The sequence below is a fragment of the Pseudoliparis swirei genome, chromosome 12, assembly GCF_029220125.1.
Source record: "Pseudoliparis swirei isolate HS2019 ecotype Mariana Trench chromosome 12, NWPU_hadal_v1, whole genome shotgun sequence".
Classification (NCBI taxonomy): Eukaryota; Metazoa; Chordata; class Actinopteri; order Perciformes; family Liparidae; genus Pseudoliparis; species Pseudoliparis swirei.
The window spans coordinates 7231286-7347418 of record NC_079399.1 but is presented as its reverse complement, the minus strand read 5'-3'; the positions used below and the strand labels follow the sequence as shown (position 1 = coordinate 7347418).

Here is a 116133-nt window from a genome sequence, read left to right as displayed (position 1 = left end):
TAATTTGCTCTAGGAACTTTCATCTTGTGTCAATATTACAAATAACCAAATACCCAATCTTCTTGTCAATGGTCTAGTTTACTTATGAAGGTTGTCGGTATTCATTTGATACCGTTTCATAACCCGTTAAATGTTCCTCACAGTAACTTTAGTAGTGTTAGCCTGAGAGTCCTCAGGAAGTATATGTCGTCAGTGTTTTTCTCTGGAAATGCAGAAGTTCTAGTCATTTAGAGACAGAAAGGTATTTAACATATACACATTTTGAAAAAAACATTTAAAGAAATCAATTAAATGGGTTGAAATTGCATTTCATTACATCTTACAGAGAAGATATACATCTTAAAGTCATTCTGTTCATAAGAAAATGTATTAGTCCCAACACACATGAATTATGTGTGTGTTCTCCTGAGACCTTTTAACCTCCGTGTACGGTGTAATCCCTCATTAGTGCTGTCGGATTAATGTGTCATGCTGCTCATGACAAATTGAACCCATGTATCACTATCCCTCTTGTGTATGTGTCAAATCAAATTTAACACTTGCTGACTAACTGAAAATAAATATTTCTAGCTATTTGTTTCCAAATGTGTACCTTTGTGGAATTATGTTTCACAAAAAAAAAAATGTTTGCTTCAATATATCAGTTATATATAGTTTTCTTGTATATCAAGACAGCCAACAGCCCAGCATTACTTTCAATTAATACTTACTAAAGAATGACGTGCTCTTTTTTTGCAAAAAACACTTGTTTAAATTTGCACATATTCAAAAAGTATAGGAACAAAAAACTGATCATGTTCACATTTTGAAAACTGAAAGTCCAGGCACCCCAAAAAATGCAACTTTAATTGAAATAAATACTCGTAAAAAAAAAAAAAGAGAATGTAAAATAGATGGAAAAATGCGTTCAATAAAAACAATGTCAGAGTGGTATTAATAGGCACTACTGACACCTATTGGAATTGAAGTAAAAGAACGTAAAATTATACTTGATACAGTATAAACATACACTGCAAGAGTGAGCTAATGGCATTCAATGGACTAAGATACTTTTCGGTGGGGGAACAGGGACAAATTATACTATTAATGTATTATAAAAAAAGGATAATAAATACTGACCTTTGAAAATATTGAGTCTGTTAGAATATTTTACAAGTAAACCTGTCACTAGAGGGTTCAGTGAAGACACATGTTAAAATGATTTTCTCACCTTTTTATACTGTGAGAAAATAAGTCTAAACATGTGATTAATATTATGAGGGGATTGTATATTAATATAACATTAAACAACATGATTTGTACTTCATTTATATTTTTGCAAAGTCATGTGAAGAGCAGGATGTGGGGGACACTTGATAACTTGTTCTGCTGAGGATTTTGTATTGTTATATATATCCTGTAGAAATTCAGGAGATGTATTTTTAAAAAGGGCACGGTAAACATGCTACTGCAGTAACTGGAACAGTTGCATTTCTGATGCACAGAATTATGAATCGATTTGAAGCATATTTGTCATTTTGGATTATAAAAATAAAATCTTATTAGCCATAAATATATCATCACTTTGGATAACTCATTTCAATCAGTGTTCAGCTGAGGCTCAGGTGTTACAGTAACTTGACAAAGAGAAACAATGGTTTGTAAGATAGGATACTATTTTTAATACACAAGTTTACACAATAATATACATTAATTCCTCGGGTTTATGTTTAAACCTATTATTGCTTATACCATATCATCCACAGTGAACAGCATAGAATGAGATATAACTTTTAGTAAGATAAACTTGAATTATTAAATACATATTCATCTCTTTTTATATAATATAGGTTATTTCAGGTAATTTTCTCTCCCAGTCACTCACTTACCTTTCAGTCCACAGTGAATGTGAAGCAGGACGCAAAAAAACAGCCGCCAAAAAGTCAAGTTGTAGTTCACACCAACGTCTGTCCAAAATGTCATCGCTGCTTCATTTCATCCTCGTAGACATGTGTGAAACCGCCTCGGCAGTTATGACCAAAAACCTGTTTGGTGAGGTCACGGTGACTTTGACCACTAAAATCTAATAATAGCAATGTTCAAAATAGTCACAAATACAAACTGGAATTGGAAATATACTGAATTGGTGGAGAACATGAAAACAGGAGCAGCTACAAAATTGATCAGTTCACTTTAACACTTTAATATAAAACAACCTGAAACAGCAGTTGCATAGAATAGAGCTGCGTGAATCTCAATGCCCACTTTGTTGAGGTAATAATTATTAAGGCCTCACAAAGTGACTTGAAGCCGGACGGCTACAAGATCCATTGCACACCTGCTTTTAAAAACATTATTACATTTAAAAAGATGCCATCAATATATGAACACATAAAACGCCACTGTACAACAACAAAAAAGTACCAAAATCCTTGTTCACAGCAATAGCTGCGACACAAACATACATTCAAGCCTTCCAATCATGGGATGTGTAACAGAGACATTTTGTTCATTGTGAGACAAACACTCCAACAAGAACAAAAGCAAAAGACAAACAAAGATGTAAATGAGCTACAGTAGTCGCATGTCTGAGAGGCACCTCTGTGCGAGCTGCCATTGGCTGACGGGGTGTCGGACTTTTGACATTTTGGGGTCAGACCAGCTGAATCAGAGGTGGAGGCGCCCCTGACTGCGTCTGACATGCAGAGGAACCTGAAACGGAGGCATAAGATGAGCAGACCTGCAGACAGACACGTGTGTGTTTACGAGTTGTAGCGTGTGTGTGTGTGTGTGTTTAACGAGGCGTCTCCGGGAAAACAAACCTTGGGTGTTCCTGGACTGCCGAACGGTGAGAGCTCCAGTGAGTTCTCTTTGTCGGAGGAGGTGTTGTGGCGATGCTGGGCGAACTTTCTCTTCAGCGCTTCAGCGATGAGAGCCACCGGGTCGCTCAGCAACGCCGGGCCTCCTTTACTGCGTCTCCTCCGGATCGGCGTTCCCCCGGGTGATCTACAGAGAAAAGGAAAGGGGAAAGGTTGAAGCATACTCCTCTGCTTGGCATTAAAGAAAACTAGCTTTCTTGGTTTCAGGCGATTTATACACTATATTCACAATAATATTCCATTTATGCAAATGTAGCCCCGTTAATGCTACACACTTGGCCTTTAACATAGAGAATAAAATACGAAAGCATTCTGCAACAATAATGAAAAAAACATTTTATATTCAAGGATATCACTATTGGCAACATTTTAACCAATTTCTTTTAAATCCCAATTCCTACCTCGCCACTGAACGCAATTGCACTTGATTTAAGTCCCGGAGAACATCCAGCATGGATAGGGACCCTTTTGCTTGCGAGCCCTTGGGCTTGAGCTGAGCCCGGCCAAGGTCGTTCTCGTTCTTTCTGCGCTTGCGGATCAGCTCGAATACAGACGGAGTCTCAGTGGAGGAGCCGGGGCAGGGAGGAGGAGGAGGTGGTGGTGGTGGTGGTGGAGCAGCACAGCGAGGCGTGGAGGTGAGAGTTGGCAGAAGGGTAGAAGACATCAACGGCGTGCCCGGGGTACTCTGGGACTCCGTCAGACCTAATGAAACATTGAGCAGGCACAAAATGCTTGTTGAATTCGCTCGCCGTGACATATTTGTGTATTGACACAAAGATCACAAAGAGTGTGCACCTGAGGCCGGAGCGGCAGTAACGATCATGGCTATCTGAGCTCGTAGTTTGAGCAGCTCGCTCTCCAGCGCCGTGATCTTCTTCATAGCCACCGGATCAGATGACCGGCCGCCCCCCGGGGCTTTAGTCAGACCCGGCCTCGGGTATCTCACCACGTCCCGAGTGACAGCATTTCCCTTCTTTGGAGGTAAATGGTTCCTATAGAGACCGTATAGCAATTTAAATATTAAACATTTTCCAAATCCGAAACAAACCAAATGAGTGTGTTTTTTCAAAGCTGCTAAATACATAAATCCATGCAGCTATGCATCTTTAAAGGGGAATTGCATGGTAGTACTGTAAATACTTTAAAAAAGGGATTGTTTGCCCCATTTTAGTTAGGCGTCAAATTATACGGTGTACAGTCAGACCACTTGTGTCCTTACCTGGTTTTGGCAAAGCTCTCCCCTTCATCCTCAAACACCCACAGGATGTCAGCGAACGAGGCGATGGCCCGTGCCTTTGCAGGGACGTCAACATTACCCTGGGGCCTGTAGGTGAGCAGAGGGACCTAAGGACCACACATGAACAAGGAAGGTGAACACATTTTAAACCTGACTAAATGAAAACAATAACAGAAAATCACCGAAGTTAGTTGGTTTAAACTTGGTCAATATGTGAACATGGTCAGGAGTGTAAACAGAGGGAAAACAAGGATAGGTGCACAACTGTAAAATAAGTGAATGTCCTTGGTGTGTGTTATGTTAAAATGAACAAGCACTTTAGCTCAGCGTAGGATACAGTATTGATTCTGCCGAGGAAGTTCTATGTGACAAATGTAGCTTTTTAAATCAGGTCCCAAATGCTATTTGTTAGCATAGTTTTATAAGCAAGTCTGAACAAAAAACACATGGTTCCACTTTATGGCTGTGTTGAATGTGAAGCGGTAAAGACAAATGTGTGGCTTCAGATCAGTCCGCCTGTTACAACGTGGGACCGTACCTGAAAGTGGACACGTGGTGTAGGCGTCAGTGAGAGGTTGGTCCCAATCATCCGCACAATGCTGCGATACTGGCCGCACAGCTGAGTATCCCAGACTGGAACCAGCTACACACAGGCAACACACACGCACACAATTTTGGTTGAAAATTGCTATTTTCACAACTTCCCTTTTAGGGAGCAAGGCGACACTGCTGGTGATACTTGGCACAGATAAAAACAGATAGTAAGCCCAATGATAATACTAGATAGCATAGCTACAACGGTGTGTCTTTGAACTCACCATGTCTGGAGGCACTCCAAAGTACTCCAGGAAGGTGCGCAGCACATTCAGAATATCCTCTACTATAGACATTGGAAGGAATTGCACCAGCTGATGACGGCAAAGATCCTCTTTATGCTGACTAACTTGGTAGTAGACCAACGCAGGGTGGATGGCACCAAGTCACATACTTTACACCTAAAACAAAACATACCACACAGCAAAGTCAATACTTGAATCGCTGAAGATTTGAGAATGTGAGAGTTAATATATCTCTGCAAGACCTAAAAATAACTTGCTTTTATCTTTAATCGGCTCGTCTACTGTTTTGTGAGACAGCTGCAGCTGACTTGGAACACTTCAGTTAAAGTCTCCAGTAAGACCAAGACAGCAGACCATATGAGATCTCATAGCTGTACTCTGACATCCCGAATGTCAAATAATTAATTTTTTAAAAACAATACTGTCTTATAAATAACTTTTATGGGGGAGGGGAACACTACACTGTGAACCCTCCAGACCTGCCATGTGTTTTGGGACATTTTCTTTTATTATTATTATAAAATATGCTATGCCTTAATGGTATTACATTGTGTTTCTTTAATATATAAATGCATGCGTCTCTAATTTAAAGCTTAGAATTGCCTTGTTAAAAAGGTGCGATACTAATATACTTTCACTGTTACCTATGAATTGATGTTGCCTGCTCGACAGTGAAATAGGTTAAATAACACTTGAAATGCCAGTAACTTGCATTATTAAAAAATACCTACACGTAAAACAAATGTACACGCATATGACAGACAGTTTTTAAACAGTTGAATGCCAGAAATAATCCACATTATACATGTTTGGATGTCATATAAAAAAACTTTAATTCCCAAGCCTCTGTTGTCCATCACTAATGCAACTGCCAATGTGTGACCTAGTTACAAAATAACGCTGAGGGAGGCGGTTGTCTGCCGTCGAATGCTGACTTTGCTGTAAAATCCCATTGTACCAGCACAACGGACGGCCCGGAGTGGATTTTGCAGCTTAAACGTTAAAAGAGTAACCAGCTCAGGGCGATGCAGTCAGCCCCGCACAGCCCCGCACAGCCCCGCACAGCACCGCAGTGTTTCCTCCTGAAAAAGCTGCAGCGCTCATCACGAGTAAACCGCCAGAATCCAGGAAACATGCGTTGTGAGCTGAATGTGTCTACTTACTGTGGACTTCTCTCGTCAAACCGCGCTACACTGGTGCGATGTCTTCATCGTAACCGATTATATAAACTGTAACTGCAGATAAACACCAATAACGTGCAGTTGTTTCCTCTCAGCTCACGCGTTCAGGGGGAAGCGAGTCTGCGCGTGAAGTCAAATAAAGCTGCAGCAGCATCGACTCCTCTGATTGGCTGTAGACACAGCGCTGGTCTGAAGAGCCAATAGGAGCGGCCGATCCTTCAGCAGAAGCAACGGCTCCACGACCAATAGCGTGGCACCTAATTTGTATTGTTGTACACGAGCCGCTTCTTCTCCTGGGTAAGAACACATCACACACACACGTAATTTCACCAGATTCGTCGGACTTCTGGGGTGTTTATATGTACATATTATACGCGTGTGTTCAAACGGTGCAACGGACCGAAATAAACTATGTTTTTCTTGACTTGGACAGCTTCACGGGCCAAACGTAGCCAGCGGTAGCTTCTGTCGCTAGCCGTGACGTCAACGTTTGCTATGCGACTTGACGGGACAGTTTACGTTAGAGTTAATAAAGGGGCTCCTCATAGCTTCAACACACACCAGTGTTCGTCACGTTATCTAAAAGCATCCAGTTATGACGATGACTTAACGTTAAGCTAGTTCAACGTTAGCGCCGGACGTTAAGCTTAAATCGGGCTAACGACACGTTGAACTACTTTACGGTACCATTCTCAGGTTCAGATCCCGTGAAGCTAACGAAGGTGATGGATGCGCTGGCGGTAGTGAGTCAGCTGCGGGACCTGGCCTCGGAGCCGCAGAACCGAGAGGTGATAGTCCAGGATGAGGGCTGTCTCCCCGGGCTGGTTCTCTTCCTGGACCACCAGAATCCGGACGTGCTGCTCGTAACTCTTCAGGTAGGTGATGGAAGCTGGACGTGCATCATGAGCACATTCTGCCATGTAGGGTCGCTGGGTGGACTCAGTCATACACGTACTGCATATTTAAATCCATCTTTTGTCCTCAGACCATGCGCTACTTGGCTGAGTGGACCCCCAACATCTCGACCATGAAGAATGAACTGGGTATGATGGTGAGCCTGGAGAATCTAACTGGGAGGTGAGGGAATGTGTTTTTTTGGGCTGCTCGAATGGCGCTCATGTTTTTCTACTTGCAATTGTCAATGAGACTTGATTGAACTGTCTACGGTTTTAACTACACTACTTTCCCCCTCATTTTCATTAACTATTTCATGTTATAGCGCTGACGTATTGTTACTATTCAGGGTTCTGGAACCAGGCTACATTAAATCTGTCTCCATATAGGGAGGGCCTGTCTGTTGAAATCACGGCTTTGGCCCAGGAGGTATATAACATTCTGACTGCGCCTGTGCCACGTACACCTGAGAGAGAGAATCGAAAGAAATCCCAGTTCTTTATCAACTCCACCCAGAAGAAGGCCAAGTGTGTCACTCTTCACATCCAGGGGCTGGACAGCACTGTGAGTTGACTCACTGACTGACACACACACGTACAACTATTCCTTTTCTTATTTGTATAATTATTGCAGCAAGTTAACTAACAGTCTCCCTCTCGTATTAAGGACCAACGAGGTTTGTGTGAGGAGGCTCTTCTCAAGGTCAGAGGAGTGATCAGCTTCACCTTCCAGATGGCCTCCAAGAGATGCACGGTCCGCATCCGTTCCGACCTGCCCACTGAGGTAAACGTTTTCTATCAGCTTCTGCTGAGGAAGCAACTGGCCAGTTAAAATATCAGTTCATACCCCTGGAGTTAGTCAATATTTGATTGCATTATCAAATCTGCTGATATACATGTGGTGCAGGAATCTGAACTAAAACCGTTAATGTGATCTTTAGCTGATGTCTATTAATTTCTGGCACCCTTTTCCCTGATGTTTTTTAATTTCCAGAGTCTGGCATCCGCCATTGCCGCCACGAAGGTGTTGTCAGCTCAGCAGGTGGTTAAGAATGAGGCAGGAGAAGAGGTGAGCGGTGATCATAAAGCACACATTTTGACAGTATGCTATTTTGATTGTCCACATGAGATTGAACCAAGGATCGAGAGCGAGTTCACATTGAGCTCCCTCTAACTTCTCTCCACTCGTTTGCTCTAGATCTTTCTATCTCTAAACCAACAATCTGGAGTGGAGGTGAGGCGAAACTCCGCTCTACCAGACTACCTCCCAGAAGAAGAGGAGAGCCCGGAGAAGTTGGTCGACAGAGCAATTTCCCGCACCACAGCGAAGAACGATTCCAGCGGAAGCTGGCTCAACTCGGCTGCTTCTTTCCTCACCAAAACATTCTACTGGTGAAACAGGCACAGTTTGATTCCCTGCGATCCAGGGACACAAAGATGTGCAAAAAAGACTACAACTGCTCCGTATGTTACACAAGTGGACATTACGACATACTGGGTGTTGGCACACCACAGGCCAGCATCCTGGCTTAGTGCGCATGGTCAACTTCACCAACTTGACATCAAGTCTTGAGAATAACTACAAGTTATCAACATGTGCCAAAGTGGGTCCCTATTACATGTACATATTTTCTTGGACGTACTGTTAATTTTCTCTTTTCTTATGTGCAAAAAAAGGTGTTTGAGTTAATGCTGAAAATAAATCTTCAAAGTATTCCATGTTTTCAATGTGCACTGTAAATTATTTTTGATTATCTTCCGAGTATTCTGTATTTTAGATCAGAGGAGAAAATCATTGCAATACCACATAGTTGAATAGTATAATCATTTCAAAAAGTTTTATTTACCTGCCAAACAGTACAGCTTTACAGTGGTCCAAAGATCTTATCCCACAGCCTCTTGTGAAGTTAAGGGCGTGTTAGTTTTCCGAGCCTCGTGGTCAGTCTTAGCAAAATATTTTGGCTTTTAAACATAATTTATAGGATATGTAGAATATTATTTACAAGCAATTTATTAAGTCAAGTTGAACGCGTCGTACTGCTGGCGGAAACCAGCACTACGTCGCCGAGAAGTTTCCCTCCTTTTTGGTGGTACTGAACGATTTGAACAAAGAGGAAAAAGAAGTGCAACGGTTTGAGAAAAATTCCAAGAGAGCAGCGTTACTGGAAGTGACTGACAGAAGTGTAATGGTTCGGTTCCAGTGGTTTACATCAATCCCCCTCTCTTGTTTTTCATTCATGAAAAGTTCTATAACAACCAGTTGACAGTACAGCCTTTATATGATATCACTTTTCATCATGAGTATTCATTAACTTAATATAAATCAAGCAGCGGAAGCCGCTGGCATGAGGTCAGCACGTCGAAGCTCACGCTGGGAATTCATAACTAAATTTCAGTGTCCCCTCATTCTATAATGCGTAAGGCAACGGAACGTCAACGTTAGCAGCATTTCTTCTCGAATCCTTTCTTACAAAGATCAAACATCACCGTCAAATGATTTGAAACCATTTAGTATTTGCCACCTCCCAACACAAGGGGGCAAAGCTACAGCGGACTCTCCGACATTGCAGTACCGGGTAAATGTAAAAGGGGCATCTAGTGAAAGGAAAGGGCCGGACTTAAAGTCAAAGCACATTCTTTTCTTTTTTGCTCTCAACTTAAACAGAAAGATGGCATTGAGGACCAAACAAAGAATCACATTTCATCTGTACAGCAATTAAATAAAACTAAACAAACATAAATCAGTAGTTTACACACTAATTCTCAGGTGACCGTGTTTTCATTTTGTCATTATTTAACTTAAACTCCTTAATACTCCAGCGCCCCTGCCTCACCCCAATAATAACCTCTAGTCTGAAACACTGGCGACACAGCGACAATATATTACATTACATAACGCTTTCCTGGAGTTTTAATACAACTTCATGCACCGACGTTATTCCTCATCCCATTTCATCTGTAACATTTCAATGTAAACATTGAAAATCTATAGTTATGAGGTTAAAAGAGAGCAAAAGGCATGAATGAAACCTTGTAATTCGGAGCCAGTTGTGCGAGTTCCAGTTCAAACGTCCCGTTGCTAACCTCAATCCGATGACAGCGTGTCTAAAATCTCTTCAAGTATCACAGCTGAAGGCTTTACAGCTGATCTCAGTTTACGTCATTATTAGTCTCTCGCCCACCCACACACACACATACAAAACACAGGAGTCACAAAATGGAATGGGCATTGAAACCTCCTGTGATTTCCAGACATTCACTTCAGAATCAGGGGTAGTTGGGGCTGCACACAGAACTTTGTGACGGAGTGTAATCGAGTTATAGAGAGACGATCGATTTTCCCATAGTCTGTTGAGGGAAAAGAAGCTTCCTCTCTGAAGATGCTTTGGGGAGATCTTTGGGAAATGGCTGCGGTGCTCTTCTGTCGTGCGAGACGGAGAAAGCTGCTGCTACCAAAGAATCCTTCCTTCGGTTCAATCCAACAGCTCTCTCTGGCCATCTCACTTCCTGTCTCTGTGGGTGTGGAATCATCTCGGGCCGACTGGGCATCAGGCAACATCTAAACAGACAAGGGCAACAAAGAAAACCGTCAGCTGCTGGCTAAAAAACACCTCCGAAATTAAGCCGACTGCCCATTCCGACCTTACAATGAGGGGTCAGTGTCGAGCTAAGAGGAAGAGGAGGCTTATGTAACTCTGTAATGCTTCATTCTGTACACATGACGTCTATTGCTTCTGTCCATCCTGAAGAGGGATCCTCCTCTGTTGCTCTCCTCAAGGTTTATTCCCTTTTATACCCATGAACGTTTTTTTTTCCGATTTCTTGGGAGTTTTTCCTGATCCGATGTGAGGTCAAAGGTCATGGATGTCGTATGTGTACAGATTGTAAAGCCCTCTGAGGCAAATTCGTAATTTGTGATATACAAAATAAACTGAATTGAATTGAAGGAGCAGAAAGACACGCACAAATTAAAGAACAAGAAATGTGTCATAAATTGGATGTTGACACCTGAGAAGCAATACACACAAAGACTTAGGTGTAGTTTTTATTGTGCTTCTGGATCGTGTGTGTATGGACCCGGATGAAGACCCTCCCTGCTGGTTAAATGTCCACATCTTTCAAACTCCATGCCACACGTTTACAATGTTTTCTGGCAAAGTATCAAGCGCAATCCAAGATGACATCATCGGGTTAATTTCCCCTGACTTTGTCGAGCTCCCTCCAGAGTCACAAGAGGAGTCAGTGGCATAGCTCAGTCACTTCCCATCACGGTGTGGAGCAGTATCAACGTTATCAGATCATATTTATATTATATTACAAAGCAACAAGAGGACGCTCACTGACCTGCTCCCTGCTGGGCTGAGATATCCTCTGATCCACTCAGAGGCTTCAGGAGGCCGTTCTTCCTGAAGGCCAGGATGGGAACTCTCTCCTCCACCTGCTGCTGCTCCTCCTCTCCCTCAGGGGGAGACAACCTGGAATGTGGAGGCAGTACGATCACCTCTTCAAACTCCCCGTTCTCCCTGGGAAACAGAAGATGGAGAGGAAAATGCTACCCTCCTTACAGCCCACCAATGTGACGATCTATAACCCCAAAAATGTGCATGTTGTATATTCTGTGTATTATGTTTGCCGTAAATCTACCGCTGGTCCGAACGGCTCAGTGCTGTGGCGTCGGGCTCAGGTTGGTGATCGTTGCCGTTGTGCGTCGGGGACGCCGTCACTGCAGATGGACTCGGAGCGGCAGGTGTCACTGAGGAGGAGAGAAAACCAACACGGCTCTCAAGAGACGACCTGGAACGAAGCCGATCTATTTAAAATGTACAACGGGAGAGTTATATTTCTACAAAAATGGTTATTCAGTTTTCCGAATAATTAAAGAATGTATGATCACAGAAGACTTTTTTGTTTTTTGTTACCAGCACCGTCTCCGTTCCTGTTGGGAACAACTTTCTACAGATGGGAAAGAATAAGAAGAGAGTGAACACACAGCTTCTTCGTGGTTAGTCGGACGCCACATTTCTGTTTCTGTTCTGCCTTTACCTTCTCTGCTGTGTCCGAGCGTCTGGTTCTCTTCATGATCTCGTCCAGACGCTGGTTAAAAAAAAGTTCTTTATCACGCACTGCACACAAGGAATATTATGTGTGTGTGTGTGTGTGTGTGTGTAAACAAGAGTCACCTTTTTCCGCTCCAGGCGTTCGGCCTCCTCTTTCTGGAAGTGTTTCTCTCTCTCCTGCCTCACTTGCTCCGCCTCTTTTCTCTGTCGGGACTCTTCCTCCTCTTTCTAACGAACACACACACACACACACAGTTTGATTGTAATGTTCGGTCAACACACAGACGTCTGCAACGTGCGGCCTTCAGTTCGCTTGTACACTTTCTCTCACCTGTTTCAGGAGTCTCTCTGCCTCCTCCCTCTCTTTCTGAAGTCTCTCCTCCGCCCCCTTCCTCTCCTCCTCCTCCTTATTCTTTCTCGTCTCCTCCGCCTGTCGCTGAGCCTCTTCCTCTCTCTTGACTCGCTCCTCGCCCTTGCGGCGAGCCATTTCCTCTTGCGCCAACCTGTACAAACGCAGAAGAAGCCCATTCGAGGATGCAGATGCCTTCAGCAGCATCCGCCTCCTTGCACTCTGGATCACGCGCGCCGCTCACAAGGAGCCCATCCAGCTGACCTCCTCTGCTCCTCCTGTTGCTTTCGCTCCCCCTCGTCTTTCTCCCTCTGCTCGCGGGCCAGGCGCCGATTCACAGCCAGGATACGACTCGCCTCCTCTGGATCTGTGGTGCCTGCTGAGGGCTTGTGTGCTGAAGGACTGCTTATTCTCTCTAGAAGGCATCAACCATGAGCATTTGAACCGGTGGATCTCATAGAGGAATACATAAAAACAATCCACGCTGCATGATAGTGTGGATGTGAAAAGGGTGGTAGCTGACCGCTTGCTGCTGGTGCCGTGTGCTCGCCACTGGTCTTGTTCTGACCCAGTGGCTGCGGTCGAGGCTGAAGGGGACCGAGAGCCTGCTCTTCTCCCCTGCCGTTCGGGGCTCTGATTGGTTGGTGGCTCTCCGGGACTCTGAAAGGACGGAAATTTCCAGGGTCGTCCGCCCCGGGCGACTTAAGCTGCCTGGGAGTTGACGGGCGCCCTGCTGACTTTATTGGAGGCCTGTGTGCAGGAACAAAAAACGGTTTTAATTTACTTCTACTTGCCCAAAACTCTTATTACACCCTCTGCCACGCGGCTCCCAGTAATCCGTAATCTGTTTATGTACCTCATTCTGTCCACAGAGCGTGGTCATGTTCTCCTACCTGCCAGGAGAGGGCGATGTCCCCTTTCTGTTCTTCTTGAATGGTGGCATTTTGGGGGGCAAAGTGAGAATGGGAGCCAATGGGAGAGACAGGTTGCTCCATGACTTCCTGGTATTGTCTCGGTCCTTCTGCTATTGGTGCAGGAGATGGAGTGAAACGATTATTAAATGAATCATTATTAAACATGGGCAGGATCTTGGCGCCGAAATAGGGCTTCACAAAAATGTCCTAAGGGCCACACGCAGTGATCAGGTGATAGAAATGGAGCGGGTATTGACAGCAGCAGAAGAGGATCAGCAACAGGATAAGACTCACACAGCCTTCCTTTGGCCGTGCAGAACCTCTGGCAGCAATTTAGATCAATAAAAAATATAAAAAAATGTTGCCAAAATAAAACATTGACCTTTTCTCAATAAGAGCAACTTACAAGGCATGTATCATCTCAGGCAACACGCCTTCGCTTGCATAAACAATGACCGTCATGGTATGTTGACATTATGGTACAGAAGTGGTCTCATTGGTCGTTTGGATTGTGTCTGGATTATGCATGTGTTTGTGTACATGTATGGTTTATGCATGTGTCTACGGGTGTGGAACAGAAGATGTCCTCTTCAAACTCTCATGGTATCCGCTGTGAGGCTGCAGCAGACGGATGGACAGGGCGTACAGCGGTGTGCGTGTCCGTGTGCGAGGAGCACAAACACAACGTCAAGAACATCAATATTCCAGCAAATAGATTCAAATAGATTATCATACGAATACATCGCATAGAGAAATAAGCACCTGGCTTTGTGTCCCGTCTCACATTCATCACTCGATTCAGTATTCAGTCAAACGCACGTGCAGGTTGATGACCTAACCCACCTGTGTGGTGCCGGTGGTCTTCCTGCGAGCGGTGGTGGTGGACGACGACGACGAGACCGCCCCCCTGCTGAGGCTCCTCTCCTGGCTGCGGCAGAGAGGAAGCGGCGGGGCCTGCAGGGCTTTGAAGGACATGGAGCCCATGGGGTGGCAGGACACTGAGCGAGGACAAACAGGCATGGCTACGGTGACGAACGGGCCGCGGGAGTTCGGAGTGTTACGGGGGGGGGGGGGGGGGGGAAGGTATGGAGCAGGGAGGCGGGAGCGGTTGAACAATGTTGATCATCAGGAGCAAGGAGAAACACATTGAGAAGGAGAGGAGAGAAGGAGAAGGATGTCGCGTGAATTATTAAAGAGAAGGCGAGAGTTTGGGGGGGATGGAAGAGTGATGAAGAGAAGATGATTGGTAGAAACAGAGAAGAAGAGAAAGGAGGTATTAGTGCTGCGGCTTGGAAGCACAACTGCTAATATGATGTTAGACTTTTTAAAAGAAGCATTTAGTATTAAAAAAAAAAGGTTAGAGAGTGAGAAAAAGAAAGACTTTAAAAACTACAACGCAGTAGAGAACATGTTCCATTCACTTTGAACCATTGAAAATGAAAGCATCTTTGCAGGCAGAGAAATACACAACACACAAGAAGTGCACCGTTGCACACTTTAGGCAATGTGTCATGTGTAAAAGTGTGTGCAGAGGAGAGAAAAGAAGACACAGTGGGCTGTGTGCAGGTCAATATGATGAGATGGTGTGTGTGTGTGTGTGAGTGGAAGGAGAGTGTGCGATTACTCAAAAAACACACACAAAAAAAGTCAAGAAAAACAGCAGAATAAAATATCACATCAAAAAACGTCCGAAATACACACACACACATGTACATTATTTATGTCATATTTCAGCATGGGGCTTCTCAAAACAACTAAAGCCAACACACACACCGTCTAAAGCCGTTGTTGCTATAGTACCAGCAGTGGGAGACAGTATATCAAATCGGGGAATACTTCCGGAGCGGCTTACTCGTTGCGACCTGTGTGTGTGTGTGTGTGTGTGTGTGTGTGTGTGTGTGTGTGTGTGTGTGTGTGTGTGTGTGTGTGTGTGTGAGAGCTGGCAGTGCCTGATACAGGCTGGTGTCGGAAGCTTCAGACGGTGTAATGCTTTAAGTCTCAGACAAATCTGATTCACATCCAAAATTGTTCTGTCAAGAGGCCAAAACGTAAAGAGTAGAAGGAAATACGTCGATGCGCTCGCAGCTGTGATTCACCGTCGCGAGTGCAAAGTGTGACTCGTGTGCGTTACCGGTTTGCTCTCCAGAGAGACTCATGGCACTGCGGCTGCGAGCCAGGTAGGAATGCGTCGGCTGCTGCAGGCGGTTCACCACGTTGCTTTCCCACGGCGTCAAGGGGAGACAGCGCAGGCCTGAGCACACACACACAACACATATATGAGGTTTGATGACAGCTTAAAGTGTTTACACCCCACCGATTAGCCTCGGGAATCAAGTCAAAACATTTTGGAAATGATGCGCAATTACGCCATTTGTTGCTCGCACTGCACAGCAGAGGTGAAGTCGTGAGCATGCGTAGGCTGCATACGTCACACCTACACCTGCATGCGCCGGTTTGTTTAGAAGGTCGGCAAACAGCCTGAAGTGAAGCGCAAACACGGGGAGGAGAGCAGCCAAATAAACAGTGCTGAATAAAGGGCACATTACATCTGCATTTATAGGAAATGCTTCAAGAAATAAACGAATGAATCCGGCAAATAGCTGAAGAAGGGGCTGGACGTTTATGCCATGCGGTCATTGCTGGGTAGGAGTGTTGGCATATTGTGCATAATGTGGAGCATATTAAGCCAAGGTGGACGATTAAACAATTAATGAATCTTCACGATAACCTCATTTGCCACTTAGAAGAGCCTTAGGACAGTTTATCAAGCAGAACATGCAGCAGTGCTCCTCCTGATGGTGACGCAGAGCACAAGGTTACAGGTTTCAGGGTGACAGAAGATACAGCTGGGCTGGAAACTGTGCAGAGGAACTCTCATCTACACCTCGTTGTGTTCAAACAACGGTACCATTCGCTTGGGATGTTTCCATTAGGGTCCGTTCAAATATGCGGAGATTTTCTAGACAGAATGAAACTTCACACGTGATCAAATTTGACGTCTGTAATTATGTTCACGTCCCGATTGTTGGGTGTTCATTTTTCAGCTGGGGCAAAAAAACTGCGTACGGTGTTCCCACAAAAACAAAAAGATTATCCTCCAGAGGATTAGAGAAAGGGGTCACACGCTAGAGAGGAAGCTTGATCCGAAGTGCTAACACATGCACGTACATAGCACATGCCGTTTGGTGATAATATTGTAAAAATTGCTCATAAAGTAGGACAACTATAATAATCGACACGTATTGCTATTACATGGACTATCATTGCTTCTGCAGGGTATTCACAACTTTCTGTTGGAATTCCTCAACAGTTTCCAGCCTTCGATCTTCTTGCTTTGCGACAGTGTGTAACATATAATAGGGAGGAACAGAGCTGCGAAAGGTTCCCAGAAAACACCTGTGTTTTTGTGTTGGGTGGTCTTTCCCTGGTGTAGGCGGAGTTTGGACTCAGATTTGCTAATGACAGGGGAGGAGGCTGTTCTCATCTGTAAGCCTGTCAGCAACATATGAACATCAAAGAATACATGTGCTAAGGGTTAAATAACCACTTTAAAAGTTAAGGTGATCAATACAACTCCCATTTCTGAATATTGAATATGATCAGACAGCCAGCAGTGTGTTAGATTCGCCCAACATAAAGATTGAGAACCAGTGAGGACAGATGCCCAAAGATTTTGTTATCCAACGATAACAAAATTAATCTACCAGCGGCTCTAAAATTGACCGATTTCAACATTACATACATATTTTTTAATGTCGTACAAAAGCTTATGTTTAAAGAATGTCAGGTAGTGGTATCAAAGTTTGAAAAGATAACCGTTAATATTACAAATATGGGACTGGGACTAATCTTGTCATCGTATTCTCAGCAAGAAAAAAAAAAGAATTCCCAAAATATTATTCGTTTTTTTTGTCTGTATCAACGTCACCATACCACTAAATCTCAGTAAATAAATAAAAGAAAACTTTGAGCACTTGAGTCACAACACAAATGATTGACATAAGATACAGACAAGGGCAGTGGATACTGTTGTAATGAATAATATTATTCTGTGTGTGTGTGTTCAAGATCATTTCCATTTCCATTACCTCGGTCCGGTGAATGTAGGAGTGTAGCAGAGGAATAGGAGAGGCGCTTTGTAAAAACAGGGTCTGTGTGTTTGGATAAATTCATTGTGGAAACTGACCGCCGTTCAGCATCTAGAAACAAAGACAAACATGATAAAAGCAAATATATGACACATTGAACAGGTGGACAGAGGATGGGGGAAGAAAGAGAGAGCTGGAGCTAGAAATCTCTCTTTGAAGGGTTACTCTAGTCTAATCTCGTTATAACTGGTTAGAAAAAATACTACTGCCAACATGTTGCTCAAGGGGAGAACATGTTAGAAAATGAATTAGTGCTAAATGGGTTTTATGAAATCTAAAAATAGAGCTATAATGGTTTGAATGAATGTGTCTTGGGATATAAATTAAGTTAAAAACTGGATCTCTACATGCAAAACAACAAACACTAATACTGCCATTCACATTGGCCTACATTTGCACTAATGCCACTGCTATAACGTACAGTTACAGCGCTAGAGCCAGCGGGCTAACACTGGCTGGCTAACTGACACAGTGCTTTAATATTCACGTTGGGAGGTCACTCCGTATCTGCGGGAGAGACTGAAAGCACCCTGCATGTGCTCCAGTCCGGCAAGGTCGAGTGGATAGAGGAAAGCCGACTCGACATAACCTGGACCAGGAGGGGAAAGGACAATGGCAGAGAAAACAAAGAGCAGAGAGGAGGTAGAGGGAGATCCGAGAGCCAGGGTGAGAGAGAGAGGTTGACAATAAGGAAGAAAGAGAGAGAAAGAGAGAGTGGGAGGGGCAGAGCAGGGTGTGAGTCAGCAGTAACAACAGAGGGCAGGGGATCCGCAGAGTTCAAATATACACATGGCAGAACAATACTGACACGCAGAGGCAGGCAGACATATTTACACAGGAGACACGCTGTCGGACATCAGGGCCATATGAGAGATATGAGATTTCAAAAGTATTCAATGAGCCTGAGGGCGCTGAGACTCTTAGTTCTGTGAGTTTCTGCAGGTACTGCGTGCAGCGTGACGGTGTGAAAGTACCGGCTGGCGTGCTGGGAGTGTTGGTCTGCAGCGGACCCCCCCAAGACCACCGGTTGGGCTTCTGTTTGGTCTTCTGGTTCCTCTCCAACGTCCGACCGATCACCGCCTCGTGACGAGCCTGAAGTCACGAAAAACACAACACCACAATATCAGCGTGAAAAATAAATAAAACACACCTCGACATGCTCGAGACAAGTCGGCTTAGAATTGACACTTGGGACGCATTCTGTTTGGTCTCTGACAATGAAGCGTGTTTAGGATACACACACACACACACACACCAGGTGTACAAGTACCTGGCAGATACTATCTAAATAGTGAGAGTGCACCAGACTCAGAATGACAGCAAAACCACCCGGTTTATCTCAAACTTGTCCTGAGAATTTTAGTCTCTTGACTCATCATTGTCAATAACCTAATGAGAGCCTGAACTCACCGTAAAGAGAGTCACTCCCTACTGGACACCAACTCCTCAAATATGACATTATACAGTGATGGCTCAAACACAACTCCTCCTAAAGGGTTATTTGGGAGTTTTTCCTGATCCGATGTGAGGTTTTGGGACAGGGATGTCTATGTGTTCAGATTGTAAAGCACTCCGAGACAAATTTGTAATTTGTGAAATTGGGCTATACAAGTAAACTGAATTGAATTTGAATAAAGAAATCCCAACATTTGACACAGTTTTGGATGTTTTGGAGCTTGACCTTCAGAGGACCTCAGTTTACCTAATTCGGCTCGTCTTCCCTCATCTCCAGCCACGACTTTAATTTGTACTCTAAACCTCAAATAACTTCTGAAATCAAACCCGGATCAAAACTACGTTTCCCCACAGTCTCTGTTATGGTGCGAGGAAATTAATTAAGATCGGGAGTCTGTAAAGATCAAACTCCAAATCACTAAAGAGGGATTGGGCATCGTAAATGGTTCACGAAGAAATATGATGTATTAGCCTGTCCACGACGAGTCCGTCGCCCTTGTGGAGAAGGCGTGCATGCAGGTGTGTGTTGGAGGAGCAGAGTGTAATGCACCGGCGTGGACAGGACCATGCGTGTCACACCTTGTCTTCCTCCAGTTTCTGCCGTCGTTTCCCCTCCACGGCGAGCCGCCTCCTGTCCTCCTTCACTCGCTGATCCTCCAGCCTTCTCCTCCTCTCCTCCACCTGCTTCTCAAACTGCAGCCGGGCTCGCTCCTCACGTGCCTGCCACTCGGCCTCCTTGACAGCTGTGGCGCGCACAAACACATCCTCGGTTCATAAGGAGTTGATGCACATGCATTATCGTGTGTTCATTGTTGCTCACATGCTAAAAAAAAAAAGAGAGAGAACTGGTACACACACACACACACACACACAGGCTTATAGCAGCAGTGTGATGGGTCAACTGGAGATCATGTGACTAGGCTTTAGCTCTCAACACAAAGCTAATCCCTCTGCTCCCTCAGCTGGGGCCAGAGGTATGACCACTGTGAACACAAACACACTTCACTAATATAAAACATACACGGCCATGGACTTGCTCAAACCCATCTGTTGTGGTATGCCACACACACAGAAAAACACACACATTCAAAGGACTCCCTAAACCCTGTACCATGGCCTGACCCATTATGCAACATTGACGCCATGGCAACAGGGGGCGCCTGGCTTCAGCTTCGACTTTATGTAACACCCGGGGAAATGGGCCCTTCACCACAGCACCAACCAAGTTCAGCTGGGATATGTTACGGGAAAGACCAACACGAAAGTGAGGGGTGCATTAAAAGCCTCCTGCACACTACAGTACACTCACGCACACAGTCGAGGAATACACACCGTTCAGTTTCTCACGCTCCCCCCGGCGCTCGCGGGCTAACCTCTGTCGCTCGTCCATCCTGTTGAAGAGCAACGAGTCTGCAACGCAAACAACTGTGAGACGAGCAGATTTAACAACCGTGCAACTGGGGGTGAAAGGCAGAAAGGCGATCCTGTACGATCTCTCCACATCATTGTTTTGACGTGTGTGAATTGGGTCTTTGTAGGTCACACTGACCGGCTTTGGCGGCAGCATTGTTACTGGAGCTGTTGCTGCTGGTGGTGTGAGTCGCGGTGGGGCCGGAGGTCGGTGTCACGGCGGGAGTGGAGGTGTGCCCGGAGCCCGAGGAGCCACGGCGGGCGATTGAAGACGATCGGCCGCCCTCCGATATACACTGGGAGTAAGACGCTGGAGAGAAAGACAAACCGGACAAGTGTCAATAACCAAAACATGGCAGAACACAGAGACCAAGAGAGAAAACAACAGATTTGAGAGAGATCATTTTACATTCGGTAGATCCATCACATCCCAAACTGTCATCATAATCATGTAATCAAGCATCTCCATCTGTCCTCTATGGGGAAAATCAAAAGATCGGCACTGCAATGCGTCCATAGCAAACAGCTTTTATTCCTCCATGCCAGACATACAGAGCCTGGGCACAATTTATTAATTTGTGCGCACAAGAACAGACCAGTCTTTCCCCCCCGGGCAAGAAGTACGGTGCGCCTGCTTCAAAGACATCCACAGGCGGTAAACTTGTCGTTGTTTCCAGGTCCATTAAAGATGCAATTAATGACGTTTAATTGCATTTTACTAACAACAATCGCTTGCAAAGCATTGTCAACATGTCTTAATAAGTCATGCCCAAGCTAAAGTTAATTAAACCTTCGAAGAGTCTCTCTCCAGAGCGATCTGCAATCAAAGACAAGCGCCTAAAGAAGGTTGCGGCTGGAATAAACGACTCGACATGTGCACGACGAACAGGTTGCACTCATTTTAATGTTGTGCTCATTCATTAATAACAAAAGGTGGGAACAATTAAATTACCAGCCATGCTCTCACCATGCGAGTCTGTGTGCTGTGTGTGTGTGTGTGTGTGTGTTTGGATGTGGCCGTGTGCCGAGCCATCATGGTCAAACGAGGTCCCGGAGACACCAACCGTAGCAGGAATGATCATAGAGTACTTTTGGCACTTTGCCAGGTGTTTACATTTCTGTCCATCGGCAGACAGATGCCGTCGCTGTGACGGCGTCAGAAAACTTCACAGGTATGTAGACGAGATCAAAACGAAGATCAGAGCGTGACACTTGAAGATGGGCGTGGTCCTTGCAAGAGTAGCGAGCGTGGATAGGAAGTGGTGAAGGGGGAGGGGCCTTTTATTGATAGAATACAGAGAATTTGATCATTTATAATTCAATTCAGTTTATTTGTATAGCCCATTTTCACAAATTATAAATTTGTCTCGGAGTGCTTTACAATCTGTACACATAGACATCCCTGTCCCAAAACCTCACATCGGATCAGGAAAAACTCCCAAACAATCCTTCAGGGGGGAAAAAAGGGAAGAAACCTTCAGGAGAGCAACAGAGGAGGATCCCTCTCCAGTTAAACCTCTTGTTTCAGCAATTACATATTTTTTCTGATCACATGAAAATACGCGTTTACAATATGCGTTACCGTCGGTGATAAAAGATTATGGCACTATTTATTTGTAACTATACCAAAAGGTCACTTGGGTGCCATAAGACATGGTATAGTGTGGGAACAGCTGTGTGAATGATGTATGCGACTGAGAATGAAACTGGAGGCAAAGATTGATCGACAGTCTGCACGTAGCGCCGCTCTTGCGCTCCCCAGCTGACCTTTGGGCAACATTTACAGCCCGACGTCGGCCGCCTGACGGGAAACGAGACGCCGGTCCACTAAACGGTTCTCCCTGCGTTCTCCAACGTTCCCCGTTTGTTGCAGTGTTCCCACTCAGCTCAGAGCTAGGCTGTTGATGAATGACACGCAGCATCGGGCTCAGGGTGACTCAGCACTTTCAGGTGAGCCTCCGGGACACGGGCACCGAGCTTAACATGGGCCCCGTGTGCACAAACGGATGAGCCTGTCCAACATGTGCACACCTTTGGGATTTGGGCTCAAACAGCCGAGACCAACATGGCGACTAATTAGCTGAATGATAGATCACTTTGCAGAGATACTGTGGATGTGCACAAATTATTCTCCGGCTCCACAGACGGCGACCTGTGCCGGAGAATTGGAGCTAGAAATAAATCCGTCGTCCTGACCCAGACTCAACCGACAAAACTCCAACTGACTCTCCCCGAAATAGCAGCGGCTGAACTCACTAATCTCACTCTTGTCTCCGTGGTTTCTTTATCTCTTCACTTCAGCGACTCGTTAGTCCAGTGGGGTAATTAACCGCGCCGGTGGCAGGAGAGGAGCAAAGTACGAGTTTCAAATCCACCGCGGCGCGTTGACCCCGATGCCTCGCTGAACACGCTCAAGTACACTTTGCATTCCAACGCCTCCAGTGATGTGTGACCGGACTCGTCCGTGCGATACCGATAGGCAATATAAGCAATTAGGCACAATGGACTATTTTTCGCGTCCTGCTGCACTTTATGATTTATAATGTCACAGATACTGTAATAGATCTAAACTGCCATCGCTGTCTCCACCCCAACTCATTGATAGATTTTGCGGTAATCCACAAAAGGACGTGGTGGACAAAGACGTGAGGTCATATCTGCAGACGTATTGCATTTCGCAGTCTGTGGGACATCCGCGGTGCACAAGTATGAACAGGTCTACCCTGCCTCTGGTGGAGCGCTATTGAAAGTGGTGACATAATGGCTATTGTGACAGGAAAGGCTGGGCCCGTCTGGGTTACAATAATGTCGAGTCAATGAATGTATTCTTTCCCCTAAAGTAATTCTCCTTGAGCAAATTTGTAGCTCATTGAGAGACGAGGACAATGTCCTGCCACCACATACTACACTGGAAGTATTATAAGCAACTTCCAGAAAGGTCGCATGAATGAACATTTGCTTGTAAAAGACATGAAGGAGCTTTTTCCTTTTGAGCAAGTTGACTTCTCGTGGCTGACAGAGGAGGCCGCCTGACAGGCTGAGTGGGGCGCTTCCTTTTGACAGCTTGAACTGAAGCTCTTCACTGGAAAGTGATGGGAACGCTCTGAACCACAATAATAAGAAAGAATTCTCTACCTTATAAATAATGGCAGAGAAACACAATGAATTGTAAAAAAAAAAAAGAAGAAAGAAAATAAATGTTCCATTAACAATTCAGAATAATGGTATATTCATATTATATAATACTGTTATTAGAACATAGCACACTGAAATGATTCATGATTGATTAATATCATCTATATTATACCCACTCCCATGGGTGCAAATGACTCTTGCGGGAAATTTGGATCTCGACAATAGGAAGTAACTTGATGGATAAAGATACACTTTGCTTACAAATGGCTAACAAACTGAAAAAGCAATGAAAAACAGGTGTTTATCAAAGCAGAAATACAGTAAAGCTGGTGTGCTAATATTTTACCATTTGAATAACAGACAGATGTCCTCTAGTCTGTTAGTATTTGCAAATGAGGCACATGAAGCCGGTCCAGGAGGTTGACGGCATGTCAAAGGTGTGCCTGTTTGCATGTGTGTGTGTGTGTGTGTCATGCATCTCCAGTTCTGAGAGTATATGCATAAACACATTATACATAACAAAAAACACAAGTCAACCTAAAATAAACTCAACATATACTGTCCTGAGTTAGACTGGAGAAAACAAGAGCATGTCTGTGGGTGTGGCTTTGCATAGTAAACCAGACAGAGCCAAATGAAACAAATAGAATACTATGAACTGGGGTCATCCTGGGTGTAAGAAGAGGGCAGCTGAGGGCAGCTGAGGTCAACTTTGCAAATGAGGGCTGTGTGTAGATGAGGGCGACACAGGGTTTGAACTTTAATACATAAATCCTTATAAAGTGAGAGATGGCGTATACGGAGATGAATGCTCTGAATGCAATCCACACATTGAAAACAAATTGCAAACCTCACCGGATTTCTACCTTTCTAACTCATCTGCCTTCACATCCAAACCTACATTTTTTGCCGGACAAGCAAAATGGCATCTTTCTGATCAAAACAAAATACTGCATTTTGCTTGGGGTGTCAAACAACTGAACGTACCAGACAATCGTTCATCGTCTCCCAATACACCATCACATGCAATACAAGTGTCCTCCTGCTGCAGCTCACGGCCTCGTCCGTCTGTTGCTGAGGTCATTAAACAAACAAACTACAATAGCAGAAAGTATAATTGCTTGCATGCACCAGGAAGCCATTTAACAGCCTTTGCAAACACACCAAAGACCATTTCTATTAGTGCTAGCTCCCAGTCAACCTGCAAAGACCCTGGCCACTTCCTGCTCTCTGCATCTTTCATCAAAGGTGCAACACGATTGAGGTACTGCAAAATTATTCTAAGAAGGCTTTTTCAAATCCATATTAGGTCAACCGTGAAGGACCAGCACCTCATCTGTTAGAAAAATATATATCCCTCTCCTCAAGTGGATGTAAACAGCCTTAACTTCAACCTGTACTTTAACATCATAAACATATTTCAAATCTAATCTTCTGGAAGACAGAGCCAAAACAAAACGGTCGTGTTGCTGACAGACCGTGGCGTACGTCTTGGGTTCATTCCTTGTTCAACCTGTGCCGAGGCAGAAGTCCTTGGAGCAAATTGCAAGTCTTTACCTGGAGTTTGGTGCATGATTCAAAGGGCTGCTAATGCCAGGATGTGACCTGTTGAACCCGCCGCTCCTACTGTTCAGATCGGTGGGCCAGACACAACCGTCCTACTTCCTGTAACCAGCTCACACAGTGGAAGATAAGCTCAGATCCAAAGTCCATGGCGCAGTCAGCAGGACGAAGGAAAAAGCTAAAAGGAAGAAATACCAAACAACCGAAAAAAGGGACCACCCAAAAGTTGTTGTTTTTCCAAAATGAAAGGGAAAGCAGGAAGGGAGAAGGAGAGAGGGGTCAGCTTTGGTCGGTGTCACTGTTATTGACAGCCGACTGACACCGACTCTCCAATCCCCCCCATCCCGTTGTCCGTCTGTGTGTGTGTGTGTAAAAGAGACAGAGAGTGAGACATAGGGAGAGTGTGACTTTTTAATCTGCCCCTCCCTCCCTTAGTGTGTGTGTCTGTGTGTCTATGTGTGTGTGTTTGTGTGCAGACGCTCCCCACCCCCAATCTATCTGCACTCACTGGCAGTCAGATTAAATGGTCAGAGCGAGCGATTAACGCTGGGCGGTCCGGGCCAGTGGGTTGCAGGCGAGCGCGCTGCGTGGCTCCAGCCTCCTCTGCAACCTGAGCGGATTAGCCCGAGGCTAATGCTGAGCTACACGCTAAACTCCAGCCAACAGAGAGGCAAAGGGGGCAGAGGGTTGGGGAGGGGGGGGGAGCCCTCCTATCGAGCCCCAGGACCGGCAGTCAGGCCTGGATAACGGGTGCCTTCAGAGGAGGGTGCTACTGCGTTAGTTTCAGCTCGGTTGACAGGCGGCATGTCGAGTCACTCGTTCTGGCGTCTGACGACTCGTTTGATGAAAATGGCCGTGAATACACTTTTCCAGTTTTTATTTTATGATTGTTGTGATGTTGTCAGGAATCTTGTTATTGGTTGATTTGTTTAGATTTGGCATCCAAATGTATAGGAGTTGACCCTGTCATGTCAGATTAAGAATCACTAAAGGCACTCAACCAATCAAAACGCACCTCACCCAATGCGGATCAACTCCATCTATTTTTTTCATTTTTATGTAGGATTAAAAAAGGCTGCACTATTCTTGATGGATTAAAATGTTTCCTAAGATTGAACACAACAACACAGTCTTACATGCCTTGATGAATGTAGGGGATTTATGCACGTTTGACGATTTAGCCTCCTTAAACGTGTAGAATACTTACACTTGGTATACCCTTGAAACGAAGACAGACTGTTGTCTGTTCTCCTCTATTATTTATGGTTTAAGTGAGATGCACATGCTTGTCCCAAGAGAAAACTGCAAAACCCTAATCATGTCTAACACTTAAAGGAAAAGCACTTATTGAGAAATCCGATCAACCCCACGCCTCTTTCTTTATTATACTACGATATTCTTTAGTTCCATGAAGTCTGGTTTAGCTTTGAGCTGCAAGACTTTATGACAGAAGCTAAGAGAATAAGGTGAATCATAAAAACTCCATCTTTAATTCACATTCATATTTGATCGACTTCCTGTCTCCTCGAGTTAAAGAACAAACCCTTCCTTTTTTTTTTAAAGAACAAAGTAATTAAATAATTGAGAAAAAAACACATTGAATGTTACTAAATTAAACGAAACAGGTGCTCCATTGCATCACAGTAGTGTCTCTGCTATACCACATTATTGGTTTTAAGGCCAGCAGCATGGTGCAGATTCAGTCTTGAATACTACAATACCCATGAAGCACGTACTGCCCATAGCTTGTTCTACTCTAGTTCACTACTAATTCTTCAGACCTTAATCCCAAATCAGACAAAAATGGTTTCCTGAAACCAACCCTCCCTGGAAATACAACGCAACAGCAAGTCTCGTCCACACTGAATGAAAATGTGGATGAATGAATAAGTAAATAAACAACAAAGCACATCTTTTGCTCTCAGATAGTTGAAGCTCTGGACTAAACCCCAACAGCAGGAAGAGAAGCTCAGTAGCCAGTGTGCACATTGATAACTTCTGTGACTGCAGACGCATATCGTCCTGTTGACCGCTCTGCTTACTGATGCGTTACAACCGCACATGTGTGAGAAAGACGACACCTTCACTCTCATCTGCTGCCCTTGTGTTCACCCAATCTTGCTTTGTCAGCTGTTCCCACACACACACACACACACACACACACACACACACACACACACACACACACACACACACACACACACACACACACACACACACACACACACACACACACACACACACACACACACACACACACACACACACACACACACACACACACACACACACACACACACACACACACACACACACACGATTATTGTTCTTTTAACAAATACACACACTTTTGTTAAACGCTCCATAACTTCAAATCTTTTTTCAGTAAGTCTACTCGTGTAGACTTTCCAGAGACTGGTTGCACCTTTCTTTTCCCTGGTAGCCTCTCTGTCCCGATATGAAAGTGCAAAAACACACACACGCACACACACACACACACACACACAGTTTAGTAGTTTACATGACGCTCAGACATGCACATCCATTTTGCTCCACACTTAACACTCCCGTCAGTTCCCCTGCATCCTTTGCCTCCATACCTCTCGTCTTCCTCCTGCAAGCATTTCTCCGTCTCTGTCCTTCCTCTTCCTCGTTGATGGTGAAGAGTGCCGGGATGGCTGAACGGCTGCCCCCCTTCCTCAGCTTCCACTTGCCCCACGAGCACCCACCTCCACCTCCACCTCCACCTCCTCCTCCTCCTCCTCCTTTACTATCTGGCATCTCCTGCCCTGTTGCTAGCCCTCGAGCCCCTGGCTAACTCACCGTGCCCATCCCACCCTGCAGTGGGGAGGCAGGTCAGTGGTGGAGTGCCAGAAGATGGTGGGGGACAGGGGGGGGGTCACCCCTAAAAGCCTTCTTAGCAGTGAAGACGGAGATAGCTAACAGCTAATGCTAACAGCTAATTCCTCTGGCTGTACATTGCTGCTCTTAGGCAGCAGAGAGAAGAGAGAAGGAGGACACACCAGAGAGAGAGCAGGAGACATGAAGGAAATGAAATTATGAAAAACAGAGACAGTTAAAGAAGGTCAAAAGACAAAGTTTGGAGAGATGACGAGGGAGACAAACAGAGCTGCCCACTGTGCCGTGTAAACACTGCCTGCGATGGCAGTGCCAGGCAGAGAGGCAGAGTGACAGAGACGGGGAGTGCGACAGAATCTGAGGATGAGCTCTTGTAGTCTGGCTTAGAAAAGAAGACTTAATCCACGAGACCGGCTCGGTCGAAAGCTGGAGAGATTGCAATCATCACTCCTCAAGAGATGCTGATGCTGCTGCCGTCACTCTACTCTTACTGCAGCCCCCTTTTTCATCCTCGCCTCTCTCTTGCCGAGCAAACTTGCCAGAGGAATCACATCACAGAGGCACTGACTGCACACACACACACACACACACACAGACACACACTCTGGCCCAAAGAGACACACGGGTAAGAGAGTGCAGCAGGGCCGTTAAAATATTCAGTGCAAATCCAGCGGTGCAAGGTGAGCCGGTACCGGTGAAGAGTTTCCCTGACAACCGCAGCACACGGACCAATGATGCAGTGGCAGAGTGGGAGAGCGAGAGAGCAGAGGACACACTTTAATGTAACACACAACTGGGGATGCACGTCTATGCACACACACACCAAAGCAAATGATGCAGTGCTGGAGCTGCCTGTGTGGAAGGGGTGTGCTCATAGAGCACATGGTGGATATGTCCCCGCCCCATTCTCTGCTTAAAGAGCCATCAACTATTTGACATCGCAGGTTGGTACAGTAGATATGCAAATCGTTTTATTCATGTCCGGCTGCTGTATACGGGAACAGAAGGACACGGCAGAGAGAATATGCAGATCAACAGTGATATATCCGAGCAGTATGAACAGATACTAAGTTGTGCTTCACTTCCATTTCATACACTGAGCCTGACTGTTCTGGATATGAAAGGGTGAGAAATAAAAATTGGGAAAAGAGAGAATATTTGCTGAGCATGTGAACCGGTCAGACAAAACACACACAGTATGGTGGTCGCCATGGAAGGGCGGGAGAAATAATATAGGGCCATAATAAAGATATTGCAGGTCACATTATTGGAGGTTTATCCAGTAACTGTGCAAACATCAGCCTGAACAACCATTATCGTGGCGTGTGGTTACGCAGGCTAAGCTCGCATCTACCAAGGCAAATACACACAGAGAATAAACAACCAGCATGACAGCTTGAAATCTCTCAAAAACAATGTGGCCCAAGACGATTAAATGATTAGAGACGATAACTGACACCCAGAGAGACAGAGTGCAATTAAGTCCCGCCCACTCCGGAGGGGCAACACCTGCAGGAATCGCTCTCAATTGACTTTGTTTTGTTTTGTGTGAAGGTGCCTCTTTGGCACTTTCTTCTGCCAGCAAACGATACGAAATGCTGCTGCAAGATGGGATGAACTAAGAACACAGTAAATCACCCAGAACTAAGTGTTTATGAGCCGCCGGCTCCAGAAAACTACACAGTCAATAAAACACGAGGCATCAGAGCGAAGAATGAGAAAACTGGACGATCCTGACCGTCTGTTTGCGGAACGTTGAGTTAAGCAACGAACAATGTGTACAGCTAAACAGTATGCAATGGTATTATTGTTATCTTAGCCAACTTGCTCAGACATAGTTTGATAACACCTAACTTTTCCAAACCTCCATCATCATCTGATAGACATATGGTCCTAAAATAATAGAAAATGACATGATGAAATCTAATTCTTTGAGTTAGCGATGTGGAATTTTGTTCGCGTTTCAGCCCAATATTACATATCGTTTCTTTTCCAGTGAGCGTACTTTTCAGATTATGATGCGCTCTGTCTCTATAACAGATTCACGTCTTCTTTTGCTCGGACATACATTAAGGCAACAGTTAGCGGAGCAAATAGCCTAAAAAAGAAACATTCACAGCAGAGTATTCAGTAAAGAACACATTCACACAATTAACGTTCCCGTCAAGCATCTACTGTGTCACATAAAGACATTCAGGGCTGGACTTGCTGCCTCATCTCCCCAGGGTGCACAATGCTGTACAACCACACATGAAAGAGTGATCTGATGTTTGTCCCTGCAGGATAGAGTAATGCTGTAATCCTACCCTCATAAACCGGAGAGGCGAGGCTACACACCCTTCTCACACCAATTGCATATGTGCACAGGAGAGTCACAGGCACGTGATTAGATCAAATATGTTGACTGTTTAATAGACAAATACATTTAGTAATTCAAAAATATAAACTTTAATGTTTAATTAAAATGTTTAGAACAAATCTAGTAGAAGGGATGATTATCTTTCAAGCAAGTCGTATCAGGTGTGCATTTAATTTACATTTTAAAAGTAAAATAGACTTTCCTTGTTTAACATGTTAATGTGAAGCCTTTGTCCTGTGAATACTCTCAGTGTTTAGATGTGGTAGCCACATTGTCTGCGAGATAGATCTGTGATTACATACGGTTTGACGTGGTATAAAATAAACAACAATAGCTGCATAAAAAAATAGGCAAAAGGTCAATGTAAAATGCAAGACTTTCACACCGGGTGACATGACCAAGCTCTGAGATGTAAAACATTCATTTGTCAGCTGATGAATATAGAGATATTGAAACTGGTCTTGCCACCTACTGAGAGAAGAAAATAAACAAAGCATTTTTGTGCAGGCATATTATGAGGCAACTATTGGCACAGATTAGAAAATGGCAGAAAACGGTGGATAATCCCGTAGGACAGTCACAACATTATAGCCAGCTTCACTGTTATGGTCAAAGGCAGTCGAACAGTTCACAGCAGCATGGGAATATAAAATACACGACGCACTGAAGCAAGGAAGTTGTTGTTGTGGAGAGTTGGCAAGCCATCAAGGTATTCATGGTAAAAGTGAAAGATGATGATAATGCTTAGGATAAAAAGAGGAGACAGAAATAGTGACGAGGGAAGAAAGCTATGATGCCGTTTAGTTTTTAGTTGGAATTAGTTGATAAAAGCTGTATGCGAGTAGAAATGTGATATTTTAAGCTCCTTATGGGATACAGTGAAGTCAAAGTGAGAGACATCTGGGTCACTGACTCCTTAAAAGGTGTTGTCGACATACCTCAGTCAAATTATAAATGAAAGATTGTGCCCATTTCATGAACTCAACGACACACCCACTCAACATATAATATCCTTGTTAGTGTTGCTAGTGAATGATAATGATGCTTTTATCACAGTATTGTCTGTATTTCTGCTCTTGGTCATTAGCAGCAAATTAAAAACACCTGTTGTGCTAATATGAATAGAGTAATGGCCAGAGCAGAAACGTGCACATATACTGTTAAATACACCGTGCAGGAATGCTCTGCCTTGTTTATTTATTTATTTATTCAGTATTGAATTACAATAAGGGGATTATCCACAATATTGTTCTTCCCTTGATGCTGGCGACGTCACTGACGGTACGTGGCCATTGCTTCGAGGATTTGCCTGGACATAAAATGATTAGACCGACAGCAGCTCACACACTGCCAAACACACCACCATTTTATTGAGGATTTTATTTGTTATGTTTGTTAATGCATTATGCAAAGAGAAATTACGATTCAAATTGCAGTAAAGCTAAAACAACGCAATGCATTTCAGCTATTTAAAGGGAAGGAGGGGCATTTATTTAGTCCTCGCGTTGATATTTTAATGACGACACCATGAAATAAAAGTTTCGAGTCACGTCCGGTTAACTGGTGTGGTCGGGGGGAAAAAGTTTCAAAAAGGTAGGCCTTTTGACATTTTACAAAAGCATAAACTTACGCCATCCGGAGAACGAGCCCTCTGCTCGTTGCCATTAATTCACCTGTCACGTTGGAGGGGCTCTTGTCAGAATGTCAGCAACAGGTGTGCGCGAGGAGGAGCTCAACATGTCTCTTTTTCGGCCACGACAGCGAGAGGTAAAACTGTAAAACTCTTAGTTTAGAGATCCACGGTCGTGTTTAAAGAAACGTTAAAGCACCCAGTCGGGTGAGCTCGGTTTTGATAGTTAATCCCACTCCCGTGACCGAGCGGCTCCGGAGTCTCTCTGTAGTTCAACGTCAGCGCTCAAACGTCGACAGAAATCAGCGGACGCCCTTCCAGCTTAAAAAAAATATATATATATAGGCTGGTGCTTTTTATTTTCTTATTTAAACAAAAAAAGCTTTGAGAAAAACAACGGGGGAAAAACTTTTCTGTCTGTAGGAAACTCACCTTGGGACTCGGGAGGAGATGCGTCGCTGCCATCCTGGTCCGCCATTTCTCCTGACGTCAGCTGAGAGGGATCAGCGGCAGGAACCCGAGGGACCTGCTGCGATGATGCGGAGACCGGCACCCTCCTGACTCCCTACCCCACCCCACCGGACAGGTGGGGGGGCGACGCAGGCTAACGCCTATTAGTGGAATACACTTCTACTGGTGCGTAAACGTAATCGAGACAGAATAAACTTCCCACACACTATTTATTTGTCTTAATCATCACACATTTGCTTAATTCTAGGCTTTTTTTAAATGCACCTTTACAAGCAAATACGCCTCATACGTTACCTTGGGAAATGGGTATTCTTGCCAAATCCATTCAGAATCTTAATATGGGGTTAATCTGTGTCTGGATAATGATAGTTTTACTGCTTGAAAAAGGACAGCTTGATAAACTTGAAATAGGACAAAGTACAAAGTGAAACTTGATCTCAGGGATGTTTGAAGTACAAAGCTGACATCTAGTGGCAATGCAGGTATAACAGAATGTATTGCAAATATCGCTGCTGTCATCTTTTGACCTTTTGGTGTCTGTATAAGTTTAACAAACCGGTCAGTCATAGTTTTTACATGCACTTATTTGTTATACATTCACATTTATTTTGTACCTCTAACATATAGCACCCACAAACATGAAGGGGAGGTAGAATATTTATAAAAGCATAAGCCTCAGGGTCTATAATATCAACTTTCCCTGAAAAACCTAATGGCAATGTTATTCCCTGGGTGTATTCCTCTTAAACTTGACGAAATGATCTTTGCAAAGATAATACAAGTTTACAAAAGAAAAATTGTAAGTAATCTTTTTAATTAAATTGCATATGAAACATCTTCTTTGTGTAGATGCACATTTTGAGACAATCACAACGTTTGTCAAGATACAATCGCTTTTAATGTACTAACCCACACATTAACACATTAACACTAAACACGGCTATTTGAGTATTCGGCCCTATTCTCTTGTCCTTTTATTACTTTCAATTAGCAAAGTAAAATGACTTTTCCTATTCATTATTTAATTCATATTGCACATATACCCATAACAGGCGCTAAAATCTAGGCAGAAATGTAAATGTGAACGCCAGATTACTTAAAAGCCCTGCTCACTCTGGCTGGTGTTTTCGATGACTCTGGCTAATTGCATCTCAAATCAGGTTGAATCTGGGCGGAGCACGGTTGTTATAATAACATTACGAACGGCTCTGTTCTATTCGTGTCCCAGTAAGCCATGACGGTGTGACATTGAGCCAGCGTACACAATACCAGGGCCTTGAAACCGAAGCCGCTGCATTAAGTTTAGCAATCAATTATTGTATCATTTACACCAGTGCTTTTCTTACTGTGACCTATCGCAACATCTTCCATGAAAAAGCCCGTTGACACGGGTATCAATAGTCCCGTCCTGCCAGGTGCAGCAAAGCGAACATGAGTGAGGAAGCTGTTGAACACGGTCCAATCAGGGACTCTGTGGCTGCACATTATCAGTTATCTATCAGTACTCTAAGATAAAGTTGTGCTCCATTACTGCGTCATCCTTTTAAACCACTTATAAATAAAGTAAACATTCAAACTCTCCTTATTTGTAGCTACATGGGTTTGTAACAATTGTATAGAATAGCCTGAAGGTTCAAACTGCAAACTGTTCAATGTATGGCTATTGTTCTCCATGACCAGCAGAGGGAGCCCTCTTCTTAAATAAAGATTGTTTGACTCATCAGAACTACTCATTCCCATTCTAGCCATTCAATGCCATTCTAATTAGGGTTCATTGATGAATCTTTAAGATGTTTAAATCACAAGATTCAGCTAATTGCAGAGCTATTAAAATGTGAATTGCCTAATGCCCGGAATACGTATACGTGTGCATGTATAACAGTCTAGCTTTGATTGATGTCACATTACCACAGATTTATCAATCCACCAAACATCAACATCTGGCATCATTGAATAACACAGTTCTTAGAAATATACAAAAGGGCGTCTCACCTCACAGTCCCCCTTAACGAAGAAGCATTTCAATTAGACAAAAGGTGAGAGAAATTACCCCTGGGGTTCAACCAACCCAGGGGTATTTGAGGAAAGGATTCTCTAGATGTATGCTAATCTCTTCGCTCATATCGCTGCTATTATGCCAGACTGCAGGCTTACCCCCCCCCCCCCCCCCCCGGACCCCCATAAAATGACTACAGATTGGAGCAGGGACGACTGTAACCATGGCAACCAGCTGTTTGGCTATTCCACTGATGGCGGAGGGGCAACATTTGGCCGACTCACTTCTGTGGTTCTCTGTAATTGAGAGGGTCGGAAAAAGAAAGGCTGGAAAAAAATGCTGATTGCAAATAGGAAGCGTCACCTTTTCAGCTCAGTCATATTTACTTATTAACTTTGGTTTAACCCGAGCCCCTTATTTGCCTACTTGATTTGATGGAAACTCCCCTCTAGACAAAACTACCCCCTGCCCCTCTTCAGTGTAAAGAGGCTTAGTATGGGGTTCAGCCGGCGTGCGTGGTGGTTAAGCCTGAAGTGGCGTTCAAGGTCACATGTGGATGATGGAAGTCTCCCCAACCTGTCTGATTGGTTCCCGAGGGACGGGGATCTTAAGATTCTCCCTACGCAGGCATTGATCCCCTCAATGAAAGGAACACACAGAGTCTCCACACGGCATCGGGCGTTTACTTGCTGATCTGAAGTGAGGGAGGAGAGAGATTTTGAGTGTTTGCTTGACCTAAATGTGCACAAGATTCTAAGGGGATGGATGGCGGACGTTTAATGCTGATCCTCTGGGTGATTGATGCTCTGGGCTCCTCATGGGAGATCAACTACGGGTGGCAGTGGGCTGCTGAGCAACGAGCAGATGGAGGAATCGATTGGTTTTAACATCACAGCGAGATGCGTTTCTCGATGAAGCCGGTTAACGAGCAGGATCAACAATTAAAGGACGTATTTTCATATTTGGAGGAATGCGGCATTAAAGCCCCTTAAAATCCTTTCTAGAGTTCAATGTTTATGAACTCAAGCCAAGCTGCTTCATCAGGACCGTGTAGTTGTGGTTTGATTAGTGCAAATTGGTGAACATGTTTTCCACAGACGAAACATAAACACACACATCTAAAACTCTTTGAATTTTGAGTGCCACGTACAATCAATCTTCCATATTGTATTTTTTAAATTTAAAATGGTAATTATGAGGCGCTGAACAGGTGAAGAAAGTCTAAGCGATAATGAGGTAAATGATGCTGCAAAAATTAATCTAAAACCAGCTTGTGTTGACGGCAGTAACACACCACCGCCTACAAATTAACAGATGCTGTGGCGATAACACTTCAGCAACCGATATTGGTTTATGGAAACATGATCTCGTGATTTTTTTATTTATTCATTCAGTTTTTGCAGAGGATCTCATTGTTGAATTCACACGTTCTCTGGCAATTAATAATGAGTCGCATTGCTATGCAGGTTTAATTGCTCTCATGGAGTAACCCACGTACTCTGTCGCTGCTGCCGCTTCACAGCAGAGACAAAAGCGGTTGAACTAATAATTGTTATTGTCGTTACCGCAACCCACAGTACCTTTTCCCTCCCGTGTATTTATCTCATCGCTTGTCCCTAAACGCGGACTCCACCTGCCGCTCCGTCTCTGTCATCACGTCTGCCTCCGTCCCCCGGTCTCTTTATCCTCGTTTCACCTTTCTTGCAGCAGACAGACGGGACCACGTCTCCGTTGCAACGCAACACTTATTGTCCTTTTTCGACGATTCAGATCATCTACTTCATCCTCGCTTTTTAATTTTTGGATTCATGTTTATAAAACAAAGGAAATTGGCGAATTCAGAATGCTTAACTTGTCTCGTATATAATTGTTAACGTATTAAATCAAATAAGAACATGTAATGCCTTGAGCATTAGTGGTCTGTGTTGTTTTGTTGGTATAATAGCCTCTTTAATGATCTCTGTCTCGATATAATTCACTAGAAACAGATGGCATAATGTAGAATAAACTAAACTCACCCCCTGCAGATAGACAGATCCCCACTAGGACTCCCCCCATGTTGTCTAAATAGACTTGCCCTGCCTTAAACACACACACACACACTCTCTCAGCTGCACAGTGCATGCTGTGTAGAGCTATGAGACCCATCGGCTCGATCTAATCCTAGAACATATGCAAAAAAAGGGACAATCACAAGAAGGAAAACAAACCTCAAAAACAGGCGGTTCAGCAGACATATGGCTTATAAATTCTAAATCCCTGCCATTAATCCCTCTTGTGGTCCCATGTTATTGTCTGCGCTGCAGTGTTTATAACGGCAGCGTTTTACTGACTTCCAGGGGTATTTATTTAGTTGGGTGTGGTTCGGGTGGTACTTTTTCTATAAAGCTTTAAATACACAACATCTAGACTGTTTGCATCCATGCTGAAAAGGGTCTCCCACCTGTCTGTTCTAATGCTTTAAACTAAGGACATTTGTACAAAAAAGTGTAGTACGATTCTGAGGCACTTTTGCACAATAGTTTCTACTTTTTACTGTTGTGATTTAACTTGTCTGAGAGGTTATAACTAGTTCCGCAGTAAGATGCTACTTATCGATTGTTCCATCAGTGTTGTCATTGAAAAATGTACATTCATACTACTACTTTTATTTCCTTTGTCTAACCCATCATCCATATTAAGTGATGATAGTAACTGAGGTACATGCGAGTATAACGGCTTTGAACTTCTCACTAAAACTGCTTCAGACAGCTGCACTAAAGCAATCCCCACGCATTCAGTCAAATGTGCTCTGTGTGGTCACCGCCAGCTGTAGTAGTGGTAAAAATGGTCAACGTCGGCAACAAAGTCTGTGTGACCATGTGCACACCTATCGCTTTTTATGCTTGAAGAGCAAGAGTTGTAACATTCGTGTAATGGGCTCAGTGTATTGGAATTAAAGATTTCCCACTGCAGGTTTTCGCCGCACACATATGCAAGCTGTGTTAGTGGAACGCGTGCGTGCGTGTGTGTGTGTGTGATATATAGTATGTATAGAGTTGAGTAAGGAGGTTGTTCAAAGGAATTTGGTTGTACTTAAAGTTGACGTACAATTAAATTTTCAGTCGATGGACGTCCCACGCACAATTTTTCTGGAAATTACTCAATTCCTCGTAACCTTGTTTGGCCCACTTAGCTGTGCACTTTGTTTCTAGTGACGTTCGTGTGTCCTAGAGATCTTGCAGGTTGCAATGGGGATGCAGAGGGTTCAGATGGAGCAGGTCTTGGAAACAGAAGAGTTTCCCCCCTCTTCTCTTCTCTGTCTGGGTAGGAAGTGATACTATCGCTCATCTCTCCCTTTACCACCACGGTCACATTCAGGGTCTGCCTGTCCTCTTTAAATTCTCAACCTGCCCCCTCCCCTCTCTCTTTCTGTCTCTCTGAAGTATTGGCATGATGGATCATTGAATCCACAAGGAGGAAAGGAGTCAGGGGGTGGAGTGTATAGGATGAAGAGGGAGAATGACAATGAGGAGGGGGATGGGAAGACGTAGCGTTAACAGTGGGGTTTGCTCGGCTATTTCCCATTGGGTGATGTGAGGTTTTTTCTATTGTATTCCTTGAAAATCTGCCGTGGCTACTAGAGTGTAAATGGGTAACAGCTCATGTAAATTGCACCTCCTCGCGCTTGCCAATCACATTTCACATATCCATTAAATTCCCCTTCCTCTGACAAACAACTGTCTCCATTCACATCATCTTCAATAATCTGAAACGGCGTGACCGACAGCGGCTCGAGGACTGCGCTGGTGTGCAGCCGGCTGACTGAACTGGGCTCACTGGCTGTCAGAATGCTCCCGTCCTTTACCATTCTCCTCACGTTCACCTTGCAGTCCCAATTATTCAAGGCGGTGTGCACGAGCGCTGCCAGCCAGCCCCAGCTGTGAAAAGTGGGTCATGGAAATTAAAGACACACGCAGCCTTGTTGCACTGCACCGCCACGCTTCGGCGTTCTGTTCCTCCCGACGCGCAGTTCGTTTGGGAATGTGTGCGTCAGTGAATCAGACGTTCACATTATCTGAGGGAATACAAGCCGAGGCGCATTTACCGAGCGTGCCTCTCCCTCTCCCTCTACTAAACTGGCCTATATTCCTCCTTATGACCATATGAAAACATATGAGCTGTACATTTGCATGGAGATAGATTTGTGCCCTCACAGAATGGTTGATCATGCAACTTAAAGCTTCATTGATATCCTTTGTCTTCTTCCTTAGCGCCCGCTTCAATTTCAGATCAATGGACGCTTTCTACCTAGCAACAGTGTACAGTAGGCTGGTCCGCATGGGGCTCGACATGCTGCAGAGAAAGCCTCCTCATGCACTCATTCAGCAATAATGTCATACCCTGATGAGCAGACAGGGTTGTCCTACTGAACTACTGCCACATTGCGTGGCACTCAAGAGGAACACATTTGGCAACCACGACGCTCTAATATGCCCCTTGTGCAGAAACAGACACACAAAAGCACATATGTTAAGGACCACACACTCGCACACAGCAGCTGGTTTGCTTGGCACCAAAACTGGAAACAGAAACTTGTCATTTAAAGACTGCAGCTTTTGTACAAATTAAACAAACAAAATGTATTGTGTTCATTGGTAATATTGTGTTACCTTTGAACAGAGCCTGCTACCCGTTTCCACTCATTATGCTTCGCTAACTTGCTGATGACTGACACTCGGCTGTGGATCTAACGGACGGGCATGAGATTGGTGTTAAATGAAGCACAAAGTTACACATTCTTTGCCCAGTAAACACAATAAAAGCACACATGGAGGGCATCTGTTTAAACAGTACAGAGTCGTTCTGCATTTTTATTATCAGCAAAAACAAACCACACACCACATTACATTTTAAAAACAAGAACGCTTATTGTGGATGTAGAGAAAACTAAACTGTAGCTGCAAAAACTGAATATTTTAGTCTTAATAATTATAATAATAAAAGGTATAAAAAGGAAAGTGTTTCATTTTGTGAAATAAAAAGCTTTGGGCCAACAAAATGTTGCCCTCAACATGCGACTTTAAAAATGCATGCAAACGTAAAGCTCTCTAGTATGGACACTTTCGAAATACTCTCCACATCCCATAACTTATGAAATATCAGCCTATTGCCCCTGAACAGTTTCTTGACAGAGAAAATCCTACAGATTACCTTGTGAGCCCTGGATGCATCTCATTTGCCTATAGTGGCTTCCTCTTCAACTTTTCCTTCCTATCCACTGATCCAGAAAACACACAATCTTGTTCAACCAAATCAACCGTTTGTGTGCCCAGTCTAGACTCGGGGAAAGGAAATGCAAAGAGGACGTCTCCTAAGATTACGTGCCGCCCGTCGATAAAGACAGACACGGTTCATCAGACACATTTCTCTGGCATCAATTCAACAGCGACTATGTGTTTTATACAACAACAACCTGGGAAGAACATCAAAAACAGCACCATCTAAAAAAAATCCTGGGTACTCTCCAACGTGACCGTCACGTTGTTTCAACAACAAAAAAGGTTCTACAAAGTCAGACATGGTAGCTAAGTCCAAAAAACTATTTTTTTTGCTTGATTATAAGTTCATAATATCTCTACTCTTTATCGGTGTTCTTTTCTCTCCGTCGTTGGCATGCAAGACGGGTGCTTTTCAAGAGTTCTGTTCAAATGAAACATTGCCCTGCTGAGGGTATATCACATGGCAGATTTAAGACTGCTCCGTTCCGGTCGGTACACGATTGACTGCTTGGAAGTGAAACTGGGCACAACCCCATAGCAGTCATGGTTGTACCAGAGCGTGCAGGTTTATGTGTGTGACGGTGCACAAAGAGAACAATAATCGTCTAAATCCCTTTCTTAAACCCGGGCTTAAGCAACGACAACAACATATTATCTGCAACCTGGAAAACTTTCAAACATCTTTCAAATTCTGCCAAATTTGACAATCTGTGGAGATGACATTTAAGATGTAATACTCCCAGTGTTGGCACAACTTCCCTTCCAGAACCTGACCGGTTTTAAGTGTCACGGTTTCAAGTCGTCTTCAGGTTCTGACTCAACCATATCTGCCTTTGAAGGTTGTCAGTCGTTGAGGTTCAGTGCTGAGAAGAAAGGGAACTGATCCTGAACGTCCTTCAAAGGCCAGCAGAGTTAAGCGGACCGGAGTGTGCCGAGCAGCTCCAATGTATGGGCCTTGTGCTTAAACCTACACGACCAACCGATGTGTGTTCTGATGAGGGAGAACAATGGACAACACCGCATAACATTAACAATGAAAGGCTGCCAATCATACAGGTTTTGTAGTCTCACGCAGAAAACTGCAACACCCATCATGCCTCGCTGTGGTGAAGTATCCTAAAACAGTGGGTACAAAGCTCAAATATTCACACTATTTTAGCCTGGCATGATAGAATGTCCCTCTCAGAGTTTACACATCACAAAAGGGCAACATTGATGTGTTCAACGCCTTGTGCTTCAAATACAACTACAGAGCTCCCTTTTATATTTGCCAGCACTGACGCGGTAGGGTTAAGCAGGGGGGCTTTAAAGTAGGACAAACACTGTTGAAGACCACATTTCAATTACGTGAACAATAAATGGCAACGTACGGTACATTTTTAAAAGAAGGAACGGCAAAACACCTCCAGTAAAAAAAAGATAAAATCCCGTAGCACTGAGTTTACATAGTGCTACGGCTAATTTCACACTTACTGCAGTACAAACATTGTTTCACTACCTCCCTTCCTGTTGGTGTGTTCGTCATTATGGCTGTTTGGATTACAGCATCAGCTTGTAACATGGCTCTGAAATGTGGAATTAGGTAGTATTCCTCCTGTAATTTTCAACAGTCAAATCTAATAAATACAGCTGGTTATTCTACGTGATTGGGAAATGGATGACTAGTGCTGTATGCTTGGAGTGTGTGGTGCCTGTTTGCAGGTTGCAAAATGGTTACTAATGCTGTTTTGAATAAGCTACTCTGTGTGATGACGGTCCATGTTGAATGAGTTGAGTAGGTGTAGCTGCGATGACGTAGGTTATGGCTGAGGGCTAACGTCATTATAGGCCCTTCTTAGATGGCGCACTGAGTTTCCTCATTCCTCTTATCCTGCCCAGCAGATCACGGACGAAGATCTGCAAGGAAGAGAGACAAAGTAGTTAAGACAGTTGCACACAGACGCACAAGCAAACACGCGGTCACAATATTTATTCCTGCAAGTTAAATCTGATGACTAAATGTCCCCAGTAAAGACGACCATAATTTGAATCTTAAGATTCCTTCAATCCATCTTCAGCTTTCATTTGATTCAGCAGAAGAAACCTACAAATGTATTGTGCTTTTATTTGTGTGATGGTTAGATTGGAACGTGATTGGCAAAAGTCGGGCTTCTCAGGTTTTCCCGCCTTTTATTCTAAACTACCCGACTGCTGCTTTTACCTCGAATTTAGCAAGAAATAGAATTAGTGTATTTCCCAAAATGTCGGTCTATTGCAATTTTTTTTTAGAGACTAATCAAATCACAGCGACAAACTTGAATTATGGTGGCATTGGCCTTTTAAAGGACACTAAGATAATGCTGACTATGGAGAAACGACGTCGGTGAGGACGGAGGACGGAGAGAACCCACATCTTGGGGTTTATGCTAGAGGTCGTATAGAGGTCCACGATGGGGTGAAGAATATGTTGGAATAGCATCCCTCTTATCGTATCAGGGGTGACTGCTCATGACCCAGTTACTGATGCCCTCTCGCCTCCTCCTCCCGCCCGGCACTCTTGTCTGTCTTTCTGCCTCCGGCTGTCTTTTCATATCTTCCTCTGTTCCCTTGTCTATGTAATGGCTTCTATCCCTCACTTCATCTCCCATTATTTTCTCAGTGTATCTTTCTTCCCAACGGTACTCTCGTCAGTCCTTTTATCCTCCCTCCATCACTCCGTGCCTGCGTCACATTTATCTGTCTGTCTTTCACTGTTGTTCCCCAACTGATGCCTTCTCTATGGGATTGTGTTCAAAATGGCATATGTGCTACTCCATGCTCAAGGGATGACAAAGTATTTATGTGTGTGTGTGTGTGTCCGCGTGTGTGACACGTATCAGCGGCTGTCAACCTGGCTGAACACTTGTGTAGCATTGGATACCAGTGACCTTGGAGTGGTTCTCACAGTCTGACCTAATGCTTCAAACACACACACACACACACACACACACTTGCTCACTCGCTCGCAGATGACAGCTGTGGAGTCGTATGTAGAGGTAATGTGATTGGTCGACGCTACTTGTAATCACCAAATTGCTTAAACCCACCTCGCCCAGACACTTAACGTTTCTACAGACACAAACACACACACATTTACACACTCACATTTAACACATCAAACCTAACTGATATATACAAATATTGTGTGCATTATTTTGCTAAGTGTCAAACAGGACCTTTTGTGCGTGTGTGTGACTTTTAGTCCTTTAAACCCCTTTGTTGTATTTAGGTCAGGATGACATTGGCAACAGAGAATGAATGTGTGTAAAGGTCACAGGCGTTCATTAACCCCACGTGCTCACGTGACCTGCGTTGCTCTCCGCTGCAGATCGACATGCGAGCATCACTAAAATCTATCTCCACACAAGCTGCCGGGTCGATGATGTTGAGCGTTTATTGCACGGCGGACACACTAAACATACTCACCTCTGTTGGTTTGTAGCAGTCTATTAATGATTCCTGTGTACAAAATCAGAAAAGGAAGAACTGAGTCAGATGTTTTCAACCTTAATCTTCACAGGTCTTGTATTGTTCACGTGTTCACAAAGTTAACATGTAAATTGTATGTACAACTTCACACACTGTGATTGGTTAGTGAGCATGTCAGGTGTTGCTATCAGTGTGTTATGATCATACTTAAAAAGAGAAATTCAGCATACAAAAGAATAAGGGCAGCCATGCAGGTTTCTCAATCAATAGTCAATAATTCAAAAGTTAAAGACCAGCATGCAAAGCAGGATTTAGCTTTATTTTACCTGGAAAACATGCTGATAAGCTCTTAAAAGACATCTTGGTATTTTAAACCTGGACCCTATTTTCCCTTTTTTTTTTAAGTGACTAATGGGGACAACAATTTGTTTAAGTCGTCTCGGCATAGAGGGAGAACATCGCAGACGGAAAGCTCTAACAGGCGGTAATGTAATCACTGGAACAACTCCTCACCGTCAATTACAGTCCTTTAAAGGGCTTGTTGTTGTTGTTGTCACTGACAAGCTCAGGTTGTTATTGTAATGGTCTGACAACATGATAGAAAGGACCCTACAGATAAATAAAGCATGTGTACATCCAGCGGTGGACACGTGAGTGACGGTTGGAGAGAGCAGTGACGCGGGACACTTATGCCAGTTTAATGTGTTGGAGAACAGACGGCGTAGTCTGATTTAATCCAAACCATTTTTAATGTCTGAATTTGACTGTGGAGGCAAAGCAAGACTTCTCTGATTGAGACACAAACAAACCGATCGGATCAAGTGAAAGGTAAAGACGCCGTTGGTGTCTAGTGGACGCACGTTGCTGCAGCGTAATCCCTCAATACTGGACCAATTTTAAAAGTGGTTGTCCCTATTTTTCACTTTGACACTAACGGATGGGAATAGAGGGACCAGGCGGTGAAAGACCAACGTTCTTTTTTAAGGTGCACTCAGACTGAGTGTGGGTAGAACAAAGGCGCACACACACACACACACACACACACACACACACACACAGTCTCAGGGGTGTACCTGTAGTTTGATGGCTCGTTCATCGTCACTGGTGACCTCCAACAGGTCATCGATGTCGATCTCTACCTCTGGCATCTCCTCCTCCTGAAACACAAAGACGCTCTGGGTTAGAGAGCTGCTTTCACAGATTCCAATAAGAGAGAGGAGGCGAACAGGAAATTACAAAACGGTAAACTAAAGAATCTTTGTCTGAATCATATTCATAAACCACTGATGCAATGCACTCGTCGTGGTTTTACATCCTTTTTTTCTGTTTTTAGAAAATGACCCCCGACCGAAACCAACCCCAATGACACCGCCTCTCATTTCTCGTGACTTCATTTCACCTCCGTACTGCCGGCTCCAACAAATATTTTCCTTTTTAGGAGCACACGTCATCTGGAAATGTCATTGTGCTGCCGGGGCTTGGCCATTTAGTGGTTCGGTGGTTAGAGGCTGCATTCAGCACACCACTTCAAAAGGTCCTGCTGCTCCTCTGGTCCATTTTTATTTCACCACCAGGCTTGTGCTAAAGACGCACGCAGGGAGGATCAAACCTTTTCCCCCAGCTACCACTGGGTGCATCATCAGAACTCTCCCTTCGAGGAATTAAAGCCAAAGAAACCATCTGCAAGTGCAGCTGCTTTGTCCGAGCGGTGGCCTTCACCAACGGCCCAGGGACGACATGCCTGCAGCGAAATGGGCACCGCCACAGTTTACATCGACATCCGTTGTCAATCCAGGAAGTAGAATACGCTGCATTGTGAGAGGTGTGTGTGGGGGGGGTAGTGGGCGTGTAGCGAATGGGCCGCCAAGTCAGACGTTAACGTTGCAGACGGGCTATTCTGTTTATGCTATTCTGTTTATGTATCTTTGTATTACCCACGATCTTACCAAGTGTTTTAAATGCCGAAACAGAACCAAGTCTCATGGTTTGTCATAACCAATATCACGATCGAGAACTTAAAGAATTTTGGTCCTCAACATATTCAGGTGTCTTTTATTTTATTTTTGTATGTCTTTCTTGTCTCCCTGATTCAGCATCTCCTTCGACTGCATCGCAGTGCGATGTCCTCTTGACTCACTCTTCTCATCATCCATCAGTGCAGTCGGGTTCAGACGAAGAGCCACTTTGAGCTGCATTTAGTCTCATGGTGGCTTGTTGTGATAATCCCACTGAGAATCAACACCCAACTCTTCAGCTTTGTGTGGCCTTCATCGCTCTCAGGTCGACAAACCCCAAATAAACCCACGGTTCTCACTTCCTGACGATAAAAACAAATATTTATTCAATGGTTCTATCAAATAGTTGGCCATAACCGACAAAGAAAACATGCTATCTTTACTTTGAACAGCAAGCAGTAATGTAATTCCCTCTTTGGTGCATTGTGGATTATCCCTGTTTCCCTTTGTGCAAGACACACCACTAAATGTGTGTGTGCATGCGTGCGCGCGCATGTGTGTGTGTGCTCTCTCAGAGGACTCCTTTTTGCTTCCGCCTGGAGCGCACACTGGTATTCAGACACGGGAACAGAGAGGATGGAAGGATGGTTTTATCTGAGCTCCGTCGCTGTGATTTCACTTTTTGCATTGGAGGTTTTTTTTATCCACAGACAATAGAATAGAATTATTCCACACGAGAGTTGTACTTTATGTGCTCTTTGTTTGATACCACGACTACAAATGAATTAACTATTACAACTGGAGTGTTTAAACTTAACTGTAAGGATGACTGAAACCAGTGTGTATGCTTCACAGAAGCAATAAACATGTATGTGTAGTCTCGAAAAAATCCACTTGACATCAGTAAACCCAAACCATCACATTTGCATTTGTACACACACACACACACACACATACACTGGAACAGAAGGTTACCTCACCTTTATCCTCGCTTCTGAGCCGCGAAGAGGCATTTACACAACATGCATTTTAAGTATCTCACTCTCCCTAAAGACGAGCGTGACCTTTGACCTCTTCCTCTTATCCACTCCGTGTCTTAGCGAGAGGGTCTCGCTCTGAAATCCCCCCTCGTTAAGGCGGCAGAAATGCAAGGCGGAGAAATGAGTGAATGTGGCAGAACACATCAAAGCCCGAACAGAAGGGCTGTGAAACTGAGGTTATATGCAAATGTGAAAACATGACGGCAATTAATGAAAACTGAGAAGAGAGATTAAATGGATGGATTATGTTATTTTAAAGTATCAAAATAAGGTTTTTCCTTTTTTTCCTTCTTCTCTACACTGTCCTACAAAGCCAAATGCATTGCCACTTAATTATTTAAGATGAAGTCATGAGCATATACAATGATCTGCCGTAGAAATGTGCAATTTTGGAAGAAAGACCTGTTTACTGCATTTACATTTTTTTTTTGATGCACGGACATCTTAGTGATTGACCACATAAATGAGAAAGTAGCACAATTATTCTGAAAATAAATTGAACACCAGATACACTCGCCCTCTATGTGCAACGTGTACATTGCTTTAGGGTTTGTGTCCAGAGCCTTCAAACACGTTCCCCTCTGCTGCTTCTGTAGCACCCGATCTCTGATACTACAGAGAACCATTTGGGTGGCTCATTAGAAAAACTCCAAAATATCAAGCAACATCATCCTCAATATAGGCCTTAAACCCAATGAGCGAGTTTCATTCCCTCAGGACAGATGAAACCCACCAGAGAGCTAAACTAGAATTTCAAGTAGTAATCATAACAGACGGCTGCTTCTTCTTCAAATGTCAGCTTGTTTACACCCGACGGCAGCTACACCTGCCGCTTCTAAAATGTGAGCAGGGCCCCGAGATCACGGCCTCGGTCATGAATGCCATAAACGAAGAAGAAGAAGAAGAAGAAGGTGTGTGCAATCGCCAACGACGCGCTACAGTCCATCAGAGAAACTCTCACGACAGGGCTTTGTCATTGTGTGAGAAAGTACCTGAGTCTGTTACCTACATGCAATTACAGGATTAATACTTGCACACTTCACATGGAAATAAACACAGAAGATGTTGCTGTCCTTCTGAAATAGTTGAGGTCACACCCAGTGCCCACAGGGGAAATCATTTCCCCCTCTTGCCAGCAGTGGAAGGGTGAGAAAAAGACGGCGCACAATGCCTGTAGGCATAAAGGGACAGGCAACACACACACACACTCACAGGAATATTTAAACATAGCGCCAACACATTATCTAATTCTGCGCTTCTTTTGTAAGGCGGTAGATAAAGGCACATAGAGCTCATCCTTAAAAAATAGATATTTTATGGGGGACACAGCTTGGTATTCCTGCACTGTGTGCAAAGATGAAGTTGAGGAGGTTGTCAGTTACAAACTATATTTCAATTCTTCCTGTGTTTTTTAAGTTTGTTGGACAAACAACCAATAAATTATACTTCAGAAAAGTGATTTAAAAAAGTGTGGTGTTCAGGATATGCGCATCAAAATTGTGAAAAACGGTGGAGAATCACAAAGAAATATATACAAATGTATGAAAAAGTCATAATATAAAAATCAATGGTTACATCTTTGTGATTAGTATATTCTTAATGTTAGTAGAAAAGAGTAATATCTGTATTTCGTGCCATATGAGGGCACTGGCAACGTTGTGTGTGTATAGTTTACAATGTGATGGTGAGAAATTGGGCCCAGGGATTAAGAAAATGTGTGTATTTGCATATCGAAGAAAGACATAGTGATGAAAACAGGGGCTGTGTGTGTGTGCATGCAAGGGGGATAAACAAGGAGCAAAGTGTTAGTTGCAATGAACGCAACTTTGAGTCCATTTTGTGTGAGAGCCAGCGAGCAAAAGAGAGCGAGACAGGCCCGCCGGTGTGTTTGTTTCTGTGTTTGCGTGGAGAAAGTGTGTGTGTGTGTGTGTGTGTCAGACTTGTTTTCACCTGCAGCGGTTTTCAGTCTGGTTTGTCTGCGATGAGCTGAATCCTCTTTATTAATGCAAGCGGCCCAACCACGTGACTCAACACAAACTATTCAGACTCCGTCTCATTGAACAAAGAGTCAAACTCCCTGAATCACGTCCCTGTGATTCATGATCTATTCACAGCCGTCTCACATGAACTACACCTCCCAGCTGCCTTGGACAGTGGCAAAGGCTTCCTGGATAGATAACTGCTAAGACCGGTAAGACGGAAAGATAATTATGTGAGGTAGGTTTAATATTTTTTTTGTTTACTCCACAATCTACCAATAATGATTAGATAATGACCCGGTGAGAGAACCAACCTCCTTAAAAATACAGCATATACTAGGGCTGAGCGATGTGGAAACAATCAAATATCACAATATTGATATTGGGATTGTCGAGTTGACCATTTGCGCTTTTAGAAAAATATTTACACAATGACATTTTTGCTAAAAAGGCGAATCATCAAAGCAAATGATAGAACAGCTGACTGTCTGGTCATTACATCACATTAAATAACTTTATTGTAATGCAGCCTCTACAAACAGGAAAAGAAACGTATGCGATATTATGATAATATAATATCCCAAATCAAAGGCGGTATTTAGTCTATCAAAATATCAATAAAATATTCATATTGGCCAGTTAGTGTGCTAGGTCCGCTATGTCTCCTTGCATGAAATGACACGCTTTGCTTTGAGGTGGGAAGTTTGAAGACTGTATCATAAAGAGAGAGATTATACGATTAGACCATCTATTATTACTACACAGTGGCAGAGTGCGGTGCTACTGTAGCGAGAAGGACAATCATGGCAGCTACCGATGCTGAAAACGGAGGCTTAGCAGTCCACGCGGCTGTCTATCGGTTGTCATTTTCTCTCAGGGCATTTTCAGTGAGTGTGTGTCTGTGTAAGTGTGTGTGGGAGAAAGTCAGACAGAGACGGTGTGGTTATGTTCCAACGGTGCAAAGAGCACAGGAACGTTCCGTCTCTGCCAGTAATGGTATATCAAAACTGAGTGTCTCTGTAATACACTCAGAATGTGGCTGACATAACTCACACACACACACACACACACACAAAGGTTTCAAATAGAGGTCAATAAAATCATAACACCCACGGCATATTTAATCACCGCTCTGTATGCAAGTGAGCGATTAACGTTATAGAGAAAAAAATATATGAAATATCAGACATGTTCGTTAGAGACTATGCAGAGATGAGGCCCACAAGAGAGAGGAGGCCCACGAGAGAGATATGAGGCCCATGAGAGAGATGAGGCCCACAAGAGAGATATGAGGCCCATGAGAGAGATGAGGCCCACGAGAGAGATGAGGCCCATGAGAGAGATGAGGCCCACGAGAGAGAGATGAGGCCCACGAGAGGGAAGAGGCCGATGAGAGATATGAGGCCCACGAGAGAGATGAGGCCCACGAGAGAGATGAGGCCCACGAGAGAGAGATGAGGCCCACGAGAGAGATGAGGCCGATGAGAGAGATATGAGGCCCACGAGAGAGATGAGGCCCATGAGAGGGATGAGGCCCACGAGAGGGAAGAGACCCATGAGAGGGATGAGGCCCATGAGAAGGATGAGGCCCATGAGAGGGATGAGGCCCATGAGAGAGATGAGGCCCATGAGAGAGATGAGGCCCACGAGAGAGATGAGGCCCATGAGAGAGATATGAGGCCCACGAGAGAGATGAGGCCGATGAGAGAGATATGAGGCCCATGAGAGAGATGAGGCCGATGAGAGAGATGAGGCCGATGAGAGAGATATGAGGCCCACGAGAGATATGAGGCCCACGAGAGAGATGAGGCCGATGAGAGAGATATGAGGCCCACGAGAGAGATGAGGCCGATGAGAGAGATATAAGGCCCACGAGAGAGATGAGGCCGATGAGAGAGATGAGGCCCACGAGAGATGAGGCCGATGAGAGAGATATAAGGCCCATGAGAGAGATGAGGCCCATGAGAGAGATATGAGGCCCACGAGAGAGATGAGGCCGATGAGAGAGATATGAGGCCCATGAGAGAGATGAGGCCCAAGAGAGATATGAGGCCCAAGAGAGATATGAGGCCCACGAGAGATATGAGGCCCACGAGAGAGATGAGGCCCACGAGAGAGATGAGGCCCACGAGAGAGATGAGGCCCACGAGAGAGATGAGGCCCATGAGAGATATGAGGCCCACGAGAGAGATGAGGCCCACGAGAGAGATGAGGCCCACGAGAGAGATGAGGCCCATGAGAGAGATATGAGGCCCACGAGAGAGATGAGGCCCACGAGAGGGATGAGGCCCACGAGAGAGATGAGGCCCACGAGAGAGATGAGGCCCACGAGAGAGATGAGGCCTATGAGAGAGGGATGCGCGTCCGCAAAAGGGAAGTGGAAGGAAATGGAGACGGCCATGGAGGAGAGTAGTAATTATAAAATGTAAGAAGATAAATGAGGATGCGGGTAGATAGGGAGCGCACAGATCACTGTGATGATGAGGCAACGGAGGATTGCGCAACCCGGTAAAAGCTCACAGCTCAGCTTTTTCTCCCGGTGTCGCCTCAAAGGGATGAGTTGATCTGAGGAGCTGTGTGTGTGTGCTTAAGGAGAGAGAGAAGCTACTGCATGTTGGAGAAGGGAGGATGATAGATGGGACGAGGGGAAAAAACAACGTAGCTCTCTAGAAAATCAGGATATACAAGTTTCCCATGTCGTACAGAGTATAGGAAATCAAAGCATGTATTATCGCGATATAAAGTACATTGTGAAACGCCGACTTGGAACAGTAACGGCAGAATGTGCAACGGTCGAAGTGTTTCGACTGTGCAGCTTTTCTCTCCCTCCCTCCTGCGGCGAAGCAATTTGCTGAAACCATGAAGCACGGATGATGTGACTTCTTCGCTGGAGAAAGTTAGCTGCTGCAGCAAAAAGCTCTTTTCCACGCTGATTCAGCTGTCCTCTAGAGGACATGGTGTATCAGAGAGGGGAGCCGGCAGAGAACAAGAGGGCTGGGAGGGAGGGATTCATCCTCAAAGGAGAATCCCCGTTTCATATTGCACCCCCAACCACTTTCTGGGGAGAGAGCCACAAACTCAGCACACAGGGGTCAAAGGTCATCCTACTATGGATTACTATATAGATATATATCCAAGTGCTTGTGGGATGCACACACACACACACCTTTCTCTTTCTCTTTCTCTCTCTCTCTCTCGTTAAACGATGCCGAACGCATCGAGTATACTTTATCGCTGGAAAGACGCCACGAAATGTGCCGCCACTACAAACGCAGGAGTCTCCCAAAAAAACCTCAGAAGCAGCTTGAAGTGCATAAACGGGACATTTGAGGCCGCCACATGCAGCTGCTGACGCACACACACGCTGCGTTATGCTGCTGCTGCCCAAGGTCAAACTCCATCCAATCCCCCCACCTTCCTTTCGTTACGGTTCTGATTTAGACAAAGTATTGGTGGGGATTCAACCAAGAAACCGGCAGCATCCGCCGTGTGTGTGACTCTATTTCACCGATTTGTGATTTAATTTTTACCGTGTTCCCCAAAAACATGGCTCCTCCCCCCCGAGACTAATGCATTGACAGTCCGATTTGGACCTTTGCTCTCGGTGCCGGGCCAAGCTGGACTTAAAGCTTTAATAGCACCAGGTCAGCCGGTCCAATTAATGGATTCATTCAAACTCAGAGGCTATTATTATTACCTTCGCATTGAAAATGCGGAAGGTAATGTTTTGATCGCCATTTATTTATTTATTTATTTGTATGCGTGTTACTCTCATAACTCAAAAAGTTTTAAACCGAATCACATGAAATTTGGTGGGATGATTGGTTATTATCCGGGGACCATTTGATTAGATTTTGGGATCGATTGAGTTAAAGGTCAAGGTCATGAAAAGGTCAACATCTTTTTTCCATAGCACGGTCAATTTCTATCCAATTGGCATGCAACTAATGCCAAAATGTTCATAATTCAATGCCCAATCTTGTGATATGCGAAGGTATGCGCTCTACCGAGTGCCCATTCTAGTTCCCTTTGTTGTGAGGACAGACGGCGGCAGCAGAGATATAGAAGTGAAAAAAACACAACTTGTACCGACATTGTACACATTGAGTGGATGAGAGTTCTTCCCCGCTGATTGGATCATAGCCACCGCTGCCGAATGTGCACAGTCACTCGGCACATGCAAAAGGGTCAAACGCACACCGGCATGAACGCACCCTCGCCGGCTTTGACAGTCAAAACAATAATCCGCCTCGGCCGTCCCTCCCGCCGACACGTGTGAATGACGCCAGTGTTGTTGTGTCTTTTTTTTTCTTCCCACCGTGCCTACCACAGAGAGTGAGTCAGTGTTTGTGCGCAGCCAGTCTATAAATTGTGTCGGCCTGCCGACAATGAAACCAGTGATTAACTGGATCGTCTTGGGATGGGAGGAGACGCCATGGAAAGACAAGAAAGTCCGTGTGCGAGTGTGAAGACTCAACATCTCCTTCCTACCTTTCAGCGGCTCCGGTTGCACTATTTGCGTCCGGCATGCCACTCGACGATGATTGCTAATTACGCTCGCCAAGTTTAAGATCCTTTTTTTTATTGCCATCCCACGATGTCTTGGGACTCCGGCAATAATCCAAAGTTAATAACCTGCAGACATTTTCGCTTGTTACAAATCATTTTATGTTTCACCCTCTCCCTCTGTAGTTTCTCTTCTCTGCGGCTGGCAGATGGAGATGGCTCCCAGGGGCTTGTAGAAACATCTCAAACCACTTTCACAGCCTTGCCGTGTCCCGGCCGAGACACACGGCGTACAACATGGGTTAATGGAGTGGGAAACCCAGAAGGACACGGAGGATATGTGACGGGAAAGGTGTGGGCTCGAGAACAAAAAATATAGAGTACTTTGCTCATTTCAAAATGTTATCGTGATGCTCGGCGCTCTATTCTGCGAGGAGGTTATCACACTCTCCAAGTCGCAATTAAACCTTTCCGTGCACTCGGAAGGCGTATGCGATTAATGGTGTCAACTACAGACAGAAAATGGCTAATCCACATGTATGTGAAAGCCACCGGGATGACAGCTGAACAAAACGCCTGAGGGAGAATCACTGAGGAAGAGGAAGAGGAGGATGGATAACAGGTGGGCGGGTGTCCCGGTGGGTCGGCAGATGAAACGAAAGAGGGGGACAACGGTAGAAGCGTGAAGCATGGATGGGAAAAAAATAAAAAAGGGGGGAACAAAGGCATTGTAACCTTTGTAATAGAGAGTTGACCCCTCTGCTGTTTACGACGGCCGGTGGCTCGCTGCTCGCCAAGAGGTCGTCTTGTCAACACGTCTGACTTGTTTAGCAGCGATGCGTCGAGGTGGCAGGTGCGACGTGAAATGTGTCAACAACGTGACGCTAAGCGAACATCTATTTTGGTCGGTGCGGTTTTTAAATGTCGGCCCAGAAAACAAATCGACAAACAACCAGATCCGTAAACTAAGCGCATCAGGGTCACGCAGGAAAACAAATTGACCGAATCTCCGAGTGGGTGAAGCCCGGCTGTGATTTAAATAGAATAGAATAGAATATACACTTTTATTAATCCCCAAGGGGAAATTAGTTCTCTGCATTTAACCCATCCTTAGTTATTAAGGAGCAGTGGGCTGCGGTGAAGCGCCCGGGAAGCAACTGGGGGTTCAGTGCCTTGCTCAAGGACACTTCGACTTGCAACTAATGGGGAGAGCGGGGATCGAACCCACAACCCTGCGGTTGCAGGACGGCCCTCTTACCCCACTGAGCTAAAGCCGCCCCATATAAACGGCGCATGTATGTTTCTTCCTCTTTTTTTCCCGGTTTGATTCCAACACCTTCTCATTGCTCATTCCCCTCGCTCCCTTTTTCTTTCTGTACATTATGACCCTCGGTTGATTTACTGGAACAAGGAGCCGCCATTTTGAAAAAAAGAACGAGGCAATCAGCCCAGTGAGACGTATTCAATCAGTCGGTGAAATAAATCACATCGATCGAGTATCAGAGGTGATGGGTGCACATTTTAACGAGCTAATGAAGGGGGAAATGATGACAAGCCGTACACCATCATAACAATAAGCTGGATCATAAAGTAGTGCCTCCACCTCTATGTCTACAATACGGTAACTTTAATGGCAACGCAATGCCTGTGCGTCTCAATATGTGTGCGTTTATCCCCGGGGGCGCTCTTCCTGAACTTATTGAGCGCCGCTAATGACTTGGCTTGAATTGCACCGTTCACTCGTCCCGCGCTGCCCAGCGAGGTTCACATGACACGCGGCCGCCCTCCTGCCCAGCGGGACCCACGTGAAAGCCGAGTGAAATGTAACGCTATCGACAAGGTCACAGGAAGAGCAGTGGGGGAGGAGGGGATAAGGATGCCAGCGGATAGAGGTGAAGATGGGAACGGGGGGGGGGGGAGGGTCAGGGTCGATGTCGCCAACCCAAACGCACATTCCTTTGTCCACATCGAGCGCTCAGAAGCGCCACACAGTGTGGAAACTAGCCAACCCTTCACAGTGAGGTGATGACCCAGAGAGAAAGAGAGTAGAAGACTAATCCAGTTGGTCCAAATATGCACGTGTGTGTGTGTGTGTGTGTGTGTGTGTGTGTGTGTGTGTGTGTATTAGATACAAGGGCTTGTGCCCTTGACCGATCGCCGTGCCATATCTGCCAAAGAGCAGCGGAAAATCCTTAACCCAAAACATTGTGGGATGAAAAACCCATAGACACAAACACACACACGCCTGTGTACACACACACACAGCCAGCATGTGGGGCAGAGCGCTGCATGTCAGCAGTGTCTGTGCTCACACACATGAATAAGCTTCAGTGGGGCTCTATTGATGCAGAGCCATGAAGAAGTAGGGCACTCAGAGGCCCTCATTCTGCAGCATGCACCCCAACAGCACACGCAGGAAACTGCAGAGTCAGGTGTACCGCTCTGTTATTCTCACACACACACACACACACACACACTGAAGTCTTGTCTAAACAGCCTCCATTGATTGTGTTGAGGTGCTCTCCGATGGACATCACCATGGTGACCAATCTGCCTTTTAATCAACGAGACTCGACCTCGGTCTGGCGACTCACGGCGGGCCGCTGGACGAAGGCCTCTCGCCAACACACACTTCACAGGACTGAAAGCTTGAGTCAACTTAGTTTTTTAGAGATTTTAACAATATAAACTCAAGATTAGAGCTGAAACAATTTGTTTGAAATTGATTATGATTTTAAATAGAAATGCCAGAAATTCTTGGGCTTGCTTTCCTTTTTTTGTTGATTTTTTTTTTTTTTACTGTCGGTCGGACAATTCGATGGACAGCCCCCACCCATCCCCCCTCCCTAAGCTTCAGAAGATCTATATGTTTCTCTTTTTTCTTACATTCTAGTACCAAATATTATAGGTCCTCATGGAGATATATACATATACATATACATTGATTAACTGCTGTTTTACATCAATGATGGACAGGAGTTAAACAGCTATTTATTCAAACAGAAGCATTCATGATTACTCATTCTGAAAATGAGAAGTACAGACTGTAAACAGAACAACAGGGCGAACATGAGAAGGAGAGAGGAAGAGGCTGCATTAAGAGCTGCACTCGGGTCTGAGGCTTTTCCTCATTCCTCTCTGTCCTTTGAACGGAGAAATGAACCGAGGCTAAACATCCCAGGAGAGCAGAGGGGATCCATCTCTGACAGAACTCACCTTCTGTTATCCAATCACCCAGAGGGAGGAGGAGGAGGAGGAGGAGGTACAGAGGGAATGAGGGACCGAGGCTCAAGGCAAATTCGAACCAAAGTCGAAAAGAAGTATTAGAATAAAAAATTCAAAAAAAGGAAATAATGAATTTGTTAGGTAAATGTCACACTCAGCCATATTCCAAGGTTGAAGAAATAGTTTGACATTTTGTGGAACTGTCTTTTCTTGCAGAGGTTTCAACGTGAAGCTGGATCCCACCTGGCCCCACCCGTTATGACGGAGCTGTGGAGCGAGCTCTGAGCAGAACGACTGGAAACCGGGGGTTGGCTCTGGCTCTGCCCTTTATGTATCAAACCAAGAAACTATACTCTTTAGTGAGCTTTAGAGATGCTGGCGGGCATAAATGTATTAGTATTATTCACTTTTATATGTTAAATCAAGTTCATCTGCTGATGCATCCTGCTTAATACATCTTAATTACATCTCGGGGCTCATAGGATCTATTTATAAGGACCTACTTTATTTTACGTGATCTTAATAGAGTAAAGGCCGATTTGATAATTGTTAGACCTTGCTGTATTTATTATATAGATTTATATTTATTTAAAAATGCTGATTTTTCATTTGTACAGGGACCTGACTATTTAATGTAAGCTTTGTCTGGGCACATACACACACACACACACACACACACACACTCTATGTGATGCTCTCTCCTCTCAGGTTTTCATATGAAACTGATACAGAGCCTGACCTTTACTCCAAACCAGCATTCTCCCCATCTCTCTATCGCACACACACACACACACGGTCAACACAAAACAAAATACACCACGTCTAATTTAGGTCTGAACATGGAGGTGTTAACGGGCGTAAAGGCAGTGTGACTTCCTGTTTACCGACACCTGACCAAACATCACGAGTAGAGCAGAAGTCCAGCTGCTCACACAGCGCCATCGTGTATCTATTCATGGTCGGACCGATGGAAGCGAGCCGTAACGATGCACCACGGTGACGACACGTCGACATACTGATGCGCTGGTTTCATTCCCTTCCGTCTTCCGACACGGCCATCAGCTTCCAAGCCTTCCATGTCTTTCTACAGCAGTCAGCACGGCGCTAATTGCGGCAGCCAGCATGATGTCAGACCGGCAATAATACCAGAGAGCCGGGGGATTATCAGGTGATGGTATCCCATTTGCTGTGTGAAAGACATAATTTGAGGAGGTGTCATGCTGCTGGGAATATCCATGCTGAAATATGGCTTGAAGTCTGGGGGAAATGGGACATGTGCAGACAACAGAGGAGTCTTTTTCAACAGTAATGCTACAATGGGGAAGTAAAAAATGGATTTCCATCCAGAAATCCCAGCAGAAGCCGACTGCAGCACTCTAAAACACGAAACACTCATTTGTTGCAGTGTTTTTGAGTTTTGAGCTTTATGCATTTGCATTAAACATTACAGGCTGTCACGGAATTGGAAGAAAGGCAAATGTTGATTGACTGAGCACGCTGCGCCGGGAGCCATCCATCCCTCCCTGGAAAGCATCACATAGTCGATCCGAGTGGGGAAGCGTCGTACGCGACTTGTAGATCAAGCGCATCTGCTGACGGACGACTGACACGCGGCCAAGAGCTCGTCCGGCTTTGAAATGTAAAGCCAGTCCACACTCAGCTCTTTGCTACTTGAGTGAGAAGAACCCCCAGCCGGGCTGTGAAGAGAGGAGGACGCCTGCAAACAAGATTGCAGCCGTAAAAAAGAAAAACGGCGGCTTCAGATGGCTACAAAGAGACGAACTCTCTGATGTTTGGGTAGATGGAAGCAGTTCGGAGCTGCGGGGAGTCGTAATGGCTGCGCACACACGCAGGCCGCCTGCTTGTCTTTCGGTGTCGGGAGACGATTTGCATTGCGACACTCTGTCAGCAGACACGCTGTGACAGACAGTCACGCTTTGGTGTTGACATTCAGTGCCCTGCTGTGATTTGTGCGGGTGTTTGTGCGCATGCGCACTGCAATACAAACTCAGTAAGAGTTGGAGATGCGTCGCATGAACCAATAACCACACGCGCCTTCTGCTTCATATTTAAACGTGTGCCGTCCTCTGGCATGTTCATGTGTGCAGGCACGTGTGGATGCACGCTCACGCCGCCTGGTTTCTTCTCTGATTGGCTGAGTCTGAGGCGACAGACCAACTGTATGCCTGCAGCGTGTGTGTGTGTTAGAGTGTGTGTGTGTGTGCTTGTGTGCTTGTGTGCAGACCCTCTGTTGGGAGGAAGGGGGTCAGAGCCAGACAAGGTGATTGGCTGGTGAGGAGAGCCACAGCATCAGCACATCCTTAACCCACTGCCCTTCTTTCCCCTCCTTCTCCTTCTCTCTCGCTCTCTCTCTCTCTCTCCCCCCCCCCCCCCCCCCCCTGCCAACATACTGCAGGGTGAGCGCTTTAGCATTTACACATCTATATAATCCCTCGTTTCGTTGCACCCCCCCTCCAAAATATCTCCCGCCCCGTTCTTAAATGAAGAGGGCGCAGAATGATGGAGCTGTCGACAGATCATCCCTCGAAAGGTGAAATGGGTTGAAAAGGTCAAAATTCCGGCGTCGCTTCACACAAACAGGGAACCTGAACCACGGACGGCCATGGCCTGGTCACGCCTCTTGCTCTAGAGGACGACCCGATATAGACGTGAATACCAGCGGCAGGGAACACAATGACTGCAGAATGCAGGTTCTTAATATACACCTGTGATGAACATCATTTGGAACGCGGACCAAAAACCGTGGTGCGTAAAAGGCGCAACCGTGCGCTTTCTCCCCCAGAGACGATATAGAGGCGTGTAGTCGATAAATGCAATGTGTTAAGATGTTAAGAGCAACGTTATTAAACCAGACGGCTATATTCTCGCCTCGGTCGCGCGAGCCGGCAGGTATCAGTGTTGCAGAGGACAAAGAGACATCAATAAACCCAAAGACACCGACTGTTTAATGGAGGGCGATGGGGTTCACTGTAAAATGGGGGGGGGGGGGGGGGGTAATTCCGACGCCTTTGCAAAGAACGGAGCATCGAAAATCCCAGATGAGCATAACTGATCCATGATAATGTGGCTCAAGCTATACAGCACGCGTAAAGTCGGCCAAGCAGAGCGGGTGTTCACAAATTAATTCTAGTGAGTGAGTTTACATTTGATATAATGTTGGGTTCAAACCATAGACCCCATATCACCTTGACGAATCGGGGATTCCGGACCGTTATCCCTATGTGTGTGTGTGTGATTCCGTCCACATGTCTCCGGAGACGTGCATATGTGAAGGTGTCGGTGACCAGCGCGCCCGCTGTAACCGTGTGTGATGTGTGTAAGATGTCTCACCTCGCAGTCATACAACTCGCTGAGCTGCTCGATGATCCACTCCTCCAGGACCAGTCTCTTCCGCAGCTCCTTCCTGTCGTACTTGACGGTCACTTTGCCCTGTTTCCTCTGGACCGGGTCGTCCCCGGTGGAGATGGGGCCGGACCCCTGCACGCAGCCAACTCCGGGCGCACCTTGGAAGAAGACGCGGCTGCCGACGGTTGGCAGCGGGGCGCTGGTCTCGGTGCTGGCGGCCGACATGTTTGGGCTTCTTCTTGAAGAAGTGTGTGTGTGTGTGTGTGTGTGTGTGTGTGTGTGTGTGTGTGTGTGTGTGTGTGTGACTGAGTGGGTTTACACCGCTGTGCCGAGGGAGAGACTGAGAGCTGCACAGCAGACGGGGGAGAATGGTGGGGCGCTTTTAAACAGCCGCTATTTAAAGCGCAGCGCCGGAGACAGCTGAGAAGGCGGAGCGGAGCGCACGCTGCAAGAAATGAGGCGGGTGTCTCGCGTTAAAAATAAGATTGATTTCCTTTTATTTTATTTTTAAGAACACCTTTTTCTGTTATTTTTTTAGAAAACGTGTGTGTGCCCTTCTGAGCCTTGCACATGCACAGACTGTAAAATAATAGGTAGACTGTAAATGAATGTCAGATTGACCTGAGCGAGGACAGTGGTCGACTTGCTCAAATCGTATTGGTTTTAAATGTGACGTGAAGGGAGGAATATCATTCAGACCTTTGGAGTCTCCTCTGGAGGGAACGTTGTAAGAATAAGTGTGTTCTTGAGCGAGTAAGTAAACGACTCCCCGCTGGTTGCCAGATATCTGATTCATGTCTCTCCATCTTCATTGGCCACAACATAATTGGCATCTTCCGCGGGATTCGAACCTGCGCGTGGCGGGAAACTCGTTCCCAGCATATATGTTTCATCAAGGGACCAGCAGCCTAATTGTAAAACATGGCAAGACATGGCCATCCCTCTAATGCCAACATGCATCCATTGTTCTGCAATGATTCTAATGAGGGAGGGGGGAGGGGGGGGGGGCATTTGACATTATACTTCGAAAGATGACATCATCAGTTTCAGAAAGTTACACAAATGTGTTTTAAAGTGATACAAAATCATTTCTTACGGTGGGGAGTTATTTGCGACACCTGCTGGATTTACCACATACACACCATATGGAAATCATCATCATATTCTGATCATATGGATACAGTATTTATGAGACATAAAGACTGGTTATATTTCCATGCAACGTATATTATATTGATATCATTTGGCTCAATCTATTGTGTGTTTGTCCTTCATACATGTACACCCCATCGTATTAGTCGGGTTGGCTGTAGTATTGGCTGCTGCCACTAGAGGGAATCAGATAACCTATACTTTAATGATAAGATAACAGTCTTTCTTTAATAATAAAAGACATGCATACCCTTTGAACTTTATTTGTTGTCTATTAAATGTCTGCATATGCACCACCTGTATTTATGTGTATCTTTTTCATCACCAAGCTCTCCAGTGTATTCCAAATATTCTGATTTGCCTGTTCTGACCCTGTTTCCCCGTTTGCCCGACCTAAGAATTTTGCCTGCCACCTTTTAGATTTGTTGCCCTATTGGACTGACCAGCTGGTGTTGACCCTGCCTGAAAAGACAAGTAAAGATCCTCTTCTTGCATTCCTGTTTCCGAGTTGGGTTAATCTTTACAGTATGTACTGTGTGTCTATAGGACAACACGTTTTGCTTTCAACAGTCACTGTGTCAGCACATTTAACACAAGAGGTGTGTTACATATTTCAATATAAATATGTGTTCAAATGACACAAAGATGTGTTAAAATAACATAATGTTTGAGTTTATAGTATTTCCACAAAAAAATCTTTAAATATTTATTGTCTTAAAATAAACTAAGATATAAACTTCAGGTGACACTTATTTCATTTCATATCATTACAATATTTGACAGATGTTCACACATCTGTTTTCTAAAAATTATCACTGTAAACCAACATTTTATACACAAATGCAGTCAATAAATAGAAATGAATAACTCATGCATTCTTGTTTGTGACATTTGAAGAACAAGTTAAAATTGAGGTAATTCATAAACAATTTGATGACAGGCAAAATATCTTTCAAATCATAAAAACATTTGACAGATGTCCAGATGTTTTCTTAAAACAACCACTGTAAACCAACATTTCATAAACAAAATACAGTCAATACATAAACATAAATAACTTTCAGGCTTTGCTGACCTGGCAACAGATGAAGCTGCAGTGTATATGTGATGATAAGTTCTTTGACTACAGACAATTGTATAATTCTTCAGCTTAAAATGCATTGACTTGGATAAGAAGTCTGATAAGTGTCCTTACTTGACTTGCACTTGGGATAAGGGTGCTATACAACCTACAGCTTTGCGATAAGCTCCATAACTTTTGATCTCTTCCCACGTGAGATGGGCGCGTCAGAAACATGCTCAAAGAAACCAAAGAAAGATTCGAGTTGGCCAGGATATGCCATGTTGCAAACCAAGAAAAAAAGACAAAAAAGAAAGGCGCCTGACAAGAACGTGAGCAACTTTTGAGCCAGATGCCTTTGGCCTAAAGCTGAACCTGTCTAAATTGGCTAAATTGTATATCATTCATTAATATTTGTAATCACTAATATGCTAAACTGCTTCTACACACCAAAAGCGAGGCGATTTTCGCGTAAACGTAGCATTAGACCCGTCTCTACTGGGCCAGAACCAGTCGGCACCAGCTCAGCTGATACATGCAGAGAAGCAGAGAGGAAGTGAGAAGCATATATTTTCCGCAGATATCCTATTTTACTAATATTACTGGGTAAATTCCATATCTAAAAAAATATATATATTGAAAATGTGTATAATTTATAAATATTATTATTATATTAACCCTCCTGTTGCCTAAGGGTCAATTTGACCCCATTCAATGTTTAACCCTCCTGTTACCTTTATATTTACTGACATATTTTACCCTCGGGGTCAATTTGACCCCAGCAATTAAAACCTCCAGAAAATTATTAGAATTAATATTGTTTCCCAAGTTTAAGTGTGAGGTACTTTTTGTTTGTTTGTTGACTACCTAAATAGCCCTTTAAATATATAAAAAAGTAGATATTTCTTATATGTTTGACACAGTGAAAAACAGCCTGGGGTCAAATTGACCCGAAAGAACACCGACATTAAACATTGAATGGGGTCAAATTGACCCTAAGGTAACAGGAGGGTTAAAAATCTACATGAAAAAAATGTGTGGCTCAAGGTGGGTGGTGCCAGGCCCCGTGGCCCTTTATTGGCCAGCCGTTACAGATAAGGGCTTCTGGAGATCATGCAGGGTCACACTGTGTCATGGCTCTCCTGTCGGTCCTCACTCCTTTCCTGGTGGTGGGGCTGTGCCTCGTGATCGGCTTCATGCTGCTACGGCCACGGGAGACAGAGGCCACTTCCCCGACCTCCTCTGCAGGGGCACCACAAGCGGACCATAGACCGTGGGTGGACCAGGACCTCCAGGACGATACAGAAGACAAAGGAAACGAGGACGGTAAGAGCTGAACACATTTTTATTTCACAGGCAGGTGGAAACGAAGTATACAGGACTGTCTCAGAAAATTAGAATATTGTGATGAAGTTCTTTATTTTCTGTAATGCAATTAAAAAAACAAAATGTCATGCATTCTGGATTCATTACAAATCAACTGAAATATTGCAAGCCTTTTATTCTTTTAATATTGCTGATTATGGCTTACAGCTTAAGAAAACTCAAATATCCTATCTCTAAATATTAGAATATCATGAAAAAGTATACTAGTAGGGTATTAAACAAATCACTTGAATTGTCTAATTAACTCGAAACACCTGCAAGGGTTTCCTGAGCCTTGACAAACACTCAGCTGTTATAAATCTTTTTTTTAACTTGGTCTGAGGAAATATTAAAATGTTATGAGATAGGATTTTAGAGTTTTCTTAAGCTGTAAGTCATAATCAGCAATATTAAAAGAATAAAAGGCTTGCAATATTTCAGTTGATTTGTAATGAATCCAGAATGCATGACATTTTTGTTTTTTTAATTGCATTACAGAAAATAAAGAACTTTATCACAATATTCTAATTTTCTGAGACAGTCCTGTATATGTAGGTTACAACCATCTCTCAACACAATACAAACAAAAAGTTATACATGTATGCTGTTTTCGACATGCTTGGTTAGTCAATATTGGCATGCAGCCCAGAGATAACAGAGACCGACCTTTCTACATTTCCATTTAAAATCGTAAAATGTATAAAGGACTGCACAATGTCGATATACTGATATTGATATACGTCAACATTTTGACATTTTATGAAATGGTATACCTTTATAACTTATGAGACACGAGTGGTGGACAGTAAATACAGTAAGTGCACTGTTTGGGCTTTCTTTTGGGCTTTTTACTCCTCTATATGTATTTGATGAATTCAATTGATATGTACTTTGCAGATTCAGATGAATTGTCATCAACACATAAATTAATATATTTTACCTTCAACTTTTTTTCTTCGGAAATTCGCTAACTCAGCTCCCTTACCTGATACCCTTATGCTAATGTGTCAATAATTGTAATCCAATGCTATAAATAAATTAGTGGTTAGTTCTGCATCATGACTACTTTTACTTTTGGTATTTTAATTACTTTTGATAGATCATTTTAAATTGAGAATCGTATTCCGAAGCTGTATTGCCACTGTTACTAAGGCAATATATTTTTCAGAGTGGACATTATCAACATCATGCTCACATGTTGTGATGCATCATATGACAACAAAAATGGTTTCAGATGAATGATCAATTTAGCTTTAAAGATGACTTGAACTCTCCAATAGTATTGATGTGACCTAATGCCATTATTGGCATCTAACAAGGAATTTCATTGTCAAAGCTGCTCAATGTTCCTGTTCATTCTTTTAGAGGATGGTGATCCGGTGGACAGCAATGAGGAGGAAGAGCAGCATCTACAGGTGCCCTACTCAGCATCACGTTACCCGAAGGAGTCGATGCTGGAGAGATCCAAGGATTTTTACACTCTGATGAACCGCCGGAGGACTATTCGATTCATCAGTCCAGAGCCGGTGCCACGAGAAGTCATCGACAATGCCATCCTCACTGCAGGCACGTGCAAATCTAAAAATCCGCTTCGAACACCCCCAAAAAAAATATTTTTAAAAAAATCCTTTTTTGGGACAGGTACGGCCCCTAGTGGAGCCCACACAGAGCCCTGGACGTTCGTTGTGGTGTCAGACCCAGAGACCAAGCACCAGATCAGACGGATTGTGGAAAAAGAAGAGGAGGTCAACTACCTTCAGAGGATGGGGGACAAGTGGGTCAAGGATTTGAGCAAATTAAGGTGAGAACTACTTACTCCACAATGGCACATTTATATAAATATATTTGTACTAGAACTCTAACCGTACTGCGCGGATATAATTCAATCCCCATCCTCTTATCCTAAATCTAAGCCTGATTTACGCCATGATTATCAGTCGTCATGAATCAATATACGCTATAATTTTCTAATTTCATTCTTATTCTTTATGTGTTATAAAGTCATATGGCCACGATCACATGGTGTGGAACACAAACCGAACAAACAATAGTAACAAAATGAAACGCGTTTTCCCTTTTTTCCCTCCTTATGCAGGACAAACTGGATCAAGGAATACTTGGATGTTGCACCATATCTAATCCTCGTCTTTAAACAGATCCACGGCATCCTGCCAAATGGCAACAAGTTGACACATTACTACAATGAAATCAGTGTCTCCATATCGTGCGGCCTCCTGTTGGCTGCCTTACAGGTAAGGAAAAACATCACCCTTCGAAAAATAAATCAGCCAATCCCTATAGTTTCTTTGTCAAAAATGCCATTCAAACAAGTTTATGTAACTATTATGGAAAATTACCGATAAATGAACATCTGTTCTCTCTCTGCATATTCTAATCAGAACGTTGGTCTCGTCACCGTCACATCGACGCCCTTGAACTGCGGCCCCCAACTGCGGCTCATCCTCAAACGGCCGGCCAATGAGAAGCTGTTGATGTTACTTCCTGTCGGTTACCCTGCTTGTGACGCCACGGTGCCGGAATTGAAACGCAAGCCTCTGGATGATATTCTGGTGCACATATAACAAAAATGTATGCGGAGAAAATGTGTTTTGCTTTGCAAGCAGCAAAGAAATCAACAAAATATATACCTAATGTGATTCGAAATGTTTTAATCGTTTTATTTTGAAATGCATGAATCATATTGTATTGTCATTTCTGCTCTCATTGTCTGTCTCATACCTGCAAACTCGAAATAGTTCCTCTGTTTTGCATGTCGGTGTATTATAATTTAATTACATTTCTTGAATTAAAATTTTTAATTGTATTATATTATGTATATATATATATATATATATATATTTACACACATCTATATTACTGGAAGATTGTCTGGCCCTGTAACCTTAAATTAGTTTATCCTTTTTTTGAATACCTTGTTCTTTTGTATTTTGTGGCTTTTGAACTATTCAGCTAAAATAAGTATCATGCGTATTGCGCAACAGTTCACCCCATTCCTCCTGCTGATGGCTCAGTTTATTCATTCCTCTTCAAGCTGCTCAGCCATTGGTCCTCCTTAAGCTGCTCAGCCATTGGTCCGGTTCAGGCTGATCAGTCATTGGTCCTCTTCCTGTTTTAAAGTCTTTATTCAAGAGGCAACATTTTTAAAGATTTTCATGTCAGACAGCGATGAAAAATATTAAGGAACAATTCGAACACAAATATGCAAAATAGACTGTATATATATATATATATATATTGAAAGTCAAAAGAAAGTGTAGTCTATTTTTGACTTATAAATATTATTTATTATTTAATAATTATAATTTAATAATTATAAATAAATAAGCTGATCTGGGGGCGTCCACTTTTAAGTGACCAATTACTTGGTCTCTAGGCCAATCAGATCGTTGCTGTCAAACTTTAAAGGAGCTTTCTGTTCTGCTGCCAGTTGTCGTTTCATCTCTAACCTGAAGGCGACCCTCCTCCACCCTAGTCACCTCCAGGCAGCAACTCTGTTCTTCACCACACAACCGTCTTTAATACACCCGCCCACTGCAAGTCATCATGACATTACAAACAAACACAAAGTCAACTGCGATCTTAACAAACTGAGATTCCAGCAGTGCTGCCAAAACTAAAATACAATATGTTTTCAGTTGTTTGTTTGAGGTTGCTTGTGTAATTTGTATTTGTAACTATAACTGAGCTCAAATGTAATGTCCTTTCGCATTAAATAAAGAGTTTGAGTGAAGTTGTGTTCTCGTAATAATGACCAGACTACTTTGAAAAACATTGAAATGGCTATGAAATGTTTTACTTTCTTAAGGCCAAATCAATTATTATTACTCAAAAATAAGAAATATACATGCATAGCAGTATTTGTATTACATGAGTGCCACTACTCAGAGGGGTAACAACACCTCTCAATAAGTCATTGATGTTTTACATAATTATCATTTTCGTGCATATTCAATAGATTATTCTGCAAAATCATGACCCAGAAGCAAACAACCCAACACTAAAATAGCATTGCAGTTTAATAAAAATAAAGTACTGGTGCTGGTATTTTTGTGGGACCTCAACTATAATTCCATCTCTTTACACCCACGAATGATCGAACAAGGTGTTCACAAGTGCTATTCTAAATTAAGTCATCAAGTGTGTTTGGTCTTATCATCGTCTCTATAATATATACGATGATATATAATATATTCATTCAACTGCTTTGATCGAGTTAAAAAAGTCATTGCACGGCTATTCAGACTTTGAACCGCTAGGGGCCAGTAGCGCTACAAGAAAAGCGCTAAATTACCAAACAAAGAAGAAGAAGAAGAAGAAGCAGGGCAACATTGCGCATGCGTACACCACGTACACCGATGATCGGAGCTGTCTCGACTGGATGCTAGCTGGCTAGCTAACGGTCTGTCAAGTCGCACACATTGGGCTAGAAGGGGGAAGCGCAGCGGTGGAGAAGAAGGGCGACTTGAGTGCCGCGACGAAATGGCCGGCCAACAGTTCCAGTACGACGACAGCGGCAACACCTTTTTCTATTTCCTCACGTCCTTCGTCGGACTCATTGTGGTCCCGGCGACATATTACCTGTGGCCCCGGGATCAGAATGCTGGTAAGGCCCGATGTCTGTCTCGGCGCTAACTCGGCGAGCTAACGCAAGAGCAGAGCCGGTGTAACGCGAAGTGTTGTCGTTTAACGTTTCCATATTCACGAGTCGTCGCCTCTGTTAATCTGGGGAGCGTCCTGCTCGACGCGGAAGGCTGTGCGACGTCACCCGACGTTACTTTAACTTGTAAACGTGCAAAGCTTGCAGGCGTTACGAAGATGATGCCCACGTCTCTCTCACTGTTCAGAGTTAGACTACAAGTGGTAACACAGTTCGTTAAACCACCAGCGTTAACGTTACTCTTGACGTCAAAAAAAAACCTAATGGTCGCCTTCTTCGGCGGGTTAAGACAAATTAGTTTTAAGTGCTGACGAGTGAAGCCAGAGATTAAAACATCAAAACCCAGCGTCACTCTCCGCAGTTCTGGTGCTTGTGGCTTTATTGACCTTATCCGATGCGGTCTTATCGCAGCGGCCTTACATCTGTTTGTCAACAACGGAGCCTATCTAACGTGGGTTATGTAACAAATACAAGCACACTTTACTGGGAATAGTTCAATGACAAGTCGCCAAAGAGTTGTAGATGTGGTTGACAGTTCAGGGTTATTTGAGTATCCGGTTAAATATTGCATTATACATTAGGTTATCCCAGATAATACAACTGCATTAACGGGTAAGAAATTAATATACTTTAATTAATTCACATTTCTGAACTTATTTCAAGCCGATTGAAGGAAAAGTGAGCCTTTTCTTGCATGGCTAACATATCCACATTAATGATATGTTATTAGTGAATATGGCTCTTGCCCCTGGTTTTTAGATTGTTATCTTAAAGCACCAGTAATGTGACCGGTACGATGGTGCGAGTGTGTCAGTAATCCCTCGCTCTCTTTCATCCTCTTTCCAGAACAACTGCGTCTGAAGAACCTGCGGAGGGTGCATGGCAGGTGTCTGTGGTACCAGCTCAGGCTGACGAAGTCCCAGCAGAGCATGGTCCCAACACTAAAGTGAGTCCCAGTACTTGGGTTTATAGTTATATTTGTGAAATAAAAAATGATGCGTTGGCCCCGAGTGGTTAATCTTTTAAATCAATCACTGTTGGTAGTTATTTATGGAATGTGTCGCACCTTACCCAGGTGCAGCTTCAGTCTCATTTGACATATGATTGATTGGCCATAATAAGCATAGCACATTAATAGCTTGATGGTTTGTTCCTTTCTCCTTTTTGTTGTCAAATGTGACCTCACCTGTGTCGTTTGGGCGGGACCCTGTCTGAGCTGTTTGCATGTAGAAAGCTCACTCTTCCTTCCATCTGGAGATGTTCCTGATATCGTACTGGTTGTCTCGGTGTGCGTCTGCAGCTGGCCAAATGTTGTTACTGTTGTGTGAAGAGGCAAAGGCCACGCTGTCCACAGCGTAGGCAGACTCGAGCTTAGATGTGCGTGTGGAGATGCTTTTGTTTGGTAATGTTTGGTACAAGTTTGGCTTATGACGATTTTCATGCGTATACCTCTTAAGTGACGTGTGCTGTCAGTGTAAACACCACGCTGCACTGTTTAACGTTTCTCTCATCATGAACCTGTTTTCTCCATTTATTTGTTCTGTGTGTGGTGGGTTCATGGAAAGATGGGTTTTCAAGTGAGGTTCAGCGTCTCACTCGTCTTCTGTGACTGAAGCATCCAGCCTGTACATCAGTCTAGAAGTGGAATCCATCATGTATTCTTTCTGTTTGAGACACCGAGACAACTCAGGCCAGTGACCGGTTGTCATGGCAACAGATGCTGCAGAGTAGGCCATAGGGTTTTGCCATTGTCATGGAAACAAGTTCAACTTTAATGCATAAGGAAACAACAACATTGTCAGACCATGTCCTGCTCCACTGCTTGTTCGCAGTGGATCCTGTCGTTTTGTAAATGACCTAATGGTCGTTGCTTTGTACCCCAAAAGCGAGATGAGATTGCAGATTGCTTCTGCACCCAGTCTGAACTCCAAACAGTTCTCACAATTGTGAGCCCCGGCGTGGCAGTGACTCAGAAAAAAGTTAGACGGGCCTGATGTTTTCTCCAGGGAGCACAGACGTGTGTGACACACTTTTCTTTTTTGTGTGTTGCCGTTTTCAGGAAAGCAGCCTTGTTGTTGGGCTGGGCTGTGTTCCTGCTGCTGGCCTACAAGGTGTCCAAGCTGGACAGAGAGTACCAGGAGTATAATCCATATGAAGTTCTCAACTTGGACCCGGTAAACACACACGCACACATACACAAAACATCAATTCTGCTGTATTCTACAAATCCTCGACAGTCCCAGAAGACACGTTTTATCTCGTGTGCATAAGACCCATAACTTCTGAAGATAAAAATAGCATCTTTCATCACTTCTGAGATTCCACTGTGTTACTTCTGTTACTTGCACTATATATAGCGTGGAAATGAATTGTAAGTATAATTCTGTCCCCAGGGTGCATCACTGTCAGAAATCAAGAAGCAATACCGTCTACTGTCGCTCAAGTACCACCCGGACAAAGGTGGCGATGAGTCCACGTTCATGAGGATTGCCAAAGCCTACGCTGCGTAAGTGTCCTTCAGGTCTCGACTTTGTAAGCCAGACAGAAAGACTGCATAAATAATCACAAGAGTACTATTGGCAAAAATACAAACGAACCAACTACACAATGAACAGAAATGATAAACAATTACAAGAATCATAGTGTGACCACACAAGATTTAAATTAGAGGAGAGGTGTGAGGTCATTTGGAGTAGTTGTATCATTCATATATGCACAATCACATGCATATGAATCAATTGAAAGGCCAAAATGTGGAATTTAATTTAATTATATGACTTGAATTTGTTTCCACAGTCTGACCAATGAACAGTCACGACAGAACTGGGAAACGTACGGCAACCCGGACGGTCCAGGAGGTGAGTGAAGCTACCTCACGTCACACACACACACTTGCACTCGTGTGAGTTGCCACACCTTCTGCGCTCGATTCCAGGGAATCGGCCTCTTGTGGCCATGAATGTGTTAAACAATGGACGGTGAGCTGAAACACGCCAACCCATTTATGTCAGTGGGAGCTGAGCCAACGCTGAAAATGTTTCCCACTTTAACACGAACACTTCTACCGTGGCTTTTCATTATGCATTTTCACTGTGCTGTAATTATTGAACGACGTATTAATGTTGTCCACCTTTCTCTTATCCTGATGGAATGTTCTGGAAAAGTTCAATAAATTAATAGTCTGTATGAATCGCATACATGAGCACATGCTCAAGCCTGTTTTTGTGTTGTCCTGTGTGAATTAAATACTTGACAGATGAAAAGAAAGAATATTTAATCATTTGCAAAAACATTTTCAAGTGGGGGAAAAACAAATAGATACTTCCTTTATAGACACAGTTTGTTCATCCCATTGAAATGACATTACCTCAAAATATTCCACGACTGTGTTTCTGTACAATTTTAACTGGCGTCTTATTATCAATTTAGATGACGTAACTGTTTAAGATATCTCTGCTTTCCTGCAGTAGGAGATTTTGACGTTTTGCCTCTTATGTCTGTCTCTTCTTCTAGCAACCAGCTTTGGTATTGCCCTGCCGGCCTGGATTGTTGACCAGAAGAACTCAATGCTGGTATATATTTATTGATTATGTCAATGTAATTTTTACTGATAAAACTAACTTGATTTTGCTTGAAATGTTCTGTATTATACGAGCAGAGAGCCAATGTCATCAATGACCCAAAGAGTGTATTCTATGTTGCCTCCTTCTGCAGGTGCTGTTGGTGTATGGACTCGCCTTCATGGTCGTCCTTCCTGTGGTTGTGGTAAGTCCTGTTTAATAGAGTGTATGCCCTCTCCTTCTTGCGTTTCCTTATTTTTCACCTCTCTTAATATTCCTTTTCTTTTGTGCTTGCCCATCGTAGGGCACATGGTGGTACCGCTCCATCCGATACAGCGGAGACCAGATTCTCATCAACACCACGCAGCTCTTCATGCATTTCATGTACAAGACGCCCAACATGAACATGAAGCGTGAGTCTCTTCTTCCCATAATATACGACCACAGTTAAGGTGACCGAGCCGTACAACTGGGAAACAATGACTGTTCATGTGGCTGAAACGGGCAGATAAATTGCTTCCTGCGTACAGTAAGAGGCTCTCCAGGGAAAACCTCTTACTGTATGCATTTACTTATTTAAGATGTGTACTTATTAAGATGTCTACTTATTAAGATGTCTACTCATTTAAGATGTCTACTCATTAAGATGTCTACTTATTAAGATGTCTACTCATTTAAGATGTCTACTCATTAAGATGTCTACTTATTAAGATGTCTACTTATAATTATATCATATAATTTGACTTAAAATCAAATATATATGTGTATATATATATATATATATATGAGGTTTCGGTTCATCAGTGTGTCATATTTTTACCTTCGCATTGAAAATGCCGGAAGGTTATGTTTTGACCGCCGTGTATTTATTTATTTATTTGTATGCGTGTTATTCGCAAAACTCAAAAAGTATTGAACCGAATCGCATGAAATTTGGTGGGATGATTGTTTATTATCCGGGGACCAGTTGATTAGATTTTGGGATCGATCGGGTCAAAGGTCAAGGTCAAAGGTCATGATCAGGTCAAATCTTCTTGAATCACATGGAATTTGGTGGGATGATTGGTTATTATCCGGGGACCATTTGATTTGATTTTGGGATCAATCGGGTCAAAGGTCAAGGTCATGGAAAGGTCAAACTCTTTTTTTACCATAGCACGATACGTTTTTGTCCAATTGGCATGCAACTAATGCCAAAATGTTCATAATTCAATGCCCAATCTTGTGATATGCGAAGGTATGCGCTCTACCGAGTGCCCGTTCTAGTTCTTTCTTTTTTTGTACTCATTCTGATTTTCACATTCTTCCTTCCAGGGTTGGCGATGGTGTTGACAGCAGCGTTTGAATTTGACCCTCGCAGCAATAAAGATGCCACCATACGACCAACAGACAACATCGAAGTGCCACAGGTATACCAAAAACCTGATGTGTGTGTGTGAGAACAACTTCATCAGGCTTGCAAAGCTTTGCATCTGTGTGAGGAGTTCATAGGTCGACACTATGAGACGGTCAGTGTGTCAGAAACAACCTCTCCTGTCTGTCTTGCAGTTGATCCGTGAGTTGGGGAATATCAATGTGAAGAAGAAGGAGCCTCCGTTCTGCTATCCTTACAGTTTGAAGGCCAGGGTCTTGGTGCTTGCCCACCTGGCACGCATGGACGTGTCGGAGGAGTTGGAGGAAGGTAAGTCACTTCGATGTTCGTGTCGAATAATCAAGAAAATGATGTTTTACTATGCGATGAGGTATTCAAATTACTATTCTAGGAGCGACTCTTAGGAGGGCCATGTCCGTAGAAACAACCCAGTGAGTTAGCTTACCCAGCTCCACGTCTGTCTTCTCCAAAGAAACTGGTTTGTTATTGGAATAAAAAAGGGCGATCTAAAAAAAAAAAAAACCATTGCACAAGTTATTTTGGAGTTGGGAAGTCCCAAGATTTCCTCATGAATACACAACCCTACTACCCTGTTAGTATATTTACACTCCTACACAGAGGTGATGTTACATACTCAAAAAGGACAAGCACTAGTTTTCCCAGCTGTTTGTGAAGCGTAAACAAGACTTAGCAAGTCTCAGCAGGTCGTGCTGTCTTGTAGAATGCGGAGTTAGAGCTGCAGAAGTTATTATAGTTTATGAAGTGAGCACACAACGTGAGACTATTGCATGTTATCCGGACACTGGGAAGGTTTCAGAACATTGTTGAAGTGCGGGACAATACGCCTTATCTGCATAATAGCGCTATCTTTAAAAAAATATTACCTGAAAGAAATGACACAATGAATTATATTTGTATATTTCGATTCCAGATCAGAGGTTTGTGGTGAGGAAGAGTCCTGCGCTCCTGCAGGAGATGATCAACGTCGGCTGTCAGCTTACTATGATGGCCAACAGCAGAGGAGGTACACACACACACACACACACACGCACACAATTCCAAATTTAGCCGGAGCAGAAGTTATCACTTTGAATAATATTCTCACAAGCCTCAACCCACATAACAATCTCGCCCATTGCCTCCAGGTTTCCACGCTCCTCGACTGGTTACCATAGAGAACTGTATGAAGCTGACCCAAATGATAGTGCAGGGTCTGCAGGAGTCCAATTCGCCACTGTTGCAGCTGCCCCACTTTGAGGAGGAGCACCTCCGCTACTGCGTCTCTAAGAAGGTAACTGCAGAGCGTCTGTACATGCAGAGAGAGAACAGATGAAGAACGGTTCGGTCGTGCAACCGGTCGATGTATAATTTGACGTCTCTTCTCTAGTATAAAGTTCGGAGCCTCCAGGACCTGGTCAGCCTCAAGGACTCCGACAGACGCAGCATGCTGCGTTTCTTGGGGGAGGAGAAGTACGATGAGGTCTTTGCTGTGCTGGGCAGCTTCCCTCACATCGCCATGGTCACCAAACTGCAGGGTGAGTCCGAACAATCCCACTTCCAAATAGACTTTTAGTTGTCCACCAGCCGGCCGGTGACACGTCTGTCTTTTACACAATAACTGATGACGTCACTGAATTACTAGAGAAAGATGTATAACATAAGATCAAAGAAGTCGTGAAATAGTTTTGGGCCGCACGCAAATGCATGAGTCCAGTTTCACACTCTTCGATGCAGTTTGAAAAAGTGTGACGGGGTCCAGACTTATTGTAGAACTACACCGATTTTTCAGTTTTGTCAAACGTTTGGTTGTTGAAAGATGTTTTTTTCTTTTTCTTTGCAGTCCTTGATGATGAAGACAGCAATAACATCACAGCAGGCTCTATTGTAACAGTAACTGTCACCTTAACCAGAAAATGTATGGCGGTAAGTACTTGTGTGCATTTGGTTAAACACTGACATCATCCTGCATATCAACGAGTTTCTAGAAACCATCTGTGGCTCGGATTTTTCTTAATGTTGCCTTGGAGATGCAATTCCGTGGATGGCCACCAGAGTGTACCATTGACTGCATGCGGTGTTGAACATTGTGAATGAACTATGTGTGAACTGTGTGTGCAGGAGGTGTTTGAAAAGGAGCAGGACTCATCACCGTGTCAAACAGAGGAGGCCGCCACGACGGAGGAAGGAGTAAGGAATAACGCTCGCACGCAGCGCCACGCCATCGCTGAACACCGTCCCTCTGATGGCTGTCAGCGTGAACACATTGAGAAGCGTGTACCTAACCTTATTTCCTGTATCCGTCAAGCAGGGAGACTCGAGTAAAACCAAAACAAAAGTGTGGCAGAACAAGAGTAAACCTGCTAAAAAGACACCCAAGTCGAAGAAGAAAAAATTAACCAAGAAGAAGGCCACTCCTGCGCCTGCTAAAACCAAGCAGGCCAATGGCAACGTGGCAGGAAATGTACGTGTCCAATCACAGCTGAATAGCCTGTGTACATTTTTTTTATTTTACCGCTGCCATGGGCATCATTTAATCCTGCTCTCAATGTTGATGTCACAGGAAGTTGTAGCAGCAACAGCCGCAGCCGCAACAGCAGCCGCAACAGCAGCCGCAACAGCAGCCGCAACAGCAACAGCAGCCGCAACAGCAACAGCAACAACAACAACAACAGCAGCAACAACAACAACAGCAGCAGTAGTGAAGGAGGAAGAGGAGGAGGCCTCGGACAAGGGCAGCGAGTCGGACGAGGCTGAGGCCGAGGCCAACAAGGACTCTCCCAGCGAGAGAGACGAAGACAGCGAAAAACAGAGCGACACGGAGGTGGACGAGATCGCCGGCGACGACGAAGAGGTCAGAGAACTTTAAAGGGGCACGTATGTCCGTGGCCCGGCCGGAGCATGTGACGAAAATATCTCTCGTGTTTCGGTGTCACGACATTAGATATCTAGAAGCGCAACATTGCGACGCTCGGTCCGAGTATTGCCCTGAACACAAGATGTGGTAATGACGCACTGCGCCTCCGTGTACCAAAACCTAACCCTCCGCTCTCCTGCACCGCTCCGTCAGGAGTGGGCGGCGCTGCAGCAAAGCATCCAGCGGCGAGAGCGCGCTCTGCTGGAGACCAAGTCGAAGGTGACGCACCCCGTCTACAGCGTCTACTTCCCCGAGGAGAAGCACGAGTGGTGGTGGCTGTACATCGCCGACCGCCGAGACCAGACCCTCGTCTCCATGCCCTACCACGTCTGCACGTTAAAAGACACGGAAGAGGTGGGTTTACCTTCTTTTTTTTCTTCTTTTTTCGACATAACGAGTATATAAAATGGCATATCGTATTTTCTCAGTGTCCAACGGGACATTTTAAAATCCTTATCGCCCCAACAAGCTGAAATATGAAAACCTCAAATATATTCAATGTACGATTTTATTAAACGGATGAAAAGCACAAAAATCCTCATATTTGAGAAGCTAGAACGAGAAAACATTTGGCATTTCCTCTTGATAAATCACTGAAACCATTAATTGATTCTTAAAATATAAAGATGTATCTATTAAAATAAAATACATCAAGGCTGTATTGCGGCTTATGCTTTAATCCGTCTTAATCGGGTCTTAATAAGTTAAAGAGTGTGTGTGTGTGTGTGTGTGCACGTTGTTTTCAGTGCACCGTAGCCCCTCACACGTCCTGTTGCTAGGCAACCCTCTGCACCTTTGTCGCTATTTCCTCAGAGGAGAGTGCAGACGTGTGCGTGTGCGCGTTTGATTTTCCCCTCTGATCCTCGGGTCCTCCGGCAACAATCGACAGCGAGGTCAAAGCCTAATGGCGCCCGTGTCGCTCTGCACGACCAGGAATGAAATGGCTCGCGGCGCCCCGCCCACTCCCACCGGCGCCCCGCCCACTCCCACCGGCGCCCTGGCTCGCAATCAATTAGTCTGTCACCTCAACACTTCCTGCTGTCGTTGGTGTCGTGTGGCTGCGTTGGCGTTTGACGGGCATGTTTCTTTTAGGGGAGGGCAGGAGATCGGCTCGTAACCGCCGCTGTCTTCACGGCCCACTCGCCGCTCACCCGCCGAATAATAATTAGCCCCATTGTGCTGATAATGAGATGTTTCCCATGTGTAATTGCACGGCGCAGTAATCACAGCCTGTGAGATATTGATGGGCTGATATTTACAGTTGGACCCCATCAGCATGTCGTATCCTTTTTATTCATTCCGCTGAATATCACACGTGCCTCGCGTGCCTCGAGGGGCTATAAATGGCGGACAGCGCAGGACGCCCCCCCCCCCCCCGAGGTGGCTCATTCGTGCCTCTGCCGCTCCACGATTGTGCGTCCTCGTCAGTAATTGCGGATCGTCTTTCTCATGAATGTACCGTCTTCCGAGATGTTTAAGTGTTTTGTCCTTTTCCCGGTTTGCCTTCTTCACGGCTGACGACAGTCATCCCGTTTCTCGGTGCGGTGGCTATTTTAGTCTCGACATCGACGACCGTAACCTTCGATCCACAATGTAGCATCGCCGCACGCTTCACTGTAACGCTACACTTAGTGCGTCGAGCAATCGTGCCGCCAGTCACACAGTTATGTGGCTGCACCTGGAGAGTGCTCCTGTGATTAGATTTGACAGCTGTGTGTGTGTGTGTGTTGTTCCCCAGGTGGAGCTAAAGTTTCCAGCCCCCTCCAAGATGGGCAACTACCAATATTCTATCATCCTTCGCTCTGATTCCTACCTGGGCCTGGACCAGATCAGGCCTCTCAAGGTGACAAGAAAGCTGTGTGTGCATATATGTGTGTGTGTGGAGGAAGTCGGCTGAGACGATAGATCCCCCCCTCCCCCTCCTCCTCCTCCTCTTCACCAAAGCCAAACTGTACCAGCAGCTCGCTGAACAATGGTGTTGATTGCTGCCAAGGGGATTTGTTAGCAGCCAAACAGAGCATGAATCGTACTGTTATTTATTCATTAATTCCAACACCTGAGACATTTAGAGAGTGCGCTTGTAGCGCGATCAGGCCTGACATTTACAATTTCAATTCAGTTTATTTGTATAGCCCAATTTCACAAATTACAAATTTCTCCCAAATAACCCTTCAGGAAGAAACCTGGAGGAGAGCAACAGAGGAGGATCCCTCTCCTAGGATGGACAGATGCAATAGATGTAATGTGTACAGAAGGACATATTTAGAGTTAAAATACATTCAATGAATATGACAGAGTGTATGAATAGTTCAAAGTAGGCATATTCGATCCATCAGGCAGATGGTCCATCAGGCAGATGGAGATAGGTACAAGTTAAAGTTATTCTGAGTGTGTCTGAAGAGGATTTATGTTTAATGTAATGTTTACACATTGAAAACCACGGCGGTCATCCAGGTATGTGCGTGTCCTTAAGACGAGGCGACGCTAGTCGACACGCTCTCTGCCGCTTATTCAGTTTGCAGTTTAAAGTCCGTATTGATTATCAATCTAATGGACTAAAACATGACCCTGCAAGAGCTTTTTTACTGTGCGCGAGTCGGGCCGCTGTGGACGGACCACGAAACGACAACTGTGACTCTTGTGCCGTCCTAGCTGGAGGTCCACGAGGCCAAGGCCATGCTGGACAACCACCCGCAGTGGGACATCCCCGACACGGAGGAGGAGGACGAGGAGCAGGAGGACAGCGACGGCATCGAGGAGAGCGAGGACGACGAAGAGGACAACGACTGAACGGCAAGACGCGCTCAGCCCCGCCCCTCTCCGATGGACTGGCCAGCCACTCACTCCTGACCGCCACAACACCCAAGAGCAGCGTATGAGTGCCCGTCACACACACACACACACACAATCACCGGGGAGAGTTTATACACACAGAGCCCCCCTTCTTCTCTTCAATTTTATCTTTACATGGACTGTGACTCCGCCCCTCCACTTTCCCCCTTTTCTACAGAGACTTGTTCGTTAACTTTCCGTTGCTGGCGGAAGAGAATTCTGTGAATACTTGCCCAAGTGTGTGTGTGTGTGTGCACACGTGTGAGCGGATGGTGTGTGTGTGTGTGTGTTTGTATCCTTTTATGTGTTTGTAAAGGTGTGAAAGATGTACACACTGGACTGGAGGACCTATTGTCTGGGCTCTTTTCTTCTTTTCTTGAGGTGGAGTGGGAAATGTACGACCGCTAGTTTGCTAAATTAACTGAACCCCGTGACCTCCGTTTGGACTTCATGACATCGCTCTCGCTCCTAATTTTTAAAACTCACTCGGCACCGATGTGTTTCCACACCAATGATACTTTCTATTGTACAATTAAAAACTGCAGAAGTGTGAGCTTTGGCCCTATTTGTCGGGGATCACGTCAACCATTCGGGACATTTGATCCTTTCGGCGCACCGGAGCCCCGTGGAGTCTCTTCAGGTTGAGTTTTTTTATTTTCGTGCTCGCTGTATGTTTCAGGCGACGTCCGCAGATAGACGCTGATCTCCGCGCGGTTCCGTTAATTATGTTTCTCCTGCCCCCGTGAGCCCCGTCTGACTGTGTTTCAGGAAGAGACGGCTGTGGGTCGGAAGCAGGCGATTCCTGAATGAACCGGCCTCGCGTGTAATGGGGGAATGGCAGAACTTGCAGTGTTACAATTATTTTTTTAAATTAATGAATACTGTTGTCCATATACTACATACAAGTTGTGAGTTTCAGTCTTTTTTAAGGGACTCAAATACTGAGATAGAGATATTATATATAATATCTATCTGTTTGAGACTTTTAAGAGAAATCCTTTCTTTTAAACATTTTTTTGTTCTCTTCCTTTTTACAATTGTAGCACATTCCAGTGTATACTCATTGTCCAAAAGGCCTTATGAATACAACTGAATTACCACAACAGACGAGTCCTTGGGTGCTATGCACCAGTGGTCCTTGGGAGAGCTTTTTTTTCAGTGCGTGTGTTTTGTACCAGTATTTTTCATTTATTTTGATTTAGAGTTAGTCTCCTTATATTAAACTACCACTCCGTCGTCTTGGGATCCATATCACAGATTGTTCCATGACAAAACCTCGAAGTACAGTTGAGTCTGCAAGTCTGTCTTTGGAAGGATGTTGCTAGTCGTACGTGACGCGCGATCGCCCACAACTTTAGGGTAAGACCACGCACATCTCGTCCAGCACCTTGTTTCTGTCGTCATTAAAGTAGAACCAGCTTCATTTTGTTATTTCAACTGCCATTTCAGATGGGAAGGTTTTTCTCCCCACCACATCAGCGTAAGGATTTTGTTTTTGATTTTCTGGCTATCCAAGAGAATCCACTTTGATTTAAACTTACTTTTTATTTTTTTTATTTTTTAAATGTAACAAATTGTCTCGTTTTGTTCCAGTCTATATCTTTTTCTTTTCTTTAATCTGCTAGTTTCCAGTGAAAATCCGAGCTTCCTTGTGCGGCTTTATTCAGAGGGGGTATGAATACTTGTGGGCGCTCTGCCGACACCACATCCTCACAAGGACACACGAGCCCTCCTGTTATTGCGTTCAAAGCAAGTAATATCGTATCGCGCTGCAATAGGATGTACCATCCGTCGTTTTCGCTGCGTGGAAGAAAAAAGAAACTGCAGTGAGGTTAAAATCCGACACCACCTCTCTCACGGCAGACCTCGTCCGGCCAGCAGGCCACCCAATGACTAATCTCTGCCACTTTTGTTTACAAAGAAACTGTCATTGTAAATGGAAAAAAAAATATTATTTGTATTTAAAATCATTTCAAATAAAAAAACTTTAAAATGAGATGGTGTCCTTATTGCTTCCCTCCCACACGGGTAACTCTCATCCAGAAAGGATGCATGGAATGTTCTCTTTCTTTGTCGGTTGCTGCATTAAAACATTCTTTAAAACTGGTCGCCAACCCGTCGATCGAATAATACATATTATATGATTTACATTTCATTACAGGTCATTTAGCTGACGCTTTTATACAAAGCGACTTACACCGTAGACGCAGCTACAAGGAGCAATTCATTCTCTTCTAATCTAAACACAATTGAGGTGCTAAAGGTTCTGGTCTAGGAGCAAGCGACTCAAAAAGCTCCGCCACCATTAAGTGGAGGAGGAGAACATGAGACCCGTGCTCTTGCACTCAGCTGCCTCTCCAGGAGCGACAACCTCTATATACACTCTGCGCTCCGTGATCTCACATGAGACGTCACAGACGATTCGAGTAACGGGCACCGTGGAAACGCTGACGAGAGTAATAATTATTATACGGAACTGAGGAGGATCAAGGTGAGGAAGGCCACGGGTCCAGACGGCATCAGCTCAAGGCTCCTCAAATCCTGCATGCGCAGACCAGCTGTGCGGGATAGTGGAGCACGTCTTCAACTTGAGCTTGAGGCTGGGGAAAGTACCACAGCTGTGGAAGACCTCCTGTGTGGTACCAGTACCGAAGACCTCAACAGCTTCAGGCCCGTGGCATTGACATCCCACCTGATGAAGACCCTGGAGAGGTTGGTCCTTGTCGTTCTTCTTCACCATCTACACCTCGGACTTCAAGCACGACTCTGGCAACGTCTACCTGCAAAAGTTCTCCGACGACTCTGCAATCGTCGGCCTCGTCTCTGCCGACGATGACGGGGAATGCAGAGAACTGAACCAGGACTTTTTGGAATGGTGCCAGTGGAAAATCTTATAAGTACCTGGGTGTTCACCTGAACAACAAACTGGACTGGGCTGACCACGCGCACTCACTTTATAAAAAGGGACAGAGCAGACTCTTTCTGCTGAGGAGACGGAGGTCCTTTGGAGTGCAGGGAGCCCTCCTGAAGACCTTCTTTGACTCTGTGGTGGCATCAGCCATCTTTGATGGAGTGGTCTTCTGGAGCAGCAGCATGGCAGCGGCTGACAGGAAGAGGCTGAACAACACACTGCAGTAGATCGCTGGAGATCCTGGCAAACTCTGCACTTTACTCAGCACTTTACTTTATTTCCCCCTGTATATTAGTATTTAGTTTTTAGTATTTAGTTTTGTGTTTTATATTTATTTTCGTTGATGCTCTGATGTGCACCGCTGCTGTGATTTTTGAAATTTCCCCACTGTGGGACAAATCAAGGAATATGATATCATATCATATCATATTTAGCTGACGCTTTTATCCAAAGCGACTTGCAATCCTGTTACAGACGATCCGAGTAACCGTTACCGTGGAAACGCTGACTCGTGTGAGTTGTGTGGCGGAGGAGCTACTGCTCAAGAATTCAAAGAATCGTGCACCAAAAAACAACTCGGTGTTGCTGTTTCAGGAGAATCGAGCGCATTTATGTTTTTGTATTTTCATATTTCATGTATTGTTTTAAGGCAGCACGGTGGTGCAGTGGCTAACACTGTCGCCTCACAGCAAAAGGGCCGTGGGTTCAAATCCCGGTCTTGGCGGTCCTTCTGTGTGGAGTTCTCCCCGTGGCAGTGTAGGTTCCCTCCGGGTTCTCCGGGTTCCTCCCACAGTCAAAAGACATGCAGGTTTAAGGTTAATTGATCTCTAAATTGCCCATAGGTGTGCATGTGAGAGTGACTGGTTGTCTGTCTCTATGTGTGCCCTGAGATGGACGGGTGACCTGTCCAGGTGACCCTGCCTTCGCCCTATGTCAGCTGGGATCGGCTCCAGCGCCCCACAGCTCTAATGAGGATAATGGAATGTATTGTTTTAATTTTTTTAAATGTTTACTTTGGTTTATAAGGGACAGTGAACATTCATAAAACATTTCTGTAAATGTGTCAGAGATAGCCAAGAGGCTATTGTTCATCTGTAGTCCCGATTAATGAAATGCATTAATGGGAACACCAAGCCAGAAAGTAAAAAAAAAAAATACTTTGGAAGAGTAATGAATATTATTATATGATATATGATATGATATATTAGAGGGATGCTGTCCACTAGTCTGAGCATATTCTTTATTATTTATTGTGTTGGGTGATGCAAATAACCCGGAGCTGGATGTCGAAGTAAAGCCATGCAGACGAGTTTCCTCTTCAACAGCTGTTGGTACGTTTTTGGAAAATTTGGGGTCAGTTTTTTTAGTTAACGTCTCGATTAGATTAGATTTGACTGATATCCTCTTAAGATGTCTTAATGCTGTGAACGCAAGTGGCTGAATGAAACACACAAATAATCAGGTTAATGGAAGGAAATAAATATAGTTAGCATATCTGTCACATAGAACGGGCACTCGGTAGAACGCATACCTTCACCGCAGCCACTTTGTTGGTACTTGGCATGAGAGTGTGGGGAGCTTGATTTCATGTGAACATGTTGGCATTAGTTGCATGCCAATTGGATAAAAAGTGACCGCGCTATGGTAAAAAGAAGATTTTTACCTTTTCATGACCTTGACATTGACCTTTGACCCGATCGATCCCAAAATCTAATCAAATGGTCCCCGGATAATAACCAATCATCCCACCAAATGTCATGCGATTCGGTTTAACACTTTTTGAGTTATGCGAATAACACATAAACACACATGTACAAATAAATAAATACACAGCGATCAAAACATAACCTTCCGCAGAATGCGACGGTAATAAAGACTTCAACTGAAGCACTCAGAGTGTTCCTGGTTGTCAGAAAGGGGCTGAACCTCTTCTCTCTCATGTACCGGGCTGTCTCTTCCTCTCCGTCTGAAGCGGAGCAGGTCACTGAGAAGCCGCGGAGGGGAGCCCTCCTCACCGGCGGCCCCGGGGCAACCACTCGGTCGCACGTCTTCCCCTCAACGTGCGCCCGTAATTGTTAAATCCTCCGGACCGCGTTGAGCCGCGGCTTCGCTCCAGGCTGGCCCGCGCTGCAGGGGCCGGGACCCGGGCCGACCCGGGCCGAGAGTTCCCCGGTGCTCCCGTCGCTTCTGCCGCTGCACGCGCACCGCCCGCTGTGGACGAATGGGTTCCCGCCGTTGAATCGACCAGTCGAGAGACAGGTAACGAACCCTTGAAGGCATCTCCTGATTGTTATTGCTCGTGGAACATATGTGATGGCAGACTGTTAACAGTGTGAGAGTGTTTGAGAAGTGTTAACACAACAAGGTCACATCACATGACTCACCCACAGAAGTCTGTGGAGACGGTCTCATGATAAAGATGCCAGATGCTACCTGGGAATGATGCTACTTCACATGCTTGTTCCTGGAGGACCCAACACAGCAATTTGTATTAGAAATTATCAAATATAAACTCATCTTTCGCATATAGACTTATGTTAGGGATCTTATTTTGTCTTGTCATCATGGCCACATTTGTTATTTTTCATGACACATAAAGTTAATTGTAAAGCCTTTGATAAAGTAAGTTTTGAACCCGGGTGCTTCTCAATAAAAGATTGTAATGATCTGTTCACATATGATTCGGACAGTTAACCCTTGACCCCTAAAACCAGACAGCATGAGCTTGAGGCCACGATGGAAACATACAGGGGTGGAGGTGTGTGTGTGTGTGTGTGTGTGTGTGTGCAAGGATGCAAATACTGGGATGAAAAATACTGGGTGGAGGCAGCGCAGATAAAAAAGGTCTAAGATTAAAACAAAATACATCTTGGAGGAAGTTTTTAATCTTTTCAGCTCTACCAAATCCACTGTGTGCCGTGTTTTTAATTTCATATTGTGCTGCACATGTCTGCAGCTGTGGGGTCCAACTGAATCTGACTTAATTGCTTATTTCTGATGCACTTCTGGAGACTGTTGTGAAAACATAGCCAACAGCTGTTGCTGCTGTGGCTCCGTTTGTTTTGAGCCTTGCATCCACTTTTCTAGGCGCGTTTGAGAGCTTTTTAATAAAGAGAAGACGGCCGGCAGGAGGGAAATAAACAGGCGGGCCGCGTTATTGCTCCTTTCACACTGATAAGTGAAGAGGCCTTCACGCCTTTCTCACATATAGCATAGAGCATGTATCATAGAGCGTTGTGCAGAAGAAGAAGGTGCAATGAGGAGAGATAGTTATATAAAGAGCTGCAGAAAGGAGAGCACAAAGCTGGGAGACTTACTGGGATTATTGTGCCCAGAAATTACCCTCAAAATCAGTTAATCTTGTACAAATCATATATATCTGATTTGATTTGAGTTGATTTGATATTCCTTTATTTGTCCCACAGTCTCTCTTTCTCTCTCTCTCTCTCTCTCTCTCTCTCTCTCTCTCGGAGTGTGTGTATGAGAGTGCAAACCTAAATATTATCATTCCGGTTGTTTCACAGTGCTCCAGATGTGTATGTGTCTGTGTGTGTGTCTGTGTGTGTGTGTGTGTGTGAGAAGAACCATATTCTTTTTTTTATTTTTATGTTTCATATTTGGGGGGGGGGGGGGGGGGGTGTACATATGAAATATTGGGGTTAAGGGCAGAGTTTTCTCCAACCTGATTGATACTGACAGTTTAGTCCTGTTCTCTCGTTTTTTCCACTGCACGTTCTTTTCTCATATTTCTCCTTTACAATGGACGAAATGTATTTTGGTGTCGCAGCTTTGTTTTGTTAAAATATGTTTTCTTTTCACCAGTTTTGGTAGGCTATGATGATGATGATGATAATAATGAGGATGATGTGGATGATGATGATGATGATGAGGCTGTGTGATGAATCCTACTGACTTTGAGCCCCTGGCTTCTCATCTAGGGACATCATGAGGCTTATACTTTGGTTTTTAGTGATGTATCTCTGACCAAATACCTTCAAACTGATGACACTCCCATCAGCCTCAGCTGTACTTTGTTTTGTTGTTGGTTAATCAACGTATTTGGAATTTAAAAAAAGTATTTGCTTAAATGTATACATGTGCTTTGATATCTTTATATCCCTAATGTTTGTGATGAGACAGAATGCTTTAGAAGTCATGGTGTGTGATGGTGCAACTCAAAATCGAACCTCTAAGTCGGCAAGAAAGGTTTCTAGATCTGCACATATTCAATGTGCTTAGCCTGACTGGTAAATAAAGCCCTGTGCGTATCCTCTCCAGCCTTTAATTACTGCAGGACTACCAGCCCCCAAAGAAAATAAGACCTGTTTCCAGAACAGGGCAATGGGTGATAATGTGAACATTCCCATCAGCTCTCCAAAGTCTCACGGCGCTCCTCTTCCTGCTCTTCCTCTGCCTTTGTTCCAATACAGAGGAGACTGAAAACCTACTTAGTTAACGTTAATCAGTAAATCCAGCACCCTGGAGGACAAATTGCATCCACTTTACGGCACAATGGACACATTGTCCCTGATACTTTTGTCATTATCAGAGTCATATTCTCCCATTAGCCACCAGTTTATTTCTTTGACCTCTGGACTCGCACAGGTATAATTACACACACACACACACACCCTCCCCCAATTATTTTTTTGTTCTCCTTTAATGCTCTTTCCTCGCTCCTTGAGTCTTTCTTTCCATCTCCATCTTTCCTTCAGGCTGCCGACTGTTCATTGTTTAATTGTTGTGGGTCTGAAATTAGTTTATAGAGGACAGCTTTGATGTTGAGAATGAATATTGAAGCACGCTTTCATGAGGGAAGGGTGAATAGTAGAATTAAATGAACGCCTAATTGTAAATACATTCACGTGTACTTTTCCAATATGTGATGCATATTGTTTTTGTTATTATTGTTGTCTCTCTTTCTCCGGGGTGATGCAGCTCACCTTGCCCTGGCGGGCGGCGAGGGCATGAGACTGCGAGGTGGGCGGGATTTCGACCCCTCCTCCTACCTGGAACTGGCCCCGCCTCCTCCTTGTGCTGTTGCCTGGTTGCCTGGCGTCCTCAGCAAGGGCGTGCGCCTTCGTCTGCGATTGGATCACCGTGACAACCGTGGGCGGGGCTGCTGGCAGCTGGTGGACTTGGAGGCGGAGTCAGAGCCAGATGGGCGGAGGCTGAGGAGCCGGGCCCCCGACGCCTGCGCTCTCAGTAAGAGTTGGTTCTCAAAAAGTCATTATAAAAAATAAAGTACGAAGTTAAATGTATCTTAGCAAGAGGTATGTACAAAAAAATTGTTAAATATACATATATTGTACTAAGATATACAGTTAGCCAAATGTCACATCTTTTATTTTATGGCTGGATCGTTTTTACTGGTTTAATTTGTCTTCATTTAAAACGATGCCTCATATTTGTTAGGTTGTCTTATTTTTTTGTATATTAAAGACAAATCGATGCAGCGGGGATCGAGTACAGAAACACGTTCCATTAATTGAGGTATTAAATTGTGGAAAGTGGAAATACCTCAAATGTTCCACTGTTGAACATCATTAATGGGACATACAGCCACTCAAAAAATCAAACGTGTGCAGTCTATTTTAATATTCCTGGATGTGATTTATTAAATTCTCTCATCCCCCCCACCCAAACCCCTCCCCCCGCACTCATGATGAAAAGTGCAATACTCTCCACCTTCCCATTCTTTTGGATATGTGTTATGAAGGAGCTCCGTGGAGATAAGGAGGGGCAGTGTGTGAGTGTGTGTGTGTGTGTGTGCGTGCTCACTCGCTCGTGTTTGGGCACCTTTATTCAATACACGCATTGTTGTTTATACGTTTATTTATTCCCACTTTATCACATGACTTTGGTGCAGGAGCCTATTTCACTGTCTGTTACCATGGCGACGCCCTGCCTGAGCTGTAAATAAATTCATGGGGTTTGTTACATTGATTAGAGAGAGCGGACACACACACACACACACATATACACACACACACACACACTAATCTATTCTGGACAACCAGGCGAGTGTATGTATATAGGCTACTTTCGAGTTAAAATACAATTATTCTATTCATGAATTTGGGTGTGTGTGCATGTGAGAGTGTGTGAGTGTGTGTGAGGCAGCGTTTAGACTGCGTTTGTTTGCATGTGTGCAGGTTAGTGAGGCATTAGCACGATGCACTTCATTGCAGTCCCCCCTCTGCGTAAGTGAAAGCAGATACAAATCTCCATCCCCTGAAGCCGGTGATTACGTTATGCTAATCATTGCTGATCATTGCTGCATTACTGTGGCCATAACAGTGCCTCCAACAGCTCTCGAACGCCTCCCCCTGACATTCAGCGTCCAAAAGAAGGAGTCGGAACATTAAATTGGGCGTAGGGGTTCACCGATCTCCTAATTGCTTAATTAGCCGCAAACAAATGAGGCTGCGGTCCCAGATGTGTTTGGATGCAGCGGTGCGGATCTTTCCCCCCTCGCCTGCTGAAGAAGCGGCGCCGCTGCCTCGCACGGCTCAGCTCGTGTTAATGGGCTCTCCCCCCCTTTCATATACCATTCTTTTAAAGTAAAAGATGATTATCTGTTCTCTCTCTATCTGTCTGTCATGTGATGCGCCGTAATGAGACAGGACTGATGGAGGAGGGACATCAGAATTAATCTTCCTGTGTAATTACTTATAAGATTTATGGGTCCCTATACGCACGCACGCACACACACACACACACACACACACACACACCTACACACACACACACACACACAGTGTCTAATCCTCATGGTGTTCCAGCACTGTCACTCATGGCCTTATTGTCTTGGCCTCGCTGTTTATTTCCTCCCCCCCCCCCCCTTTTTTTATTATCAGGTGTGGGCTTCAAGTAATGAAATGCTGTAATTTGCCCGTCCTGTCACATTCCGCGGTGACACAGTGTGTGAGCGGCCCCCTCTCCTGCAGACGCGTCTTTTTTTACCCGGCAACGAGCAGGGGGGCCGAGCTGGTGTTCGATCCCCCCCCCCGTGAAAAGGTTAACCTGGTTTTCATTGAGCGTTAAAAACCCACCAGCGTGGCCTCTTTGACCGCGAAACAAGGAATCGGCATGGCAACCTGAGCGTAACTAATCGATATGTTTGTGTCGAAGGGGGTTAAAGCGGAGTTGTACTCGAGACTCGTCGACTGTACGAGCCGATCATCCCCCCGGAGCCTGCTTTTCCTTTTAACACCTGCACCTCGGTGGGTGGAACCGGCCTCCGACTGGTCGTTTCTCTTTCCATGTGTAGATTGTTTATTATAGATAAAAACAAAAAAAACATCACACAGAGCTGACACAAAGGCTGAGGAAGTCTATAAATAAAAGGAAGGCCGTGGGCTTTGAGTGCAATATCATCTTTTTATCACAAACAAAAGCAGCGGAGAAATCCTGAAGGGGCTTCAGCTCCAGCCTTGTTGTTGTTTTCTGAGAAATTATTCTCTTCACCTGGGAGTCAGACATCAACGTTCCAAGAGTATAAAGAAAAGATTTAATTCATTCAGATTTCGGTTGAAAAAGATTTCGGACGCGAGGACATTGCTCCCTGTGCAGAAATGTTGAATTTCTTTAGAAATAATTTGAGGACAGATTACAGTGTGTAACCCGAGTGCTTCGAGCACAAAACACTGCACAGCGTGAATCCCTTGTCACCCGCTCGGAGCTTCTTTTTTTTTTTTAAGACAGAAAAGGAAAAACCCAGAGCTGTGGCAACTGTAATTACATTACACACACACACACACAACCACACACACACACACATCATTTTGAGCTCAGCACGTCTGTCGGCTGCCGTGGGATGTTAGAGGCGTGTTGCTATGACGACTGAAAGGGGACACAGAGGAAGGGGGTTTGTGTAGAAGGGAAGGGATGGGAAGGAGGGGGTTGTTTCGGGGGAAGGTGGGAGAGAGAGAGAGAGGAGAGAGAGAGAGAGAGAGAAGAGAGAGAGAGAGAGAGAGAGAGAGAGGAGAGAGAGAGGAGAGAGAGAGAGAGAGAGAGGAGAGAGAGAGAGAGAGAGAGAGAGAGAGGAGAGAGAGAGAGAGAGAGAGGAGAGAGAGAGAGAGAGAGAGAGAGAGAGAGAGAGAGAGAGAGAGAGAGAGAGAGAGAGAGAGAGAGGAGAGAGAGAGAGGAGAGAGAGAGGAGAGAGAGAAGAGAGAGAGAGGAGAGAGAGAGAGAGTTGCCGGCGTCTTGACAGTAGCGGTAGAGAACAGTCGAGGCAGTCGGAGAGCCATCAGGGGGATTATTCAGCAGCAGCAGCAGACAGCGATCACCAGACGGCTGAGTGCATGGTAGGAAAACCCTCAGAATAATCAATGTGTGCTCATGTTAAAGATATTCCTCATTCGGTCTGCATCTTCACACCTCTGTTCCTGTTTCTCCTCGATTTGCAATGCATTCTTTGTCATCTACCAAAGAGGGGATTTTATTCTCCAACAGTTGTATGTCTCACTGCACTGACTCATCTGAAAGCTCTCAGGATCAAATTATAATTGGCATGCCGCGGCTCGGCGGCTCGTTGGTAGAACACCGGCCTCTGTAAAAAAAAAAAATCTTTAAAAAGCGCAATCAGCACAGAGCAATTTAGCTTCAGATGCAGAGGCCGTTTCAGGGAAGAGATTGTGTTGCATGAATGAAATGACGGAGAAAGGGATGTATTGTGAAAGTGGAGGCCATGTGGTACGGAGACAAACACTTGAAACATGTGTCTGTGTGTGTGTGTGTGTGTTTAAGCAAATGTGAGAATGTGCACTTTGATTGATTGATCATGTGGGTGCTGTAGGTGTATGTGCTTTGCTTTCACTTCCTCTGTCTGGGTGTGTACGTGTGTGCGTGTGTGTGTATGTGTGTGTGTGAGAGAGAGAATGTGTGTGTGTCTTTGTCTCTCTGTGCAGTAATGATATTTATTGCAATCTTTGCAGTTGGAGAGGGGGAGGGGTGTGATGGAGTACAACGCTCTATGTGGCTTTGTTTCTACTGTTTCCGATAGTTTCTGTGAATATGCGTGCATGTGTGTGTGTGTGTGCAGGGGCTACTCTCACACGTACTATACCGATATGTTTCCGCTCCAGTTTGGAGCCGAGGTATCGTGGTGCGTGTCGTTTTTGAGCTGCCACTTCCTGTTGATTTGAAATGACGTTGAATAATCTCTCCGTCTCCCTCAGGTCTGATGAGTACCTCGTCGGCCGGCTCAGAGATGCAGACTCCCGCTCTCGGCCCCCAGTTCACGGCGGGGCCCCCGGGCAAGGTACCCGGCAGGAAGAGAGGGCGGCCCCCTATCCGTAAACTGGAGTTCCAGAGTCACTACGTCGAGGCCCTGTCGCCTCTCAAGGTCCCGAAGAAGAGAGGCAGGAAGCCCGGCTTTAAGGTCAGTCAGCCATTCCCATCGTAATGATGATAATTCACTTCAGAGTGAGAGGTAAACACACACGGCACTATATCTTAAAAATAGCAAGAAGTCCTTTTCTTCTATGCTTTGCTGGGCTTGTTGTCACGATAGCAGCGGCAACAGTCGACGAGTCTGAGGCCGGCGAGCCGTCGGAAGAAATAAAAATGTCACAAACGTGCAAGAAGAACAGGAGATAAACAAATGAGGGAACCATTCGGCGAAAACATTGCTCCATAGTGCCACTAGTGGTCAAACACTTAACTAAGTACCTTTAATTATTGCTGCCACGGATAACGTTTAGTATTAGTATTGCTTTTGTCATTGATATTGGTACCGATAATGACACTGGTATTGTTAATGGTAGTTTTATCAGTATTTCTCTAGATTCTATTTATTTCTTTGCATTTTGCCTGGTCGTCCTACAGGAACCATGGGGAGGAAAAGCTGCTTGGTATTGGCATCAACATCATTATACTATTAATGACATTGCTATTATTAATGATGTGGTGCAGATACGTTTTGCGGTAGTACTGGTAATAATGGAATAGGTACCAGTGTCTTCTCATCCAGTACCACCAATAGGTCAACATTTACACCCTTCTAAAACTTAAACGGATGCATATATCTCAAACGAAAGAGCACATTATTGTTATTATTATATGTAATTTGTTGCCGCCTTTCAAATTTGTCTCTGCCTGAGCTATATGTACTCCCACAGCACACTGTGATGTCACTTAATGGCCAAACAAGACTTTTGTTGTGTCCATAATTAGCATTATAGGACTCTAGGTTTCTGATGTGTGAACCAAATTAAATATGGAGACCTCATTGATTTGTGTGTGTGTGTGTGTGTGTGTGTGTGTGTGTGTGTGTGTGTGTGTGTGTGTGTGTGTGTAGCTGAAGCCCAGGATGGTGATGTCCCCACTAGCTAACTCTCCTCCCAGCAGCACACCGGGACCCGAGCAGGGCTCAATCCCACAGGATGCTGCTATTGTCCCCCACTCTGCCACCCCACAGGTCATATCAGGTAACAGCACACGTATCACGTGTTAACCTTTACACGCACTTCCTCCCAGTAACGGGCTCATCAGCGATAATGGGTCTTGTGCAGAGTGAAATACAAATCAGGGTATTAAATGGTAAGAATTAGAGAAGCAAGTTTTTTTTCTTTCTTCTTTCCATTATTATTATACACTCTATTGGTGGTGTGACTTCGTGGCTCCTCTCTATTATTTGACTTGTGTTTTCCATCCATTGGCTATACCCTGCGACTGTGACTTGAATTCATCTCTGAAACACACTCTTGTCAGTGTGGTGCCTTTCTTTCTTCTTTGATCTCTTAAAAACAGACGACTTGCTCCCTGTGTCGAGAAATGCTTTTAGATGTAAAACATTCCCTCTTGTGCATGTCTGCATGTTGAATTTAAAAACAGCCCCAGTCTCTATGGGTTTACCGAGTGTGTTTACATGCCTCAAAAATGAGAAATACACGCATTGAAGCTGAACCCAAAATTGTTATTTCTCATTCCTTTTCAATCTTCTCGCCAAGCTTTCCTTTTCTTTCTTAGGCTCTGGAGAAAATAAGCCTTTTTTTGTTTTTGTCTTCCTCAAAGGAAAATATCTTTCATACTGTCTCTCTTTCATTTTTTCTCTCCCCTCTGTCCATCCTGCTCTGAATAAGCAAATATTTAAAGATTGCCTTGAGTGCATATGAGGTGGGGATGGGAATCTCATGTGCAGGGACCAGCGGTTTGCTCTTTGTTCTTGCAAATCGTGAAAAGCGTTTGATGTCAGACTGTAGACATTCAAAGGGGAACACACACATACAGATACAAATGTAAATACACACACACACACACACACAAATTACAAACCAGTGTGCTCCCTGTGGTGCCACCCATACAGATATGTAAATATTTTTTCGAGTCAGTGAAATGGAGAAGTCTTTCAAAAATAGTCCCTCTATTGTGGGGATATGTTTTAGCAAACTACCTTTCAAATACGGATAATTCTCTCACATATGATTCGTTTAATAATGTATGAAAAAAAAACATTACTTTGTCATCTTTGATAACAAATGACATGGTTTATTTAAGAATATTTGAGGTTGTAAGTAAAAGACACACGATGTACAAGAAAAAAAGATACAGTTTATATTAAAAAGACATTTCAATATATTTGTATCTCAAGTATTAACATTACGCTTGTACTGTCGGGTATGAGGGCAGTTCGGTAATGTGTGTGTGCGTGCCAAAATATATGCCTCCAAACTCACATGCGCAGATCTTATCACATAATTGATTTTTCAGAATACAATAAAATATGTTTGACCTTTTGTGCGAGCAGAAAGTAGAGGCCATTCAGAATAATCTCAGTGGACTATTTCCATCTCCTAAATCTGTCATCAGGTGAATCTATAACTGCCGAGTCCCGGCAAAAACCAGCAGGCATTTACATTATTGAGAAGCTAAAAAACACGTTTAAAAGGGGGGACCACATTTAGTTTACTGGCTACCTTTCACACCCACACAGGCTGAATGGAGCTTTCACACTAGATATTTTTACTCTGCATTTAACGGACATAAAAAATTGAACCGTTAAATATTTTAAATAAGGCTACAGATGGTATATTGGTGTGGTATAAAAATGTAATCCTTGACGTGATATAAACAGCTACCCTAAAAAAAGACGACATAAAAAAATAAAAAATGGGCTTGGCTTTCATGATGCCGCTTCCTGTCGTTCCTCTTCCAGCCGAGACGTCGATGCCCGATGACTTCCTGTGTGACCCGCCAGTGGACTCCAAGCGCTACGCCGTAGACCCCAGCGACTCTGCCTTCAACCTCAGGACATCGCAGTACCCGCCAAAGCACTCCTATGGGTACCGGGGCAGCAGCTGCTCCACCCCGATGGGCTTGTGCAGACAAGCATCGAGCCCAGGAAGCTTCCAGGATGTAAACAGGAACGGTGAGGCTTTGCTGCACAGGTGTTTACACTTAATTGCCTGATTGATCCTCCTGTTTATATAGTGTGCTGGTGTTCTTCATTGTCTCTCTCTCTCTCTTTCTCTCTCTGGTTCCGACTAACGCTGAAGCCAATCAGCCAGGTTAATTAGAAACACCTGTGTCGATGTGCATAACCTATAATCTGGAAAACGTCTCAAAACACCTGAACTCTTGACTTCTTTATGATTGGATTTAATCACTGAAGGAGGCAACTCTACCCAAAATATTAGCATATGTTGTATAACATTCAACATTGAACTTGAGGTAGATCTGAGCTGTGAAATAGGATGTGAGCTAAGTCTTATACATTGTATATACAATACTTTTTCTGACATACTATATCACCTTTTATGACAATTTGTATATTTTTATGACATATTATTACATGTGAATGATATTTCATGGTATTCTATATTATGAACCTTTTATGACAACTAATGGCAGACTATACTTTGACATTTTTTATATTGTTCTTTTTGGAATTACAATGGTGTCGCATTGTTATGGTTAACGATACTAAGGCTTTTAAATGGCATACTATGTCATGGAATACAGGGACTAGTGGCCTGGACAACACTATATACACACAAAAAATAACATACTATAACTTTTTAAAAATATATACCACAAAAAAATTCCTTTTTACACTTAAGTTGTTTTACAAATTATAGATGGAAGAGACTCTAACAGGTACATTTTGTTCGCTTTAGACAAAGTCAGACAAGCCTGTTTCCTGTAAGCTAAGCTAACTGTCCCCAGGCTGTAGCTTCATATTTAAATGGTGAGAATTGACCTTCTCTTCAAGAAAGTGAATAAACGTATTTTCCAAAATGTCTCACAGTTCTTCCAACTGAATGCTGCAGAATTAATGTTTTGTGTAACATGGTGGACTGTCAGTTGTTTATTTGTTTGTTTGCTTCATTGGATCCCCACTGTGTTCAGCATTTGAGCCTCTTCACGCCAACTGTTTCCCTGTGCTACCTATAGCTTACAGTCCCATGCCAGACTCTGGAGATTGCAAGCGTCCTGCTGGTAAGGACCCGTCCAGCTGGAATGTTGAGGAGGTTGTTTGGTTCATCAAAGACGCCGACCCCCAAGCCCTGGGACCCCACGCTGATGCATTCAGGAAGCACGTGAGTCCAGACTACTATATTTTGAAGCCATTGGCTAAAGCTAAATGCATTGTAACAGAACTTGATATCCCAGTCTGCAGAAAGCCTCTTGCAAGAGGCAGGGTACACCGTAACATATAAATCTGTGATGAGACAGCTGTGGCTCTATCATCCGTCACCCTGTGGACATGTATATTGATCAGCAGACGTGGAAGCTAAAAGGCTTTCGTCATCGTAGCTACGAGGCTCTAAAACAAACCTGAGCGCTAGTACCACCGTTCTGTGATTTTGTTTCAGGAGATCGACGGAGACGCTCTGCTCTTGCTGAAAAGTGAGATGATGATGAAGTACCTGGGACTGAAGCTGGGACCTGCACTTAAACTCTGTTACCACGTCGACAGGCTCAAACAGAGCCGGTTGTGATCTGCTGCTGAGGAGCCAAACCCCCGATCACCTTTCACCAAAACCGTGGTTCTCTGAAACATTTTCAGCCATCAGCACGACGTCATGAATGCCTTTGGATCGTGATTTTGTTGACACATTGGACATGTTGACTGTACATATCAAGACTAAAACAGTGACATCATCTTCACCATTGTTTACGGGGTATCTAAATGGCTTTAGATTGTAAATAGGTTAACTCCAGGAAGATGGCAGCTACCGTGTATTGGAACGTGACCTTTCCACTCTTCACGGACACTGTACCAACACCTCTGAAGACCTTCAGAGATGGGAGCTTAACAAACATGTATGGCGCTTTACCTTCATATCATATTTAAACTTAAAGAAGTCTTTGTGTTCAGGCACAATGCTGCTGCCATTTTTAAATAATAGTTTTGTTAGTTAGTTTTGTTGTAAATTGATGATAATGTTCACCCAGGTATCAGTCTGAGACACAGACTTTAACTTATTACCGATCTCTTAAAATAGCATTGAAACTATTTTAGTTATGTTGAAATACTAAAACATGAACAACTGCATTAAAGACAAGGGATGTATAAAACCAGTGTAACAAAGGGATTTGCTAACATCCCCTTTTGCTCACAACTTTTTTTTTTGGTGCCACAATCCACAGCAGAGTTGCATATAAATTCTGCAGTGCTGATAGTGACGGGAGGGAAAGGAGACTGAAATATACAGTGTTTTTATTTTTTAACCATGTTCTCGTGATTTGTACATCCTGTCACACTAGTGCTTTGAGAGAAAAGCAACTTGTAGCAAACTCATACGGTACAACTTGGTGCTCACTCCCCTCTTAAACTTCACCGCTAAGGCTGTGTGACTCCCAAACAGAATATGATTGCATCCGAGTCATATTTAGCTCTGTCAAATGATGATGCAATATTTCATCTCTGTGACAAAGCACACAATTAAAATATCTTGAGCATGGATATTGACATTTCTGGCAGCCACCCAATACAGTTTTGTCATATTGAATTGTACAAACATCAGCTTGTGTACACATTATTGATCAGTCACATGCAGTAGAGGACACACCTGTACAACCTTTTGTTAAATACAATGTTTTTTTTCTAACTCTACAGTGGCCTACTCATTACTCGCTTTAATCGTGTGTGTTTTGCTTACATTTTTTAATATTCGTCTGCAACACTTATGTGAATATGTATTTCATAACTTTTTCGAGCATGAGGGAGCTTTAAGAATTAAACTTCCACCTGTTATTTTACAATCTAAGAACTTGATTTAAGTTATTTGCAGGAAATGAGACTAGTGTGTTGCTGCAGAGGAGCCGTTTCCCAAAAACTCGATATTTCCAAATGTTTTCCAAATTTTTTTTGTGCAGATTTATAACCCAAATTTAATAAATCTCGACTCCCTCATGACCTTCCTTTGCTCTTCAATATGTTTTTAAAAGAACCCTTTTCCAGAAAAAATAAACTTTCTTGTTCAATGAAGTGTAACTTATTATTGTTGTTATTATTAATATTGGTAGTATTTATAGCCTAGTTTGTATTCATTAATTGAGTGTTAAATATATATAACTAAATTTGTATGTTTTTCACTGTATACCGGACTCGAGAGGGCTTCCGGACCTTTATTTTGAAGCGTGCGAGAATCCCGTGTCCGTTGTATCGCGTGACTAGCATCGATTCACTTCCTGTATGAGTGTACCATGATTTTCACGCCTCCCCGGCTTCCACGAATGTGTGTATTTGCCAGCCAGAGGTGAACATGGCTGAGATCTCGGAGAGGACGCTACAAGTCGCGGTCGTGGTCTCCTTCGCTGCCGGCTTTGTGGCGGGCTGGCAGGCCAACAGGGTGAGGAGGCGGTTCCTGGACTGGAGGAAGAAGCGGCTTCAAGATAAACTGTCACAAACTCAGAAGAAGCTGGATTTGGCTTGAATGGTAGAGTGGAACTTGTTTAGCTACATTGCATTTGTACATTGTATTAATGTGTCATTGTGGTTTATGATCACGCGCCTCGTCTCGCTTTACAATGTGGGAGGGTGACACGTGGAGAATCGTCTCAGCATTTCTACTTAGTTGACTTTCGATTATACAAGACAATCTAACTCATAAGGATTTTAAAACTGCCTTGTCTGTGTGATCCTGTCGCTTCAGCGCTCAATACTCTCTTTGCGTTTGATATCATATATATAATGTACACAATATATAAATATATATACTAATATATCTATATTAGTGTGTGTATATATATATGTATATATATGTGTGTATATATATACATGTGTGTGTGTGTATATATGTATATATATATTAGTATATATATATATACACACAAATGTGAATATATATTAGTAATATATAAAGATATGTCTGTGTATATATATATATGTATGTATATATATATATTAGTGTATATATATATATTAGTATATATATACACAAAAATGTGAATATATATTAGTAATATATAAAGATATGTCTGTGTGTATATATATATGTATGTATATATATATATATATATATACACAAAAATGTTAATATATATTAGTAATATATATATATATGTACCTTTCATCATTTCCACAGAGGGCTGTGATGTACTAGTGTGCTCTATGTTTGCCAGGTGTGTGGCTGTCTGGTCTCCTTGAGTGATAGCCTTCTCTGAAGCTGCTGGATGTACTACACCTCTATCCCTGTGGAGAAGTGACCTCAGAATGACCTCCGTCTGCACCACCGGCACGTCCCTCCAACACTTTAAGACTGGACTTGATATATTCTGTGGACTATCGATGGGAATGCAATAATTAGACAACACAACACACAGCAGCTTATGTTCTGTCGTCACTGTGGGTCTGAGTCACATCTGGTTAAATAAATTATTTTCACGTCTCTGTTTCTTTTGTTCAACTTTATAGCATATATTCCACATTTTAGTTTACAGCTGTGTAGGTTATGGGTTCTCCAATTTCTTTGGGGGTCTTTTTTCACTTTGGATTTTCATCAAACATATCGCCACATCATCTTTGACACCCGTTAGAGGTAACTCAACAGGGATGTAGCCATCACTTTATAATCACTATTAATAATGTATGAAGTCATATAAGTGCTATTCATTCAGAACTTGTCGGGGTGGAAGTTCAATTACCGAAATGCCTTCACACTTAGCCTCAAAAATGCATTTTTTTGCCACCACTGCTTGTCTTGAGTTGTGGCTCCATCTGCTGGATGAAAGTGAGAATCACAACTTGGACGTGACCAGTTGGAGCCTAACGTTTTTATCACTTCTTTCTTGCATATGATACTATGTCTTTAAACAAAAAAAATTAGCACATTTTCTTACGAAATACTATACTGACTGTATACATTTTTAATGGAATTATTATTATACGGTTACTCTTTAATGAAAATCATTTTGACACCATACTTTAAATGTTTCTGAATATTTCAATGGCAGAAACAAATACTTTTTGTCACACATAAATACATGAAGAAATACGTGTGGACATATAAATGTAGAAATAGATTGATTTAATGATGTCTTGTTTAGGTATAACTCATTGATTTATTCCTGTATTCATTTATTTATTTATACATGTATTTATTTATTCCTGTATTTATTTATTTCTACATTTATTTAAGCATTTATTTATTTATTCCTGAATTTATTTATGTATTTATACATTTATTTAAGCATTTATTTATTTATTCCTATATTTATTCATGCATTTATTTAGCATGTCCTCCATAGGATGTGGTGTGGCGACAAAAAAAGAAGAAGTCACCACATACCATGACTAGATATATTTTTTCTAGCATACTGTACCATTACTTTTTAATGTCTTTCATCACTTTATAGGATTTATTTGTATTACATTTATTATGACATACTATACTATGACCTTGTTATTGCTCAAAGGAGAGAGGCTAGCGTACAACAATATCCCTGTACTAATGATGCCAGTAGATTTTTCATATTTGAACAAAATAATCTTCACTTAATCTCATCTTTTTTATCTTTCAATGCCATCAAACTGCTGATGACGCCTGTGTCACGCGGTAGCTGATTATTTTGTTTCCGATATCGAGGATGAACATCCACTTTCAATATTACAATGTATTTAATTGTATAAAGTAGGATATACCCTGCAGATGTTTATTCACATTCATATAAATGTCTGAAGCTTTACGCCGCTTGTCGGTGGGTGGTGCTAGTGCACTTTAATGCTTTATGAACACAAAACAACTATTTGCCTCCAGCATTCTAGTCACTGGCTGTGAAATTAAATCTTTTCCATCCCCAGCAGTCGAGCCGGCCTCTCACCACCTCTCCACAGGCTTTTGACAAGACATTCACAAGTCCCTCTTCTTGATGAGCAAGACTGTAGGGAAGTACCCGAGAGGTATTATGTAAAGTTAAGACGACAAACAAATACAAAAAAAAATCTTTAGCGAGCTCCATCTCGCCGAATACAATTGAATGTGCATGTCTGATGGAGGAGGCGAAAACAGATGACGGTGGAGCAGTCAGTGCTCATAATCTACAAAGAAATATATTCATTTGTAGACATTTTAGGAGATGATGCCCTACTTTACACGACAGAGTGGTGACAATAACAGGAATTAATTGTTATTGGTGGAATCTTTGTGTATAAAATTGCATATTTTCATATCTCAATGTGAATAATTATTTTGGACCGAACCAGAGTTGCTGATTGGCAGAACAGGGAATTAACCAAGATGGTTTTGATTGGTTACATTTTCTTTCTGTTGAGTTTGATTGAAGTGCGTCTAACAATGAGTTCAAAAGACAATTCAATTAGTCTCAGTGTGATGAAAGAGAGAAACATGAATTCAGAAGGTGTGCTTTGCATTTTTTTTCTGTTTAGGTGTAAGAATATTTCCTTTCTTGACATTTTGTGGGTTCTTTTTGTATATATATATATATATATTTTTAAATAACCAAGTGAGATTGTGTGACGCAGCAAACTCACAATGGATTACATATCTACAAAATGGGGAGCTATAAAATACAACAATATACAAAGTAAAACAACAGGGCATGCTTCTCTTCGTAGAGAGTGCATACCTATTTTCAGTGGAGCATTTACCTGCATAAGACATCATTATTTCCCTTCTCTAACATTGCCGTCACCACAACATTAGGCCCAGGAACCTCTCACACAAGTCACTAAATTGCACAGAACATTATTATATCAGTGCAACAGCTCTCTGCTACCAAGTAGGCTCACACACACTCTACACTCTACACCCTAATCATCCTCGATTCCTTATCTCGCCTCATCTCCTCGCGTCTTGGTCTCACACCCACGTGAGACGTGAGTGGAGGAGGCGAGGAAGGGATGCAAGGAAAGAGGAGCTGAGGCAACAGGCATTTTACTAAATGAGACACGGTTGTCTCAGAGAAGTCATAAAAAAAATAAAAAAATCAATTCGATATGTTTGAGCCAGTTGAATCATCTGGCCATTGTTATGTTATATCACTGTATCCTATGGTCTCTGCCAGATGAGCATTACAGTGTTCATGTCACTTCAATAGCTTTTAAATACCGAAAAAATATGTGACGTCAAAGCAATACGTCATTGAAAAAAGGTGACGGGCAGAACGTTTGATCATCTTTAATCACAACAACTGGTGAGCACAAAAGGGAACGTTTACATCGGTGGAGACCTGCCATCATGCGTCAGATTATTCCAGCTGCGTCGTGCCTCGGGTGGAGGAAAGACTTCCACACAGGAAGCACTGGTGTGTCCTTGCTCCTAGCTCCTGAAAGCCTCCATCACATGTGGATGCCTGGGAGAGCTAACGGAATAATTCAGCCAACGACCTTCTCTCGTTCGCTCCTTTTCAACAGGAGATTTTATTCACTGATCACACGGAACATACAAGCTCGCAAGCGATTGTGTCACGGAGGAGTCCATCCTTTTTTTTTTCTTCTTTTTTTTCTTGGGAGTTTTTCCTGATCCGATGTGAGGTCAAAGGTCAGGGATGTCGTATGTGTACAGATTGTAAAGCCCTTTGAGGCACATTTGTAATTTGTGATATTGGGCTACACAAAATAACCTGAATTGAACTGATTAAAGCTTCAGATTATAATATGGTGACATAATACATGGATTATAGTTAGAAAGAAATGCCTCAGAACATAGTTTTCTGTCTCAATGACTTTCTTTTTAATTTCACTCGAATAACACAGCCAAGTTTTTAAGGAGAAAAAAAAACTGAGTGTGTGAGTGATGTCAAACAGCTTAGCGGGAATTAAAAAGTGTGGGAGTGTGTCGAGAAAATGGAGGAGAGAAGAAGTTTCATGAGAAGAAGTGTGTCGCCGTGTGTGTTTTGGATGGTATTCAAGAGCGAGGGGGCGTTATTGTCCCTCAATGTCTACTGCTGTGGCGAAATTGTGATGAATAGCTTTATGGAGTGTGTCTCTGTGTCTGTGTGTGTGTGTGTCTCTGTGTCTGTGTGTGTGTGTGTGTGTGTCTGTGTGTGTGTGTGTGCACAGACGACAAATGTCTTGTCCCTGTTTATTTGGTGCCACGCTGTGTGCGATCGTGTTTATAAGCACTACTGATGCGTATAACTGAGAAGTATTTTTAAGAGATAATGTGTCTGAGGGGCGAAGGGAGAGAGGCAACAGAAAAGGAGAGACGGAGAGTTCCCATCGGCGCCGATGATTGATCCGTTTTTTTTCTAATTGGCACGTAGACCTCAGAGCCTCCATACGTCCTTCGTCTGCATTGAGTGAGCTCACCGAGTGTCATGTTTAATAAGCTTCCTGATTGGCTTTCTGCTGGTTTGATTGGGCCCTCTGGCGAGAGCATCTGCACAACAGGGAACGAAGGAGGAGGAGGAGGAGGAAGCAAGACGCCTACATTCACAGAGCGAGGAAGAGAGGGCAACCGTAGTTGCATGTCGAAGTGTCCTTGAGCAACTCACTAAGGATGGGCCAAATGCAGAGGAGAATTTCCCAACTGTGGGATCAATAAAGTGGACGTTCAATTAAAATGAAAGATAAGGGGAGCTGAGGATTAAGCTCCACATTAAGGGCCAAGAGTGGCTCTGGTTTGTTTAACTTAAAAACCTGAGTTTTTCTTTTATAACTCATAACACCATGGAGATATTCTGACTTGGTCATTTTAGGAAAAGTTTTTAGCTCACAAACTTAGAATAATGATAATGACAGACCCTGACAACAAAGGATTTCATCCATTTGTATGTTTATAGGTGACTACGACTTTCTCTTAGATCAATACTGAGACTGTAAATTGGCATTATCTGCAGTCAGGATGTCAATTCAACCCTAAAACAATAACGTAACAGTGAGCGTGTTACTCATTTACGTCACTAACGCCGGGTATATTTTACCCGATATAATGCACCAGATATAACATATTCTCATCGAAATACATTAAAATACATCAATACAAGGCAAATTGAAGCGCTCTTCTTTTATTTTCTCCTATATAAATTCTCATAAAACGTAAAAAAAGTTATCATAGGGGAAATTTGTGAAAAAAGTAGGGAATCGAGCTGTAATCTAATGGGTTATAGATCATTAATATAGATATTTGGTTCTCAAAAATCCCACTCATGTACTGTATATCCTACAAGCATAGCTGGTTCTTGATAGCAGTTTATTACTGATTTATAAAGCATAAAAACATCTTGAACTAGTGAAAAGAGCAGAACTAAAAACCATGGACGTAATCAACTGGTCCCTAAACGCAATTGACACCATCTTCTCGACGAGAAGCTCGGGTTCGGGGGAACCTGCCTGTCCTGCTGGGACGAGTGTTGCTGGTTACACGATGGACGCGTGGGGGAAGTGGCGTGTCGTGTGCCTAGCAGCCCTTTCCGTGGAGGACGTAGAAGACATCTACCTATTCGGAACTTTGATTACAGGATTTCTGCTGTTTGGATTTGGCGCTGCCCTGGCTTATCGGAAAATTAAGGAAACGGTGACAGCTGTTAAAAGCCCCCTAAGGCTGCCCGACATGATTGACGCGTTGGGCAGAGTTGTTGGCACTCAGACTTTGGCATTAAACCGTCAGAATGACAACATCGTGGAGAAGCTGATGGCTCTGCAAATGAAATTGGATCGATTTGAAATCCTATTGGCAAACGGGAGGAAAATGGAGGAATAGTGGGTGCGCAAAATTGACATGCAGCTACTGGAAGACCAAACAATCCCAATCTTATCTGCTTTCGGCTCCCTCTACCAGGACGGGCCTTGGCCAAGGCCGTGACTGGAACAACAACTCCCCCGAAGATCACTGAAGCGAGACTCTCTCTCATTCCCTTCCCCCTATCCACAGACACCTGTGGTTGTTTTCTCCCCAGGACCCTTCAAGGCCATCTCCATGGCAACGACCATCTTGTGGACTGAGAACTTTGTCTGTTGTGGACTGGGGGAGGACGATACATCAGGCCACTTACACACACAACCATCACACTGAAATGCACTCACTACCCCCCCCCCCCCCCATCCCACGCCTTCGCCTGCTTTGCCCCCCCAGGGTGACAGGACGGGGTCTGCGTCCGGCGCCGGTGCGGCGGAGGACCGGGCTGGCTGCTTGTCGGTGCTGGTTACCTTCTGCCCCAATGGCGGGGCTATCGCCCAGTCTTTGGGTTACCTCTTCTCCTCCCCTTCCTACTCGTTGCAAGTCATGTCTAAGATGTATGTGCTTATGTGCAATGGTGTTTTTTGTTTCTCCTGCTCCCACACTGTACCCCTCTAGGGGCATAGTCGGGGGGTGGCTTTTTCTTTTTCTCGCCTCTCTTCCCTCATGTTATGCTGTCATCTTTCATCCACCCTTTCCTAGATGGCGCATGGACGGCGCTCGGTGTCTTGGTGCGATTCTTGCACCTTCCGCCAAAAAAAGTTCCTCGTTTGTTTGTGAAAACATTCTTTGGCAATAAACCTGTTTCTGATTCTGATTCTGATTCTGAGGTGGGGTTTTAAAAAAATACACAGAAATTATACTTATACTAAGTTAAAGTGGTTCTCAAACTTCTTGGTCAGGCCCCCTTTTTAAAAGTAGAGAATCCCCCCCCCCCCTAACGGGGGTGCAATTTAATAAAATGTTCTTTTGTTCTTTAGTATTAAGTCAACTTTCATCCTCATTCCAAATTTGATTTGAATTTCTCTTTGACTGGAGACATATTATGCAGAGGTGTGATTAATCTGATCCATGAATTGTTTGCTTCAGCAGGTTTTCCGCCTACGGGATGATTGACACCAGACGCACTTTGCTAAATCGAGTAGGTTTTGAGCTTTTCCGTAAACCTGCGGTTTTGACAGTGTTCAGTGGCGTAATAAGTAGAGCGCGCCACTGCAGGTTGAAAGCTTAATTTCCCACTGGGAACTAAATGGAACGCGCTTAAGATGCTCTGGATAACAGCACCAAATGAATGACAGATGTGGCATTAAGCTATGTATATATATATATATATATATATATATATACACATACATATATATTCATATATATATACATACACATATATACATACATATATACATATATATGTATATATTAGTGCTGTGAAAAATAACGCGTTAACTCAGTTAATTAAATTACAGGTTTAACTAGTTGGTTTTTTTTAACGCATGCGCAGAATGAGCTTCCAATCCGTCTGTTGTTGGTCGTCTCTCCAGCAGCGTGTCATTCTGTCTCTACGTGTCGCGTTAACACGACTCCGATCTCCGTCTCGCGCGCCGCAGAGCTCCGATGCCGGCGTGTGCGCGCACATCGGGACGAAAAAAATTCACTTGCGTGCGCACTGGTGAGCAATGCAGGGCTCTCAAGTGTCACGCATTGAGCGTGAGACTCACGCATTTCGGTCTTAACTCACGCACTCCCGCCACACATCGTATTTCTCACGCTGAAAAAACTCTCGGCTCTTTAATGTTTTAATGCAGGGGTGCTCAATACGTCGATCGCGGTCGCCGCAGAGCTTCGATGCCGGCGCGCGCATCGCTCTGTCGCGCGAGCCGAGAATTGTTGATGTGTCTTCTTGTCTGATCAATATGCAACTGTGAGGTGCGCGAATGGACCGAGCGGCCAGCTGCTGCTGATCACTCACTCAACGAACAGTGATTTTGGGAGCACCGAAGACCCATTTTGACCCAGGAAAAACCCTGAATGTATATATGTGATTAATCATGATTAATCCACAGAAACCTGTGATTAACCTGATTAAAATTTTTAGTCGTTTCACAGCCCTAATATATATATATTATATATGTATACATATACATACATATATATACTAGGGCTGTGAAACGATTAACATTTTTAATCAGGTTAATCACAGGTTTCTGTGGATTAATCATGATTAATCACATATATACATTTATAACTTGCTCACCAGTGCGCGCGCCAGCATCGGAGCTCTGCCGCGTTGTTGTTTGGGGGGGGGAGGAGGAGGGAGGTCGGGTGTTAGCAGCGACACGAAGAGACAAAATGTCATGCTGCTGGGTTGGGGAGACCAACAACACAGGGATTGAGAGCATTCTCTGCGCATCGTTATGCGCGTAAAAAATAAATAATCCTGTTATTTAATTAACTGAGTTAACGCGTTATTTTTCACAGCACTAATATATACATATATATATATATATATACATATACACATACATATATAAACTATATTAAAATATGACATTTTGTTTTTAGCAATTGCCATTACAAAATAAAGAACTATCCTGATGTCTAATTTCTGAGACAGTCGCATATATATACGTATATAGCACATGATGCCTGACCCGCTTATATCCTCTCATCTCTTTAGTAGTGATGAACAATCTGGACAGACTTCAGTTATGGGTGGTGGGACACACACACACACACACACACACACACACACACACACACACACACACACACACACACACACACACACACACACACACACACACACACACACACACACACACACACACACACACACACACACACACACACACACACACACACACACACACACACACACACACTTTGAGGGACAGATGCTTTCACTCTTCTTCAAGTACTTTTAAAGCAGTAGTCCATCACCACCTTGTAAAGATCTCACACTCATCGCTCTTAAGCCAAACCACATAATATTCAACATAAAATGTGTGTTGAAATCTTTGCCTGAAAAACAGTGATCCATTTATATTACCCTCTTAACGATAACCTGACGTCCGGGACTTTTACCATGGGAACCCCAGCTGAACTTCAGGCCATTCTTTCTTTAAAAAAGGAACAGTGCGGGGGGGATGTAGCAACATCTAGTGGTGAGATTACAGACTGCAAGCAACAGAATGACCTTCCGCTGACCCCTTCCTTTCCAAGCGTCGGAGAAACACCACGGTGCAACATGGCTGTCTCCCTACATAGATACATAAACGACTTTTAGTTTTAGCATTATACACAAATGAAAATATAGATTTGCATATTAGATTCCGTTTCTGCCATTTAAATCCTACTAAATGTTACACACTGTTCTTTGAACCTCCAACAACTTGAATTTAGGCTGGTCACGATATTACTGTGAGCACAAATATCTCCATCTATGAAAGCCATCAGGCATTGTTGAATACAGGACTTGAGGACTTTCTGCTGATTCTGACAGCCAAGAGCCTCATTCAGCTCAAAGTGATTTAGTCGTCTTTAATATGTGCGTTTGCAATATTTCGCTGTTAATCCTCTCGAGGCGAGGCTGAGGAAAGCAGTTGTATATTTATAATCGCCTTCTTTTCTTCCCTGTTCAAGAGCCAGGACACGTCGTCCGATAACCCCGCAGCAAGGTGACACGTTAAACCACGAGTGGTCTGCAACAACTGTTTTAGTTTGTCTTTAAGTACATGAGCAACACCGTTACTTTATAACACGTTTTGCTGCAGAGCTAATCCCTGTTTCCATAGATTTATGGAATAGTCAGTAAAATGATGGTACAGTCCTCGTTGTAACGAAATGCAAATCTGATATGAGGACGATTGCAGTGACTTCCCTTATTGGAGCCCAGCTGGCCAGAACAGAAACAATCTGAGCGAGCGTCCTTCTTTGGTTTAATGCAAAGGGAAATCCATCACATTTAATCTATTCAGCGTTCATTGGATGTCACATTATATTTTTGCAAATCTGTCAACTACTTATTTTTTGAGAAAGTTGCATTTTTGACACAGCCAATAACCTCAGTGTAATTGCTGCAGGCCTAAAAAATTAACCTTTTTATCTAATAAAGTGTGCATGCATGCGAAAGCGCATGCTTGTGTTTTCTCCTCACAAACATGCCACACACACACACACACAAACAAAAGCACCCGCACACACAAACACACACTTTCTACAAGGGCAATATGCACACACAAAGTCAGTGTGCTGCTGGAAACTGCTTATTCCAGCTGATGGAGTGTATAATTCCAACATTGGAATAATAATGATGTCATTGTAATTCAGATGGATAGAGTGTAAATTAGATTCTGGGGCTTTTTTGCATATTGTCATTATTGAGTTCTGCACCATTCTCCTCGTGAAATGAAAAATGAATTGAGAGATGGGATGAGTTCACACGGCTAACTTACCGGAGCGACACACGCAATTTGAGAGTCTGAACTGAATCCAAAGTGCATCTTAATTATATCCCAAAATAAAAACTGTGACACACACGTGCGAACACACTCAGATGTACTAAGTACACGGACACACACACACACACACACACACACACACACACACACACACACACACACACACACACACACACACACACACACACACACACACACACACACACACACACACACACACACACACACACACACACACACACACACACACACACACACACACACACACACACACACCCTGTTGGTATGCAACCTGAAAGTTAATGGCTGCAATCACATTAAACAGCCCGGCAATTACAACAAGAACAAACAGCGTTTCCAGGCAGTGTTTCTCATAACGCCACTCACCGAGCGCCCGAATTGTTCTCCGTTTGCAGCAGAAAATAATCCATGTGCCTCCTCGCTTTGCGTCACACGAGCACCCACACAGCCAATCGAAACGGGCCACGCTCCCCTTCCTCTCAGAGCTGTCAAACGTCTTGGAATGAATGCGGAGCATCTTAGTGTCGTCTGAGGCCTTGAAGGATATGAAGATGAAGATGTTCCTTCTCCTCTTCCACTCAGGGCTGGGGGGAGTGGCCTGTGGCGAGGGGTTCACTAAAAGAGAATTTCCCAACGCGGATCAATAAAGTATTGTGTTATTATCCTCATTACTTCAGGGATCCCGTTGACGTTTTTATCGTGTCAGAACCGAAGGGAAGGAGACCGAAAAGAAAATGTTCCCGTCGATATCTGATCCCAGCCTGACGGAGACAGAACGGCTTCTTGTGAGTTAAGTATTCATTAACCATGAAACCGTTCTCGAGCCACATGCCACGGGGACGGGTGGTGAAGTGAGGCACCAACTCTTCAGAGTCAGGTTTACAAACACACCAACCCAATGGAGTAGCTTCAATCACCGCTCAACTGTTTTTCATATTTCATATCAGCATTCATTCCATATTTGATTCCACCAAGTGACAGTGGCCCTGAGAAAGAGCACATTTCCTCTGCACCCGCTCTGTGCTTTCTCATGAGCCATCGCAAGTCCACAATGCATATTCAATAGAAATAGAAATAGGCTGCATAGCCTGCTGCCGTGGATACACGGTCCTACCGTTACTTATAAGTCCATTCGTCCATCCTTCTGGACAAACATATGGGTGAATTTGTTGTAAAAGTGCTCCTTATCTTGTTTGGAGTTTTAAAAGTGTAGAAGAAGAGCAACGGCAGGCTGGTCATAAAGCGTAGAGGTACTGTTCAGCAAAACTACATAGTTTCTACACATTCGTGAAATACACAACCTATTCTATGGAAAGAAAGGACGCATCATAAAAATATCTACAAATATTACTGCGGTGACAAACGGTGAGAACGTAAAAGGCATGCGCTCAATTCAGTCTGTGAGGTATTGCGCAATCAGAGAAGAGGCGCTGCTCGTCGCTGTTGGAGCGGCACAAATTCGGCGATTTTGATTACGAAAATCCTTGAAATGGTTGGAATCATACAGAAATTATGTTTATAGCACATATCAGCAGAGAAATATACATAATTACTTTCGCATTGAAAATGCGGAAGGTTATGTTTTGATCGCCGTGTATTTATTTATTTGTATGCGTTTTAATCGCATAACACAAAAAGTATTAAACTGAATCGCATGAAATTTGGTGGGATGATTGGTTATTATCCGGGGACCATTTGATTAGATTTTGGGATCGATCGGGTCAAAGGTCAAGGTCAAGGTCATGAAAAGTTCAACATCTTCTTTTTACCATACCACGGTCAATTTTTATCCAATTGGCATGCAACTAATGCCAACATGTTCATAATTCAATGCCCAATCTTGTGATATGCGAAGGTAGGCGCTCAACCGAGTGCCCATTCTAGTTATTTGTTGTTTTACTTTGTGTTTTCAAGTGTAATCATATGAGATGTGGCACATGTCCAAACTGCACCAACTTTGACATCTGACTTGGTACTGACTGACTGACTCTCACACACACACAATTTTAATTAATTAAGTATCTGGATAGCTGGATGTCAGTGACAATCGGCAGACATCCAAACAACTGCACGTCCTTATAACTCTGTACAGTTGCAATGATGAATGATCGATGTTTTGATCACTGAAGTTCATATTTTATTTTATCTTTGGGAACAGGCTTCTAGCTGGATCATCACAACGGTGATCTGTGGTGGGAACAACATCAAGTTTATGTCTCGCACTGTAAACAACACATGGTGAGATACCAGTAACCTGTTATCTCACCTGAGTGCGACATTGTGTGACCCAACGCTGGCCGTTGCACCCAATAATTGAATTGGTGTGTCAACTATTGTGTTGCGGACCATGCACATCGCCCCTCGGTCCGCACGTGTTACGAGACGTTTTGTGTTCTAGTCGAGTCGGTGTTTCAGATTCGCTGTTTTTTAAAAGCCCGGCATTTATCTTTTGCCATGCGTGTGCGTCATGATTTTTATGAAATCTGTTGGACCGTGCTGCCATTTCTGGTAATCTGATAGACGCCGTTAGTCACAGTGCATAAGATGCTGTATTTTAAAGAAAGGTCCATGTTCGTGGAGATTAAACCTGTGAATATCTGTAAATCGGTATTTAATGACCCGTATTTGTGCATTAAAATAAATAGATATAATAAACTGCTCTCTGCAGTTCTTAAATCTGCCCTCTATGCCCCCTGGCCTTGTTTTGTCTCGCCACTTGTTTTTAACACCGTTTAGTTGAGTTAGTGGTCCATACAGAAGAGGAAAATAGAATTAATTAGCCCATGGGTAAATAAATGGACTTTGGCATTTCGCTCCCTCTTTTTCACTGCGGTACTGACAGTTTAATCAGGTCATTATTTAATCAAGCTTTAAAAAACAACAAAAAAGGTATTTCTCCTTCCCAAACCACTTCACTCAGCCTTCTGATTGTCCATCAGAATAAAATAAAGAACTCTCAGCTCTGCTTGTCGAGGGAATTAGGCCAAAATGACTTTGCGCTCGGATATACTGGAGAGAATGATGAATAATGTAATTATGTTGAAATATTTACAAAACTACTCTGTGTCCCTTTGTTGTGTTACCCAGTCGACGGCCAGGCGTCGACGGGGCTTCCTTAATTCAGGCAAATTGTTAAAGCTAAAAACAATCTCAACTTGGACCTCGAGGGCACCCGTTTTGAGAGATAAAAGGTCGATCATAATCAGCCGGCCCTGCGTATTTATCCTCATCTTTGACAGAGTTTGCAGTTTAATCAAACGTGTAATCGCACTGAAGCAGGAGCCTGTGTGTGCCAGGGGGATGAAACACGCGTCGCGCCCACACTGGCCTCGTCATCGACGCACAAAGCAGAACTCTTAACGGTGTTTAGCACAAAAAAAGTCTGAATAATTGCCATCGCAGCTGTGCTGCTGGATGAGATGACAAAAAAAGCAACGCTGCAACCCACTCATCTCAACTGTCGCCGGCCTTTTTGCCCTCTTTCATCTCCTGTCCCTCTTTACTTTACCCTTGATCTTACCTTTTAAGACTCATTTCGTCCAGTCCCGCTCTGCTGCTGCAGCGCTTACACCTGGAGACAAAGACGGAAGAAGCGGTGAGGCTTTTAGCAATAAGAGTGGAAACACACACACAGGGGCGTTTTTTCCTACAGGAAAAAAATAGGCTTAGGGCGCCATTCAGAGGGGGCGCAAAAAGATGCGCCCAGCAAAAAAACAAACAAAAATTTTTTTTTTTTTTGCTGGGCAGTTTTTTTTTGCGCCCCCATCTATATCTCCAACCAATATTTTGACATTTAAAAAATAAATCTCACATTAGGGTAAAATGAGCCAAAAATCGAAAACGGAAGGGGTACGTACCTCCTTGGTGTTATCAGAACATGCTAGCACAGTGAGGCGTTTGGTTAGTGTGTGTGTGTTCAAGAACTTTGAAGAATTAGTGAATAATATGTGCCACAAGTGACCCAAACCTTCTAAGATTGTTGTTTGCCAGCCATCAACAGAACAGAAAACAAAAAAAACATTATTTGCAGGCGACGAGGGAGTGAATGTGCACCGTTGATCAGGGGGGCGTGGCCGGAGCGTAGTTCAGCACAGACGTGCAAAATCGTTTTTAATTGTGAAGCTCGTCTAGAGCGCCAAATGTGCTAGGGTCGCCCCTGCACACACACACACACACACACACACGCACACACACGCACACACACGCACGCACAGCCAGCGCTGTACACAAGCAGTCGATATCACCTGCAGAACATCTGTCTGCCATCAAGTGTGGAATCGAAAGGCCGCTCACAGGAAGAAAAAAAACCACCTCCCTAAAGTCGACGGCGTATCGCCGTGGTTAATGCTGCGGGATATTACAGTTCGTCCGGACTTTTGGAAGAGAGGATTTGAGTTTAGGCACGCTCACCTAGCAACAGACATTTTTGTTTTTCAGTAAAGCAGCTTTAAAAAGGTGTAAGCGTGAGATAAGTGCAGCGGGATTAAAAACATGTTTTTTTTACTTTAGGGACTATATTGCATCATGTTTCTTCATGTTGAGCACTAATCTGTTGCAGTTCTCACACGGTCACCACTTCCTACATTACAGTTTTTTTCGTTTGCTAAGCGACAGTGGGCACAACTGGAGTCACATGTGCAAAACTCTAACGACAGTCTGCACAGCAGCAGTTCATGTGGACCAAACTCTAGTTTGTTTTTCATTGCTTGAACACAGTTTTCAAAACTCTAACACTTATCCCATGACTTTAACCACAACCTGCACAACACTGTGGATCTACAGCACTTTGTTCAAATGCTAACACACTGCTGTCAAAACTGTGAACCACACATTCAAAACGGAATAGAGTTCAGCCTTATGCCTTTCAAACACTGCTGATTGCAATTTCAGCTGAAAGGCTAAGCAGGTGTCTTGTTTTAGACTTGTTAGTGAACACACATACATATATATATATATATATATATAGGTATAGCTCAGAAAGACTCATTTTGGAAATGGAACAAGGAAGATGGGTTCGTGGAGGGAGAAGGGTGGCAGGGAGAGGGGGATGCGTGGAGGAAGACAAAGAGCTGTTATTCCAGATGAAATAAGGGCTACACTTATAGACCATGTAATGTAATGTCGTGAACCAAGTGTTTGGTCACCACCCACAGGACCAAATGTCTCTTTTGTGAGGACACGAGTCCAGAGGACTGCCAGGGATGGATCAGGCCCTCCAGAAGGTTCTTCCCCAGGTGCATGGCAAGAGAGAACATTACATGTGATGTTGATGACAACATGTGGCCTGATGCTAGAGAGAGGCAGGATTAGCCCCTCAATTATTTGTTTGAATTACAGTATGTACTTTTAGTTTCTACCTTTTTTTCTCATTACTGTAATTTCGTAAATTACTACAGACTATTGAAGCAAACTGCTAATTTTCATTTACCTTAAAGAATTGTTATGTTCTAAATATAAAACAATATAACAAATATTAAATATTTTCTTTTCTTAAATTTTACATGAATATAAACAGAAAAAAAACCAAAACAGTCAGTCAACAGAAAGAAAAAAAAAAGAAAAAAAAATGAAAAAAATGTGTGTCCGTCTGTCCTGTTCGGGCCTGTCTTCACACAGGACCTCATCAACATCCTCCTCCTCTTCTCTTCTCCTCTCTTCCTCCTCATCCCTCTCCCTCATTCTTCCTCCCTCATCACTCCCCTCCTACCTCCCCTCCTCCTCTCCTCTTCTCTCCTTCTTCCATTTTTTCTCTTCTTCTTCAAATCAAGGAGAGGTCAGGCCCTTATATTATAGCCTTATTGATTGATTCCATTGCACAACAGCATGGGAAATGAAGTTTTTAAAATGAATGTAGTGTTCTGTTCTAACACAAAGGTTTTGGCATTGATGAAGTGCAAAGTAGAGGATGGTGTTTAGGTTTTTTTGAAGAAAGTGTGGCTCACAATTGTCTGTGTCTGTCTAAGATACTTGTGCTTATAGTTTAGCAGAATTGGTTTAGGAGTTGGCACATGAGTTACAGGTTGTGGTCATTGTGTTATAAGTCCAGTTTTGTGTGTACAAAAAAAAAAACATGTGAAAGAATGTCACTCTTTTCTTTGAAGAAATAGTACTTTGTTTGAAGTCACTGAAATTGTTCAAACTGTAAAAATGAAAAGTTAGTATTTTCTGTATTGGTGTTTGATGCTCGTGTTTTTACTCTCCGTGTGTTCTGAGTGACAGTGTGTGTTACCTCAGTGTGTGTTACCTCAGTGTGTGTTACCTCAGTGAGGGTTGTGCATGTTGTTTGGCTGCACTGAGCGTGTTTTGAATCATGTGTTCAGAGTTGTGTTGCTTGGAATGAGTTTTGCAGGTGATGTGAACTGTTTAGCTCAGGTGACTGTTGGTAGTGCAGACTGTAGTTAGAGTTTTGCACATGTGACTCCAGTTGTGCCCACTGTCGTTTAGCAATCGAAAAAAACTGTAATAAAGTGGGTTTATATTCTATGAAATTAGAAACCGATACCACAATAGCAGAGGAGTCGCTATCTTAATACACAAGGCCACCCCATTTGTTCTGGGTACATGTAAAAGCGACTCGGAGGGCAGATACATCCTGGTCCACGGCACAATAAATGGCACACCGGTCACTTTAATTAATATTTACGCACCAAACTCGCCAACTCCATCATTTTGGACTACAATAGGAGCAGAAATAGAGGAGCACAGATCTCCCTTCACAGTTTTAGGTGGCGACTTTAATTGTTGTCTTGAGAACAAATTAGACAGGTCCCCAACAGACACAAATAGAAGAACAAGTGCAGGTGCTTTACTCGGTAAAATGCAAGGTGATATAAATTTGACGGACGTATGGCGGAACCTGAACCCATCAGTGAGAGACTTCACATTCTACTCTAATCCACATAACTCCTACTCACGCATAGATTACTTTTTTGCCCCACCACAGATTATTGGACAAGTAAAAGCATGTAGTATAGGATCTATACATATTAGTGACCATGCCCCAGTATACCTAGAAATGACGATGAGTGAAGCTATGTCTGGCACACAGAGATGGCGTTTCCCGTCATATCTTCTCACGGACAAGGAATTTAAAAAAAAGATGGAGGCAGAGTTAGATTTATTTTTTGACATAAACGACAATTGTGAAACAAACCCTGAATTTCTCTGGGAATCTGCGAAAGCCTATATTAGAGGATTTACTATCTCATATATGTCACACCGGAAAAAAACTCTCCTCCAGAAGCAGAATGAACTGGAAACAGACTTACAAAAAGCAGAGCTTGCCCATAAGTCTAGTCCAAACAAAACAAACCTCATTAAAGTGCACAGCACCAGAGCGGCACTAAATTCTATACTGAATGAGAAAGCATCTCGATCCTTATTCTATCAAAAGCAGCGACTGTATGAATATGGAAACAAAGCTAGTAAATACTTGGCCCGCCTGCTCAACCAGAAGGAAAATTATAACACCATAGCAGGAATCAGAGATCCAGGAGGGAAAAGACATTCTGATAAGAAAAATATCAACTCTGTCTTTGTATCATTTTACAAATCATTATACAAAACTGACAATAACAGCACTAAAGTGGAACTTGACAAATTCTTTTCTAAAATTAAATTACCTACACTAACAAAAGAACAGCAACAATCTTTGGGGAAACCCATTCAGGAAAAAGAGATATTAGAAGCAATGGCTTTGATGAACAGTGGAAAAGCACCAGGCCCAGATGGGTTCCCAGCGGAGTGGTTTAAAGCCTTTAAAAACAAGCTCACCCCCCATCTAGTCAACACCTATAATTACAGCTTCAACACAACTCACCACTTGCCTGAAACAATGTCGCTAGCCAACATTAGCCTGATTCTGAAAAAAAACAAGGACCCCGAAGACCCAGCATCTTACAGGCCCATATCGCTCATTAATGTAGACGCAAAGATTTTAGCCAAGGTACTGACTCTGAGGCTTGAACCATTAATATCAATATTAATAAATCCTGACCAAACAGGCTTCATCAAAGGGAGGAATTCCTCCAATAATATCAGGAGGCTCCTGAACATAATACAGTTCGCCAGAGACAACGATGTACAAGGCCTTGTGGTGTCTCTGGACTCATTAAAAGCTTTTGACAGGGTTGAATGGCCCTTTCTTTTCAATGTTATGGACAAATTTGAAATAGGTTCAGAATTCATTGACTGGGTGAAGCTGCTGTACTTTTCCCCGAAAGCGTCCGTTATTACTAACTCCTATTGCTCAGATCCGTTCCCATGAGAGCGTGGCACCCCTCAGGGATGCCCACTGAGCCCTCTCTTGTTTGCATTGGCCATTGAGCCCTTAGCTGAGCTCATCAGAACCACACCAACGATAAGAGGCTTTCATGTCAATGGTACAATACAAAAGATTTCTCTTTATGCGGATGATGTTCTGCTATACCTGGTTGAGATAGACAAAACCATCCCCTGTCTACTTGAATGTTTACAACAGTTTGGGCACATATCAGGTTATAAAGTGAACCTATCTAAAACCGAGGCCATGCCTATTGGCGCCCTGGCAGGCTCTACGCCACCCAGTGGATTCCCTTTCCACTGGTCA

At 43.7% G+C, this 116133-nt stretch overlaps 8 protein-coding genes and 1 long non-coding RNA gene across 17 annotated transcripts; 6 read left to right on the top strand and 3 right to left on the bottom strand.

Annotated features, from left to right (window-relative positions):
* Positions 1-2162: 2162 nt before the first annotated feature.
* On the bottom strand, positions 2163-6230 carry mtfr2 (mitochondrial fission regulator 2). The gene is made up of 8 exons (XM_056427926.1): positions 6098-6230; positions 4914-5090; positions 4634-4738; positions 4078-4202; positions 3654-3850; positions 3260-3560; positions 2802-2985; positions 2163-2691 (listed from the first exon to the last, which is right to left on the bottom strand). The coding sequence occupies exons 2-8, from the start codon at positions 4983-4985 to the stop codon at positions 2647-2649; spliced, it is 1029 nt and encodes a 342-aa protein (XP_056283901.1). The 5' UTR covers positions 4986-5090; positions 6098-6230; the 3' UTR covers positions 2163-2646.
* A 103-nt stretch (positions 6231-6333) lies between these two features.
* Positions 6334-8731, top strand: armc1l (armadillo repeat containing 1, like). The gene is made up of 7 exons (XM_056427927.1): positions 6334-6412; positions 6812-6990; positions 7101-7192; positions 7399-7573; positions 7676-7792; positions 8003-8077; positions 8207-8731. Exons 2-7 carry the CDS (start codon positions 6841-6843, stop codon positions 8402-8404), a joined length of 807 nt encoding a protein of 268 aa, XP_056283902.1. The 5' UTR covers positions 6334-6412; positions 6812-6840; the 3' UTR covers positions 8405-8731.
* A 93-nt stretch (positions 8732-8824) lies between these two features.
* On the bottom strand, positions 8825-32466 carry map7b (microtubule-associated protein 7b). 8 transcript variants are annotated; one of them, XM_056427837.1, is made up of 20 exons: positions 32320-32466; positions 20481-20651; positions 20264-20356; positions 19511-19674; positions 18451-18568; positions 17964-18065; positions 17417-17527; positions 16725-16820; positions 15460-15579; positions 14172-14350; positions 13308-13438; positions 12938-13164; positions 12679-12829; positions 12397-12568; positions 12189-12293; positions 12052-12102; positions 11928-11961; positions 11653-11761; positions 11353-11531; positions 8825-10567 (listed from the first exon to the last, which is right to left on the bottom strand). In XM_056427837.1, the coding sequence occupies exons 1-20, from the start codon at positions 32363-32365 to the stop codon at positions 10557-10559; spliced, it is 2370 nt and encodes a 789-aa protein (XP_056283812.1). In that variant the 5' UTR covers positions 32366-32466; the 3' UTR covers positions 8825-10556. The 8 variants fall into 8 exon arrangements, with proteins under 8 accessions (XP_056283812.1, XP_056283813.1, XP_056283815.1 ...); XM_056427838.1 differs by having other exon boundaries at positions 13308-13435; XM_056427840.1 differs by having other exon boundaries at positions 14172-14326.
* LOC130202357 (uncharacterized) lies at positions 31624-59111 on the top strand. Its single transcript, XR_008833347.1, has 3 exons — positions 31624-31850; positions 32311-32523; positions 55984-59111. It is a non-coding gene; the product is annotated as an uncharacterized LOC130202357 (long non-coding RNA).
* On the bottom strand, positions 39175-60733 carry ppp1r14c (protein phosphatase 1, regulatory (inhibitor) subunit 14C). The gene is made up of 4 exons (XM_056427845.1): positions 59119-60733; positions 44136-44219; positions 43060-43092; positions 39175-41511 (listed from the first exon to the last, which is right to left on the bottom strand). The coding sequence occupies exons 1-4, from the start codon at positions 59356-59358 to the stop codon at positions 41437-41439; spliced, it is 432 nt and encodes a 143-aa protein (XP_056283820.1). The 5' UTR covers positions 59359-60733; the 3' UTR covers positions 39175-41436.
* A 1730-nt stretch (positions 60734-62463) lies between these two features.
* Positions 62464-66461, top strand: iyd (iodotyrosine deiodinase). Its single transcript, XM_056428346.1, has 5 exons — positions 62464-62671; positions 64076-64276; positions 64352-64511; positions 64806-64962; positions 65110-66461. The coding sequence occupies exons 1-5, from the start codon at positions 62479-62481 to the stop codon at positions 65290-65292; spliced, it is 894 nt and encodes a 297-aa protein (XP_056284321.1). The 5' UTR covers positions 62464-62478; the 3' UTR covers positions 65293-66461.
* Positions 66462-67083: 622 nt separating this feature from the next.
* sec63 (SEC63 homolog, protein translocation regulator) lies at positions 67084-80062 on the top strand. Of its 2 annotated transcripts, none has more exons than XM_056428528.1 (20): positions 67084-67334; positions 68235-68334; positions 69448-69562; positions 69782-69894; positions 70185-70246; positions 70902-70960; positions 71103-71153; positions 71253-71361; positions 72263-72357; positions 72497-72629; positions 73252-73344; positions 73466-73611; positions 73708-73855; positions 74161-74243; positions 74439-74507; positions 74629-74781; positions 74881-75171; positions 75388-75588; positions 76973-77077; positions 77887-80062. In XM_056428528.1, exons 1-20 carry the CDS (start codon positions 67211-67213, stop codon positions 78022-78024), a joined length of 2388 nt encoding a protein of 795 aa, XP_056284503.1. In that variant the 5' UTR covers positions 67084-67210; the 3' UTR covers positions 78025-80062. The 2 variants fall into 2 exon arrangements, with proteins under 2 accessions (XP_056284503.1, XP_056284502.1); XM_056428527.1 differs by having other exon boundaries at positions 74626-74781.
* A 3020-nt stretch (positions 80063-83082) lies between these two features.
* On the top strand, positions 83083-96412 carry scml4 (Scm polycomb group protein like 4). The gene is made up of 6 exons (XM_056428415.1): positions 83083-83236; positions 90160-90362; positions 91281-91410; positions 93138-93350; positions 94376-94521; positions 94798-96412. Exons 2-6 carry the CDS (start codon positions 90165-90167, stop codon positions 94921-94923), a joined length of 813 nt encoding a protein of 270 aa, XP_056284390.1. The 5' UTR covers positions 83083-83236; positions 90160-90164; the 3' UTR covers positions 94924-96412.
* A 213-nt stretch (positions 96413-96625) lies between these two features.
* LOC130202790 (mitoregulin-like) lies at positions 96626-97818 on the top strand. The gene is made up of 2 exons (XM_056428543.1): positions 96626-96867; positions 97553-97818. Exon 1 carries the CDS (start codon positions 96694-96696, stop codon positions 96862-96864), a length of 171 nt encoding a protein of 56 aa, XP_056284518.1. The 5' UTR covers positions 96626-96693; the 3' UTR covers positions 96865-96867; positions 97553-97818.
* Positions 97819-116133: the final 18315 nt, after the last annotated feature.

What these genes read in the sequence shown, in the direction of transcription:
- LOC130202790 (XM_056428543.1), top strand. Translation starts at nt 96,694, where the DNA reads ATGGCTGAGATCTCGGAGAGGACGCTACAAGTCGCGGTCGTGGTCTCC.
- sec63 (XM_056428527.1), top strand. Translation starts at nt 67,211, where the DNA reads ATGGCCGGCCAACAGTTCCAGTACGACGACAGCGGCAACACCTTTTTC. An exon ending in CAACCCGGACGGTCCAGGAG is followed by an intron (nt 70,247 to 70,901) that starts GTGAGTGAAGCT and finishes CTCTTCTTCTAG; the next exon opens with CAACCAGCTTTGGTATTGCC. An exon ending in GTCGGAGGAGTTGGAGGAAG is followed by an intron (nt 72,630 to 73,251) that starts GTAAGTCACTTC and finishes TTTCGATTCCAG; the next exon opens with ATCAGAGGTTTGTGGTGAGG.
- mtfr2 (XM_056427926.1), bottom strand. Translation starts at nt 4,985, where the DNA reads ATGTCTATAGTAGAGGATATTCTGAATGTGCTGCGCACCTTCCTGGAG. An exon ending in GAGAGCTTTGCCAAAACCAG is followed by an intron (nt 3,851 to 4,077) that starts GTAAGGACACAA and finishes CGGTCTCTATAG; the next exon opens with GAACCATTTACCTCCAAAGA. An exon ending in CAATTGCGTTCAGTGGCGAG is followed by an intron (nt 2,986 to 3,259) that starts GTAGGAATTGGG and finishes TTTTCTCTGTAG; the next exon opens with ATCACCCGGGGGAACGCCGA.
- armc1l (XM_056427927.1), top strand. Translation starts at nt 6,841, where the DNA reads ATGGATGCGCTGGCGGTAGTGAGTCAGCTGCGGGACCTGGCCTCGGAG. An exon ending in CTGGAGAATCTAACTGGGAG is followed by an intron (nt 7,193 to 7,398) that starts GTGAGGGAATGT and finishes GTCTCCATATAG; the next exon opens with GGAGGGCCTGTCTGTTGAAA. An exon ending in GTTCCGACCTGCCCACTGAG is followed by an intron (nt 7,793 to 8,002) that starts GTAAACGTTTTC and finishes TTTAATTTCCAG; the next exon opens with AGTCTGGCATCCGCCATTGC.
- iyd (XM_056428346.1), top strand. Translation starts at nt 62,479, where the DNA reads ATGGCTCTCCTGTCGGTCCTCACTCCTTTCCTGGTGGTGGGGCTGTGC. An exon ending in CAATGCCATCCTCACTGCAG is followed by an intron (nt 64,277 to 64,351) that starts GCACGTGCAAAT and finishes TTTTTGGGACAG; the next exon opens with GTACGGCCCCTAGTGGAGCC. An exon ending in TCCTGTTGGCTGCCTTACAG is followed by an intron (nt 64,963 to 65,109) that starts GTAAGGAAAAAC and finishes TATTCTAATCAG; the next exon opens with AACGTTGGTCTCGTCACCGT.
- ppp1r14c (XM_056427845.1), bottom strand. Translation starts at nt 59,358, where the DNA reads ATGTCGGCCGCCAGCACCGAGACCAGCGCCCCGCTGCCAACCGTCGGC. An exon ending in GCGAGTTGTATGACTGCGAG is followed by an intron (nt 44,220 to 59,118) that starts GTGAGACATCTT and finishes TTTGTGTTTCAG; the next exon opens with GAGGAGGAGATGCCAGAGGT. An exon ending in AACGAGCCATCAAACTACAG is followed by an intron (nt 43,093 to 44,135) that starts GTACACCCCTGA and finishes TTTTGTACACAG; the next exon opens with GAATCATTAATAGACTGCTA.
- map7b (XM_056427837.1), bottom strand. Translation starts at nt 32,365, where the DNA reads ATGGCGGACCAGGATGGCAGCGACGCATCTCCTCCCGAGTCCCAAG. An exon ending in CCTACATTCACCGGACCGAG is followed by an intron (nt 16,821 to 17,416) that starts GTAATGGAAATG and finishes TGTTGCTGACAG; the next exon opens with GCTTACAGATGAGAACAGCC. An exon ending in CAGGAACGGAGACGGTGCTG is followed by an intron (nt 11,762 to 11,927) that starts GTAACAAAAAAC and finishes TCTCCTCCTCAG; the next exon opens with TGACACCTGCCGCTCCGAGT.
- scml4 (XM_056428415.1), top strand. Translation starts at nt 90,165, where the DNA reads ATGAGTACCTCGTCGGCCGGCTCAGAGATGCAGACTCCCGCTCTCGGC. An exon ending in GCAGGAAGCCCGGCTTTAAG is followed by an intron (nt 90,363 to 91,280) that starts GTCAGTCAGCCA and finishes GTGTGTGTGTAG; the next exon opens with CTGAAGCCCAGGATGGTGAT. An exon ending in CCAGGATGTAAACAGGAACG is followed by an intron (nt 93,351 to 94,375) that starts GTGAGGCTTTGC and finishes TGCTACCTATAG; the next exon opens with CTTACAGTCCCATGCCAGAC.